This window comes from Echeneis naucrates, chromosome 6 (assembly GCF_900963305.1).
Source record: "Echeneis naucrates chromosome 6, fEcheNa1.1, whole genome shotgun sequence".
NCBI classification, from domain to species: domain Eukaryota; kingdom Metazoa; phylum Chordata; class Actinopteri; order Carangiformes; family Echeneidae; genus Echeneis; species Echeneis naucrates.
The window spans coordinates 7,998,849-8,143,027 of NC_042516.1; the positions used below are offsets into that span (position 1 = coordinate 7,998,849).

At 40.4% G+C, this 144,179-nt stretch overlaps 5 protein-coding genes across 5 annotated transcripts; 4 read left to right on the top strand and 1 right to left on the bottom strand.

The window, feature by feature from the left end:
- The first annotated feature begins 20,917 nt into the window (after nt 1-20,917).
- cmtm8b (CKLF-like MARVEL transmembrane domain containing 8b) lies at nt 20,918-23,750 on the top strand. The gene is made up of 4 exons (XM_029504778.1): nt 20,918-21,027; nt 22,090-22,263; nt 22,916-23,035; nt 23,483-23,750. The coding sequence occupies exons 1-4, from the start codon at nt 20,929-20,931 to the stop codon at nt 23,567-23,569; spliced, it is 480 nt and encodes a 159-aa protein (XP_029360638.1). The 5' UTR covers nt 20,918-20,928; the 3' UTR covers nt 23,570-23,750.
- LOC115045204 (zymogen granule membrane protein 16-like) lies at nt 23,090-25,470 on the bottom strand. Its single transcript, XM_029504777.1, has 6 exons — nt 25,453-25,470; nt 25,193-25,274; nt 24,983-25,109; nt 24,640-24,739; nt 24,331-24,420; nt 23,090-24,251 (listed from the first exon to the last, which is right to left on the bottom strand). Exons 2-6 carry the CDS (start codon nt 25,260-25,262, stop codon nt 24,114-24,116), a joined length of 525 nt encoding a protein of 174 aa, XP_029360637.1. The 5' UTR covers nt 25,263-25,274; nt 25,453-25,470; the 3' UTR covers nt 23,090-24,113.
- Nucleotides 25,471-39,143: 13,673 nt separating this feature from the next.
- Nucleotides 39,144-43,186, top strand: ncoa7a (nuclear receptor coactivator 7a). Its single transcript, XM_029503748.1, has 8 exons — nt 39,144-39,169; nt 39,943-40,138; nt 40,702-40,806; nt 41,053-41,205; nt 41,308-41,460; nt 41,603-41,698; nt 41,957-42,030; nt 42,228-43,186. Exons 1-8 carry the CDS (start codon nt 39,144-39,146, stop codon nt 42,364-42,366), a joined length of 942 nt encoding a protein of 313 aa, XP_029359608.1. The 3' UTR covers nt 42,367-43,186.
- A 1,156-nt stretch (nt 43,187-44,342) lies between these two features.
- On the top strand, nt 44,343-48,247 carry LOC115045214 (histidine triad nucleotide-binding protein 3). The gene is made up of 5 exons (XM_029504788.1): nt 44,343-44,664; nt 45,281-45,398; nt 45,562-45,631; nt 46,212-46,338; nt 46,806-48,247. The coding sequence occupies exons 1-5, from the start codon at nt 44,524-44,526 to the stop codon at nt 46,851-46,853; spliced, it is 504 nt and encodes a 167-aa protein (XP_029360648.1). The 5' UTR covers nt 44,343-44,523; the 3' UTR covers nt 46,854-48,247.
- Nucleotides 48,248-50,414: 2,167 nt separating this feature from the next.
- On the top strand, nt 50,415-59,645 carry trmt11 (tRNA methyltransferase 11). Its single transcript, XM_029504843.1, has 13 exons — nt 50,415-50,492; nt 51,116-51,181; nt 51,605-51,678; nt 51,816-51,897; nt 51,990-52,082; nt 52,165-52,299; nt 52,393-52,549; nt 52,645-52,725; nt 52,884-53,048; nt 53,209-53,281; nt 53,466-53,600; nt 56,675-56,795; nt 58,750-59,645. The coding sequence occupies exons 1-13, from the start codon at nt 50,415-50,417 to the stop codon at nt 58,909-58,911; spliced, it is 1,422 nt and encodes a 473-aa protein (XP_029360703.1). The 3' UTR covers nt 58,912-59,645.
- Nucleotides 59,646-144,179: the final 84,534 nt, after the last annotated feature.

Here is a 144,179-nt window from a genome sequence, read left to right on the forward strand (position 1 = left end):
GTTTTTTAGATTCAGGCTGAATCCGATGGGGGGGGGGGTATGGGTGTGTGTCTGTATGTGGGGAGTCAAGCGCATGTAAAGAGGTAAGCTTCAGTCTCAGTGTATTAGGGCCTGGGAAACAGCAGAGTGGAGTCAGGTGTGCTACTTCCTGCTTAGCTAGCTAACCTGATTTGGGATTGTGTGTGTGTGTGTGTGTGTGTGTGGGGGTGGGGGGGTTCAGCTGTGGTACCTGACCTGAGAATTTTGGGATTAGTGTAGTTTGGATTTGTTCAGGACATTTACTGAAGCGGTGTCTGTGTGTGTGCGCGCACTTGTCTGTGTTGGGGGCTTTTCAGACCAGTCAGTGGATGACAATGAACATGAGGCATGTTTTGTGGTTCCTCCAGTGTGTAGCTGCTTGAGGCTCAACAGATGAATCATGTTTTCACCGAATACAGACTACAGGACTGCTGCGTGACACTGTATGTGGGCCCACTAGAGTTTGCTCCACAACGCAGTGATTGAACAAAGCTGTTGCCTGCAGTTATTCTGTGTACATGTGACTGTGTGTGTTTGACAGACTGCGGTTGCCGTAAGATAACAGTCTTTTTTGTTCCGTGTTCTGTTTAGGTGCCTTGTTTGCACACAACCTGCAGCTCTGTTGGTTTATCTCTTCATCTTTTCCTGTCTTTCTCTTTGACCAAGCCGCCCCCACCTACCCATGCACTCTCAAATATCTGTATAGATTCATGGTGTCATCTTTCTTAAACAAACTGTATTTTAAAACCGAATGTTTATTCAGAAATCAGCAGAAGATAAAATGTATTACCAGAAATATTTTGTATGATAATGAGGGAAAATCATGGCTTTGTAAGACACAGCACAAAGCATCATCATTTATCTTACTGCTCGACTATGCGTGCATTTTCCAGTAACTCTGAATACATGTACGTTTGTGTGCAAAAGTGTTCAGATGTGTATGTGCTAAATCCCTGATAATCTGACTGTTCTCACTGTGCTGTGTACCGCACATCTGGACTGACACATAAACCCACCCTGAAAACCCGAAAACCGGGGCCTGATAGTGCGCTCAATCCTCTCTGCAGTCAAATGTGAAAAATGTGGGGTTTTCTATTTTCTGTGAGCTCTCCAGAATAATAAAAAAAACCCAAAACATCTCAACAGAAAGTATCTGGCATAGACAGTCCAGATGGCAGTGTATTTATTTCATTTTCTTTTCTTCTAAAAGACAAACATCCAGTACAATTCCTGCACTTACACACACACACACACATCACATACATCCACAACTTGATGCATAGTTATGGAAAAAAACCCACAGGGCTGTGAAACATTAGAAATGTGCTACTTTCACTTTGCCCTTGAATGTTATTATATTAAAGCTGTAAACGTTGGGAAATATCAGGACAAAGACTTTGGTAAACTATATGAAGCCATCATGTCTTCACGATGACAAATAGATTAGTGATAAAAATGAAATTAACTGCTCACCAGCGAACAGAGTGAAAACGCTTTCATTTTTTCAAGGGGCTTCTTTTTTATATGCTACACTGCAGTTTACTTACTACACAATTATGCCATACTCCCTGTTAACTCTGGGATGGAAAATTTAAAGCTGAGTGATGGTACAAGGCCTCTGTACATTTATACAACCTCTGTTTAGCCTCCACAAAGATGTTGGTCCAGAGACATTATTAATACAAATATAATACATTTCTATTTTTCTTCTCGGATTGATGGATATTGTGTTTCAAATGGAAGCATCTATAAAAACATTTTGAAATGCCCAAATTGTTTTCATAATCCTCATAATTTTCTTGTTCTCATAATTATTTCCCCCCAATAACATAGAGTGGAAAGAAAAATGCCAATTAAATCAATTATTGTAATTATATTATATTTATTTTAACTATTAAACCTGGTATCATCTTCTGTTGTTATTAAACATAAACAACAGAAGAAACAAGTTTATAACTATTTTGCAAAAAAAATGCCTCTCTTGATCCACTTTATACGGAATGTGAAGAAATAAAAGTTTCCAACAGTGAATCTGGCCCCTCTGAGGTCTTATAAGACAAACCTGTGTCAAAAAATCCATCAAACAGGTCGCTGAACTAACCGAGAGGATAATCTGATGTCTGTGTTTTTCTTGTCTGAGATTCTCTCCCACAGACACAGGTGCACACTGAGAGCTAGTGTTAGGGCACGTGTGTGTGCGTTTGTGTGTCTGTATGTGTGGTGGGGGTAGGGGGCTGGGGGTTGCAGTGGGAGAGAGTGGCACAGGTGGCACAGAGCCCTGGCAGTGCTGAGGGCTTCGGATCGGCATGTGGCGCACAGCCAACCACACACAACATATGCCAAGGGGAAGAGGGAAGAGAGGGAGACCGGGAGAGCGAGAGAGAGAGAGAGGGAGAGAGCAAGAGACAGAGAGAAAGAGAGCGAGAGAGAGAGGGGAATGTGGTCTTCTAACGACCACATGGGTCCACAGGTCTCCTGTCTCGCACCATATGCTGTCAGCATGTCTGTCTGACTGTCTGTCTTCCTGTCTGTGTGCCAACAGAACAAAGTGTTGTCAGTGGTCAAACTGTCAGCGCAGAGATGATGGACATGTGATGCGACCGGAGCATCCTCTGCCTTCGCTCTGAACATCCAGCACAAATGTATACACAAACACACACGAGACCCACTGTACCCACATGAGCACAGTGCCAGCTTGTGTCATTATCATATTCATCAATTATGTAAACTGTTATCTGAACAGAGTAGTCACACACACACACGCACACACACACACACATTGCCCAATACACATACATTTTAATGAACTGCCGTGGGGCTAGACATGACCTCCACATTCTCTCCACACACACAAACACACACACACAGGTGTTTGACAGTGCATAGCTGAGGGGAGAAAGTGTGTGTTTCTGTTTGGATACTGAGAAGGACTCTCATCATGTGCACAAGTGTATGTGTGTGGTGCATGTGTGTATTTAAATGTTTGTTTGCCCATCCCGTAAATCTAAATGAAATACAGGAGAACAAACCCATGACTACCACAGTAAACCGTGGAGACATTTTTAACATTTGGCATCTGTCCAGCACAGAGGGCAAAAGTAGTTGTGGTTGCAGTTGTGTTTTGGACTGCACTTGTTTAACAGTGCCAGAAAAAGTAGTGACATCTGACCGTGGGCTTATCAACTGTAGGTCCAGACAAAATATTTTAATGGGTGAAATTCTAAAAATAACGTCAAAGTGCAAAGTTCCCTCCCGGATGTTTACTGTCATTCTACTGGTTTTGCATTAATGTCTTTTAGTATAAGTGCATACTATTTGTGCACGAGTATCTTTAGAAACTGGAATGACAGAGCTGGAAACACGGCGGTGTGAAAAGCCGGTATCACGCTGTAAACTGTTTGTCAGCCTTAAAGTGTGCTTCTCTAAGAACGCCTCTGCAGAAGGCCACTGCCAGAAGAATATGGAACAAATTCCTGAGCATGCATATTTCATTTGTTTGTCAGGTCTGGTTCAAATTGGGAGGAGCTGCTAGACTATATTTGTCAGTTTCATTAACACACACACACACACACGCACACACACAGAAACGCACTTTCCTTGACAGCTCTGTTGTGAAGGGTTTTGTGCAGGTGAATGCACAAGAAGCAGTAAGAGCAAGCGGAGGGGAGAGGCAGCGTTGGATGAGGAGACAAAGACAGTCTCAACAGGAAGAGTTGATATTAATTCTTGATGTCACCAAGACCTCACCAAAAGCAGATCACTCAGGTGAGTTTAGGCGAACAGTGATGAACACACCAAGGACCATCGTTCGTTCATTCGCGCTTCAACATTTGGCTTTTTTTTTTCTTTTCTTTTTTTTTTTTTTTTGAGGCATATTGTTAATATTTTATCAAAATGTTTATTTAAGCGCAAAACAAAATCCTCCCTCCAAATCACCATAAAACATAACAAGACCTGCACAACTGGTTTTTCAAATACCACTCCCGACACACCTGATGACAAAACCGAATCTGTTTTCACAAATGGTTGTGGTGCAGCCAGAGAGCTGGAAGTTTTCTTTTGTCATTCTTTACACAGATAATTCTGTCGCCAATAGATGTATTAGTAGAGGTGGATATGACTCCACTGCTCAGAAAGCACATGAGGGTTTATATTTGCAAAACATAAAGAGGTCGTTTGTAGGCTGCATCTAACTACTTGCCCTAGATGTTTGCTCTAATTTGTAATGTTTTTGCTGATCAGATGGTAGATGTAACCATTCCTTTATTACTCTGGTATGTGAGCTTGAAGGAGGAGCTTTCCAGTTAAAAACCAAGACTGTGAGTGGACAGAGTGTATTCCAATATATGTATCTTGGTGTTAACGTGGTCTAAATTCACTAAGTGAAAAAACAAAAAAAAAGGAGGGGTCTGTGGCTTTTAGTTTTGATTTCTGTTGCTCTGGACCACTGAATTTATCTCTTGGTTCAGCATTTCATAAATAAACAAATGAATAAATAACAGTATCAGAAGCACTGACTCATTTCCCAGGCCCGCAGTTCAAGAGGCTGTGCTTCAGAGGGCTCAGCGCAGACGGCTTTCTGTCCATCTAGCCACTGAATTTGAATTATATGGGGTTCAGTAGACCATGCCAATGAAATGAGTGGCAGGCCCGTAAGGAATGCCAGCTTAATAGCAACAATCTCCACTGGCAGAATAAGTCAAGGCCATGGCGCCCAGACAACATTTGGAGCCAAAGTAAAAAGACAATTTAACCAATAATTATGACCAACAGTATTCCTTTGCTCCCGCTCAGCCCATCGGTTTATAGACATTGATTTTCTGATTATCTGAGTTGTGAATCCCATTCTCGCTGAGGGCAGCGCTGTCTCACAATATTCCCTTGAACTGGCGATGGTGTCTGAGGAAAGACAGAACAAATGAAGAAACAAACAGCCAAGAACTTTTCATTTATTTATTTCTTTTTTACAGATTACTGTGTCAAGGGCTACCTATTACAGTTTTGACATTTAAAATCACTTGAGCTCTGCAACTGAAGCAAAATGTAAGAAGTGTCGCGGATGTCTACAAATTGACAGACTGGTGAAAAGACAAAGAGAGTGATGTACTGTGTGAAGAGTAGCATGCAGGGAACACAGCTTTCTGTGGCCTCCCCTGTTTGCTGACTAATGAGTGAATAATTGAGTGTGGTCGGCCCAGCGTCTCCCTGATTAGAGCCAGACTGGGCCCCTGAAAAGACGGAAAGACAGAAGTCAGGCCTTTCTTTCTTTCTGTTTTATCTTTCAATTTATGCTATCCTCTCCACCCTCCTCTGCAAAGATACTTATCACATCAGATAATGAATTAAGACACATACACACTTCCCCACATAGACACAATGCGTTACACATACAGTCCTACAGAGGCACTGACTGCTGAAACAATATGCAGTCCAATCAGACAATACCCGCTGCATAATTGGCCCAGAGGACAGTGACAATGACATTAGCAGCACAGAGCACAGTGAAAAAGAACAGACCAGAATAGCAGCACTCATTGTTTTTTGTTTTAGAAATTAGATGTGAGCAGCAAAAAAAAAAAAAAAAAAAAAATGTCTTGTTGGGTCAGCAAACTACATCCTCAGAGGTTGGAGTGTCCCTGAAGAAGAGAACGATAGGAGCTGAGGCAACATAGGGGAGTAATCTGCCAGCTGTGTGTTAATCCACCAAACTCCGCTAAGTGCTGCAGGATCAAAAAAACCAAGCACACGTTTCTGGTTGATTGCTCTGAAATGTGAATGCCATATTGTTGCCACAGCTTTCTAATGCAAGGCTGCTTTCTGTCTCAGTGCCCATTTACCGAAATAAGGATGAGCCTCTTCTTGAAGCTGATGAAGGCATGTTGATAAACAGTCATTCAAATGCTAAATGATTTCTAAAATTCATCCCCGTGGCAGTGTGTGACAGAAGTGAGACAGTCTTCCTCCTGCATGTCATTATTATCCAACTCTGCAGTGCACACACCGTGGACAGGAGGGAAGAAATCTCCTCTGTCCACGGCATGCATGTGTGAAAAGGGTCTGAACGGATGGGATGAGAAACTCAAGTGTGAACCTCAACCTTACACAGACATTTCAAGTAAGCGATGTTCCATCCTCCATGTGTGAAAATGGCTGCGGTGTCTTTGCCATGCTCCCAGTTCTCCAGCACTTGTCTCTTGTTGTCTATGGAAATGGAGAAAAGTGGAGGCAAACACACAACACACACGCAAACGCACACACACTCCTCCACTCTTACTGCACTGTGGCTGCAGGCAGTGCAGTATGAGAGCTGTGTGTGTGTTAGCGGGACCGGTGCCAGTCTTGGCATGGCTGGATGCATCTCTGTGTATCCCCTGAGAGGGGACCAGGGGCACAACAAATTGGCACACTACACTCCTTGGTCCCACCTGCGTGTGTTTGAGTGGAAAACAGGCTAATATGTATGTGTGTATGTGTATGCGCACGCTGGCAACTTTGTGTGTTTTTCTAGAAGCCTCTGGCTCAGAGTAGCATCAGCTGGAGACGCCTTCTCTCCGTCCGCCTTTTCGTCTCCTCCTCAATCAACTTCTCCATCACTTCTCTTTTTCACTCACCTCTCTGTTGCCTTTGTCTCACTTTAGGCCCTTTCAAGCATTTTCTATAACATCAACTGAGAAAATTTTAGCCAAGCCAGTAGCTTCTATTGTATACTCAAGCCACACCTATTTTATTGTCAGCAAATCCCATTAAAAACCAAAACCCAAAAGCCAGCTTTTCTGATTGGAGTTGGAAATATTTCAATACTGGTCACAAACATATGACAAAATTTTCACCAAAAGCTGAATTATTTTACAAAGCAACTGCTGGGTGATTTTAGCAAATGAACACATAGTGAATTTGTTAGAGACTACTTCAGCTTTTGGTGGTTACATTGAATATTTATAGCAATAAGAAAGAGTTGCTTGTTGGTGTTTTTTTTTTTTTTTTTACTAGTTAATAGTTTTTAAACAACATGGAGCTCTTTGGCACAGAGGAGTATCACCTTTAGACGCTTTCTAGATCGATTCAACACTATACTGAAAAGTCCAACAGCGATTAGATCATTTTGAATTTTTGGAGGAAAGAACTTTTACTTTGAGCCACTGAGGTTCTGGGAAAGCAGCCAGTTTGCACAGTCATCTTTGTAAATGTGAACACCCGTGTTCTGAGAGCGGATTCTTAAATGAAGGATCCTGGCACACATTTTCATGCCGCCCCTTCCTTCTCACCGGTGTTGACAGGTGTTGGACCGATTATTAAGCCAAGGTGCAGGGCAATTCATGTTTCTGCACTTGTAAATGACGTACACAGCAAGCTAGGTTATGTGGTATTAGGGTCTTCTGTTCTATGTCACAGTGGTTAGACAACAATATAGCTGTGACAGTCAAATATAGATGTAGTTGTTTAAATATAATAATGTATTGAACCATATTCTATCTGGACCAAATATATTACCAAATACAAATATGGACAAAATATACTGTATATTTAAGGCTTCTAAGGTCAAATGTCCACCACCAGTTTTAACTGGTTTTAAGTGCCTGCAAGCATTTCCAAGTGTTCTGGAGCATGCTTTTTCTTATATTATCCCCTTATTAACAGGAGACCCAACTTGATAACCTTCATGAAAGGACTGAGCCCATCTTTCATTATCATAAGGTGAAAGGTGACAATACTTTCTTTGACATGTCAGACTCTCACTCTCACTGATCTTCATCCGCTTCCAGGTCACGGGGGCTGCTGGAGCCAAATCCCAGCTCGCATCGGGCGAGGGGCGAGGTCCACCCTGGACAGGTCGCCAGTCCATCGCAGGGCCTACACTCAAGGACATACAGAGACAAACAACCACTCACATTCACACCTACAGTCAATTTAGAATCACCAGTTAACCTATACATGCATGTCTTTGGACGGTGGGAGGAAACCCATGCAGACACGGGGAGAACATGCAAACTCTGCACAGAAAGGACCCAGGCTGGGAACCAAACCCATGACCTTCTTATTGTGGGGCGACAGCGCTAACCACTACGCCGCGGTGCTGCCCCACATCGCAGACTGATTTAGTCGAAAGACAGCAACATTGTAATGACACCTTTTGACAGACCTAATAAACTCCAATCTTGAAATCAAGATAGATGTGTGCAGACTGTCCAATGCTCAGAGCTCAATTGTAGACAAAGACAAAAGTAAATATATGGGATGTCATCAGAGTGTCCATGCATCTGCAAGACACAAGTGAACAATGAAGGCAAGTTGAGGTCCTGGTGGCTGGAGGTGAAGGACAAAGTAGACTGTGTCATAGCTAGGCAAAAGGCATACTTTACACCGTCGTCTTCTAGGTTCATTTATGGAACATGGTAACAGGCACCAAGACTGTAACGAAGGCACCTTGGACTCTCTCTTATGCTGCATTTTTTGAAAAGTTTGCAGATTAGGTTACAGATACTGTCACATTTCACATCATCTGTCTCTGACAGTTCTTCCAGCTTCTCCGGTTTCCTCCCACCGTCCAAAGACATCATGTTTGGGTTAACTGGTGAAAGTGTCCGTATGTCTGAGTGGTTGTTGGTCTCTGTCTGTCTCTGTGTGTTGGCACTGTGATGGACTGGTGATCTGTCCAGGGTGTACCCCACGCTCACGCAATGTGAGCTGGGATTGGCTCACCCTGCGACCCAGAAAAAAGCGGTTGAAGACGAATTCATGAATTAATGTTGGCTCCATCACTTCCTTCAACTGATTACAGGGAAATACCACAATTTGAATTTAATTATAAAATTTTCGGCAGCTGTAGCCTCCTGAGTGTTGTCACTGTGTCCCCCACCTCCATGCCAAAACAGACTTATAACACTCAATACAGCCAGAAAATCATCTTGTCAGCAGCTGCTGTTTGAATGAAATCATGTGCTTCGGAAAGCGAAAAAGATAAATACATCATATATATATGTTATTTTTTATTTTTAAAGATTATCTTATCTTGTTGTTATTTGTGTTTTTGTTCTTTACTTAGAATGGAGGACAGAGGAGGGGGTGAGCGAGAGGGATTTGATCCTCAGGGCAGAACAAGAGCACATGTGGTTGCAGAAGCAGGGGGTCATAACCACCCTTCTTTCTTCTACCCTTCTTCTAACTGGTCTGAACTATAAGCATGTTTTAGTGAGGTACACAGGAAGGTACATACAGCAAGTCAAAAAGCAGAAAAGAGGAATAAAGGATAATGGGCTTATATTTAGAAGAGGAAAAGCTCAGCGGGCGGAGAGATTCAGCAGACAGACAGAGAGAGAGAGAGAGACAGACAGAGAGACAGAGAGAGAGAGAGAGAGAGACAGACAGAGAGACAGAGAGAGAGAGAGACAGACAGAGAGACAGAGAGAGAGAGAGAGAGACAGAGAGACAGAGAGAGAGAGAGAGAGAGAGACAAACAGAGAGAGAGAGAGACAGACAGAGAGACAGAGAGAGAGAGAGAGAGACAGACAGACAGACAGACAGAGAGACAGATAGAGAGAGAGACAGAGAGAGAGAGACAGACAGAGAGACAGAGAGAGAGAGAGAGACAGACAGAGAGACAGAGAGAGAGAGAGAGAGACAGACAGAGAGACAGAGAGAGAGAGAGACAGACAGACAAAGAGACAGAGAGAGACAGACAGAGAGACAGAGAGACAGAGAGAGACAGAGAGAGAGAGAGAGAGACAGACAGAGAGACAGAGAGAGAGAGAGACAGACAGAGAGAGAGAGAGACAGACAGAGAGACAGAGAGAGAGAGAGACAGACAGAGAGAGAGACAGACAGAGCGACAGAGAGAGAGAGAGACAGACAGACAGAGAGAGAGAGAGAGACAGACAGGCAAGCTAACAGACAGATAATCTGTGGACTCAAAGGAAGAGAATGTCATTGATCTCCCTGAGGACAATACAATACTGTGCCCTCTGTGCAATTTGACCACAAGTTCTTAACTCTCACGCACAAACCCACGCACGCACGCGCGCGCACACATACACACACAGGGTCAAACCTTTTGGGTGTGGTGGTGAATGGCGTCTAATTCCTATTCAGTCTACTCGGCTGTTTAAGTCTATAGAGAGTCATTGTCAGGAAGCATTACCCTGCATGCCACACCACACATCGGGCTACATAACCTCCAGGAATTCCTCTGGATAAAGGCCTCCACTTTCATGACTATTTTATAGTATAAAGTGCAAACCTTAAAGTTGTTGCAGCAGGAACATGGGAGTCGGGAGGCATGTAAGCTCCACATTATGTACTTTTTATATCCCTGACATAGTTATTTAACAAACAAGTCAGTAAAAAAGACAGATATGTATATCCAAACAGAAAATACTGTTTATTGAGTCCGCACAATGTGTTTACATCCAACAAAATATATACTGCCAACAAAAAGCATCTTCTCTTCATTACTTTTCTCCCAGCAAGTCCATCCATCCATCCATCTTCTACCAGTTATCCGTTTCTGGGTCAACACACAGAGACACACAGAGACCAACAACCACTCACACTTACAGACAATTTAGAGTCAGCAGTTAACCCAAACATGATGTTTTTGGATGGTGGGAGGAAACCGGAGTACCTGGAGGAGGCCATGCAGGCACACAGAAAGGCATCCAGGCCAGGAACCGAACCCACAACCTTCTTATTGTGCGGCAACAGCACTTACCACTATGCCACTATGCCACCATGCTGCCCTGGAAATGAAACCTGTAAATTCTTTGATTTATTAATCAGACACTTGTTGCTGCAGTGTGCAAACTTAGACGAAGAGCTTTGTGCAGGTTCAATGATACTATATACATGACATTTTTTTGGGAGTGTCTTGCATACAATGCAAAACAAAATATTACAATTTAACTGATAAGAGGACCGGCAGACTTGCAACACAAAGTCAGAGTTAAGAGTGGCGCACGAGTGGTTTAATTTGTGTGTTCACAAATGGTGTAGAACTGCAATAAATGATAAATGGAGCAAAATCAAACAGGCTAGAGGGAACAAAAGCTCCAGATTGAAGGCTACCATCTGAATATTTTTATTGTCTGGTACCAGACAACTGAAAATGGCTCATAGATGCCAAAAATATATATTTCTAGTAGGTAGAAATACATCTAAAATAGCTCTGTAACATACTTTTTTTGCAGAAACCACAGACTTCCAAAAATACCCTAAAACAACAACATTTTTCCAGAGAGGAAAAAAAAAAAACAGAATTCTCTTCTGACAAGCATGTTCCCATGCATTATCAATGTTTTAGCTGGGCCCCATGGTGAGAAAACACTTTCTACACATGAGAGACAATGTTGGCTGTCACTTACTTAAAAGAAATGTTTAGAGTGGTGCTATGGTTCTTGGAGACAGAGATAATATAAATAATGAAGAACGGCTGGAGGAAAAAAAGAGCCAATTATGGAAAGAGCTGTGGGCGTAACTGATCGCTGTCAGCGTGAGGCAGAAATGGACGGGGATCGATCGATGGGGTTTCAGAACATGTAAATATTTACTGCTTGACTAGCGAATACAGTGAGAGGGGACAGTGGAGGACGGAGTGAATGTTAAGGACAAGGAGCAGGATGCATAGAAAAGCTCAGGGGGGAAAAAAGGGCACATTTGGAAGGGAACAGGGAAGTAATTCAACAAGCACATGCTAAGAAACAGACACACACACGATCATGCAAAGCCCACTGCAATAATGGTGACATTTGCAGTGTGCTAGTGGTTGTGTGTGGCTGGCTGATGGCCCACAGCGATGGCCTTTAGAAGAGTGACAGGCCAAAATTACCATTAAGAGCAAACAGTATTAACCTTCTATTATTCATACACCTCTCTCTCTCTTTCACCACACGCACACACACATATGGCTTATTCCCATCTATTACTACTCCATGTGAGTTCAGAAGCTTAATAACTTTTGTGATGGAAAGATTTGATTGCTCTCTTTCTCCGCTGCTCACCTCTCTGTCCCTCTCTCATCAGCTCCTGCCTCCATTTCCTCCTTCCAGGACCTGCCGTTTCCGCCTCCATCTCCACCTCTCCTGTAGCATTTCTCCCATCTTCATCCTCTCTTATCTATCCTCAACCCCTGACCCACTTTCTCTTTGTTTCTTTCTTCTTTCTTCTTGTCACATGCAATTCACGTCACATTTCTCCTCCATCTCCTCCTCTCTATCCGTCTTTTCCCTCGTCTCTGCCCTCATCTCGTTGCCCACTTTGTTAAATTAGTAACTCATCAGAGATCCTAACCTGGACCCTCATTATATGAGTTTATACAAACATTTTCCTAAAGGAAAAGTTTTTTTTTTAGAATAGTCACTTGTTTCTCTATTTGCACCAGGACAGTTGGTGTAAATGTCATGCCAAGCAATGTGTTAGTGTCATTTCTAATATCAAATCTCTGGTGAAAAACTTGTTGTGTTCTTGTTGGTTGTATAGTTTTGCCCCCTCTTGACTTAACACAGACGCTTATTTAGCACTTTGTCATAGGTCCATGATTATTTTTTACTAGCTGTCTCTTACAGAGTGATTCTTCCCTTCATCTACTGCAAGGAAATACCTTCCTTTAAATCACATTTTAAGTCTTAATTTTTATTATTGATTAACTCATGAATTCCTTAGCAGTGTAAAGGGTTAGGGTTAGGGTTGGTATCTTATCTCATCTATCTCACACTGTCCTTTTTCTGTGTCACTGGTTTCAGTTATTTTTATTTCAACTCTGTATGTTTGTGTTGGACATTTTGTAACAGTGATTTTAAGACGTGTGATCGAAAACTCTATGAGGCGCTTGCAGTTTTTCACCTGGTAAAGAACATAACAGTCTTTCCTGGATTAAAGTAGGTCAGCTGGGTTTTAGCCTTTACATTATGTGCGCATAACCCCAACCGTGCTGCAGCACAGGGCTTCACTGGCACACAGATGTAGAGGCTTTTCCCAACAATACTGACCTTGGCACTAGGGGATAAGCAGGCAGGGCAGTAAACAGACAGACAAATAGACTGGCTGATACTCTACAGGCTGCAGTATTTACTGGACTGTAAAGTCAAGGTGGGAGCAAGAAGCTGTGCGCAGCCTTGGTGCAACTGTGTGCATGTGTGTGTTCAAGAGAGTGTGCGGAAAAGCTTGTGCTTGTGTATGATGTGGTGTGTGCGCGCATGGGTGTGTTATCAGGGTTGTGCAGACTCTGCTGTCCAGCGGTGTGTGAGATGAGACAGAACGAACGATTTACCACCATGAAACACTAAGCAGACTATTAAACACACTCACTGCACACACACGCACACACTGAGCCATCCTCTCCAGTTACATACATAGGTGCACACACTTTCTTATCTGTTCTACCCCACTACAGACACACAACCCCCCCCCCCACCACCACCACCACCACACACACACACACACACACACGTTGCTGTAGTATAATCAGAGTTCACTATTGGTCCATATCTTGCCAGGGGCAACCACTTGGGCCTGTATGATGACAGGCATATCTACAGATAAGAAACTAACTGGCCAGCAGCCGACGCTCAACCTCACAGCACTCTGACAAAGCACTTTGCCAATGCTGTGTTGGGACCCAATGATGGAAAACAACTTCTTTAGCTGGCAGGATAGGTCAGGAGCAGGGTTAAGTGCATATGACACTGATATCATAATATTTATTGCGGCTGAAGTTTTTTTTATTAGTTAATAAATTCAAAGTTTCAACCAATTCTGCCATTTTGTCTTAAATTTGAGGCTTTTCAAAGCAAAACCTAACTAGTGATGTAGCACTCATTATTTAGACCATGTGTGAATTCGGCAGCACATCTGCACATTCCTTTGAGTGTTTTTGTTCAGTATTAATGGGAGAAGCAATGTGGGCCTCTTCATTTTGCATGATGGAATCTCAACATGTTATTAACTATGAATCGCAGAATCACTATGGGAACACAAGCAAGAGCATTCTGAGCAATCGTCATTAAAACTGGCACATGATTCAAACAAAAACAAGGCCAGAAAAATATCTAAAGCCGCTTTCAGTGCATGTGTGCATTTGTGCAAAATAAAGGGGACGAGTGAGCAAGGTGGGGCATCTGCTTGTTTCAGAGGATTGAAAGAAAAATATATATATTCTATACTATTTATACTAAATAATTCTTCTAAACAACACCCACGGGTTTCAGAGGTTTGAACTGTTGTGCTGATGTGAGCCAGCCATTCTGTCATAAACTTTAGTTAAGTTATATTTATCTATACTGTATTACGGCCCAAGCACACCGAAAAACAATAATTTTCCAACAACAAAGCACACCAGGGTTCACATTTATCAATTGCTCAGGACTAAAGCTCACTCACTTTTTATGCGGCTCATCGTTCAGAAATTCTCCTACGTGATTTGATGCCATCTCCATTTTACTGTGTCTGATGGTTTTCTTCAGTGTTTGCTGTGACTCTGGCCCAATGAAAAGAAGGATAAGAAAACAATGCTATTTATATCGCTAACCAAATAAGTGTCTGCCAGATGCAGTGGGAAATTACTGATGGAGAGAAAAAAACAAATACAAAAAAAATAAATAAATAAATGAGTCTCTATCAGTGGAGTACATCTAGGTTGGAGGCTATTTGGCTGGCTGCATGTATTGGCAGTATCAGCAATGGCTCAGTTATGATCCCAACAGAAAAAGGATGAATTAGCCTATCCTTTAGTCTGCTCTAACAAAACAAAGAAGGGCAACACATCCAACATTTATTAAGTCTTGATATGACCTAAAGTGATGATGCACTTCGGTTCACAAGGTATTGCAGATGTCACATTTCTGTCAGCTTGAGACTAGAAATGAAATTAATGGCGATTTTACATGCAAATAAAACTTCCTCTCGGCTCAACCGTACAGTCACACACAAAAAAAAAAAACAAAAAAACCCACACTGAAACACATTTTAATTAACCATTATGGTGATTTTAGAAATGTCCCCAAGAACCGAATTTTGTATTTTTTGACTAAATCGCTGGCAGCAGATGTTTACATGAGAAGATGGAGAGACTGAATTCCCTATTCTCTAAATGTTTCTGACGACAAACTCCTGGCAAGCCAAGGGTTTTGTTTATTTTGGGTATGATGCTAAAAATACTTTAAGGAGTCTGAATGGTATTCAAATAAATTCCCCAGTCTCAAGTGACTTGTTTCACTCAAGTTCAAAATGTACACTTTCTAGAAAAATTTGCAACAGTGCTTTATTTTCTTTTTTTTCTTTTTTTTATTTTACAAAAACACAGACTGGCCCCATTTATTATGTGTTCTACACCCAAATATTGTATCTCAGCTGTATGCAATGATAAAAAACATTCTTTACATTATTACCAATCAAGGTATTTTTATTAATCATTATGGAGTTTTTTTATCATTATCCCACTTCACAAGAGGTTCAATTATAAATCCATGCACTCTGAATTGAAACTATAAGAAGGCTGTTAAAAATAAACAGCCTACATGTAAAGAGGTTATTGAATTATTGAAAAGAAAAAAACCAAAAGCAAAACAGCAGACTGTTAAAAATCTATTTAGGTCTCCAGAGAAAATCCCTCCCTGCTGATATTTATTTTGCTCCATTCGTTCTGTTTTTATTGTCTAACTACCCCGGGCCAAACCATCACAAGTGTCTAGCAGGGGGGGTTGGGGAAGCAGCCAAGTTGAGGTAACACTCTGCTGCTGCTTTCCCAGATTTACATTCAGGAGCCATTTTCTGTTTCAGCTACCCAGAATTCAGTCCGAGCTAGTCCACACCCCCCCCCCCCCAACCACCCAACCCCTTTATATATGTCCCTCTGTCTCACTCTCACTGCCTCTATCGCTCCCTTCATTATCACTGTCCACTCCGAAAGAGAGTAAAGCGAGACAGGCAGGGGTGGGGGTGGTGGAGGTGAAGAGGGAGGGGAGGAAAAGGTGAGAGAGGGGGAGAGTGAGAGGGAGAGAGAGAGAGATAGAGAGCGCTGTAGCTCTCTGCTGAAATATTCATGCTGGTGCCAGCAGCTTTTCCATTCCCCACTCAGCAGGAGGCTGCTGTTTGATACATCCATCGCCTTCTCCCTCTGTTTTTACTCGCCCTGTCTCCCCTCCCCTCACACTCTCTGTCTCTCGTGATGAGTAACGATAGTGGATAGTAAATGCTCATCAAGAAACACAGAGCCAATCTCGCCTCCAAACTGGACAAACTCTCAACTTGTCTTTAATACAGCAAAACCAAATCAAACAAGTCAAAGCATTATAAACAAGGTTTTGTGCTCCATGATGGCAGCCCAGCTGTGTCAGACAATTAAAATGAAATGAAAGCTTCTGCACCCTTATCTCAGTTGCATACTAATTATCTGTTTTAGTGAATAGCAAAATGACCACCCCTAAGACCTTACAGGATAGACATTATTACCAGCTTCAGCTTGGTGATATAGGATGATAGAAATTTGCTCCCATTTCTACTGTGTGCCTGCCATTGAAATATTTCATGCTGAAGAGGCTGTCATTAAGAAGAGCAACCATGCGTTGACACTTATGCATTAGCCGATGATGTTTCCTGGGTTGGAAAGAAACAGGGAACTCGTTTTTCAATGGAAACTTATTTCTAAGATTTTCTGAATCATGTATTATATTTCTGACACTGGCTGATGTCTATATTGCATTACGACACAAAGTTTAAGCTACTTAAAATATTATCACCTCAGCCTACTACACTCTGTGTTGTTAACCGCTGAGGTGAACAGCAGATGTGGCTGCATTCAGTTAGGGGCATGTGTTTTGCCCAGCCTCAAATACCATTCACTTTAGCTTTACATCATAGTTATGGAAGAAAGGAAATGAGTAGATAAAAGAAGCAAAGACGTCTGGAAATGAAAACATTTTCATTGCTTGACTCTGATACATATGGGTGACAGTTTTAATATAAAATTTATTTTCTTTCACTCTATGTAGAAATGCATGGTGTCACATGATCCGCACCCTGATTAGGAGGCCTTTTCACACAGTCAAGAAAGCGGTCCAAGGGAAACACTGCCGAAGATGAGAAAACAGCAGTTGTGGTTTCCAAGGGCGAGGCTGTGCCTGTCGGTGAGCAACTGCATCATTTTATTTAGAACTGATGTCAGCGCTGGTGGTTAAACGGGGAGGGGCTGTCTGTATGGTTACAGTGGGTGCACGCATGATGTGTATATGTTTGTGCACATATGAGCGTGTGGTTACATTTAACCAGTGCGCCGGCAGATGTTGCAGAGGCAAGGATTAGTGTGTGTGTGTTTAAGTGTGTGCATTAAAAATATCTTCGCCACAGCAGGAAACCACAGTGGCCAATTACAGTGCAGCATCTGGGCTAGCACACATGATAGAGTGTGTGTGTGTCTATGGATGTTATGGGGAGGTTCAGGAGGAGTTCAGGTTATTTACATCTTAGCATGTAGAGTGTCAGTAAATGGTGCAGTGTGTGTGTGTGTACAGGTCATATGACAATGTTAAGGTTTCGAGTCCCTGCAGTAGAATCTAAACACACAATGAAGACAACAGAAGAATGAGGGAGAGAGCATTAGAGGGAAACAGGAGTAAATACAGTGAAGCAGTGAAGACAATTGGGAGAATGAGAAAGACACGTTTGGGAAGTGAGGGGAAAACCAAATAAAAGACCTCCACTTGTGAAATGTTAGCTGTCTTTCCCACCAAACTCGTAAAAGAAGGTAAAGAGTGAAAGTACAACCTCTGCAACAAAAGGGACAACATTTTTGTCTATTCCCTCTGGAGTTGGTGGAAAACTAATCCCATTTCTTTTATTTCTCTTGCCTTCTAAATTAATTCAGGCTGACATAATGATTGCTTTGCTGTCTGAATATCTTTAATTTCATTGAAATTAATTAAATCAGCAGGAGAAGTGAAATACCGCAGCAGTATGAATGTTTATGCCCAAATGCTATATAAGAACAATAATTCACCTTTTCCATTAAAGTCACCGAAACTGTGTGTTTTAATGAGATTGCATTTCTTGGAAACTAAAGACAGAAAATGGGGATGGAAGTAACAAAGTATAAAAACATAAAGTCCCTTTTCATCTTCATTATTTATTAATCACAATCGGTTAAATGTCATTAGTCAAATGATGAGGAATCAATAATAGAATAGAATAGAGTAGATAGGGCTTGGCTAATGAGCATGTGCATACAATCATAGAAAGAACAATTGACAAAAGCTAGAAAAAAAAACCCATTTATCTGTACCTGTATGCTACGAAGCCTTTATGATATTTTATGGAACTAAAGCAGAAACCTAATTTTAATTGAGACAATAGACCGTCATAATTACTGTAGAGCATCTCAGAAAGGGGGCTGCGACAGGAGGCATTAAGTTCCTTACAAGCAGAAAAGATGCTTTATTCTTACTAATTAAGATGAGGATGATGAGATCGTGCTAAGATATTAATTGATATGGTTCATCCATACTAATACCTTTCTGTCCATCAGTGGAATGAAGATTTTCTGGCGCTAAAGGGGGTTTCCTCCGGTTTAGCAGTTTATTTATTCCATTCATTTATTTTTTCTTCTTTTGTACATGCTCCCTCAACATCGAATGAAATCATCAAGGCTTTGATCATTTTGTAAAACTCTCCGTGAACACAGTCAATTTAAGTCCTGTTCATGCAGCCTGTTCTTATTTCAAGGTCACTGCGCATTGTTCCCATAAGTAGGTAAGTGGAGGACAAACAGCCAGATAGCCACCAGATAAACACCAGATAATTAAATCATATAAGTAATGATGATTATAGTAGATGGAGCCAGAGTAGAAAGCTCTCAAACAACTTTAGAACAACTGATTGTTCTGAAGTTAATCACAGTTTACACAAGTGAGTGGCGAAGAAAGGAGTCCACTCGAATGTGAGCACATGACTTCAATTATTAATACGTTGTCGATCAATACTCAATACTAACTGCACAGTCCAAAGCACACCTTGATTGAGAAGCGCCCATTATGAATGTGTTGATCCATTTCAGATGCTGGGGTGAATAATACGTTTTATTAATTAACCAGTTCAGGAAACATCCATCGATTCTCCACATTGATACAGATGCTAAAAAGTGTTCTGTAAATGAAGACTTTCTGTGAAGCCTAAAAGAAGATGGTCACCTTTTGGCAGTCAGGAAATAATTAAGAATGTGCTCTGACATTAGTGAATAACATTGAGTGTGTTTTCCATTTTTATTTAATTGGGTGAGGGTGAAATGGCCCAAGTCCTGCTGTGATAATTGGCAGTTAGACAGCTCATATAGAAAATCTATTGGCCTCAAAGGAAGATTCGTGTCTCTGAGCACAGACTGCCAATTCTGTATTCAGAAAAGCCTTGACTGGCTGTTTGGTTTTTTTTTGTACTATGTAGATATAGCCACTCACCAGCTCAAGAAGGACAAGAAGGACTGGACCATCGCGTCAGTGAATGAGAAAAGAGAGAGAGGATGATGCGGAGTATAGATTGCTACAGAGGATATATTGCTGTACAGTGCAGAATCTGCTAAGCAAGGAAGAATTAGGCTGAAACATCATGAGCATGTAAAATATCCAGCCAGACAATGCCAAGTTCAGGATACTGACAGCAGCGTGAAAACATAAAGTCTCTCAGCGTGAATGAAATTGTTCTTTTTTTGTGAGTGTTTGTGAAAGAAGCAACCCGATGAATCCCAGATTCATCAAATTCATTTTGGTATTCTGTAAGATTGAATTCATCCACCTGCACCCTTCAATCAGTGCAGTCCAATCAGAGTTACAACCGGAACTGCCTCCAGGGGAAACTGCTGACAGAGCCAAGAAACACTTAAACCCGCTGATTAAAGGCATACATAAATTGAATGTCAACCTGATCAGGTTTTAAAATTAAGGTCATAGCTTATAATTAATGGATATTTTCATTAACAACAGAAAAATACTGTAAGCGTTAGCAAATATTTCAATTGTTACGCTGATTCTCATAACAACATGCGACAATCAGTTCATGTTCCAGCACTCCTACTTCTGCTGGGTATGAACCTTCACTGGATTGATTAGTATGTCCTACCAGTTACTGTTAATAATGATGTATCCAAATAATAACTGATTACAGCAAACTTGCTGTGTAGGCTGGTAACCAGCCCTGTGAGTGTTGTGGCCTCAACCTGCATCTTTTGTCCCTGCGCTCTGCCATTTCCTCTGAGCGGGTTTATTTTTTATCCACGGGTGACTACCGCCACTCAGTGGTCATAGTTACCCATTTCCTCAATGGCCGCTGCACTGACAAAGTGACTTATGATACTGTAGCACTTGATTCAGGGCAAAAATCTCAATGCAATTCGACTGATCTGAAATCATCTGAATTGAATAGGGTACCAGCAGACTTGTTTCTTAAAGACAGTATCCATTCGAAGGTGTTTTGCCCCTGGTCATTTTCTTTGGAGCTGTGTGACCCTAAAAAACTGTTTCGCCATCTGCTGAGGGTGAAAGTTTCCTCACCTTCAACTTGCGTCACAACTGTTCAAACAGTAACATGATTTTGTGACTTCACGACTGGTTTGGAGCCAAATTTGGTCTCGTCTATGTCGCGCAAGTCTGATGCACAATGAAAAGGTATACTACAGTGATATCACACAGATGTTGCAGCAGACCACATGCATGTCAAACAAAAACAAAGGCTTGGCTACGATACAGAAATCTAAAAAGTAACTTTTACAGTATACGAAAGGAAGCCAAAGCAAATGATCAATTGTTGTTGAAGGGATAAAATGTGCAAAACTTTAACCCCCATTTATCTAACTGTCATGTGTCCTTGTTTGGATCCCGGGACAGGAACACGACTTCCTCTGCTAGAGCGACAACTTCGCTGAAAGCGCACAGGCAGTGCACCATGGAGAGAGCTGCTGTGTACAACACCTCCACCTCCACCTTGGCCTTCGACCAGTTCTTCATCACCACTGCCGAAGGACTACTCCTCCTGGCTGAGATAGTAAGTGCCTTTATGGATTTCACGTTTTAAGACCTGCATTATTACAAAAACATCACACGACCAATGACGATAATGCGGGATTTAGACATTGGATTATACTTTTTGTGTTGATTGTCAAGAGGAGGAAATATTTTCAAGAAGTATTAGTTAGCTTGTGGTAAAGGTGTTTTTTCTTAGCAGGTACTGCATAATAGTACACCCAGTCCAGAGATAGTGTGGGATGTTTCCACTCTTCTGTACACTCTGAAAAAGTGATTTGTTTTACCTTTACATTTAGATTACTGTTTATATATATATATATAATTATTATGAATGTGGTATTAATTCGAGAAATAATAGCATGAATTAGGTTTGGATTGTATTGGGGTAAAAAAACAAAACAAAACTATTTTTATGAATATAGGAAGTTAACCAAAAACACCAAGCAAATTGACTCTCCCTCATTGTTTTGCTTCCTTTCCAAATCAGCTGAGGAAAAAAGACAGGATAGCCTTTCCCTAAATACAGTCTGGCTGGCTGCCATGCAGAGGCTGGGCACATTTTGAGGAATCAAACACACAAGTTCTTCACCTTGGAAATCATAAATCTGATTGTTAGGTGATACTTCAGCTCTTGTCATATTAATAAATATTGTGCATTGCCACTTGAAATCAGGCTCAGTTGATATTGTGCGAGAGGGTTCATTTTAAAACAACTCAACCCAGCACAGAGTTATCTCTCACAGAAGGCCGTGTCTTTTCCTGCTGTATGAAACACACAGCACAGCACAGGAAGGGTGGGTTTAAAACAGTGTTCTGAGCAGTGGGACTTCGTTAAGCCACCCAAAAGTTTTCATCATTGAAGATGGAGAACATTGATTTGTGACATTTGCTAATTTCTCGTGGAAGCACAAATAGTCAAAACATAGAAATTGAAAATGACAAGAAACGTTATCTTTTATCACAATATTTAATTTCAGCTTTCTTTTGGCAAAGTGACCAACCAACCTCCTCAAAATCCTGAGCAACTAAATATAACCATTTTGATGTTTGTAACTCTGTACCTCTGTCTCCTCTCATCCAGGTGTTTGGTATGTTGGTGTGGATTCTCATTGGGGGCACAGAGTATTTTCGTCTAGCTGCTCTTTGTTGGGTCATGTTTGTTGCAGTCTTGTGCTGGATTCTGTCTGTTTCCCTGTTTATAATTTATCTCACTGGAGCCCACAAGAGGATACCACAAGTCCCCTGGACTACACTGGTAACACACACATGCAAGTTTATTTCCAATGAATATTAAAATGTAAGTGTGGCTGGATTTCATCTAATGGGATGCAAGATTGTTGTTAGTGTGCAGCCTATTCAGAAAAGTATTTACACCTCTTCACATTTGTCAATTTTTGTTATTGCATACAGATCCACTTAAATACACTTTTCCTTCACCAAGTGACAAAATGATAAAGAGAATAGTTTTGGAATTATTGTGGAACTATTGCACCATTGCGGAATACAGGATAAAGCATCAATGATAAGCGAAAAAAATTAAATATTACATTTATGCATACCTTTTTTTTTATACTTGAAATTCTGTTCAGGTTCCTCCCCTTGATCAATATGGACCTGGAAAACATGTTAATTTGTATAAAACCGACAGAAATGTGAATTCTTTGGTGTCCAGTGTCTCAGTAGCGCACTTGAACATTCTCAACAACCACTTGTGTGAGTTAGTACCACACACACAGACACACAGTAAGAGTGAGAGGGAGAGAGAGAGAGAAGTCATTGCTTCTAAATATTGTCTGGGTAGCGATGATGGAAACAGATCAACAGGGTGATGGAGTATATGGAGATGTAGTTTGGGCTGCTTTGTCTTTTTCTTTGTAACTCACCGCTTTTGTCTTTACCTCGTCTAGTCTCTGGGTTTCTACTGCAGTGCAGCAGCTCTCTTTCTGGTGTCAGCTGTGGTCGATGCGCTATCAGTCAATCAGGCCGTTAGGGGGCGACATAACTACAACTGCTGGGCAGCATCCGCAGTAAGAACTCACTGGACAGTGTGTGTGCTGATGTTTGGCTAAAGCATTGATTTTATTTAGTTTATTATGCCTGCAGCAATACAAGTGTTTAAAAACAAAACTTGAATGTAGAAGAGCGAGAGAGAGAGAGAGAGAGAAAGAAAAAGAAAAATAGCAATCCCTCTGCAGTGAAGTCATGAGGCTTGGGATGCTGGCCATCATCTGACACAACGAGGGGGTCCTCTTGTCACACAGAGCTACAGAAGAGATTATGCATTGCACAGTAGCAGGAAATTACCTACGATGAATAGAGTTTATGTGTCGGCACAATTGATTTGATGTTCTTTTCAGTGTTTTTATGAAAAAAAAAAAACCAACAACAGCAACATGTTTTCTTTGTTGACATTTTGTATTCTGTTTCCTGTCTCTTATCATATCTCACCACCTTCTCACCTTTCCTTCTTTCAGTTCTTTGCTTTCCTGACGACAGTGTGCTATGCAGGAAGCAGTTACCTGACTTTCTGTGTGTGGAAAACCACAAAAGCCCAACAGTAGTCGCATTGTTCAAAGAGAAGCAAGTCTGACGGAGAGCTCTACCTTCACAGAACTGAAAAATTCATCCCACAAAATGTTGTATGCTGCATGCCAACGCAAATGGCTGTATAATGTCTGAGATGTAACATTCAACACACATTTTCACCAACCAGTGAAAACAAAATAAAAATTGTAAACCAAAATCATGCAGTCATTAGAATAATACATTTTTTACATATGGATTTTTAGCTACAGCAATACTGATTATAATTATGATTCTTGATTAGAAATTCAACATATTACAGTTTTCTGTCACTCAGGGATGTAGATGTGCAAAATACTTTTATGAATGTGCCGTCATTTGATATCTAAATCATATTGGTTATTTTCTATAACTGCATCATACCCCATATAGTCGAAGCTTATATACTGTGGATAACATTATTCTTTTTTCATTGTTGCTAAACATTGTGGACCCGGTTTATTGCAAGAAATTATTATATTGATCCATAAATGATGCAATGTAGGCCCATGGATTGCTCATTCATAGTCATTTTTCACATATTTACTGTGTGCTGCTTGTCGTAATACTGGAGACCAACCCCCAGTGAGCGCCCAGTGAGGTAATGCCATTGCTATTAAAGCGCCCACTCAGTAGTTTCAGCTCTGCGCCCTGGTGTACCGGGTAGAAGTTAAAGGAGTTCTGCAACATAAAACCAAGTCTTAATGCCCGCCCTTAATTATCACAATTTATAAATGTGGCAAATAAGAAGGGCAGAAACCTGTATAGGTTGGCCAACGATCAAAGCGCGCCCTCTGGAGGTCACAAACATCACCTGATAGATGTAATTGCTGTGGTATTTACCTGAGACCTGAAAGATACAAGACGGCGTGAGCAAATTCACACAGGAACTGGATGTCGTTCTCAAAATGGACAGTAGCTATTTTAATAGAAAGTGCTACAATTACTGAAATTTACTGGATTTTCACAACAAAACATGAATAATTTAAGGATAATTTGTAAAATGAATACATGCTATTCAAATCTTAATACTACATAGAAAAAATACTTTTAATAAATTAGTTCTCACCTGAATAATGGCTTCTCCGTCAAAAAGGATCAATTCATGTGCATTTCCAACTTCACGTCCAACCCTCTTAGACCAAATGAAATCATATTGCAACTGGATACTATGAGGACACATAGGAGAGAACAGCTATGAAACCAGTCAAGGCACACTATACCAACCAAAGTAGTCGAGGAGCGGAGGGTAGCTGAATTAGTCTGTGCATGAACAATATTTTAATTTTATTTTCATAATATAAACCCTTCAGTTAAAAAAAAAAATCTAAGTCCTTTTTGAGTTCTCTTTTATAATTTACTTTCAGTCTTTAAGACGTGTGGTCAAGAAGAAGGAAAGACTAAAGACTGACCCAGTTATGTAAGCATTGCTTGTCTCCCAGACTCTGATTGCTGTGATCCTTCCCTCTCCCTCTGAGGAGAAGGCAGTACCACTGCCACTTCCAACGGCAACAGAATAGGAGTAGAAATCTGAGGTGGCTGAAGAGAAAAAAACCATTCATATAACCATTCATATAATCCTTACAGCAGGAAAATTGTGCAAAAAAGGATAAACTTCTCACGTTTTGCCAGGCAGCTGATAGGGAGCACAGCGAAGAAGAGGAGGGACAGCATTTTTGTGTCTGTGGGCATCCAGAAGCAACGCTGAAATTAGAGACGTCATATAATCATGACTATCATCATCATTAAAACCGTCTGTATGGTTAAAAGTATTTCATCAACATTTTCTACACCAACAGTGAAAATAATGGCAAAGTCTTGAAACTCATCTACAACTTAAATGCTGCAGTAAGATGCTGACACTTTAGATGTTGAAACTCACCTCTTGCACACAGCTTACACGGTCTGAGCAGAGTGTAAAGAGATACTGTGACACTTGTATTTATATAATTGTAACTCCCACCCCTACTACACACCCATTCTGTTATGAATAGACACACACACACACACACGGACACTCCAACATTCCTACCTGACAGACAAACAATGCACTAACATATATGCTAGCATACCTTCTGCTTTACGTTGTGGTTCTGGGCATTTGAAAATAAATAAAGAGAAATATTTTGGCTCAGTCACATATTTTCCATAACACTTATGGGAGGGATGTCAGACCTCAACCATTTCAGGAACTTAAGTATCTCTCCACATTGAGTGCCCTATAGTTTACCACCCTAACAAATGAAATTGAGTGGAGTAATTTCAAAGTTCATTTTTCTTTTTCATTTCTTGCTTCTGGCTAAAATAGTGCCACGAGTGCATTAGGGATGCACTTTTGTTTATTCCAGTTTTGCTTGATGTATTGTCAACAGCAGGTGTACAGGAAAATAAGGTGAAAATAAGCCTCGGCTTCAGCCATTTCCGTTTTCGGTTGCATTTTATTGTGAGAAAATATTTAGTGCAAGTTTGTATGATAATGTTGTGTCAGCCAGTTCCACTCCTGTGTCTGGCCAAAGCATTTGTATGATTTGAAAATAAGGTTGATGTTTGATAATTTTTTTAGATGGCCTCTTTTGTGGCACAATGATGACTCCTTCAAATACCTTCAAATTTCTGTCATTAGATGCATTTTGTCAAATCAGGAATTTTTTATTTCCTTCTCCTCAGAAGCAAGACTGCCGAACTCTTTCTTCTGAGCTGAAGTAACAAAGACACAAAACACAAAACTTCCTCTCCCTTAAAAACCGGGAAATAAGGTGCGTGGAAATGCCAAAGGCAACTGGTTCCACAAGACTTACAAAATTTTTTGCATATTTAGCTTGAGCTTGATATTCAATTACTGTACACTAATGAGAGTATGCTATTTGTTAAGATGAGTGTTCACTCATCTTAACAAAGAAAATACATAAAAGTGCAATGTAGCTGCAAAAGTGAAAAAAAGGGAATTATTTTCTCAGAATAATTTAATCACAGTATTACTGTGTAAATAAATGACTGCCTGGGATTTAAATTGTTACTTATGATAAATTTATTACAAATTCATTTCTTTATCTAGTACCTTTATTGTGGGTACCTTAAAAAATGACTCAATTTAACATAATTTTCTTTTTTTTTTATTGCAGAGGGGGGGTCATTTTATTGTCATTGTATTATGGTCTCCCCTTGTTCCCTTCCCTCATGGTTCCTTTGTTTCCCCCTGACTGTCTTGTTTGTCATGTATGTGTCTTGGCCGTGGATTGACCACTATGCAGCATTTCCTATTACTCACTGTGACATCCCTTTTAATAAACATTGACATTGAGTAGAAGAGGCGAAAAGTGAATTTATTTACAGTTTCTTAAGTTTTACAAACCACATAAGGTTGCAAAAAATGAGGGGGAGATGGGACAAAGAGGTTGTGCCAAACAAAAGAAATCAAATATAACAAAGTAGAGCCTGACCAATATCTACCTCAAAGGTAACTTAGGCACCTGTGTGAAAAATGTAAAAATGTATAGGGTACCCAACTCACCTAATGTTCTCTAACCATCCAGGGGCTGCAGTTGCCCCCCCCCCCCCCAGGACCTTACAGGCGAAACTCAATCAGGTTATTATCACCTGGAGGCAAAAGAGAGGGGAGACAAGCAGGAGGGAAAACAGAACACACAGGCACTTGGATCCTGCCTGGCATGTAACACCACTCTCGCCACTCTCACACCACCTCTCCCGCCACAGGACCACATCATGACACAACGACAACTCTCATGAGCATGCACACCCACAATCACAGAAAACAGAGACTGGGGAGCAATATCCAACAACTCACCAGTCCAAACTGATGGCTGGTTTACATTTACTAATTGGCACCTGCCAAGCAAATGAATCCAAATCTGTCTTTCAGATGGTCATCTCTTCTCTGAACCTACAGTGCTGGTTTCAGTGACTACGGAGTTGTTGGAAGTTGTTCTCCGATGCAGGGTAAAGATACGTTCATGAACAGTGATATTTATGTGCTGTATCAATGACAGAGGCTGCACCAACTGTTCAAACCAGCAGGAGTCAGTTTACAGTGGAATCAATAAGAAGTGAAATCAGGTCTGCACCTAAAACGTATAATACTGCAGCTGCACTTATAGGAATGAATGGGCACCATGCTATCTGGTTTTTGTTCAAACCCCCCATAAAGAACAATGTGGTCCACCCTATGTCATGCAAATATTTGGATTTGTGTGTAGTGTTTTGAAAAAAGAGACCTTATTAAGAACGTCTATGAAAGCATCAGTAGCAAACTGTGAACTTGTAAATTCATATTTGAAAAAGGTTAAGAGTGTCATTTTGGCTAACAAAGGTGACGCAAACTGCTTTCATGATGAATGTCTCAAATATGAGGTTTTCTGTAAATATGCGCCCCGGGTTAAGAGTGGATTCTTTTAAGTAAGTGGGTCAGCGTTTGTGAGGATACCTGAAGTTCACACAAACACACGAAGACACAGGATGCTTCTATGTCAGTCAGTTTTTAAACTTCACAGATATATCTGAATTAAAAACCCATGCACATACTGCTATTAGGACAGGAAAATCAAGCCGAACTTTTCCAAATAAAGCTAAAATATAATGATTTAACAGCTGAGCCCAAGACAGCGTCCTGTCCCATATAGGATCTGATGTTTGTGTGTATTCACTGTGCAATTTACTGGCCAATTGTGGCTGCAGCAAGGAATTGCACGGGTGCATGCATTAAAGGCTGCTTGTCTGACTAAATGCTTGAACGCCCCCAGACCTGCCCACATCTGTAAATACATTCCCACCTTTGATTCCTGTAAATCAGCTGATTTCCGACTTATTACCAAATGTTTGACTGAGACTAAGAAATGAGGTCACAACTTTTATTGTGTTATCTACCGATCTGCAGAGTGGATTAAAGGTAACAGGGCCGAAATGCTCCTTACAATGTGGGCACAGTACTGTTGAGCAGCTGCTCGGAGTGAAAGTGCTTTAGGGCAAGAATGCCTCGTTCAGAAAGACTCTGCTATTTAAACTATGTCATCTTGCCATAAATCACATTGTCCCCACAGACTTGTTTATCTTTTTTCAAGGATGTCACCCAGGTCACCCAGGGTATTGGGTTTTTTGAGGTGTGACAGTGACAGGGTTTTGGAAGCACAATGCACCAATCCCCTGCGCTGAATAGATCTAGTTTAGCGTGACCTAACCATGTTACTGCTGTTCAGCTCTACTCACAATATTGTTTCTCTTGTCCCAGCAGATGTCCTCATTGGCACAGCAGTAATGTAACACAACAGAGGAGTTTTGTGTGTGTCTCATCAGCTGACTTTATGTTGTTTTTCAACTTTTACTCACGTTTTACTTTTTACTTTTCATGCATAACACCTTTAGGGCAATCTAAATCACGCAAATCAAATGTCTTTTTTCTTAAACCTCTCGTTGATTCAACATCTTCTTTGTGGTCTGAATAGAATTTACCACAATAGCAGCAGGAAGTGACACATTTCACACTACTCCCAATCTTGTATGCCAACTTTTCCAATGTCAATGACCTCCAATCTTTTACTTTATTAATGCAATTATTTTGTCTAAAAATATAGATAACTTAAAAGCAGATGAGCCAGCAGAACAATACTATAAGGCAGCAAAAGATATATTTATTTATAAATACTTGCCACTGAAATCTATATGCAATATCAGCATATTTACAATACTACCCATGCATAGGTTTCTCCTTTTTAAATGTAAATGAAGTGTTGAGCATCTTTTTACAATGTAGAAAGCGATACAGAAGAATAAATTTGAATCCAAACTTTTAACTGATTGACATGTACTGTACAGTATATAATCCATACTTTCTATTTATGGCAAGAATATACAAGTGTGAATATACAAGAGTGATATGAAATAGTGAAATAGAATAACAGTCTTGAAATATTAAAATGATAAATATTATTTCCTTATTCGTTAAATCAAAGAAAGATGATGTTGATTTTACATATGTGCATGCGATGGTTTATTGGCTATATCTGCCAATATCACATTCATTCAGTCATTCATTCATCTTTTACCACTTATCCATTTCCGGGTCACAAGGTGTGCTGGAGAGGTCACCTGTCCATCACAGGGCCAACACACATCATGCTGTCTTGTCTATATGTATAGGAATAAATTCCCATAATTGAACTTGAATAATAGCCCCTTTTTACTGTAAACTTATGACACACAAGCATTTTAGGTAACATTCACAATGTTTCTGCTCCGTTCAAAGGTCCCAATGAGAAGTGCTTTTAAACCAATTATATGAGCTTCATACTAATTTAACTGTTGCAAACCATTTCAGGTGGATTTTGCTCTCTTAATCATCTTTTCAGCATTTTGATTATCAATTAAATAGATTTTTTCCATTTATTGTAAATAAGCGTTAAAATCAGCATCAACTTCAGTAGCGTCTCTTACAGTATCAAGCACTGTAAGAGTAATATTATTTTCAAAGTTGCTGAATTTATTAGAGCAAGTCTTTTACTTTACTTCTGAAAGAGAATCTGTCTTTAATCCCCATCAGCGAGTAAATGCTCCCCTCCCTTTTATATGTGTAGAAATGTGTTTCATAATGGTTTCATAATGGTTTCTCAACACAGAGAGTTTTGTATTTCTATTTCAGCAAAAACAATGACTCTCTGTGTGTGTGCTTTTCAGGATTCTGTAACGAACCAAATAATAGTCCCTCCTCATTGGTAAAAGCTACTGTAGACTGAAAACATTTCTCAAGAACCATGCAGGAAGTTCAGACTAGGCTGCTGAGGCTCACAACTATTATGCTCACCACTGTTTCTTAAACTTCCTCTTTGACATGAATTGACCAGAAAATGTGTAACCCAGTACAACTTGCTGCACATACTCTTGTTCTGCACAGTTTATTCATTCCTCTTCTCTTATCCATTTTTAGGTCGCAGGGGTAGCTGGAGCCAGTCCCAGCTCACATTAGGTGAGGGCAGGGTACACCCTGGACAGGTCACCAGTCCATCACAGGGCCAACACACAGAGACAGACACAGACCAACAACCACTCACACTCACACTCAGACCTGCGGACAATTTACATGATGTCTTTGGACGGGGAGAGGAAAACGGAGAACCTGGAGGAAACAGCTCTAACCGCTATGCTGCTGTGGTGCCCTGCACAGTTTATTAACATTTAACATTAGTAACAATTTGTTTTCATTTAATTATTGCGTTGCCTGTTTTGCTGAACTAGATTGGTGAAACTGAATACTCTGCAGTCCACAAACATGTTAGGTATTTGGACAATGTGATAATTTAATAATTTAATATTATGAACGCATCAAGATCACCGATTGTATGGAGAAAGGCATGAAGCAATTTGAAACTCCACCTTAAAAATGAGACATGAAGAAAAATCTGGGATTTTGCAACATATCAGTCACTGACCTCAATTATACCTGGGTCTCCCAGACCAACTGTCAAGGCTTGCTGGATGTGGATACTTTGAATATTTATGTGAAAGCTCAATTTTTTGCAGTTTTATTTTTTATTTGATTACTCAGGAAACAGCCAATAAGAAGACAGGCTCAGAGAAATGTTACTGGATTTTTGGACATAATCCCGAGTGAAGAGACATACAACTGCGATGAGACGGTTTTTGTTCCTTTAGCCACAAATGTGTAATCTAATAAATTTCAAATACAACACCAGAAAAGTACAACATATGTGATCAAGACTGTATGATTCATTTAGAGTTCCAGTAAAGACTCACCAATATCACCAAGAAAAATTACCCTGATGGAATTTTGCAGTTACACTCTCTTAACTGATTTTACAAAGACAAGCATTTCTTTTTTTCCTCTTCTCCTTGCTATATAATGGGCTCACTCATAAAACAGTTTGCCAACGAGGAGGGAGGCTCACCAACCTCGAGCTGCCGGAGTTCTCCTTTTGGAGAGAGGAGATGTAAAACTCTACATTTCGAAATCAGTACTAAACACAGTCAGAAATGAATGATGATACAATGTTTCATTCTGTAAGCATGTGGTGACAAGATAAAATACTGGACAAATCAACATTTTGACCTGTTGGTGACTGCATTTGTTAAACATAATCCTGTTGACGAACTAAAATTATGTAGAATTTTTTGGTAATTCCCTCGTTTCATCTTATATGCATCCTGTTTCTTCTGAAGCTGTCACAGCAGAAAGTCCTGCACAACATCTTCCTGAACATGTCAGGAAGTGCTCTTTCCTTACCATATATTTTAAATTTGCTATATAATGGGCTCCCTCATAAAACAGGTCGCCAACGAGGAGGGAGGCTCACCAACCTGTAGCTGCAAGAGCTCAAGACAGAAGAAGAAGAAGAGGACACCTAATACTACACTTAGTTTTGGGGTGACTTTAAACAACAAATATATAATATTTTTATGGATATAAAAACTTACAACAAATCAAACAAAGCACCTAAAAAGTGGCCTTTACCCATCAGAGACATTGTATGCATTTACAGTATATACTGTGGTAGAGCTGAAAATTCTCCGTGAATGAACTTTGGGATGACACACTTTCTTAAATGGTTTAACTCAAACGAAGAATACCTCTGATAAGCGTTTATGAGTTTAAACTGAGAACATGCACCACAATCCGTTCACAGCCTCAGTGAAATCACCATTATCTCTACATGGAGAAAAAAATAGGTCAGTGCCTTTAACCTCTGCTTTGGACTGAATCATGCCAGTGTCAACTAAGTGAAGCTATTTGTTCTGCTGGCAACACTGGCACACTGACTTTTAAACTCATTTACAGAATCAAATGAGGATCAATTTACATTGTAAACATTTTTACACGTCTGGCTGGATCGATAATAAAACCATTTTACAAATTTACATACAAAACAATTTTAATAAAGTAAGATGCTTCAAGAAAACAGCCTTCCCGACCAACACTGGAGAAACTGCAGACACAAATATCTGTGAGTCTTAGGAGTACCTTAGTGTTCACCTGAATACTAAAGCTAGACTGGACTGGCAATTGAAAACTCAGGCTTTTTGGAGAGTTTGCACTCTATAATATATGACTATACTTTTGTATGAAGTGACAAAGGGAATTGCTTCATTGCCTTGTGTAAAATCATTTTATGGTTAAATCATTTTCATGTAACAACCGAGACTGATGCAATAGTTTATTTGACTGGTCCATTAATTTACATAAAGTTCCACCAGGTCTTAGGTGCACTCCATAAAGGACATCACTGTTGGTACAAAATGGACATGGGTCATCAGGCTGCCATTGGCCGTCGCTCTGGAAAGCACAGTCTAGTCTGAATTGCATAACTGTGGGACAGTTTGCTAAGAGTCAGGCTGATTTAGGCAGATCAGCAAAGTCAGTCAAACTGACATTACAACTCAGTTTTATGAGGTTAGAGGTGTGATCGGCTGTGTCTACAATTGTAGCTTGTCTCCATATCATGGATTTGATCAAAGAGTCATGACCTCTTGTCTAAATAAAACGCGTGAATAAATTAAGGCTGTTACGTTAAAGGTGATAGATTAAAAATGTTTTTTTATTTATTTTTTTAGTCTATTAGTCCTGGTCTTGATGCACCTATAAGCTTCCTTCCAGAGGAGAGCAAGTCGAACGGCTGCTGGCTTGATTGTGAACTTCTTGCTCTGTTTAGACAGCAGTGGAGAGAGGGGGCACTATTTTGACCACTTCCTGTTTGCTTCAGCGCAACTGGCCTACAGTAGCGCACTGAGACGTATCTCAGCATGCTCTTGAAGCTGGTCTGTATGAGGCCTCCTGCGTCTTAGTCTCTAGATGGTTATCACTGCGCCCCCTCAGAAAGTGTAGTTGCTGGTGGGCTTCTTGATAAATGCAATGATGTTTGCGGACCAGGAGGGGTCTGCAGAGCTAAGGGTACCTCTCTACACAGTCCAGGGGAAGGCTTCTGTTTCTACTTCTGAACTTAAGCGTACATTTACATAAAAAGTGCTTTATGACGAATGCACACTGAGTTCATTTGAACTTTGTGTTAAGCTGATTCCCCAAGTGTTCCCTTGGGTCCATTATACCTCTTTTAAATTGAAATAAATCTAAAAGGCAAATTCATTATTCAATCATTTTCTTTGCATCAATTTTACTCCTGATCAAGATACATTGGTGAGAACTGCTTTACATTGTTAATACGGACTTTGGAAAAACTGACTAATTGAAAAAACTGGTGATACAATATTTCATTCTGTAGGCTTGTGGTGGACAAATTTAAATTTTGACCTGTTGGTGACTGCATTTGTTAAGCATAATCCTGTTGACGAACTAAGATCACGTAGAATATTCTTGGTAATTCCCTCGTTTCATCTTATATGCATCCTGTTTCTTCTGAAGCTGTTAAAGCGGTCACAGAGAAAGTCCTACACCACGTCTTCCTGAGCATGTCAGGAAGCGCTCTCATATGTGGGTCAATGGAAAGCTCACTGTCTCTGAAACATCACTGATTAACAGTAACTGACACAGCAGAGCGAGAGCTATTACACCATCATCAGGCCTGAATCTGCCCTTTACTACCCGCTGCTGCAGATATTGCATCAGTATGCCACTAAATGGCATTTGAAGTTAAATGTCCCTGGAAACAGAGTGCTGGCCAAGCAGTTTATAACTAGCTGAGATAGAAGGAGATAGAATCGGGTTAGACAGTGATGTATTTCGGTCCCATGTGAAGTGTGACTGCAGGTTTACAAACTGCATGTGAATTTAAGTTGCGTGTGAAAGCAGTCTAAACCAGCTCCACAAGCCTTTAGGGTTAGACTGCCTAGGCTTTGGCTGGTTTGGCTGCTTTCGTCAGCAAGCAACCAAAAAAAGAACAAAAGCATGATTGCATTAACCTGCTTGTGTACTAATACTTCCCAATGACCTGCCGTTGGGAAAAGGTTTATGACTAATCACAACCAAACAGAGAGAGGAAACCCATTCAAGAACCTAACAATTTTACCAAACCATTTTACATTGGATGACGTGTTCTACACCTTGCACATAATTTATAATTATGTAATTAGGCTGTATAATTGTATAATTAGGCTGTAAAACAACAGCAAAAATCTATTCAGGAATGAAGTGGATTTATTGTGTAATTGCATACATCTTGATCACCAAGGTAACGTTAACACTTTTGTATTATATGGATATTCACATGTAAAACCAATGCAGCAGAACATCCAAGTTGATACACTTTCACCTGTAACCTTTTTGTGAACTGTGGCCGTGAATTGACTGACAAATGTTCTGTCCTGTTTCATTATCATTGAGACACGTACACTGTTGACTTGCATGAACAGTGAGATTATATTTTACACATAAATGTACAGTCACAAACAGAACTCTTAGCAGGCATGGCCCAGCAACATGCACATGCACAACCTGTGCCCACGCACATGCTTACACTTCATGGGTTTTACAAATAACCTGAAATGGACTTTTGGATGGCTGAAAATCAATTCCCCTACAAGGTTCAACGTTAGGTCATGTAACTTTAAATTACCTATGCCCTGCTAAAGCTTAGCTTGATCACAGATAAATATGATTTTTATAACTAAACATGATTAAAACAGGGCAGAATAGAGGCATAGTGGCTAGCGTTGTTGGCCCACAACCAGAAGGTCGTGGGTTCGCTTCCTGGGCCTGAGGCCTTTCTGTGCCGGGTTTGCATGTTTTCCCCATGCTTGTGTGGGTCTCCTTTGGGTTATCCCTGTTTGGGTTAACTGGTGACTCTAAATTGTCCATAGGTGTGAGTGGTTGTTGGTCTCTGTCTGTCTTTGTCTTTGTGTGTTGTCCTTGTATTGAACTGGTGACCTGCACAGAGTGTACCCCGCCCTCGCCCAGTGTCAGCTGGGATTGACTCCAGCAACTCCTGTGACCCAGAAACAGATACGGAGTAGAGAAGACGAATGAATGAATTATTAAAAGAGAAACTCAGAAATTATATCCTTTAAATTTGCCAGTTTAGTAAAGTTATGTAACAATAAAAAAAACTGTGTGGTTTCTTTTTCAATCACATATTACCAAATCTCATAAAGATTTGATTTATTTTGGTGCATGTTTACTTAGGTGGTCTTCCTCTTCCTCTTTGACTGTTACAAACCGTTAAACTATGTGTGTGCAGCAGTGTCTATTACTTCTTACACTGGTAACAGTTAAACAGGTAACTTCACCTAACCCTTTCACAAATTCTGAGCAATTTTCTGATTGTATTTTCTGGCAGAACATGTTGTGATGTAGTGCTGCAGTTCTGTAGGTAATAGTGGGACTGAGCATCAACCACAGGAAGAATTCAGTTGGTTTCTCTTCATTGAGACTCTCCAAGTAAACCACAGAAAGGGTAAACATTTTTCAACCTACATGACTGACATGACATTTTCCATAGTTGTCTTTATAATCTCCCACACTACAATATGCAGTCAAAAGGAAAAAAAATTCATCATTTGCATTTGGTGTTTTTACACTAAAACTACACTACACTAAAAGATATAGTGTAAACATGTGAATACCAAATATAATGCAATATGCAATTTACTACAGGACACTTTGGGACTTTCATAAGTAGTAAGTACTACATATTAGCTGTATCGCATTACCTACAATTACTACGAGATGAGATGTCATAATCATAATCTCCACTGACATCAAATTTCAATGCTGTTTCATCTCTGTGGGAAAAAGATGTGTCACAGAACAGTAAGGCCATGCCTATGGATGTCTGCCAAGTCGCCATGCTGCTGCAGCTTGCTTATGCGTAGCTGCTAGTATTGAAAAAAAAAAAAAGTAAGTGCACTTACTTGACTGACTGGATTTTAGAGAAGGCCAAAACTCAAAACATAAACTTTATTGACATTCTAGGCCCAAACACTCGAATGCCTGCTGATGATTTGAGTGATGCTGCTGAATGTGTGCTTTCATGCCTGATAAATCTGTTCCTATCTGCGTGCATATGTGTGTGCCCTAAGCCCTGAGAATTAAGCATACCAACCCACTGAGGCTTCCCCATGATGGTTTGGAAGTATGAAGGGGGCAGGCCGGATTTGCAGGAATTGGGGGAGAGGTGAAGCAATAACGGCTCTGTTTAATAGTGCCACAACTAGCTGCCAAGAAGTGTTTTGCCTGTGTGCCTCTGTGCCTGTGTGTGCACGATGGGGTTTACCGTAAATGCATATTGCTTCTCAGAAACACACAACCCCAGACACCAGATATCCAAACAGTGTTTTTTTTAGAGACAACTGCACAATAAATGTTGTTCAGTATGTTGGTCTGAGGATAGGAACAGATAAAAAGTGGCCCACTACTGTTATGAGTTACACCAATATTGTTGCCAAAATCCTCCATGATTTGCGTGTGTTCCCATCATCCCCTATGATGACAGAAGAGGAGAGGAGAGAACTGGACTTATTTGTCTCAGGTTTAGGGGGACAAAGGGTTACAGTCATCTCTTCAATCACTGAAGAAATAAACTCAAAACAATTTCTAATGGATCACTTGGTCACAGTTGTGACCTGCAGGTAACTGCACACATGTGGAACTGGCATGTATGCGTGGATCAGGTGTGTGAGAGCATGCACGGGTGCTGGAGTTTGCACATACTGTATACATGCATGCATGCATGCCTTGTTAACTATATATGTTTATTTATCTGTGTGCCTGTGTGTTTGCCTATTGATCTTGCCTGTGTATCAGACTGAACACTGTCTCAAATTGATCCCTTGTAAGAGAATTGTTGCTGACTGTTGACCCCTGAGTGTCCCTGTTGTAATTTCCTGACCTGATATCAGAGCAAGAACAAACCTGTGTACTGTGTGAGTATTGGGACCAAGTACTCAGACAGAAGTACTCAGATAAAATGATAAGCAGTCATTTTGTCTTTTAAACGTATGAAGTTATTTTGCAGCCCTAATCATTCTAACTGTATTGAGGCTATTTTACTCTTCACATTTTGAATTGCAGCAACATCCTACAAACTGAGCTCAGATTATTGTCACAAATGGCTAGGAGACTGGAGCAATACCTGGTAATACAAGTGAAAATAAATGAAAATTCAAAACTGCTCATCCACAGGATTTGCTGCTGCTACAGCTCAGTGTGTTCAGAGGATCCATAAGTTTTATTTGTTTTTATCCAGTAATATCAACTATCAAACAATAAATAACTCTGTCATTCTGTCTGAGTGTTACTTAACAGAGACAATAAACCACACTGGAAACTGATCAACTCTGAATGGTTAGTATTGGACACTGAGCATTTACAGATAGTCAACACTCTAAGCAAGGTCTGCTGCTTTGATTAAATCTTGATATGAAGGCTTGAGCCTGAGACTAATCCTGAAAAAGAGGAGGCTGTTAAGATAAAGGCCTTAAATGATAGATGAATAGAGGTAGATAACCGTCCATGTCACAGTGAACACTCAAATCTCTTACAATCTGAAAAAACTAAAGTAAACAAGAAATCCAAAAATATTTAATCACTTAAACATACTATTTGTACCATTTGTCAATGACAGTTTCTGGATTGCACAATCCCTTGCTTCAGGCTTTATGCAAGCCGCAACTCTCAATCCTGCCCGGGGATGCTCCTACTTTGAGTTCATTATGCAAACTGTTGTCACTTCCTCCCTTTTGTATTACTCAAAAGAAAACTCAAATGATTCAAAGGGAAGGTGAACCATAGAAAGACATAAAGTTGATGGGTGCAGTGGTGGGACATGTATCCAAATTTATTGCAAGTTAGGGAAGGGAAAAATAATGGTGATTTACCAGTTAATGGCCATTCATATTTACAACGAAGAGCCTGATATTGCAGGATTAGCACTATTTCATTGAGAGTTTTTTCCAAGAAGATTCAAACCAGTCAGATGTATGTTTGATAAACACACTTTACAACTGGAACTTGCAGGATGACTCACCAGAATGACCAAAAACAACCAAAAACATGACAAACCTACCCAGTACCTTTTTTTTTTTATCATAATGTGCAAAGTAACCAAGACTGTAGCTGTGCAGAACAGAGACAAAGGACAATACCTCCTTACAGTAACACAGTCACAGAGAACGGGATGCCTCAGGTAAAGTACAGTGAATTGGACATGGAATTAGTTTACTTTTTAACCATGGGTTGTTTCAAGTAGAAATATGGCATAAAAAGCGCAATAAAAAGACAGCGATACTGACAGATGTGCATACCATTATCTGTCTATCAACCCACCTCATACAGCCACTGATTTACAGCCTTGACAAAGTAACTGCCTGAATTTCAGCCAAACTTAAGGACAGGGACCGAGAGCAGGTCAGGTTAATGTGTTACTAGCTTTGGCTTTCAGGCACCATTGTGAAATCTTTGTGTGAATACGTGCAGGCCATGGAGAGCTGAGAGGGGAGAAAGGGAGGGTTTATGGTTAAAGGGGCTTATCTCAGCAATTGATCTGCAGGTATAAAATGCAGCCAATGGCAGAGACTCGGAGTGGACATACCGCTGCAGCACTGAGCCTTCAAACCACCTACACTCTGCTTCTCAAAGTTTCAACACCTCCATTTCAGTCAACAATGGGAGTTGCTTACAGCGTTGGAGAGTAAGTGAAACACACCATGACGACAGCTTTGAACACTGTCATGCTGGGTTCTGAATACGGTGGAGTTTTTTTTTTTTAGCTGCAAAAGAAATTGCAAAAGCTATAATTCTGAGAAGATTTTGAATCCAATCTCGCAAATTTATTTGAAATCAAATCACATCAAATGCATGGGAAATAAATCATTTTAAATCCTAATTAAATCCAGTCAAACTGAAGTGCTTACTGTCCTTGGTGTTGAGAATATTTATTATTATATAAAAGTTAAAGAAAGCAAGGGGGTTAGTCTATCATTCAGAAGTAGAATTCAAATCAATGGAGGTCAAAAATCATGTGTTTTAGACATGAAGAGATTGGGAGGCAAAGAAAAACACATCTGCTTTCATTCACTGTTAATTAAAGACACATGTAAATAGAAATTGCAAAAAGGGCTTCCTGAATTTGAATCGTTGAGAGATCTTGAGCACAGCTTGATTCAATTTATAAAATCTTCAAAGCATGCACCACTGTCCCTGCTATTCATGTTGAGTCATGTTTTTACAATCTTTACCAAACTGTCATTAGTGCTGTAAAACTGTTGGAACATGTTGAGTAGTAATCAAGTCAAGGAATGATTAATTGCATTTCAGTGGAAATGGTCAATTTTCATCCTCTTGTATTTTATTCTGTACTTTACCATTGTGACATTGTAAAATAACTTGGAATATTTATATTATAAGCTCATATCAAGTACATTATGTGATGCTTATTTGAACTTTTAATATGTGTCTCTGCAGGGTTGACCACCTCTACACCTTCTTTGTGCAATGGTCACCAGATATCTACACTAAGACTGATAAGAAGCACCGCCAGCCCCGGCTCCTCATTAGAGAGAAAGGCCAGAACCGCTATGTGGTTAATGATAAGAACAAGGTGGCTGTGATCAACAAGCTCCTCAGCAACCATGACAGCCCCAGTGCTAAAAAATGGGAGGTGAGAACTGCAGTAATACACACATGCACACACACAGGTGTATATGTGTATGTTGGGACCCCAGTCCACATTAATTCAGAAAATACAACACTGAATGCAACACTGCAAGCCATATTTTACAGAAAACAATAGAAAGTAAGCAGCAGTAAAAGTAGAAATGGAAATGAAAGGGTCTAATGTGGCACTGCATGAAGTGTTTGATCATTGTGGAAATTCTGGGGGGGGGGTGGATTCCTGAATTACAAATTCCCATCACTTGAAATCAGTGGTAGGGGGAAAGAGGTAGGGATGCAGGCCTCAAGTATCCCTGAATTCCTGTAAATGAAACATCCAGGGCCCTGGCTATGGTCCCAGAAGTTCTGGTAAACCACACAATCTCTATATATGGACATCCTTTCCTTTAATGCACTGCAGAATCACACCCAGCTCTCCCTCTTCACGAGAAACAAAACTGTTCAGTGCCAGAGTCAACCAATAGGAAGAGCCCCTGCTCAAGTTTCCAACCAATGACATTTCAGACACGGAAAGTGAAAGTAAGTCAGAGCGTACAAAAGAGCAGATGATTTGGTCTGAAAAGAGAAAGTGAGTTAGAAATCAGGATGAAGCTGCTGCCAGAAAATATCAGAGTTCTTTATTTTGCCACTGACTGTGTGGAGCCGTATGTGGAGGTAAGATCACTGCTCCATCACTATCTACCGATTTATTGCATTTATGGACTGCTCTGCTGGTTTGTCATCAGTGAGTGTACTCACTCACTGTCCCAATGCTGTGATAACTTGCTTCTCCCCACATACAAGTGGCTCCAGCCGTAACAATACCCTTCAGATGCACTCTTGGATTTTTGGCGTTGTGAAAGATGGATGGGTGCTTCAAAGTTTGCTAACTTGTTATTTGCACCATGTGTCCACCTCCAGATTATCAGAGTGAAGGACTCCAAGCGCCGGATGAGTCTGAGCAGCTCAGAGGACTCAGAGGCAGAGGAGCCTGAGTACCAGGAGGAAGGTGAGGATTCTCTCCCTGTGCTGGGTGACCATAGCCAGCTGCTGGATGACCACCACCTGGAGCCAGTACGTTTTCCTCTTTACAGCAAGTTCCTTAATGCACTGACTTAATGAACATGATTATCATAGGGATTACATAAATTGATGAAGAAAATTTGTTCACAACAGCTTGCTGCTCACATGCCACCAAGGACCCAGGGCTATCCATGGCAGCTGGTCTACAGCACTGCCATCCATGGGAGCAGCCTGAAGACACTATACAGGAATATGGCTGGTTTGGACAGTCCCGTGCTGCTGGTCATCAAAGACATACACAAGAAGGTTAGCATTTTTATTTTTATCCAACAAGATGAATAAATAAAAGAAACTATTCATTTCAATTCAATAGAAAAGAAATCCCAATGGTAACTTGATGTTATGTTTGTGGTGGTTCCTTTAGTAACCCATTGCTTGTTCTTTTCAGGTGTTTGGTGCTTTTTGTTCAGATCCATTCAGAGTCAGTAAATATTGCTATGGGACTGGAGAAACGTTCCTGTTCAGCTTCAATCCTGACTTTCAGGTAATAAAACATCCTTTAATTGCCTATGATCTGTTTTCCAGTACATCTAACAACAGTTGTATTGATGAAAAAAAAAATAAAAATCTAATGCGTAAAAACATCTTATTCTCAGTGATATTTACATTGAATTAAATTGAATTGGTTTGGGAAACTAAACACAATCTTCGAAAAGGAAAATATTTCGTTAAATTACATTTTTTTTAATATATAAAAAAAACCTTATTAATTTTTAATACACTGTATTTGTCATATTTTCAGGCTTACAGATGGAGCGGGGAGAATTCCTATTTTGTGAGCGGCAACTTGGAATCTCTGCAGATTGGGGGAGGAGAGTAAGTTATGCGGTTAAAATAAACTCACATTCACCTAACAGAAAAGCTGCTGTTAGACCTGTTACCATCACAAAGCAATAAAAATACCATAAAGTAATTACAGCAACAGCTACTTGGGGAGATATCACAGATAACAAAACCTTCTATCTGCAAGAAAAGATATGATACTAAAACATCTTCTTTTTCTTTGTCCATAGCGGTGGCTTCGCTCTGTGGCTGGATGCTGATTTGTACCATGGTGCAAGTTTCTCCTGCCCGACATTCCACAATGCGCCTCTTTCTTCACAGGAAGATTTTATAGTACAAGACCTTGAGGTCTGGACTGTGCAGAACTGAAGGAGAACTAATAGGAATAATAGGGAAATAACTAAGTAGAATCGGTCATCTGAAGTTGGAGAACTTCAAGACTCCAAGGAGTACATGCAGTTTAGTCACTGCTGTGCAGAACCTGATCGAGCAGTTGTTACTGTATCATCTGTGCACCTGAGATTAGCCCATGCACAATGAAACCCGTGTTAGTGGATCATTGCCTGGACTCTGTTCTGATCGGTACCTGATGAAAAGAGGTGGCTAGATGAAATCCTGTGATTCAGGGTCCTGCTGCCATAAACTGCTGGCTAGTCATCAGTAGCCCCATGCAAAGCCCAGTAAGTAACTGGTGTCTTAAGCTTTAAACCCTCCATGCATTGCAATACAAAGTTTGAAGAAGCACTGCGGGATAAAACATTGTAACTACTGAAAGCACATCTATGCCTGTTAAAGAGACATAAGACGAAAAGTTTCATATTTAATTTGTGGTAAAAACATTGTAACATTATTGTATTGAGTTTTGTTTTGTGTGCCTGGTTTAAAAGACCTAACAACTCAGGTTAAAAAAATAAAAGTATGGCGTTGCACTATAAACAACATATAACGTGCACATTTTGTGTAGGAAGGGACATTAGCCATCAAGTGTAACTTGTTTTTTGAAGCACCTGCCTCTCTATTTGCATAATGTCTAAATATTTGAAATATTTTTGGACTATGTGTATATTTAAATGTTTTCCCGTGTGTCTGTTTTACATTTCTTTGTGTGCAAGCCAGATTATGAAACGCAGTGCTGGCACTGCCAATGTTTTTTTTTAGACACATATTAAAATTTTGCCTTTCCAGGTGATCATGAGTAAAGCAGTCATGTTTCATCATCACACTGGTATCACCTTTTACACTTTGGGAGAAGTACTTTTTTTGTTTCATACTCCAAATGATAACATTTGCATTCTATTTGTTTGAATTTGCACATAAAAGAATTGAACACCAGAGCAGAAGTAGAAGTAAACTGAAAAATGAACAATAGAGACTTACAGCCTCATACAGCCTCAGAAAAAAATCCACTGAGTAGGAGGCAGGCCATCACAGTATCAGCAGTCACACACCTTCACACCAGTAGCAAAATTTACATTTAATTTCAGATGACCTGCATAGCTTTAGGAAGAAAGGAGGAAATCTACACAGATGTAGATGGGTGAGAAAGAAGGCATGTGGGTCTGTACAATAAAAAACAAGTAAAAATGTGGCTTACCCTGACCTTTTCTTAAATCTTTGATGTTCGTTTTAGAAAACAGAACACCAATTGCAGCACATTTGTATTTATTACAAGAAGATCACAGTTAGTGAATGAGTAAATGAGTAGATGCTGTAAAAATGCCTGTAGTAATTTGCATGGTAAAATTTGGAAAAAAATCACTCACAAAGCTTTTGTTTCTTCAATTGCAAACATTGAGAAATTAAATAAAAGAAAGTCTCAAGAGCTTTAGCTTCAGACTGCAAGGTGTAAAACCATAGTGTATGATGCAGTGGTGTGGGTTAACTAACTTTGCTGTAGGAGGGGATTTTTTATTTCTTTATTTGTGTGTGTGTTTCAGAGTTCATTGTCTCACGGCCTTTCCATGGAAAGACCACATATCATAACATTACCACGACACCTTCACATTATTTCTATTTGCACATCTGTAACACTGTACCATGATAAACGCAGCTTCAACTCCGATGATCACTTTATGCGTCTTCCTTGAATCAAGATCACTCCCTGCATGGCTGCATTTTTTCCCCCCTCTGAATCCAAATGTTCCTGTTGTCTGGTTGAGGTAAAAAGTAGATCTATTTCTGGCCTTGGGCAACACTCCATAGAGATCAACCCTGATGTCACTGGGTTTTTGATCAAAATCAAGAAAAGGCCGCTGCAACTCAATTGATGCACATGACACGTGACTTTATGATGACGAGCTGCTGAATCCAGACTGAGACTAGAGGTGGAAGCAGGTAATGGCAGGGACTATGAAGGAGGTTGCTTGAGGTCTTCGGCTCGCCCTCCAGGTACAGCGGCTTCAAGACAACAACATCGCTCTCCTGCGGCAGCTCCGTTCACCTGCACCGTGGGCCAAGATCGGCAATCATCTCGCTTCCCCTCGATAGCTCGATGACCTCGGGGATCGACTGAGGCTGAGTTCAACAATGGCTGCAGTGGAGGCAGCTCAACCTGCATCGGTGGGTGATGTGTCCAAACCTACCGACATGCCAGCTGAAGACTATGACAAGAAATGTATCTTCTGCAAGATTGTGAACAATGAAATGGACACGGAGCTCCTTCACCGTGTGAGAATAATGTTTCCGCCTGCACAGCGTTAGCCGCGACAGCTAGCCAGCGTTAGCCAGCTCGTTTTGTAAGCACCTGAGTGTAAAGACGTCGTTACAAGTGTCACTGTGACAAGTAATGAATTTGTGAAGATTTTTCCACGTTTTTACTTTTCCTTTTGTCCATGTAAATTTAACGTACACCGAGTTAACAATCACTTCTTTTTTAAAACTGCATATATTCGGATATGTTGACATGTCTTGTAATGCGCCTCGTTGTCCCACACACATGCAAAATAGGATTGTTATACAGTCAAATGGTTCTCAAACTGTTTAGCTGTATTCTAATTTATTTTATAGAGCCCAGATTTGAGAGTTTATTTTCAGGTTGACCGTCATAAATTCAGCTGCATGCAATGGTACCAAGATCCCCTGAAACACACTGTTGAAGTGAAAGCAATGGAAGCACAGCTGTAGGAGTGACGATAAAAAGGTCTGCAGTTAGTTTGTAAATGTCACTGAGTAACAACAAGGGATGAAATAATGTAAGGCTGTAGTTTCTGCCACTTTGCTCTCACACTATGGACACTCAACAGTTAATTTGTTTTTGCTGATTCCTAAATTTACTTTGCTGCAGGATGAAGAAATTTCATGTTTCAGAGACATCAAACCTGGAGCGCCCCATCATTTCCTGGTTGTCCCAACCAGACACGTTGGGAACTGTAAATCTCTGAACAAAGAACATGTGCCTTTGGGTAAGGGTCAGATGTATGACTGATATGGTCTAAAGTCACTTAGTATTAATCGCTTGTATCTTTTAATAATAATAAGCAGCTGAATTAAATATGCTTGTGGAATAGTAGAAAGAAATGCTTTTTGATTCTAAGAAAGTTCTCCTGTTTTTGTAATCATTCCCAGTGAAGCAGATGGTTGAGACAGGGAAGGAAATCCTCCAGAAAAACAACGTAACAGATCTCAGTGATGTCAGGTGGGCCATATTCAGTGCTACATTTTGTAGCCTGCAGGTCTTCACAGCACTATTAAGAGGCTCCTTAATGTAAATGTCACAGTTTGTCGGCTACAAAGGGAGTAGCTCCAATCATTTTTGTCATTTGATGGTATTAACCTGAAGGTCATGGGTTGCCTCACTTGTTTTGTTTAAAAGTTGTAAATGATTTGCTATTTTGAGGTGTTCCTGTGATAACACTTAATACCAATTACCAGTGTAAATAAATCAGGCTTTGTCTAGGTCGAAGAACAAGCAATGCCACAAACTGAAAATCAACCTTTATCTGCACTCATCAGCACAGTATCTGAATTGATGATTACGTAGTGTAAACTATGACTTGTTTTCACCAAGTGAGGACTGCTAAATCTAATACAAACTGTAATAGGTAGTCAGAACTGCTTGTAATTGTTAAAGATTAACTTTGGAAAATAAATAATGGAACAATTGTAAATAATTGAAACTTAAATTCAGGAAACATTGTTCCTCTACGGCCTTTACAATTTGTCATATTTTAAAACAGTGACACTTTGTGCACCAAAGCTCTTTCTTGCATCCTCAGGTTTGGTTTCCATTGGCCCCCATTCTGTTCTGTCACACACCTACACCTTCATGTCCTGGCACCTGCCAGTCAAATGGGCTTCATGTCTCGTCTCGTCTACAGGCTCAATTCCTATTGGTTTATTACGGTAAGCTTACTTTTTCTATTTGTATGCTGTTATGATTGTTAAAGAAAATGAAATGCTTCAAAATTTTAGGTTTTTGACTTGTCAGACTGGCGTGTAAGCAAAAGAGAATTTCACTATGTGAAAACGTTTTTTTATCAGTCATGTATAGAGACCAGAGACTCGTTTTTTTTTTTTTTTTTATTATTATTTGATAAATAACCTGCCGTTTTGTTTTTAATGTTCTTGTGCATTTAATTCAATTCAGGCAGTGCACAATGGAGTATGTTAAGTTTCATGACATTTATAACTATTACTTAAGTAATGGTGCTAACTTTCTGACTTGACAGCAGTAAAATTGGATTTTAATTACTGTCTTCACAACACTACAGGACTAGTGAACATATGAAAACTTGTGTAGTAGGAACTATTGATTATAAAGCACTTCTGCTGGCGTTCAGCAATTTTCCACATTTGTTGATGTTTTGTAGGCAGACCAGCTGATCGAGCTCCTCAACTCTAAAGGAGAGGCCAACTGATCACTTGAAACAGCTCTTGCAGTACTCGATTAAGATGGAGTGAGTGAAACATCCACCCGCTTATAGATCTCTTGATTAGATGAACACACTTATGTAAAGTTGGTTTCTGTGTGACCACATCTAGTGAACTTTTTGAAATTTCTCTGATATTTGTAAATGACCAGGTTTTAGTGTTATGAAAACCTTTCAGACTTGAGGCCAAGTAAATATTGAGCTGAGCTAAAAAAAAATTTATTTGATGTAATTTTTTTTTTTTGCTGCTGTAGACTTTTCATGGCAATGTTATATGAGTATAACTTTTTTTTAAATAATTTTGCAGTGGTTCAATCAGGTGCCTTGTACCATTTTCGATATCAGTTAACAAGAGAAATGTTTTGTTAACTGGTTTCCTGTCATGCAGATTTGCCTCAAAGTTGAACATGTACAAACTAAAAAGGATTGAACACAGTAAAAATATTAATGTAAATTACTCAGAGAGAGAGAGAGAGAGAGAGAGAATATGGCTGTTGATACTTGAATTGCTGAATTGCTCCTTTACTGATGGATCAAATAAGTGGGTGATGTCTTCATTTCCATTGAAAGTTCCCTTAGAGTGGAAGCATGTAAGAAATACTCTGAAACTGACAGTAAAGTGTGATATGTTGATGTTATCAACAAGCACCGACATACTACTGAGTATTTGATTTGATGTAATTTCTCCAGACTGTATCAGGTTGTATGATATATAATATGAATTAACTGGATGGTGCATGAAGTGAATGACACTGCTGTTATGTATAATATACCATACTATATTAATGGAATGTGAAATCATGCACTTTAAAAAAAAAATCCAAATTTATTATAATACATTGCTGCTTTTCAGTATAATTTATTTTAGATTGTTGACTTTTCAATATGTTTCTAATGTGATTAATGTAAACTCCTAACAATGAAATCAGCGTTTAATCTCTCCTTCTCTTGTTTGTTTAACCACACAATTTAATACTAATGCTTCACAGAACACCTCCAGTAACACACTCAAACAGGACATTGCCTTCAATTTCACCAGACCATAAGCAGTATTTGTTAGTTTGTTAATGTTCTGATGCCCATGTTAAGAAAGCTCATTAATTTCTATGTCTATTAATGCAGTAGAAAATGTTACGGCATCTAGTACTCATTGCATAGTTCTTTATTATAAATGTCTCCTTTTTACCCAAGGCATTAGCTTATTGTACAGTAGTCTCAGTGTGGTTCAGCTATTTGGAGTTAAAGCATTTCAGTCCATAACAAGGTCACCTAAATTACAAGCACACGTGTAATAAATACATGCTCTTAAGCAGCCAAGCCAAGTGGGATCATGTTCTGCCTATAGCATCATATTGTCTGTCACAGGTGGCCTCATATTCTCTTTGGCTTTGGCTCACTCTCATTAGCCACTCTGACTTCATTTTAACTGTCCACTTTCCCCAAATTAATTAACTGGTTCTCTGTAGTTTAGCAACTGATTGCAATCTAGTAGATGAAATACTGTAATACATGAAACAGAGCATATGCAGCATAAACCTTTGTTCTACATTTACATTTTTTAATCAATACCCATGATTTTATTTACCTAGACTTTGTTTTAATGTTGCATCAGTTGCTGGATCCGCACTATGGACAGCTGTTCTGCTGTTTGTAGTATGAAGAGAGGCTTAGGGTTACCCCTAATGTACATTGCTCTGGGTGGTGGTTTGACCTATCAGCCAGTGAGGTTTTTTGTTGTGTAAGCAAGAAAAAGCTTGTCCCTTTACATGACCACGGTGAGTTTTGCTATAGAGCAGCTCTTCACCTGTCTCTGCAAATATAAGATGAATTGAGGCATCATCACTGATCCAACTGTCTGCTCATTGTAACAGAGTGATGACTACATGGTCATCCTTCCCCTGCCACAGCATTTCCCCCTCAAAGTTAACCAGCCTCTGCTTCCTCGCACGCAGAAGAATGCCCACCAGTTTATTGGAGATGGTGACATAATGCTCAAACAGTTTCCCAAATTCTACAGATATCACTTTACCCTTGCAGCTGCTCCCATCCCCATCAATGTCTTTTGTCTCTCCAATGTTCCTTATCACTTCACACAGTTCCTGAACCTCTCTGCTAATATGTGTGTAAGCATCCTTCCCTCGCTGCTCTGTCAAAGAGCCCTGCACGGGCCTCCCATAGTCGTCCTGGCCCCTCTGGGGGACTACCACACTGGGCCTGGTGTCGTGACTGAAGGGATTGTGCTTCTGGTACTCCTGGTGCTCATCAGACCACTTCTGCCAGTTCTCCTTCAAGCCTTTCACAGAAACAATGCAGCCTCCTGTGTCGTCGCTTAACTGAGAAGGAGCTTGGACACTCTCTTCCCTTTCCATGATGGTGGTGCTCTGGCTGTTTGATCCCATAATTGACTCTATTCAGGAGACATTTACATAATTGTAATCGATCATAGTTAGAGTGAAATAAGATGCTGTACTCTGTCAACAGTAACCATAAACAATTTTTATTACTTTGCTGTGTAAAAACATCTACCAGAAACATCCCAATCTTTTTCTAGGTTACAAGTTTTAAAATTATTCCCCTGATTGACATTGGCCTGATGTGCATTTGTTTTTCAGTAGAGTTTAATCATACATGAATGTATTTCTGCTTTCTCTTGCAGGAGATTAAGGCTCTGTATTTGCAGATCATCTGTATATGGGTGTGATGGAAGCAGAGAGTTTAGTGAGGACTAGTGGTTATGGCCCCCAATTCAAAGAAATTCCCAAAGACAAGCCACAGAAATAAAGCAATTTAAATGTAATAGCATCAATTGTAAAAAAAAAAAATACACAGCATATCACTTTGTAAAGAAGCCCAGGTCTATAGAATCTCTCAGAGATTTGCAGGACTTACTTGACCCACGCTGACTCGATCTCCTCTTCATCCAAGACTATGTTTCATGGTGTTCAAGGTGCGACAACAATCCGGTGATTAGACTGAAACTATCCGATACAACTTCTCAGGGCTGCTGCAGTGCTGACAGTAGCAGGAGTGAAGATGCCTCTGTCCTACCCGAGGCAAAAACCAGAGTGACAGACATCTGTGTAGACCAATGGCTGCTGGAGAAGAGCCTGCCAGCCAATCAGTGAGCAGAGAGGGCGAGGACGACGAGGTGCCTCTGAAGTAAAGCAGATTATAGCCTGAAGAGGAGACAGGACTTTATCTACACACGAGACTGCAGAGTTTAAATCTGATGGTTCTCGTTTGACACATATTATTACTTGGGTAAAAAAAAAGAGACAAAAATTAAGCTATATCAGTATCAGATAAATAGCGATTTGCAGTTAATCACAGATGATACGAAGACCCTCAACAACATCTGAAAATAGTTTAAATAGTACCCCCCCCCCCCTTTTTTTTTTTTTTAAAAAAAAAAAAAGCAAGTCCACTGTAGGCATATCGTGAAGGGGGAGAGGCGACATCATTCCTCTACCATCTAAGGTCATTTGAGACACAAATGCTTTCTCTCTGATCTTGGTTTCCAGTCGGACGTATTTTGAAGCCGCAGCAAAGATGGCGACTTCCAGTGTCCGGTCATGCCGGCAGTATCTGTTACATCTGGCTCAAGATAATTTGGACTTCAGGCTACCGGTAACCCTCAGAAAGTGCTCTCATCTTGTATGCGGACCTTCATGGGACTGCTGACTTGTTTGCGGGGGGAGTAGGGTCTGATGGAGAGCCCCCACCCCTCCCTCCCTCCCTCGCTGTGCTGTCAGCTAACAGCTACTAGAACTCTCACCTGAGCACATTTATGCTTCGCCTCGGTGTTTCTCATTCTAGTTGCATCATCACAGCTTTTCCGATGTGCAGTCTGTGTTCACGAACACGAGCTTCCACGTGGTTTGTCTCTGCTGTGCCTTCTAGCCACAAAGTTACCATTTCTAAGTCTGAACAGAGGAGATACGTCACAGACAAGTCATGGAAAACTCTTAAAAAAAAAAAAAAAAAAAAAAGTCATGTTCAAATTGGTGTCATTCTTCTGATTTTACACAGGATGATCAGTTAACAAAACTCATCTCTACGTGCATTTTCCACATAGGATGATGCAGTTGCATTATTTATGGTCCTGCATATATATGTATATATATATACATATATATATATATACATATATATATGTATATATATATATATAGTGCAGTGTGTGCGTGTCTGTTTTTCAATGGAGTTTAGTCGTACATGAATTTAATAAATATTTCTACTTTCTCTTGCAGGAGATTAAGGCTTTGCTGGCTCTCAGAGGAAAACCTTTCATTCCTGATGAGAAATTCAAAGAAAAGGTGTAAAAGTCTAATGATTTAATCCTCAACCTTTTGTTCTAAAATAGCCCAAAAGCACCTCAAGTTAGATTACGACATGCAGCTCATGATAGTAGAATAAACAGAGGAAAATCTTGGAAATCAGTTTGACAACACACATGCTGCAAACACACAAATATGTATGCATTCATGATACAGTGGCATTTTCACCAAGGGATGCAAAAAGTTATGATCCTGGCGTGGTCCATTTACATGTATTGTAATATATCCATGTTCACTTGTTATTCAATGCTTTTAAATATACATTGCTGTGTTGTCAAATTGATGATGTTTTCATTACTTATGTGTTTATTTGCATGTGTTTTTTGAAGTAATGATGTGACTGTGGCTACATCTGACTTGCACAGCCATTCATCTCCTATCATCTTACATGTTTTTCTTTAGTCTCCTTTCTGGTGTCTGGATGGTTTGTCTGAGGAGGACATTCGTAGCATCATGGCCAGATCTGTTTGTGCAAAGTAAGTGATTGCTCTGCTTGTGTGGTGATGGAATAACCTGCACATAGTAACATCCGTCCATAAATTGGTGCTACCTTTAAAGTATTTTCTGTAGTGGCTGTAATGTGGCTATAGATTAAATCGTATTACACTTCCAGGTCTGCCTTTGAATTATGGGGCCATGGACAAACACACAGTGAACTCAGAGCATCCCTCCTGAGCTACCAATCAGAGAACATGGTTTGTAATGCTGCAGTTTACAGTCCTGTTGTGTATGTAGAGTAGTAGCTAATGTATTATGTCAGTTTGTGTTTGTGCTTTTCCCCCTACAGTCTCCATTCATGCACAAAGACTCCACGTACAGAATCAACATCTACACCTTCAACAAAACTCTGGAGTTCACAGACAGAATCAAAAGGATTGATGTGAGTGTTTAGACGAGTGGTATATGCCCAGAAATGTGTGTAGTATATGTTCACTAGATCACATTCTCTACTTTGATGTCAGGCTTTGGACTATCTTCCGTTTGAGGGTACAGTGAATCTGAAGAGCCCCCAGCATATCTTCTGCTTGTTGGAGGATTATGGCACAGACCCCAACAACATCCCTGAGCATCCAAACAGCGTCTACTTTGGTCGATGGGTGGGAGAGATATCACTTCTTGTTTAAAGGAAACCTTTACAGTTCTAAGAAGTAATCTGCAGCTGAACACTTTTCATCCTTACACACTTTCAGTTAGCAGATGGTCAGCGTGAACTGATTCACTCCCATAGTGTGAAGAACAGGCACTTCATCGGAAACACCAGTATGGATGCGGGTCTCTCGTTCATCATGGCAAACCATGCTAAGGTTAAAGAGAATGACCTTGTTTTTGACCCATTTGTCGGCACAGGTGAGTTACGTTTGTCACTGCCTCTCATACAGATACACACAAATAGGCTTTGACGCACACTGGTCAATTATTTCAGTTCTTCATCTCTGTTTAAGGGAGCCTGTTGGTCGCGTGTTCTCATTTTGGAGCTTATGTCTGTGGAACAGATATCGATTACAACACTATTCATGGCAGAGGTAAGTTTTGTTCCCTAAGAGCCTATTTAATATCTAACTCATCTATGTAGTCTGTTTTAATTAAATATTTAAATATACCACTGCATATCTAAATATAAATTTCTGTGTATGCTGCTTTAATGGCTCTGAATCAACAGTAAGTGGCTCTTGTCTTTTAGGTCGGTCAAGCCGTAAAAACCAGAAGTGGCGAGGACCTGATGAAAATATCAAAGCCAACCTGCGGCAATATGGAACAGAGAAGACGTTTTTGGATGTGATGGTGTCTGATTCATCCAAGTCTGTGTGGAGGGAGGCTGCTCTGTTTGATGCCATAATTACTGACCGTAAGGCCTCAGGATATTCTTAACAAACAGCTTGCTGAGAACTTGTGATACATGTGTTGTAAACTGGAACGCAATTATGTAAACTTTAAATTTGCAGTGACTGTAGAGTTCATTTCACAATATATATTTTTTCTGATATTTTTGATATCATTATCTGCAGCTCCATATGGTATCCGTGAGTCCACAAGGCGTACAGGCTCTCACAAAGACATCACTAAACCCCCTGATGGCATGTAAGTATGCAATTACTCCAGAGCAATTTTTGTTAGATCTCAGAGTAAATTTTAAGCCTGTTCCTGGTTTCAATTACAAAAAAAAAAAAAAAAAAAATCTCAATCCACTAAGACAAATGCAAATAAATGGTTTAACATATTCCTTATCTAACCGTTATCTTATTTATTTTAATCCCCTTCCCAGATACCTAGAGTCTCACATTCCTGTCTCACAGGCATACCACCTTAGTGACATCTTCACAGATCTGTTAAACTTCTCTGCTCACCACTTGGTCATGGGTGGGAGGCTTGTCTATTGGCTGCCGGTCTATAGGCCAGAGTGAGTACACACACTGACATTGAGCCAAACTCTTGTTTTCTGTATCTTCAAACTCATCCATCAAAGTAATACCCTGGCTTGGTAAAGCATGTTGCTTTTGGGACTGTTATTTGAACATTGCATGTGATTAAATTCATCGTATTGATTAAAAATATGGTGCTGCATTAAGAATTCTATCTTCATGCTATATTTCAGCGTGCTTCTCCCATTAGGTTTAGATGGAGAACTGCAATAATGCTATTTTCCTAATAATAATTTGCACCAATAGAGGGCAGACTCATACCGCAAACTGAAAGCCTCAACTGTGCAATGCAGATTTAAACTCCAAAACACAACATACAAAATTTTAAATCTACCTGTGTCCTAGTCCTAGTACTAGAAACAAAACTAAACATGGATAGATTAAACTGCCCAGTTATATTTTACAAAATCAAATATTTAAATTACAAAATTTAATTAAGTAATTTGTACTAACTGTTTATCAGTAATTTCTGGTAAATTAGTTAAAAGCTCCTAAATGCTTTAAAACCCTTAAGCTGTATCAGCAGAAGTTGAGTCCAGCAGGACTTTCCATCCTGATTTTTCCACTCTGGTTTTTTTACAGCTTCCCTTCAGTACTGGTCCATTCCCACTCCTATAAAACATTGTCCTCTGTGTCTAAACACCTGCGTGAATGACAGTGTTTGTACATTGTAGTATACAGAAGCGTCCAGGTCTTCCAACTCATACAGCTGCTCTTTAGTAAACCACAACTGACAGTTAGGGGGCGCCACATATAAGATTTGTGCTCTGAAACAAAGTTGTGCATTGTTAAAAGTTTCATGCGATAGCAGAATGTGAAATGCTGACTGGAAGTGCAGGTGTTTGACTGCAAAGGTATCAACCACAACAGACAACAGCAGTAAATGATGTTTGGGGAAGGAAAGTCCTGCAGGGGTGGAACTCCCTCTGGTCACTGATTATAGGACCAAGAAGATGAGATAATCATGATTCCTCTGGTTTTTATTAATGTGCGAGAAAGAAAGAACACATTCAACAGAGCACAAATACACCTTGTGCACCTAATAATTTTTTTTACATGCCTTTGCATTTGTCTGTTTATGTGCCAGCATTCGCACTTATGTATGAACGTGTGTGGTCTTGCATTTGAGCACATTTATACACGTGTGTCCTCATGTTCACACATTTGTCTTTGAAACTCATCTACCGGTGCTTGACTCTGTGCCTGTAAGAGCACTGTGCCAAAATAAACGTCTGAGGCCAACCAAGTCAGATATGTGAACTATCTGTCCCAGCGGTCCGCAGACTGACCTATGTTGCATGTGTGTGTTTGGATGTGTGTGTCTCTGGCCCAGACGTAGCCTGTCTCCTGGGCCTAATTTGGCGGCTCTACAGGGGAGATATCGGGTTTCTGTCACCCCTGCATATGTGTGTATCTTGAGCCATGGCTGTGATCGAAACAGTGTGGATTGTGTGTCTGTCTGCCTCATGAGAATAGGGGGGCTTTGAGTGTGTGTGCGTCCATGTGTGTGATGACAGGTGACACAAAGTCCTGTCAGCAAAAGGCGGCCTCTAGATCAGGTCAGACGCGTTCAACTCTCTTCCCTTTCTCCCCTTAAATAATAAATGACAGAAGAAAAAGTATCAAGACAGATGATGGAGTATCAGTCATCATAGCCATAAAGTGACCTGATTAAAACATAAACAAGTGAAGCAGAGCCATACAGCAGCAGCCTTGTCAAAAGTAAGGTTATACTTGTCTTACCAATAGAGTTGAACTTAGCCTCGTTTTTATGTTCAGCTCATAATTTTTTACTTCCTACATTACATTTGCCACTTAGTCATTTGGAACTTGGATTAAAAGCCTTTTCCAACTGCTTCTGGATCAGATTTAACTTTTTCTTCATTTTGCCACAACGTCCCATTAAGATGTCCCATGAAATCTCTTTACAGGAGGGGGCTGTCCAAGGTAGAACCGCATGTTGAAAATCAGCATAAAACACAAAATACCACAACAGCGATTTGAGCTTGATGTCTTTTCAAGAATACCACATTAATGCCTCATATATCAGTGTATAACACTATTTAATTTGAAGCTATTTCACCGTGGTTAAGATATTTGCATAAATTTTAAACCATGATTTTGTATACATACAGTTTAAATCATTTAATCTTCTCTCTTGTTGCTATAATCATTGACTGTGACTGTTTTAAATATCAAATATCAGGGCTCGTTCTTATCATGGAAAAGTTAAAGTAACACAAAGGAGCTTGTGAGCAGTAGCAGTTTGAGTGAAGGTGCCTTTTAATAAAGTTATAAACTGTAATAGAAAAACAAGCTCTGAAGATGAAAGACAATCCCTGCCTATGCTCAGACGTTAACACCATCTCAACAGGTTTGGATCACCACTAATGGCTCCTGATTGGCGGGAGAGAATTATCGCTTGGCTGCATCACTGCTAGTCACCGTGACGACCAAACATCCCGTCGTTGCAGAGGCCCATATGCGGCCATAGCAACTGGGAAGACAAACAATGACGTGCAAATCTGGCTCAGTGTTGGGACTCCTGCTACTGTGATGGTGGTTAGAAGGAGAAAGAGCTATTGACACAAATATGCAAACACATACATCATCTGCTGTCAATAGGCTCTGACCTGGCCTGGCTGAGGATGACACAGTCAGAAGTCGACCTGTCAGGTCAGAGTCACTTTTTCCAGCTTCATCTCCGCACACAAGGAGCTAACTTAGCTCGCACGCAGCTCCGCTACAGGGGTTGAACGTTTTGTGATTTGATTGAAGGAAAAACAGAAACAGGCATGCACAGAAAAAGATGTTGATGTGGGCAGCAGAGTATTTTGGCAAAGGTTAGGTAGTAATTGTGCTGGGATTAGTCTATGTCCCAACAGTCTTTGTACAGCCTCCAGAAAAACTGTGAACTATCATAAGGGCCTTGCAGTTTCCTCTCATGTAGTTTCCTTCATGTGCACAGATGTGGTGTTGTGGTCAACCTCTGTTTTTCCACCTCTCTCTGCACTTTCTTTTAAGCATCTAATTCCACGTATGTCCTTTCCAGATACTGTGAAGAGATGGTCCCTCTTAATCCGTGTTTCCAGCTGATCAGTAACTGTGAGCAGACTCTCTCCAGCCATACTTCACGCCGCCTGATCACCATGGAGAAGATCAAGGAGCCAGAGGTGTGTATATATGCTTGTATATTGCTTATTTGCTTTTCAGCTGAAATTTTGAGTTGCTAGTTCTGTTGACGGGAAATCAGTCAGCATCGGCAGAATGATTGCTTCCAAAAATTTTCCACCCTCTGCTTTCTGCCTTGTGAGGGCTTAGTGCTGTTCTGTCAATGTCAATATCTTTAAACAAGCTCAGGGCTTGATCATTAGTCAGATAAAATAAGGAAATTTGTTTAATATTCCTCAAAAAGATTTTCCAACATAAGCAAATGTGCAGTTTGCATGAAGGCCTGTGCTTGCAAAAGTTTGAGCATTTGTGGAGATGCATTTGCAAGCATCGCTTGTCTGCATCAACGTCCCATTGCATGCATTTAATTTCCGCAACACATTTTATACACAACAGATCTTACCATCAGGACTTAATATATTTGGAGAATATTCTTCTTTGACGTTTGCACTATTGCAAAGTTCATCTTATATTCAAATTCAGTCGTGAATTCATTGTTTAAAGTTATACTTTTTGGTTGCATAGCTATAAATGAGTAATACGTCTCTGCACAGCACCAAGGTTTCGCTGTTGTAGAACTTGGTTACCGCTTTTGTATGTGTGAGCATGAACAGCAGCACAGATATGTAAAACGAGAGCATGTGTGAGTCTGCCTGTTCTTTCATGTTTTAATGTGTATTTTGTGGGCTTGTTTGTATATGTAACCACATAAGTATGTGTCATGTACATGCATGTATGCATAGGCCTGTGTTTTTTACATGCCATCCCAGTGGAAGTGATGGTGTCTCTCTGTCTGTCTGGGGTTAATCCTCCCCATCTGGCTGCGATTGGCTTATTTCTTTTATACTGGAACCCTAAGTGGCTTAATCACACATAGTATGGAAAACAATCCATCTTTGGATCTGTCATCCATTCCACTTCAAAACCCCAAATTGCTCCCATAAAGGGTCCCGTATGACACGCATACAAACACACAGTTGTTTGATCTTATCTAACTAGTATCTTGCTCAGGTTTTTCCTTCCCAAGATGCCATAGTTCACACCTATATGCACTTATCCACCAGGGTTCACAGCTCGACGTGCAAACGCTTGAATGTGTTTGCATGTCTATGTTACGTGTGCATGTGTCCACACTCTTTCCGTGTGTTTTGACATTAAAAGGGCCAGCCTAATTGCTGGTAATGTCTCTTGTTAAACTTGCGCAGAAAACCTCACATTTTTTATTTACGGGGTGTGACATAATGTGTTTGATGGCCCTAAATTACTTGTTATTTGCCCAATTTAACACCATATGCCTCACCTGTATGGATGTTGGCAGAGACTGAGTGGTTATTTCCACTGTTTTTCAGTTTCTTGCCCCTCTGACTTTATTAATTTGGGGTCATAGTTAGGTTGTCAGTCTTTTTACCTGGTGTTTATCCTCAGAGTGGTCATGGAAAATGGTTGCTTGGCAGTATCAGCAAGTAAAAGAGAGGTGCTGCTGACGAATTTCAGGCCACAGCATTGGAGTCATCACTTCCAAGTCAACTCACCTCATTACTTCTCTTCCCAGCATCTCTTTTCCTTCCTTAATCCTCTCTGCAGACCAGCAGCTATCTTACAGCCAAGACAAACTGTTTAGTTGTACAGATTCATAACAGTTCATATTCATCATTCATATACGCAAGCACAGCCCTGTTCCCACATGCAAACATGGAGAAGGTATGCACCTAATGAGACTAGCCTCATGTACTGGAAACAATCAATCTAAATTTTTTTTCTCCCCGATTATGTTTATAGTAATATAGTGCTATACATTTTTTTGCCATTAACACACTTAGAAAATTTATAGATGTCTTCCTCTTCATCTGCTATAATATGCTTTAAAAAGTCCCTTCAATGAAGAAAAAAGGTAGCTAGACAAAGGAGAAAGGTTAAGTAAGGTCACTGATGATTTTGATGTCTGTCTCTCTACAGGAATTAGACAGCCTGACTCATCTTGCAGACCCCCGCTTCAGCCCCTACCAGGGACACAACGCCTTCAGAGAGAAGTATTTCAGTGGACTGAACAAGAGACGTGGTAAAGAGGACAACAAATTAGATTTTAATGATGTGCAAAGTAAAAATGCTTCGAGATGAAGACCAGAGAAGAATTCTTCAGGATACCTTGATTGAAAAGAGAGAAAGACCATCCACAGGTAGTGGACTAAAAGAAGAAAGGAAAGTGAAACTTAGTTGCTTTAATGATACTTTTTTAAAATCTTTCTTACTTAAATTTGATCCTGATCATTTTCACGCCAGGAACTATTTCTTTTGAAATAAATGAATAAAATGTGCCAGAAGCATCCTCTTCTAAGGCCCGATTAACACACAGACACTTGACTGCTGGAATGGTAAATTAAGCTCTTGTTAAAAGTCTTAGAAGTTATAATTTATATCACCACAAGTCAAAATGTCAGTGCTCCAGTGATTTAGCATCAAATTTCCATATGGTTTTCTATGAAAGATTTTGGACTGATTAAAGCATTAATGGTCTAAATCTAAGTCGTAGAAGCTGAGTTATCCTGACTTTCAGTACTTAATACGGTCTAAACTGCAAGAAAACTGGATCCTAAACTACCCATAATGCAACTTTACTTTCATTAAACTCTTTATCCCCGGTAATGATTATGTCTTTCAAACTCAACAACTCTCACTCTGTCTGTGTTAACAAGTCATTTCCGAAATGAGGTAACCCTGACGACATCATCTGCTATCACTCCTATTCATTGAATAATATGACATATGATTGTCATTCCATTGTCAGTGCTTTTAAAAAGATACTTAAGCATATTTGATGGGAGGTCATGTGTGTTTATCAGTTGATCAGTGATCAAAAGAAAAGGATGTTTGCTGATAGTGTTTGAAATGTAGCCCACACTGATATTGGCTTTTTTTAGTGGGAATTTTTTTTAAACCCAATTTCTTTTTCTTTTTCTTTTTTTTTTTTGGTGTGTGTTTCTTTGTTGGCCCCATCCACATCCCTACACCACTCTGCTTAGGTGCCAGTATTCGTCTTTGCCCACATCAAATAACCTGAGCTGTCCTTTCAGTGGGCCTTTGGCCTTTATCATACCAGAGTGGCAAATTAAAATAAAACAGAGCCAAAATTCTCAAAATACAAAATTTACAGCTTCATTTAGAGCCGCAGTTGTTTCATCCAGACAAGGGGGACCGTGTTTAGGCGAGAGAGGCCTCACTGTGCGGGCAAGATTCCAAATGACAGGGCGTCCCCACCTCATCACATACACCACTACAGTTAGTCAGCAGCTTTTGTTGTTTTCCAACCACAGTTTACATGCAACCTGGCTCATTATTCATCCCCTGAGAGCGACGCAGCAGGCCTTTATGTACATTACCCCTTTGCTCTGTTTATCAGTTGGGCCCCTGCCTTTCCACCACACTTCCTCATTTGCCCTGCTTCACAGGCAGAGAGTTCCAGGCACCATCACATGATACCCGGCTCACCATCGTTTGCGGTGCACGCTGTTTACAGTTCCCACAGTGCCCTTTTGTTGTCCATCATCATCAAGCAAAATCAAGTGATGCCGCAAGACAGTTAGAGACCCCGTCTTTCTTTGCTTATCACTTCTGTCCTCTTTCTTGGCATTTCCTTTCTTGTCACATGTAAATGTTTGCCACAACAGAAGACCCTTCCATGTTGAAGATGGTAGTTTTTATGCAGCTGCTGTTGATTATTGTGTTTGAGTAGTGCTGTGTGTGTGTGTGTTTGCTCTGCAACAATACAGTGATAAAATGTGTTTTCGATAGCCCTCAGTCTCCAATGATGCAGACTATAATTTTGGGGGGGGCGGGGTGTTCCTCTCTACACCATGTAATGCTGTCCAGACGTCAAGGAAATTCAGCCTGTGTGTGTGCATATGTGTACTTGTGAGCTCTGGTTTTGGTTTATGTTGGACACTAACAGCAGCAGAACTTTTTCCTGCTTTAATTCAGTGACAATAGAGTAATGTGAGACCTGACGTGGAAATAATAGCGATATCGCAGCCACTACTTGACTTTGCAATTACACAAATATATTTTACCTTACTTAATTCTTTATTTTTTACTTTTATTTATATAATCATTTTTAATGCACTGGATAAATGTTTGTATCCAGAATATTTTGGATTTATTCAGGGGGATTCATAACCATGGCTCAATTCCACTGTGAGTTCGCCTTTCTTCCTTTCTCCCAGACCTCCTCCCAAGCCTCCTCTTCACCTCCTCAGCCATTTCACCTCTGCCCTTCACTCCTCTCTTTTCTCAAAGTGGAACTCCCTGTAGGAGAACAGACCCGCTCTTTTGGAACGATGGCTCCTGATTAAACTCCCGTCTGCCTGAAAGATCACATTGCTGAATCAGCTGGTACACAAACACACACACACATATAGAAAAACTGTTTTCTCAGACTAAAAGTAAAAGTAAAAAATAAATAGATGAAGATGAAGTAAAAAAGACTAAAAGTAACAAAAAGAACCAAAAAAGTGTCAGATTTTGTGACAACTCAATACAAAAAGGAAACACACAAAGAATCCCTGCAGTCAGTGGGAGTGGAGTTTCATTCATGATGTCATTATCAGTCCAGGTAATGTGATGGATACTGTAGATGCTCCCCACGTCTGTTAGCCAGTGATGGATAGTAGATCATCAGACACCTATCGACCTGTAACACATGGACCTTTTTCAAAGACGTGTGTTAGATGCAGAAATGTGTATGTAAGTGTGTGTGCGTTTCACAGGGGGGACTGCATGTGAGTGTGTTTGCATTTTGGGAAGGAGGGTGGTAAGTGTGTGAGAGCAAGAGCTGGAAACTTCATAGCACACAGCTGGCATTCAGGAGTGTCCCGGCTTCACACACACACACACACACATGAGTTACTAAACATATGTGGCACAGGTGCAGTGCACCTGTCTGTAGCCAGAGGAGTTTGGGCACCTGCAAGTCCTCCACCCCTTCTCTCATCGCCTCCCTTGCCCTCAGGTCACCCTGCTGCCCTCATCCACCCCTGGAAGCCCTTCACATCCTCTTTAGCTGTTGGTGGAGGGAAGTTGAAAGCTTTTAGCTCACTGTTTGGGAGGAGAAGCACAGCAGAGGATGAGCCGTATAGCACTACAAATCACCACAAGGGCTCCCATTTCACACAGCTGTGTGAAACACGAACCGTCTTTAAGGAAAAAGAGAAGAGCAAGATGAGGAATGAAGAGGGCACAATGAGAGAAAAATGACAAATGCAGTTTGTGCTTAAAGGTCTTATAATCATTTTCCAATCACTACAGCAACTCCATGGCATGTTGCTCGAGCATTGGTGAATTTGGTGCCACTAGATGACAGCCTTGAGCAGAGAAAGTGTTCAAACTGTCTTTGTGTGCTCTATGTACTGTACTCCAGCCTACAGACTGTTTGCCATACAATCAATGCTGTGTAGCTTGTAAACAAACAGTTCAGGGGCTAAGCTTTTGAAGTGATAGAGCTGTGGTTGAGAAAGTGCAGAGCAGCTCTGAACACACAACATCCTCTTGAAGATACTCGCCTGGAAGTGATGAGGGTTGTTGGCCCAGGAAGTAAAGGGGGTGACTGAACGGCTTGTCACACAACTTCCTCATCTATCTTTCACCTATTCACGGCCCACCCGCAATGAACTTGTGTGACTGTTAGATCATCATTGTGCAAGTTTTTATCACAGGCTAAAATATGCCACCACCAGAAATCGCACATTGCAGTTTTATGGCATTCTTTGTTTTCTTTTTGGGACCTTAAAGCCCCCAAAAGAATTTTACACATGCATTGTTGTTTTTGTTAAATTAGATCTTTGTCCATGTGTGCGTGTCTTTGTGTGTTTATAGGTTCATCACAATTAATACAATCAGGGAAAAAGTGTTGGAGATAAGACCAACAGTGAGTAAAGAGCCAAAGACAAACAGTCAATGGTTGTATTTAGATGCGAGCATATGTGTTTCGTTGTGTGTTTACAGTGTTTGTGTGTATTTGTGGGATCTTGTGGTTGGCACTGCTGTTCTTCATTAATGACAAGAAACCACTGGATGGCTTCCTCACGCCCTTTTTTAATGACTCTTAACTGCCAAGTGGGTACACACGCATTTAGCCACACACACACACACACACATGTAGCCAAGATGGCAAACATGATGGCTGTGACACATTTCCTCTTCTACTCTAGAAAGGATCATAAAGCAGCAATGCCTTAACTGGGCCCAATATAAGACACCATTGAGGATGTAGCCATTTTACTTCATTCATATATTTTCCATGGCTATCCATTCAATGGTACTGGGAACCTATCCCAACATGCATTGGGCTCAAGGCATGGAAACAAGCTGGACAGGTCACTAGTCCGCACAGGGCAGGTACAACCACACACCCTCACATTGACATTCACACTAATGAGTGAATTTCAGTCTCCTGTCTCAGCAGACCTGCATGTATTTGCAAAGTGGGAGGAAAAGGAGCTGCCAAAGGAAATATCTGTGAACACAGGAAGAACACCACAGAGGGGAAATATTAATATTCTCTGTGATTTACATGATATATTTGCAGCCGTTTTAAAGATGACTACTTTCATTAACCTCATGGCCAAGTGTTTATACCTGTCTCTAGAGTCTCCTTTTTCTTTTTTTTTTTTTTGAATAATACATCATCCACACTCTGACATGTAAAATTTCTCCATTTCAGTTTACTCCTGAAACAGCCCCTCCCTTTATCTCCTCGGCCTCCAGCCCACTTTCCATGGTCCCTGCATCCCCCACATCATCCTTCTCCTTGAGAAATTACATCTTTCGGGATGAGCTGCTCTGACTCTCAGCAGTGAAGAGTGCTGTCTGTGCAGGGTTTGAATTTCAGCGATGCACCTCAATGCCTCTTGGGAGGGTCTGATTGAGGTGTAGGGGTACCGTGTGTGTGTGTGCGTGTGTGCACTGCAGGCAGTTGTGTGTTTGTGAACATCGCTTGCTGTGTAGATATGTACTTTGCCGATCCCACTGACCACTGTCACGGTTGTTTAGCTGAGTGGAATGTGTTATCCATGGGGGTGTGCGTTAGTCGGGGCCAGGATACACGCATGATGCTCAAATGTTTTCTACTCTGGGACCCAAGCAGACTATCACACCCCTATCACTGCCGGCTCACTCTATGAGGTGCCTCCTGGCTACCAACACAGTCACACCTGTCTCTTCTGTGCAGGTGGGCCTGCTGAGGACCAGCTAAGCCCACCTTACCTGCATGCCTTCCTGCGTCTGGCTGTGTTTCTCCATGTAGATGTATCCGTTTGTAGGCCTCAGTCTTTCTTTCTTTGTTTTGTCCGATATATATCTTTTTCAACTTAAACAGAAATGTGACACTATAGGGATGCTTTGCTTTGACTGTTGACCATTTCTGAGTTGGACAAAGTTATTTAACTTCACAGCTACAACAACATGATAGGTTTAGTTCTGACTTACCGGTGGGGAGTCCCAGGTTTTTAACCTCTGCGGCGTTGCCATCAAGATGTGAATATCATTAAAACTATGTCCACACAACTTTGTTTTCGTTTTCAAACCCTGAGCACTGGGACTTTTGCTGACCTGCTTGACCTGTATAAGTTTGGAATCCAAAGGGCTGTGTTGTAGCATGGAAGGGCAAAAATGGAGACATTTGGAAATCATGTTACCCACAGTTTTGCTATGAATGGGTCTAATCATCCTCAACTAATAGTGGTGAAAGCAATAAGAGTGATGGATTACTGTGTTACTGACCTTGTTGTCTTTGCTAGCAGCAGTTGTGCATTTAAACTCTGCATTTTAACGCTAAAGCTGCTATTTCTGTTCCTGTTTTGGTGTGTGTGTGTGTGTGTGTGTGTGTGTGTGTGTGTGTGTACTTTCCGGCAGTGAGTGTTTCTGATACTGAGCTAAAATGGTTTGGACAAAATGAAAACATATTAGTGTGGGCATAGCTTTTCCACATTAGTGGTTATGGTTATTGTAACAGTCTTTCCATGTTGAACCGAATATTCATTTAGTTTATGCATCAGCAAACATAAATGTATGCTTTATGTTTATGAACAAAAACTGATAAAAAAAAAAAAAAAAGAAGGAATTACGGTTTTATGAATAATTGACAACTTAATTCTATTTCCCCATTTCAGTTTTTCTGATCTGATAAATGAGGTCGTATAAATGTGTCCGGATGAAGAACTTTTCTAACTTTATAATTTTCCTCTCTGCTCTGCTGTGCAGTCTTGCCAGTATCTGACAGTTTGGAACTCAAACCAAATAAACCCAGTAGACTTGAGTTCATGCTTGTTCTTGTTGTTACAGCTTTTTAGCTTGGCACAGGGCAGGACCAAAACCCAATTTCATCCATGCAGCATTCAAAGCTGCCCATAGTGGTAACAACTTTGTTTTGTATTGCACATCACTGCGAAAATGTGCTGTCTGTAAATTGTCTTTCCATACAGACAATAGATAACCAAAAAAACAACAAAAAAAAAAACAAACAACATTTTTTGGCCTTTAATTGTCCATGAAAGTTTAATTGTCAGAAACTTATCCCTAACCCTATTTAAGTATTTTCTGAACCATTTCCCCCTCTGAGCTCTGGAGGAAGAGGATTTTTCTTTGAAAATAAAGTGTTATGTGCAGAATTAAGACTAAAACAAGCAGTTTTCAAACAAACCACAAAAATGTTTATTTTTGCCCATTTCATTTCTCACTGTTTTGAAACAGTGTTGTTATGCTACCTCTACTTACTGTATCACCATGGACAAGCTCCTGGCTCTGGCCTTGTTGGGCTTTGCGGTCACTGGGATATACAGTGCATGTAAAATGGATATATAATCTCTTTACTGACTTTCTCTGACTTGGAGAAGACAGCAACAGTAAATCTTAATGAATGCATCAATCACTCTCCTACCTGGAAACCAAAAAGTGGGCTTTGATGTGATCGTAGGTTGCATGTTACACTGTAGTGTGTAACATGAGGCTGGTGGGAAGGTGGCTACAATTGTTTACTTTGTGTGTTTGGGTATTGCATGATGAAAAGTTTTTTTTGCTGCTCTTTTTTTTTTTTTCATCCCTGCGTATCTTTTGTTGAACATTTTGGGGTTTTATGAATCTAAATAAATAAAATGTGTGTTTGTTTAAGCTTCTGCATGTGCAGGCAGGAGCATGTTAGTGTAGGTGTCTGCACGCCCACGTGTGTGTGTGAGCCATTTTGACTATCTGTACAGTTTGATCATGGGGGCTTTCCAGAACATCTCTCCCTTTGCTTGCAAAATTTCTTCCCAGCTGCCCCCATCGAAACGTGCCCTCTCCTGGTCTAATGCATTTTACCTCCCACCTGCCAGACTCCTGCAGTGATTCAGCATCTGCCATAAAACAGGAACCAGCTCCGGTACTCTAAAACCACGATTCTGTTTTATTTGGACTTCATTTGAATCAAGGTGTAACATGGTCATTTTTGTGGCCCGGGGTTTTTCCACATGGAAAGCACAAATGCTTCTTTTTTTTTTTTTTTTTTTTTTCTTTTCAGGGATAGTAGATGAACAGCATCACTGTGGTCTTTCACTCTTAGTTCTTTTCTGTACATACCAGCAGAAAAAGCATAAAACATACCTTCTGCTTCCATACCTGCTTTTAATAAAGGACTGTTTTTCTCTCACGATAACTGAAGGCAATCCACCGTTGTCTGATCTTCCCATATGGCTGTAAATGCTTGGACGGGGAAAAAAAATTTCAAGCTGTTCTTGTGCTGCGTTGTTCAGGGCTCAAATCAGGACTGAGTTCTATTTGACCTGTGTACTCTTATACAAACTAACATTCATTTAAAGTTCATCTGTAGGCAGGCTTCAGTAACCTCCACGCTTCAGAACAGCCGATGGTTTCTCTGAGAACTCAGCCAGATGGTTGTGGATTCCAGCGGCACAGCGGGATGTTGAGAGTGTCATCACGAAGGTTTAAGAAGTTGGACTGAAATGACGGGCATTCAGGGGCTGGGCATGGCTCTGTGAAGGTAGATAAAAGGAAAGATAAAATATTATGCTTCTCCGAACAGAAATATATAATTTTTTTACGGTATTGGGTGTGTGCACGTGATGCTGAGAGCGCAGTGTGTTGGAATAAACAAACTCCCTCCATTAACAGTGCAACACCAATGAGCTATTATCGCAAGAAACAGCTCCAACAGTACAAACAACAACAGGAGGTAAATTACTTTCCTCTCTTGTTCTTTGTGAACCAATCTGGCACTGCTGTTGACTATAGTCATTAATGAGCATTTGCTTGCTTCAGTTGCTTAAAATACATATTTAAGTGTGTCTACGGACCGGCTGTGGTGCCAGTTGGAATTCACCCGCTTTCTCAGAGTATGGAAGAAGTCAAGTCTGATATAAGGAGCTTTATTTCACCCTTTATTAGACACTTAGCACCTCATCAGAACTTTCCAGACAGAGCTGCTGTATAAAAACGATGATTGGCAGCTTTCCAACCTGCAGCCATAGTGAACATGACTGGCAGGTGTTGGCGGCTATTTCTCCACTTCTGGCGTTTCCCCGTATGGTCCACACCATACTGGGAACAAGCTGCATCTGTTTTAAAAGCTGCTCTATGTTCTGAGCAGTCAACACAAAGGCATTCTTAAAGGTTGGCCCTTTCATTAGTTGAAACAGGTTTAAATAATGATTGTAGCCATACTTGGCCATTTTTGTCTTTTAAGTTATCAAATATTTGAAGTCTGAAAAACGCGTAGAAACAAAGTTTACCGGGTCTGCAACATATTTGGACCAACACCACATGTATAGCCCCCCTCCCTTTGACATCATAAACATAAAGTTAATTCACTGACCAATTAACCCTTCAGTGACTAATTGATTCAGCCCCGAGTGGACCCTTATCTTTAAAATAAGAATAATAATTCATCTATTTCCCTCCTTAACAGCCTTGCACTTCAAATCCCTCCCTCCATTTGTCATCAAGGGTGCATGTGCCTGCAGTGTTATATTGAGTGTGCCTCTCACAGTCATTTATCATCATATAGTTATTTCCAAAAAAGAACCATTTGTGAAATGAAAGCTCAGGAAGGAAAATATGGAAATATGTGGGGGAAAAAAAAAAAAAAAAAAAACTTTTAACCTGTAATAAAAAACAGACGTGCCATGTAGGAGGCAAGGAGGTGACGTCTCATTTGCTGCCAGCTCTCCCCAAGGTAGTGAATGGTGGGTGGTGGGTGGGAAACATTACATTATGAGGAATGAATTAACGGCTTGGATGCATAGAGGGATCTTTAGATGCTCTTCACTTTTATGAGGCTGCAAGCACATTGGTGTTGGGTTGGCTCTTAATAGTTGAATGCTCTTGCACAGCAGCATCACCGCTGTCTGCCATGTTCCCAGAAGTGAGGTACATGTTTCCACTGTTAAGATGTCACAGAACAAATGTTGAGAATGTATGCCCAGCTCGAGGCAGATGTCTCTGGAAAGAAGTGTTAAGGAGAAGCAGAAGGGTTTGGTGATAGAACATCTGCAATGACACTGAGATTACATTGATGAGAGGAGAAATGAACCATACTTGAGTTCTGCAAATTTGGACAAAGTATTTTACAGCAGAACTTTTGTTATCTTTATGAGGTCTTTGGGAAACCGGGGGGAAAAAAAGTTGTTCCACAGTCCTTGAGAGACCTGCCGAAGAGGTCGAGCGGTGTCTGGCGTAAAGATGAAATTCCAGTGTTGTCCATCCATAGTACTGCAGACATGCATGCAATTATTGTTTATGCTTGCATCTTGAATGGCGCAGAAGTGTGAAATTTGGAATTAAAATCAGAGTGCAACCCATTAGGGATGTCAGGTGAAGGCAGGAGAGGGAGAGCAGATCACTCTCATAAAAGTGACTTATACTCACATAGGTCACTGCAAGCAGATGTCCGGAAGTGTCTTTGTCAAACAGACACTTTTCACCCGGTTGCCTTGGATAATCCTGAGCAGGTGAACTATGGAATCTCTTTAAGTTTTTCAGGTTTTGAGCATTGGCCTCAGGGGATTGTGGCCCTATTCATACAGGGACCCCCTGTCTGATAAACGCTGTTTAAATATTAATGCTGTGTCAGCACATTCAGTAAACCACTGCTGTGATTTATCATTTTCACCTGTTTCCATTCATCGTGGCAACTAAACAACTTTAGCTTTGTCAAATACCTCCCATAATTGGCATAAAAATACCCTTTAAAGTCCACGTTGTGCTTATTATTATACAGGAAGAGCTTTGAAGCCATGAAGAAATGGACTTCTGTTGCTGTATTTCTCCTTGACACCCTCTTTAGCAGGGAAATAGTTTCAGCACATGTGCCACCAATGAACATTGTGTGATTCAACATAAGGGATCATTCTTGTTATTTATCGGGCATGACGAATTTACAGTTTGCAAATTCAGACGCACGTCGCACTCTTAACTATCTCTGCAGAGGGCATTGTGTCAGGGCATGGATGCTCAGAGATTACACGTAATAGATGGAAACATACACACACGCTGAACATACACCTCATGGCTTTGGATTACTGGTGAAGGAAAAACCAGTGCAACTGCATAAGAAATATTTTATAGACTTTTTTGTCCTGTGCTCCTGTGCGTCCAACCCACAAACACTGAGCCACCTCCAAGAGATCTTTTGTTGTACTAACTCTATCATGAATTGCCATCTTTGTTGGCAATTCATCCATATCTCCTAAACTACCCTTGTTTAATTTTATGTTTCAACTTGCAGACAATTGTAACTTTCTCCTTTTTGCCATTGTCATTTTATATCCTAATATTTTTCTTTCTCACTTCACATGATTGGTTTCTGCTTCCACTTAAGACAAAATTTAGAGACTGAGAGTGCTTCTGTGAGGCTCAGGGTTGGTTGTGGTCCCGGAGCATTTTAGCAGTTGTCTTTAAAAATGGAGGGTACAGTGGGTTGCAAGTAAAATAACATTATCCCAAACAACATCCCAAGTCATTTTCATAGCAATAGCTGTGCCAAGGCACTTAAATTGGCATCAGCTCAAACACACATGGGAACAGGCACAGCAATAAAATGTCATTCTCATGTAGCAGACCTCACCAGGGAAAAAACAATCCTATATGACATCATTTCTTGTGCTCAGAAGAAAGAAACACTTTTATCTGTGAAAAGAACTGGACATAAAAAAAACACTATTTCTGTATTCAAAGGTATTGGTTATAGCTTATTTCATTCTCTTTATTCAGGTATTTTATTGTTTTCTTGTTTTTGCTATTATTGTAATGACGTCATGTGTTAAAAAGTATTGTCTGGTCACTTCTTGTTCTCTCATGGAAACCACTGAAACTTGTGGAAGACTTGACATGTTTGCCTTGAGATTTAAAGGAGTACAATAACTGGAGGGTTGATTGATGATTTGTGGCAGCTGTCAGCATAATGTGCTGAGAGTTTAGCATTTTACATGTGAGCAGGAGTTAAATCTTTAAAAGGAAAACTGATCATAATACACTTGACAGAAATGTCCCTCAAAAGGGAAGAAACTGCGGTGTGATCATGAATCGTATCATCTGCACATTTGGGATGTGACGGTGCCACAAATAATATCACAATCTGACAAAGATATATCAACATACCAAACCCTATCATGACCACATTGGTCTTCAAGCGGTAATTTAAATTCCATCAATTACTTAAATGTTTAGCAACATGGCAAGCAGCGATACTTATGGAAGATGACAAGTCATTAAGAGCACAGTAGGCTCTCAAACCTGCTCTACAGGTGCTGACATTGAAGTAAACGGCACAACAGTGATACATTTTAAGCCTGTCAATGTGTTTCATTGCATTGCTGTTGTGTTGTTGCGTTTCAGCTTTTTCAGTTGCAGTTTTTTCCGAATACAGTCACAGAACGCTAGGAATGTGTTTGTTTGTTTTTGCAATAATACAATAATTCAATTTCAGTTCACAAGACCTTGATTTAATTTGATTCAGTTTGAGACATTTCATTTGCAAAGCCGTGTATGAATGAGATTATTAGAGAGCCACTGCTGCACATTGTGCCTTCAGCCTGATGCATTAAAAAGATGAACGATGACATCGCAAAGGGAGTCACAAAGCGTTACATTAATGACAAATGTGACCAGCAGTTGAGACATTCATTTCAGAAAATAACAGGACAGTAAGTAATGCGTGTCTTATCTTCTTCTTCTATCAGCATTTCCTTCATGTGTTACATGTTGCTTTCCTTTTGTCCAGCTCATCACAGTCATAGAATTTTCTTGCTTTTGTTAAGCAAACAAAACTACATCGGAAATGTCCACACTGTGCAGTGCAGGCAGAGGTCAAGTTTATCTAATAAGCAAGGTTTTGAAAATGTAGCTAAGCTAGCGTTCATCTCCAGCAGCTCTGCAGCTGCAGTACAAGTTGTCAGAGGGAGGCTTTGACATGTTCCTCTGAGAGGCCACACACTGAATCATAATGTATGCTTTATAGGTGATCAGATCCTCAAGTGCCTAGAAATATATTTAGATTTAAACTGGATTGTAATTTGCTTTATCACAAAATGGTGGAGCATTTTTGTGAGGGTTATAACATCAAGCATCCTCAGAAGAATGGAAAAGTCAAGATAGGTGCCAGGATTTGGGATTTAGGATTATTCAAATGAAAATGTATTACTTTATAACTGTCATCATTGACAAATAATGACTTTTCACAAATCTTCCATACTGTAAGTCAAGCAGTGTTAATCAACCACAAACAGAAAACAAATTCATATTTGCTGAATGCTCACATCAGGTTCATGTCAAAGGGGTCCACTGGGTTCAACTTTGCAACTGAAAATGGACCAGAACATAACTTTAGCCCTGAGTTTGGAAAGTGGGTTGTTTCATTGTTGCACACTATGAGGTATTGTGAGCACATAAACATATATGGCCTGTATCATTCGATCTCTCTGACACGGTGATCTCTAAAATGCTTTTCAGGCTCACTCAGGATCACTCTTCATGATCCTCTGTCTTAATTCATTGGCCAGAAAAAAAAAATGAAACTGTTGACTCACTATTTTAAAAATGATGAGCCTTTGAGTCTTGATTTCTCTCTACTGAAGAACCTCTTCAAGTTGATTAAGCTGACTATTTTTGCTATTCAAGAGATGCAGAATGATTTTTTTTTTTTTTTTTTTAATGCAGCACCATGCAGATTTTTGGGATTTTGAGTGAGCTTTGGCATGTTCCATGTGTTTTGTGCTTGCAAATGGTGTGTCAAGCATGCGTTGGCTGCTGCTATGAAGCACCTGGCATACCCACACCATCTTGCTAACAGGGCCTGACAAGTCTCCTTCATGCTGGTCCAGAAGAGGAAAACACTTTAGGATGAGTCTTAAAGTATGATGAGTTGGCAGGTCATTACTACTATCTCCACGGGATCCTTGAAGCCACATGAGATAAGAGCAAGGGAAGAACTTCTCTAATTTGGGTGCTTTCATGGCAAAAATATTCCTTTTTATAGGCCAACATTCATGTTTTAACCCATGAGGACAAGTCTGTGCTAGCTTGCCTGGATGAGTGTGAGGCTGTGATACATAATGAATGACTGAGTTCAGCGCTGGATCACTTTGTGCTGGGATGAGGTTTGATTGACACAGAAAAAAACAATTTGTCCAAAGTTACAAGGTGCAGCTACATAATTTATCATAGCACACACACACTCTGTGTGCTTGTGTATGTGCGTGCTTTCTTCTACCACCACAGGTAATGCTGGTGGTGTGTCCCTTGCTTAGTGTGTGTGTGTCTGCAATGTATTGTATGTGTGCACATATGTCCTTGCATTTTTTATGATATAGTGCGTGCACGTGTGTGCGTGTGCTTGTATTTTGTACTGTGTAAGCCCCCGTCTTTGATGTGCACTCCCTAAGCTGAAAGGGTAACACGAGAACTCAGGACCCACAAAGCTGCTCTCACCTGTGTCCTTTGATGATAGGACAGAGGCTAAGTAGACCAAACCATGGATGTCTCTGTCATGAAACACACACACACCCACACACAGATATTCTCCATGACCTTTTGTTGTGGTGAGTGCACAGCTCAAACCCATCCAGATGCCTTTGTTGGCTGTCGCTCTGATGCGCTCCTGTTACGTTGGTGGATGGATGGGTGTCATGCAGAGGTGAAGGCCATGCTCTCCTCTCTCCATCACTCAGCCCTCGCCGTAGGAGCCATTGAAAACTCTGCACCACACTATTACTTCCAGACTGCTGGTCTTCAACCAAAATTCTTCTGCAATATAACACTCTTCATACTTTTCTGTTTATTTATAGCAGTTTTCTCGTTCATCCTGAGCTTTATTTTGCTGTTTTGAGGAAGGATTATTACATCCCGATGTCAAGTGTGTTGGTTTTTATTCAGAAAAACAAGGCTCAAACATTGCATCTACACATTATCTTGACATTTGGCTTTAATTTCCACCATCATGAGCTGAAATACATACCTATTTGCTTTCAGTTATTTAAGAGGAAATCAGAGCCAAATTATGATCTGAAAACCTTCTTGAAGCAAACAGGGAAAAAGATGTTTTTGTAATTTTCAGTGGCAGTCATTGACATCCTGATCCTGAAAAAGTTGCATGCATACACTTTACAAAAGTGTACTGTTTGTTTTAAAACAAAAACAGCTTTAGATAATTTTCTGTCTATTCACTCAGTCATGCTGTATTTTGTGGAACTAAAAAAGATTGACAGCTGGTCCTATGTGACAACTTTGACCACAGGAGGGAGCAAAAGGGCCATTTCTTCTAATCAACCCCCCCACGCCCTTTACCCGCTCTTCTTTTAACCCTGTCCCAATTTAGATATCAACTCTTCTGTACACTTACATCTACAAGGTCACTCCTATCCTATAATTCTTGTGAGGTATTGTAAACCAGTCATAACTAAATTCACTGGAATGGAACTGAAAACATTTTAGGTGTTTCATTTCACAACAAATTTCTTCCTTGTTTGTCTGCCTGTATCTACTGACTATAAATTCATCATGTGAATTACCTCTCTTGGCTTACTGATTGACATTTGTGTCGTTGCCCGGACTGCAGCAACAAAGAGACAATAGTTGGACAGAGAGTGAGGACTTGACAGTAGGATGAGGAGATCCCCTGTGGACAGGTGAACCAGATACTCAGGTCAGTACAAGGTCAGAGCACAGAGTGAGGGACCTGTGTGTGTGCGTGTGTGTGTGCGTGTGTGTGTGCCTGTGTGAGGAGGATAGAGCTTCCATGTGGTAACAACTCGTCCTCCCTCTCCTTTGCACTCTCACACACACTCCCTATCCCTCCCTCCACACAAACAGGCTGCTTAGCCAGGCAGAAGTAACCCATTGTTAAACCAAAAAAGGCGCTGAAGGATTCTGTCTTCTGGTCACTTCATCCGTCCGTTCATCTCTCCACCCCTCGGAGGGGATGACAATGACCTCTGTCTGAAACAGAATAGGTGCTGCACCTGTGCAGAGAGGAGGTCCCGTGCTGGCTCTTCTTTTACCCTCATTATCAGTGTCACAGGCTGAAAGCATACTCAAATTGGTTTGAAAAGGGTAAAATTTAACATTGAATGAATCGGTGATGGAACAAAAGGGTAATTACAGTAGAATGGTAATGAAGCATCAGATAAAAATGTTCTTTCTTACTTTTTCATCTAGACTATTTGGAATTGGCATCATGGCAATAGTGATGCCAGTGGCGTGACAGTAGGGAAATCAAAGCCTTGATTGACCTCTGATGGAGTGACAAATCCATCAGTCCATCATACATGAGATGTATGAGCACCAGTTGTAGAAAGGCCCTCTGAGAAACGTAGGAAGCACCTTGGTGAATGGATAGCAACAGTTGAAAAAAGATTGTATTGGAGACATTTAATAAATGTCAACTGAATAGACTTTAATAGTTGTCCTTTAATATTGCCAGTGCACACTTAGAGCAAACAGATGTGCAAGTTTAAACCTAGCACTTATTCTCGGAAAACAGAAAATTTAACTGGACACATACTGTAGACGGTGGAACAAATAATCAAATCCAAATTCATATCCTCCTCTCCTTTTCCTCTCCGAAATGCCTCTCTCAGCCAGCTCCACATCTTCATGCTTCTTTATTTTTTATTCTTTATGCCCCTCTCTCCCTTCTCTGCATCCCTCTCTCTCTCTCTCTGTCCATCCTTCCCACTCCTGTGTTGATGCCAGCCCCAGTCTGTCTGCAGTGATCCAGCCTGAACCAACAGAGCTCTAATCCCAGGATCAACCCTCCTCTCTCCTCCGGGATTCTCCAGTCCAATTCTCACAGGTTGACCTCACCACACAGAGGTGGAGGTGGGAGGGTTTGGTTGGGGGGGGGGGGGGCTAAGAGAAAGACAGAGATAGCCACTGACACATGTTTTATAAATTGTCTGTGTAATTAGAATGAAAGTACCGGCTGCTATTTATTGCCACAATTGAGCCTACGTGTAATTGTCTTCAGTCTGTTACCTCTGGGCAGGAGGTGAGCAATGCTTGTGGCAACAAAGATGCTATCTGTATCATCTCCCCTGCATTGCTGAGCTGTACTGTAATACAGCAGATCGGCCTGCAACAACAGACGGAGGCTTAACAAGATGAATCACATCAGACACACACATTGGCTTTAAAGGCTAATATGGGTCAAGCACTGACTGTATTCCAAGGTCTTCATTTAACTTTGGCGTTGTTTTCATGTCGGCAAAAGTCACAGTGCAGTAAGTGCGAATGCCTTTTAACGTTCACTCATACTTAGATGATATAAACTTGACATGTGCTATTGCATTAGCAATAATAATCTGCCCAGGCTTCTCCAAGTGGCCCACAAGAAAGAGTTAATAGTTAATAATGGGTCCGGTCATCCCCCCTATTGCACTGACAGCTGCTGTTAATCAGGAAACTGTTGGAACCGTCACGGGCCACAGAAGGAGGGCAGCAGGCAGACAGGGCCCTCTGGAAGCTGAAGGGTTGACTTTTGTAGAACTGCAGCATGACAAGATAACACAAAGCACATCTGCTCAGTCTCAGTACCCCGACTGTATCGTGATCAACCATTATTTTAATATACCTGTATATGTCAGGCCCTAATAGGCCCTAATATTATTAAAATATCAAGACGCTTACACATTTTCCATCCTTCAAAATCTTCACTCTGTTTAGTAATTCCCCCAAATAATTTGTATATTGTTTCAAAATAAGGAAACTGATTCTTAGTGCAGTATTTATTCCCTGTGTGTTTCCACTTTATTTCTTTAAACCACAAAATAAGACGGGTTTCCTTCAGTAGCTTTGTGTCATGACAAGATAAAAAGCAGCACATCTGCTCTGTGTCAACAATCCGCCGGAGCAGAGGATTGGAGGAACAGATTGGTTGGAGTGGCATGTGTGGCAGTGGTTAATGACTTAAATTCATGAGCTGACAGCTCTGCTTTTCCTCCTTTAGGGCAGCTAAAAGCACAGAGAAGGGTTAAAGGCACAGCTGCATACTGTATCACATGTGTGTTTGTGTTTTTAGGTGTGTTTATGCAAGGGATAGGAAGTGGAGTATTTGTCTTGGCATTATATAATACATATCATGAAGTTTTCTGTAGAAATTAATAACTGACAGACCACATCTTTGACCTGACCTTTTTTTTTTTGTTTGTTTGTTTGTTTGTTTTTTTGCAGACACAGTACCTGGCTTTGAAGTCTCGTACAATTACTGTATTACTCAACAAACCATTACGTATGTAGAGTGCTTTATGGGCTGGTCGGCGGTTATCATGGCACTGAGAAATCTGTTGAGGGAGGAGTTACATCCTCTGTGTTTAAATTTATCACTGTGTCGTCACTGCTTGTTTCATGGTCATCCTCTAATTTGCAGAGTTTCTCCGGACATGAAGGTCATTATTTTTAGGTTGTCTGTATGAGTGTGTTTATATGGGAGTACACTGTGTAGCCTATAGTGCACAGGGGTTTCATTTATTTCCATAATCTGAGGAAAAAGCAGATTACCTCTGCAGGCGCTGAATCATTTCTGCTCCATGTTCCTGCCCATCACCTGTTGCTAGTTATTATTAGTTATCATTGACTGACATGATTGATCATTTCCATTATCGCTTCTTTGCTAATATTTAATAATGCACATTTAGCAGTACCAGTCATAGTTTGCATTTTGGCCGCTCTTTACTCTACATGTAAAGTGCATTGATGTTACCCTCTTATGATTATGAACTATATAAATGAATTCGATTTGATTTAAGGAACCCTTTTATGTGATTTTGCTATGGTAACAGTTGGGATGGATGGATCGGTCGATAAAACACAGGACTTTCACACATGAGACTGCTGTCTGCTGCCTGAAACTGAGTCATCACTCTTTCTTTTGTACATGACTGTTCCACAACCTTAACTTTGTGTATATTATTGTACTGATGATGACGAAAGTCTGGTACGCCTACTGCTGTAGGGGGCTGCTATTTCTGGAGAAGGTTCTACGGGTTACATCAGAGGGTCAGGGGAAACGATATGGTGGTCAAGGTTGGTGTTTTGTGGTATTTGCTGGAAAGACTGATGCTATGTGACACTGCTGTTGGATTCCAATAAGAGAAAATGTCATTATAGGTCCTTATAAGCAACTTTGATGGATGAAATATCCCGTTTTTTTTAATTAGTAATTAGTAATATTAGTAATATGAAAAATGTTTCATTCATATACCGTACAGGCCAAAAGTTTGAACACACTTTTCTATTCTTTTGAATGAGAAGGTGTGTGTGTGTGTGTGAGCATGCAGAGTCTTATCTATTGCATAATTTTTTTTTTTACTATTCCTGCTCAGCAAAGTGATACAAAATGAGAAATAGCATGTCAGCTGAGAGTGTAAAATTTCTCTGTTTGATGAAACACAGAAATTAGAAAAAGCTCCACAATGTGCTGTATCTTTCCACATGTTGCACTTCATCGCTGTGCTTTTTGGGACCCCCACCTTGCACAACCTCACTGGAGCATGGCACCGCCGAGCAGGCAAAACTCACAGGCAATGCAACTACTGCAACTACTCTGAGAGGAACTTGTTTCTTCTTTCCTCATTTTATTTGCTCACTCTGTGCAACAATTCTAATACCTTTCATTATCACACCGAAAACAATGGAGTAAAAGTAAAATTCAAACTTTCATCCATCAGAAGGCAGAACAACATAGGCTCATGTGTTGACGTCTTTAAAATGTCCAGAATTGTTATTATTTTTATTACATTTCTACTCTTTCCCTTAAAAGGTGTGTTTGTGTCTTAAAATATCCACTTACATGAACTTGTGACCAAATCGCCCATACATCTTTCAGTTTGTGTGCGGGCGCACATGTCTACATTCACATACTGTATGTACGCATGTGTGTGTTTTTATGTGTGCCTGTGAGTGTATGTTACCTGGGGTCATAACTCTGTCCAGGACAGTTTTATAAAGTGTGGTGCAGCCAGCAAAGCAGCAGTAAATCAGTTTTATTTGCTGTATGTTGGGGGTCAGCTCTCTTGACACCAACGGACCCTGACACCACAGGAATGGACTGGCTGGCTTTTGCTATTGCAGCTGTGTTGTTGTAGGCCAGTTGTTAAGGTGGATTTATTCATGTATGAACACAGTCCACCTGAAGAAAAAGAATGTTTTTCTATGCTTTTTGTTATATTTTGTCAAGTTTGGAGATTGCACAGTTTGTTCCTCAAATAAAAACACACTTTATTCTCCAATTCCTGTATTATTCTCATACCTTCATTATAGGACGGCATTATAGTTACTATTTAAAAATGGTCAGCAAATCCCAACAATCTACTTTGAAGCAGAATAAAAATGTACATGTGTAGAGATTTTTGAGGAAGCTGACTCAGCAGTTATCCTTGAATTTATCCCCTGAGTCACACTGCCAATGCCAACAATTGAAATTAATTACAACTAAAGAATAAATTCAAAACTCAAACGAGGTAGATTATGTGAGAATATTTTTTTGTAAATATGTTTTCCACAATTAAGGACTACAAATTTGCTGTACAGAGAAGTAAACTGTATTGAATTTTGTGACTGTTCTTGTTCCAGAACTTGTTAGGTCCAGTGGTTTCACTTTGCTGTCAGGGTCTTGTCCCAAATCCTAGAGAGAATGATTCATGATCTACACACAGTCCTAGTGAGCAGGGCTGAACTGCATGGCACACCGATGATATAAACACGACGTGGGAATGCAAACAAACTCCCTTGCTCGCTCTCTCTTTCAGCAAAACTCTGAAACTCTCACAGTCTCTTGCCGATAATTTCCTCAAAGTTGTCTGTTTCAAAATTAGAAGACCGAACCAAAACCTATTTTCAGCCATTCAGCACTTTTCTCTAAATAAACTACTAGTGGAGAGGTAAACTAAGAGTGAACTACGGATTGAATTTACCATTAAAGAATTTGTGATGAATGCCATCTGTCCTGTGTGCTAAGGGAAAACATCTTAATTACATCGTAATTGCAAAATTTTACTATACATGCGAGTCTGAAATGGGCTGTAGGTATCTTATATATTATTTATATCATAATAATGTGCTTATTTGACCTACAGTTATTAGCTTAAAATACATTTATATATGCATTCACTATAGAACTCTATAAAAAGAATTCAAAGTCCATACAACCTACAGGAGGCTGGTGAAAGCCGAAGCAATGACAAGAGCTGAAAGAAATACAGAAGATCAAAGATTACTTGTATGAAGGTATTTCTACCTTAGAACTGCGGGGAACAAATGAAATAAAAGAACTGCATGGAGCATTTCTTATGTAACAAACATAATGAACTGACCCCATCAATTTACCAGGATGGGATGGATAAAAAACGTGATCAGCACAGACAGCAAAAACTTTGCATTAGCCCAATAATTTAGATTGTGTCACACACCGGCAGCAGCAAACTAAAGCAACATAAACAAACAAAAGGGGTTAACTGTGCTTAATCATTCATTGCTAGTTGCTTCACGCATAAAGCCTGATCCTGATTTTTTTCAGTGTGAAACTAAGCCCAGAAACCCTCAGTTTTTTATGTGGGAAATTCAGGACCACATAAGTCAAAACGCTTTATTATAATTGCAATTACAAATTTAAGTTTGGTGGTTTGGCTCAGTGGTGCATAGCTGGTTTGAGAGCCCAGCATGCAGAGGAAGCAGCATAGGTAGGCTTGCTGATGCTGTTTAAATAGAGCACCCAGTCGAATATGTAGGCAGGAACTGGTCAGCTGGCGAAGCCCTTGATTAACATGAAGATCAGCTGATGTAAGCAGGGCGTGTTAGGCTGGCCTGCGTCCAGGAGCTGACAATAGCTTCAGCATGTGGCCTGCCTGAACTATCGCCGTGCTCAATTAGAATGAACTATTTTAGGTTTTGGAATATTTGTAAAGGGAAGATTATGACAAACTCTAGAAACATAAACATATTAGGAAAGATTGAAGTTTCCACTGGTATATTTAAAGACTTTGAAAGCCGATGAAATCTCTTGCAGATGGGAAGGTACAGTCACTCAGTTTGTAACAAACAAACCTCTGTCAAGGTCTGACCTTATTGCTGCCTCACATATTCTTCTTCATCCTTCGCTTATACTCCCTACCTGGATCCTTCAGACAGAGGAGTGGAGGGGACAGTGATAATAAGTCTTCTTCTTCAATGGTTCTGTTGGTGTTGCTTTCAGACACTTCATCTTCTCTTGACATCCTCCTGGATTCTCCTGGCAGGGGATCCTCGGCTCAGCAACCGCAACTTCATCAGTGCTGTCATGTTTGTCATGAACCACATAAATGTAATCATCTCCATCATCGCAGCGTCCCTGCTCTTCAAGTGGTAACTTCATCCTCCAGTCCATTCATTATGAGGAAATACAGCAACCATTTCGATGTTGCATGCAACCACAGATGACATGCTGGCTCCGCAATTTCTCTGGGACAACATGCTAGACTCATATGACACTGATGTGTAATTAACCTTTATTTAAGCCACTGTATTTGTGTTCACAGTTCAAAATATAAATCTAACAAATTTTACAGCTGAGAAGCAGCAAGATGAAGCTGTCGAGGGGGGGAGCAGCAGGATGCAGGAGCGAGACAGTATTGTTTTAGTTTGCTCCATACTTTGGTGGTTTGCGTAGCACAGAGCGGAATCACAGAGTCGGATGTCTAAAACTAATTTAGCGATTTCTACAAAGCCAATAATAATACTAATGTCAGCTCCGAGGCAACCAAACATACAAATTTTGTCTCTAATTACCAGAAATTACCAGTTAATAATATCATTATTCTATGTCCCAGTAGGTCATTTGTCTCCAGGTCCCATCTATCTGGTCAGTCCTATTCTATCTAATTGATAGCTGAGGAAATGATCTGTCGCAGCAGACAGCCATAACACCCAGATGTGAATAAGTCTTCGTTCTCTTTTTTTTTTTTTTTTAAGTTAACCATGGGACAAATAGGAAGGCATTTAAAATGTATTATTATTATTATAATGTATATAATGTTTAAATGTGTTTTTCTTACAACACTGGCTATAAAGTGTTTCATCAAGTTGCCTTACAAATAATGTTTTAAGCAATGCCCATACACCTCTGCACATGTGCAGCACTGTTTAGAATAAGATGCATTGATATTCAGCAGAGCATGGTAAAAAAAAAAAAAGCCCTCACACATTCTCTGTCAGAATCTGGGGGCCATTTCCTCTCTTTTTCTGAGTGTGCATTTGTGTGTATGCGTGTCTTTGCATGCACCTGTTTTATGTTCTTTAGTTATCAACTCTGGAGGTCTTTCGAAGCAGGTTGCAGAATCAATAGTCAACAGATGCTTTCTCACAGGGTCAAGATTAGTCTACAGGCTGCGTGTAACAGAGCTGAAGGAGAAAGAAATACCGCTAGGGAGACACAACTTCCTGGTTGAAATAACATTGATTTCTCTACAGTTAGTTCAGCAATGAAATATAAAAACTTAAAAAGCTATACGTATTCGGGTAATTGTTTTGTGTGTGAAGTCATTGTGTGCTTTAGTGGAACACGTGTATTCATTTTGGTTGTAGTGGAAAGTGACTGAGTTGTATTTGTCTGCTGGAGGTCTCTAATTGAATAGACATATAACTTGTCACATAGTTAAGCAATCAGTGTGTGGTGAGAGAGAGATCATAGGTTCTGCCTCTCTACTCTTTCTCTCTCTCTCTTTGTGTGTGCGTGCAGTGAACTCCCCCCTCGGGCCCAAATGACATCCAGAAGCACTCAGCCAGGCCCCTCATAGAGAGCTGGAAACTATTTCACCTCACCAGGCCCAAATTCAAGCTTTGAGAAGTCGCACTACCTGAGAGTGAGAATGTGAGAGCGAGAGGGAGAGGAGGCTGGTAGTTATAGATGCAATGAAAGTTAAGGCATTTATATATATATTAGCCGCACTGCATGTATTTGAATATGTGTGTCACAGCGAAATAGATTTATGCATTACAATGTTATATTATCTGTGAGAGACACAAAACGTAAAACACAGGTACTAATTTAAGACAACAACCATAGGCTGCAACACACATGCTGCCTGGTTTAATACTCAAAAAGCTGAACAGAACATATAATTTATATCACACTAATTTTACAACAAAAGATAATATCATAAACTGGGTGTTATGTGTCTTAACTTTAGTTAAATTATCAAACTTCTGCAAAAGCATGCTAATTTAACTAAAGGTGCAGGTTTTTGGACTGGAAGAGAAAGCCAGAAGGAAAGCTACACGGGGAGAACATACATGGAGAGGGCTTTGAACACGCTTGCTACGAGGCAGCAGTGCAAACAGCTGCATCACATGTTCCAACAAAGTAAGCATTATAATGATTTTCAGCATTTGGTTAAACGGGATCGAATTCCATTATTGCTCCCTATTTTGATTCATATCATTCAGAAAATCTGTGACAAAGAGATTAGGTGTATCTGAACTGAAAGGATTTGTTCTGGGTGAGGGAAAACATCCCGTAAAGGGTGTCAAAACTGGCAAACTCGAGTCATTACTGCAGCACTTCCTGGTTAATGGTGTATGAAGAGCCTTTGATTGCCCTTCAGACCTTTAAGCCACCATCACTGCAGAGCAGACTGTTGAAAAATGTGTTGAGGCCAGCAAATGACTTGCTAATTATCAAAAAAATACCCTTTTTTGGAACAGTGGTTATCTACAAAATGAGTTTAAAATGGCTTCCTTAGTCTGTCCAGACACACACAATGTGGATGAATTAAGCTCTAACAATCTTTTAACCACATTCAGGCCTGTCGCAGTGTTTTTGATCTTTTCTTAATTTTCATTTTCAGCATCACAATTTATTGCTAAAGCCCTGCGTTACAATTTGATTTATGTTGCCGATAAAACACAAATAGCAGCTGCAACCAGCTGTCTCTTGTCTCAACCAAAGTTGAAAAATATTTTTAAACATTTCCATAACCGTTCTTCAGAAATACGGTATATGATACCATCTGTGGTGTATAAATGGCCTTGGTTAAAGGGCAGGTTCCTTTACTCTGTCGACTCATAAAAGTTGTGTCCACATAAAAAGCAAAGGAAAAAAGACTTACATAAATACAAAGTCTGTCTGTTACACAACATAAATACTTAATAAATACAATACTTTTTTCTTTGAAACCAATATGCACAGCAATTCTTTTTTTTTTTTTAACTTTTAGTTTTAATAAAGCATTACTAATTATGAAATCATACAGTGCACCCATAATAACTGAAAAACAGCAGAAGAACCAAGTGTTCGTATCAGTAAATCCTGACAGCAGGGCTCAAAGATTGAGTTTTCTGGCTTCACCTGCTTTTCTGTAAAAACATAAATAGCTTATCAGACCTCTCATCATCCATTGCTCTTATGCATAGCTAGAACATTATATTCACACTTAAATTAACCTCTTACCAGGCGCGGACACATTTGTACTTCAAGCTCAGTCATTTTGTGCGTAAAAAGTCAGGTAGAAAAGACCTGCAGCTCATATATGTATTTTTATTGGTAAATATGATGTATTTTGCCCAGGGCCAGTCTCTTTCATTCCAGCCTGCTGCCAAACGCAGAAGCCCAGGTTAAATTAATACAAACCATGAAGCCATGTGCCATTAAACTGGTCTCAAAATCCTGGCAGAGCACCAGACGCCCATTATTATTTATTAATTTATTTTTAATTCTGCAAATACTTTGCAGATGTTTCAAATGCCTCATGCTTTTGGGAACTGATGTGAAAGGAGTAGTAGTGGTACCTAGCATATGCTGAACGTGTTTTTTTTTTTTTCACTTGTAGCAGAGAAAAATGCAGCAGCTTGTCTGTTTTAGTTTATTTTCAGGTGCACGTCTATCTGGAATTCACTTGTACCATCTGAAGTTGTGTGAGATGTGAGGGTGAAATTTGCACTGATCTAAGTAAGCAACTATGAATCATTCTGGCTTCTTGTCTCATATTCTGGACAAGGGAGTTGACACAAAGATGGGAAAAAGAAGAGTTCATACTTGTGCCATGCAGCTACAAAAAGAGCCTATGTTCAATGTACTATAATGCAGATTTAGAGACAGTTCTCGGTCCGATATTTTTAAGATCTGCAAAGCCTGGATCGAGTGCCATGTGGCTGCATGTTGTGTCACAGGTGTGGTTGGATCATTTATGATCTATGTGCTTATGTACATGAACAAAACACATTAAAGGCATATACTGTCTACAGGAACTCACAGAGCCCCAGTCGAAGTACGGTACAAACATAATGACTAATCTTGACCTCATTAAGACTGTAGAACACCAATCAGACCACAACAGTCCAAACCAGAACTGTTTATAGAGACCTTACTGTTTTCTCCTAAACCAAAGCAGAAGACGGCTTCTGTTATGAAAGCCGTTTGAAGTCCTTAATCAGTTTTAATGGCACGGAGTGAGGTGGATATTAACAACTACATGTGTGGTTTTATGGTTATTTGCCATTGCAGTAGTTTGTGTGCTAGATTAAGCCATGCCAGATGCACTTAGCCAAGAGCCCCTCATTCAGATAGCAAGCTAATGACAGCAATAAACAGGTGCTCTACAAAAGCTTCTCTCCTTCATAAAGGTGAATCCGACATGCGGTCACAACCATTCCACTGCCACTCTATGACTATTGTGTTGAGTACGACGTTTATTTTCATGTGTGGCCTTTTGGTTGAGGGTTTGTGGATGTCTTTGCCATTCCCGTCATAAGCTTGAATGACGGGAATGGCAGCAATGACTCATGTTATGAGAGGGCAAGTATATATGTCTTATGTGGTAAATGTGAGCATCGCTGGTTTTGTGGATAGGTCTGTTTTATTGCTGCTTGACGGCCTTGGTGGTTATCAGACACTGACATGCACGACAACGGGGACTTAGAAACTGAAATAAAGGGTTTCATCATAACAAGACAAAGAGAATAGTAGCATACACTAGACTTTAATTTCTCACAGTGGTCCACTGAGCTCTATGTAAATGTTAGCATGCAACATAACCACAAGGCCATGCCAACATTCACAACAGATAGAATTTTCATAATATTTATTTAGGGGTGGGCACAGTAATGCCAAGGTTAGCACTGTCACATGGCGCCTCTCTGTGTGGAGTCTTCGCGTTCTCCTTGTACCTGTGAGGCTCCCCTCCTGGTACCTGGACTTCGTTCCACAGGCCAAAGACAGGGACAGTTCACGTTTTTGTCAGGCAGGGTTTGGTTCAGCCATCCTAGTTAATGGATAAATTCACATATTTAAGTTTAAATGTATGTGTGCAGCCTGGGAACTAGGAATGTCTGTATAACCATCCATTAGATAAGATGTTGAGACACACCACTGGATCCAATCTAAAAAGTAAAAATGAAACCTGCAGAAGGCATTTAAGGAAAAATTTAGCGCAGCACCCAGATCCCAATCCAATGCCACTGGCTAGAGCCACGACACTCTCATGACTTAAAGGCCATTCGGGTTGGCTGTTTCCTTATTTTCCCACCTGTTACTCTGGTGCTTTCCCTGTTTATCATCTGTATTTGTGTATCTGCAAGCCTGTCCAGCTCCTCTTATTCACTGGACTACTTTTTCAACTGTGTAATATTGTGATTTAATTCATCAGTCCAGGGCCAGCTGGCTGGATTTTACAGGCCTCGAGGTGGAAACTCCTGTTGCGTATAAAAAGAGACCCTGTCTGTAAGGTGCAGTGCTTTACAGTGTCTACTCCAGCAACAAAGTCATGGGAGAGAAAGAACCAAAGGAAAACAGAGGGTGTTCTCTTACATCTGCCCACTCTTTCCTGGTATGATCAAGTCTGGTGCTGCATTTTTTCATGTTTTTCATGGTTTAACTGCCATTGCTAATTGCCAGTTTTGACACTGGGGGCCATAAGGTTCGTCATTGGCATGAACGGCAAATGACTCCGATTTGATGTTGCCCTCAGTTCATCATTCGTGTTCGAGTTTCTCTTATCACCAAAAAGCCTTCGGAGCGTTTAATTTCCCATAGAATATGTAAAATAAATTCTCGTGATCTTAGGCTTCAAGTACAAAATACAGTGACGACAAAAGACCTGAAATAGTGGAGGTCTCACAGAGTGGAAAAGTGCTGACTTATACAACTGAGTAAATTCTCACTGTAGTTTCCTTCAGCACACTTTTCATCTGGGTCCTGCTGCTGAGGCCTGTCCTATGTTTATGTGTGCAGAACTTTCAGGGTGGTTGCAGTGGCTTTGGGCTCAATGTGTTGTTTTCCTTCCGCGCTGGCATGGCCTTGGCCATGTTTGATGGTTGATTGAACACAAAAACACTCTGAGAGGAAGCCATGAAACTGTCAGCCTGCCTTCGCTCCGTCTAGTCGAGCCGAGACTGACAGTGGCGGACAGACAGATGATCCTCTAGACCTCAACGCTCTAAACCCAACAATCCCTTGTTGACAACCAGCTGAGAAGTACCGAGCACTAAATGGATGAGTGTTGGGAAATAAGAGTCTGACGATTTCTCAAGGCTTTTTGCGTCCTTTCTCTCTGCAGGTCATCAGTCACACTCAGGTTAATGAGAGTTTACTGAGGCCTGTTTGCCTGTTTACTCTCATAACAGAGCTCAGAGTCATTAACAGGGCTTTATGGAAAAGAGCACTGTGGTGCTGAAGTGGTTGTTCCCTCTCTGATCGAATACTAGATTTTACTCCAAGATATTATGCTTCTTCATCTTCATAGCCAAAACGTGAATCATTTCAGAACCTTGATCAAAACAGATATAAATTATTGGTATAAATTGATCTGGACTGCACTAAGTTATCACTGGAGGACCTAACAAAATGGGTGTTGCCTTTGTGTGTTGAAAATAACATTTTCCCAAATCCATACAGTCTGCAGTTAAATGCTGGCTGTATTAATGTTTTAATGCTTATTAACCTTAATGGTTCTTAGTGATGATTGCTTTTCTTTTGGAATATAAATGTGTTTTTGTTGTTGGTGGTTTGAGTCAGAATATGCAATCTGCTGGTTTTGATTTTAATGGCATTAAAAACAAATTTTTCCATCACACTTTTTAAAAGTCACACAAGAGGAAATTCCACTGGTGCTCTAAACACAGTGAAGTTGGTTTTAGCTTGCTTAAATTTATTCTTGTCACTCTCTCACATGTCAGTCTTCATTGTGTATTTTAATAAAACAAGTGCCAAAAAATCACCTTTGATTTGACTGTAACTCTAACCAGAGCTTTGATTATCTCCCAGACCAGACTAAACTCAGCTTGGCAGCCGGTTGTTGGGGAAATATCCAGACACCCCAGAGATGACCCCACAATTATGAAAATGAAGTATTAATAGCTTGAAATTGCACCCAAATGGTTATCATGCAGGCATACAAGAAAAACCTGTTTGTTTTTTCTTTCCATTGAAATCATTAGCAGAGTTTGGAAAATTTTCTTGGATTAGGTTCAGAGGTATTCTGGACATTTGCAGGGTGATAAAAATGGGAACATGTGTGTGTGTGTGTGTGTGTGTGTGTGTGTGTGTGTGTTTGTGTATGTATGCATGTTAACCTGTCCATATTTTTCAGTATCTGGAATCTCAACCTGAAAGTTAAATTTGATGAATATAGTTGCCAAATTAGTGTCAGATTTGAGCAATCTCTTTGTGTGTGTGTGTGTGTGTGTGTGTGCCTGCTCAGGGCATGATGAGGTCTGTGTGTAACTTTAACTCAGCTCATGTTGGGGTTTTATCGACATGTTTTCTCCATCCATTTCATCTAACAAGCTTCAGGGGCAATGGGAAATTATAACTGAGAAAGTGAAAGGAGTGTACTGAGCTTGTTCAGCTCAGTTTCAGGTTTTGGTGGATCACTGAAAATGGACAGCAAAGCAGAGAGGACACTGTTGTTTTTTGTTGAAAACCAGAGAGAAGAACAGAGAACAGGAGCATTAAAAAAACTTGAAAAGGGAGAGGAGTAGACTCCAGGAAATGATAGACAGCAGAGACCTCACATCTTTTTTCATCTTAGTGCGCAAGCAGGCATTTTCTCTGGCTACGAGCAATATTTGATGACATTCAGTATGACTTAGTAATGGCTTGCTGTGTTTCGTAAATTTCGGAGAGAGAGTCAGAGAGTGAGAGAGATGCCCTGTCCATTTTGACTATACTTTTTGATCTGTCAGATTGTAATGAAACTGAACATACAGCTTTATGTGGTTGTCTTGATGATAACCTTCAAGGCAGTTAAGATCAAGGTATTGAGAACTGTTTGTTTCATGTGTGTTATAGCAAAACGTGGACATATTGGGCATCAAATTCAGATCTGAGCCGGCAGTCATTATTCCGCACTCTGTGTGAGGACCCATAGGATTTGTAGCTCATGATGAGAGGCTGTGCTGGGGGAAGACGGATGAGACCCTAAAAACAAGACAATTTCCTGGTCTAATTCCCGGTTTGTTTCTAGTTTAGTTTTTATTGTAATAATACAGACCACCCAAGGATTCAAACCAGTACTATTCTTACATAAATAATATTTTATTATGCCTTTAACGTTTGAGGGCAGTGCAGTTGTCCGCGCTATTATCTCAGAGCAAGACAGTTTATGGGCTCAAACCCCGGGTCTGGGGTCTTTCTGTGTGGAGTTTGTATGTTCTCCTCGTGCCTGCGTGGGTTTTCTCCCACCGTCCAAAGACATCATATTTGGGTTAACTGGTGACTCTGGTGAATTGTCTGCAGGTCTGAGTGTGAGTGTGAGTGGTTGTTGGTCTCTGTCTGTCACTGTGCGTTGGCCCTGTGATGGGTGGACCCCGCCCTCACAGAGTGTGAGCTGGGATTGGCTCCAGCAACCCCAACAACCTATTCCTCAATTTCTCAACTCGCTCATTCACCTTCAACTCGTTTTCTGGGATAGGACCATGTAAAGAAATAGGAAATGGGACTGAATGTAATAAACCAGAGTATACAATACTAGAGAGCGTCAATGGGCTTTAAAGTCAGCCGAAGCATTCATGTCACTATCATCATTGTAAGTGATAAAAAAAAGTTGCCTCATCAAGGGTTTTCCTACAATGTATGGGGAACAGGTGATCAGCTGCCTTAGTTTCCCTTCCTAGTTTAAATAAAATGCTCCTTAATCCTTAATTACACAAGCAAACAAAATATTTCACCATGGAAATTTCCAGCACTTTTTCATGACTCCGTTGTTATTTTGGGTGCTGTTTAGGAGTTTGAATACCCCAGATTCAGAAGGAAAAAAAATAAAAAAATCTGTATTCAAGGTTCTTGTATATCGGGAACCATTAATAGCATAGCTGAAGCAACTTGTACTGAAATCTTACTTGAATTCTTTTCTTCTTCTTCTTCTTTTGTGGTGGAAGCTACCTCAAGTGTGATTATTGGGAGAAACTTATTGAGTTTCCTCTTCACATATTCATTGAATCATGCAGCATTGTTAACACATGTCACTGTACAGCGTCTGGTCCATTGATCCTTCATCAGTATATGTTACTGCAACTAATACCTTCATTAGTGAGCTGTCAGGGCCGGGGGAACACTGTGAGAGGAGGCCTCGTTCATGTTCAATTACACTGTGAGCTCTGAGCCACTGTCCAACTTCAGTGCTGGCTGAGCTCTCAGTGAGCTCTGGAAATGTTTGGTGTCACACCGGGATTCCAAGCCAGAATAAGAAACACGATTTTACATTTGAGGGTCTGAGAATAAGAACGGTGTTCACGCCCATTATGTGGCTGATTATAATGAGTCTCTGGTGATTTCTGAGGCCAAAGAGCCTCCCAGACAGATGTGTACACAGACAAACACACACGTCCTATAGCTTCTCCTTGCATGCACACATAAACATTCTTGCACGATAGCACAGCTTAAGAAAGGTGGCGTTTCGCTTTAGACAACCACCAGCAGACTAGAAAATAAATTTGAACTCAGTCGTGTCCCTGTGGAACACTGACATTTACATATCCATGTGCACTATTCTGTGGCAGAAATATCCCAAAATGTGCTTTTCTTGGGCAGTTTACCCTGCAACCCTTACGGATAAAAACACATATTCCATCAGCCTGTACACATGATACTGAGCAGTAATGTCTCTGATCCCTTGTATCTGTGGTGAAAGTTGAATGATTGAATACCTTCGATTTTGGCAGAGAAGCCGGAGAATTGACCAGATCCTGTCCTGATGGTGGACTTTAGAACCATATGAAGAATCTGGTTATTGTGAGGATGTTTAAAGGTCTTCCAACAGCAAAAACCAAACATTTGTGATAAAAAGAATAACAAACACTTGGATCCTCCTGTGTCTAGACAAGACATGATGGTCTACGTACATGTGTACGTGTATGTGCGCGTGCACGATTACATCCTGAAAGACATTATCAGATTTGTATATCTACAGGGAGCCCGCTCTGCCCTCATGCATTTGGACTTCACTTATACTTAATAGCTGCTAATAAACAATTTATGCCACTTAACTGGGGTAATACGTTATATCCTGACACATGGTTGACTAACCACCTTGACTTTCTCTCCCTCTCCTCTTCCAGTTGTGGAAAACAAAATACTTGGCGTTCAGCCGCAGACAACACTGAGGCCCATTATCTTCTGCATGCTCGGAAAAGCAGCTTTAAAACAGGAAAGGTTCATTGAGACCTCTCTTGTTGACCAGGTATTAGGCATTGAGTAACTGAACTGAATGGTAATGAAATATGGATAATATGTTCCTCATGAAATATGGATACTGTTGCGGTTCAGTGAGACTGCAGGCACAATCACCACCACATTTTGTAGATTTGTAACAGACATTGCAGAAATAGCATAGATTTAGTGCAAATCTGGATAATTTGTAAGCATGTACTGCAAATACAGCACACCCGTATGGCTTAATGAAACAGACATAGCTTGCATAAAAGAACATATCTCCAACACAATGATCGAACTTTATGATGATGGATTGTAATGATATGCTGATGGATTATATGGTAATTTGATCTACCTGAAGGGGTCCAGGGGATTTGGCAGAAAAAAGGTAACATGTGCATGTTTTCATCTTGCCCCAGTGCGCATGTATGGACAAGTGTGTCTGCACAGACACACACACATATACACAGTCTGTCCAGCGCTCACACATGTCGTGGGAAGAACAGATGATTAATCCTGTTCACCTATTCTATACACACACATGCACACTCCTCTATGGGCTATCAGTGCAATGTTTGTCTCCAGAGGGAAACTGTATCAGACAACAGAGTTCACGTGACCTGGGGAGTCAGTCTTCCTTAATCCTACTGTCAGCCCTAATTGGGCAGTAGGGGTTTGATCTAGTATGCCCTCTCAATATGTGTGTGCGTGTGTGTGTGTGCATGCCCTCGATGGCCTCCTATCTGAAGTTCATTTACAGTGGACTCCTTACTTCATACTGTGGAAGAACAAGGCAGGAGTAACAGAGAGACAAAGGCATGCTTTTTTGGCCATGTATGATAAGAAGAAATACATAATATGTTTCCCTAAAACAGACAATTGTCTGACAATTCTTCCAGATTTTCTCCTCACAGTCTAATCTGCATTATCTGGGTGACAGATTTTACACCATTACACCAAAACCTGTTGCACTTCACCAGTAGAGGGCAATACTGCTAAAACCAATGCCCTCTGAACTCCTTCCCGATCAGCACGGATCGTGTGCATTTTTTCTGACTTCAGGACAATTCAAAGTGTCACTTTGACTGAAGATATATATCTGATAACAAAAAGTGAAACTATAAAAAAATTATTCTGCAACGTGTCTTGCTGTAAATCATGACATGCATGACTGGAATTGCACTCAGGGCTAAAGGAATTACAAATTGCATCCCTGTGCATGTCCTTTGTAATGCCATTCATGTCTGTGTGCTTTGCTTTGTGAAGGCAGCCAGAATGATGCGTTAGAACACATAAAGTGAGCAGTTTCAACAAGAACCACAGTAAAATGCAAAAAACAGAGCGAGAGAAACAGATGAATAAATGACCAGCTGGGTGAGACTAACCAGACTTGGAACAGCAAATCAACGAAGACATTCATCAAAAACAGCAAACTCCAACACATATGCTTTTCTAGCCTTTCTTTCCGTTCTTTCACCCTTTGAAATGTCTCACTACTGTGGTACTGTGGATTTTTTTTCCTCACCTTTTGGCTTTAAGACAACAACTTAGTCACACAATAAACTTCAGAAACACCGTGTTTGCCACTAACACAGGATATCCCCACTTCACGTTGGTTTGTTTAATTATTCTCTTGATGATATGTTTAATTTATTTTCTTTCCTGCTTTTTTTATTTGATGCCTGTTGAGGTACACCCATAAACTCTGCCAAACGCAACATCATGGAGACAATTACTCATTCTGACTTATTCATCATTACTGTAATGTCCCGGAAAGATGAGGACATTAAAACTTGGTATGATGATTTTATTTTTACCAGTGACCAACTATATAATTTTACTCAGTGTCTTCTTGAGATGTCCCGCAATAATCTCTATTATCCAACCAATTAGACAGTGAGCTTCAGCTGGTCTAATATAAGACAGACCGTTTTCATGTTATTGTTCAGAACATTTAGTTAAAGGATGATATGATGGCACGTTTGTGTAGTTTCAAGACTTCACACTATAATCTCTGAAATGACTTGAAATGTACAATATTGTAATAGTCCTTTACACCATGAGTGAATATACAATGCCATTCAGAAGTTTGAACACACTTCTCTATTGATTTGAATGGGAAGGTTTGTCCAACCTTTTGACTGGTACTGCATGTCATTGAGAAAAAAACGACTTGCTGTTCTTGAATGACAGACGTACTGTTCTGAGTCCTTGGAGAGAGCTGTTGTTTAGACAGGTAATGGGCTGAGAGGAAAACAACCACAGAAACCACTGTTGTGCCTGATCTGGTTACACCGCTGTGTGCGTACGTGTGCGGGTTTTAATCTGCTTCTGCGTACGTATGCAGGCATTTTTGTGAGTGGCAATGTGTGCTTGCATGTCATTTTGTGAATGATACGTGCTGGTATTGCCATTCACATAGTTTGGGTTTTTGTGTGTTTGTGTGTGTGTGTGTGTGTGTGTGAGTGTGTGTGCGTGCGCGCGCACGAGTGTGTCAACATAGCATATCAGCAGGCTGTGGGGTTAGAGTGTCTGTGTTTATTTGTTTCCTTAGCAGATGCCCTTATGCAGGGCATTCAGCTTGTGGTTAATTTAACACCACATTTTACCACATATTTACACAGCTGGATATGAACTGATAGGGAGAGATTTGTGGTCAAGCGGTTTAATGTAAATGTAGCAGCGAAGGCAGAAAGAAGGTTTAACACCTTTCTTCTTGTCTTCCTTTCAGTTCCACGTGGGCCCGTTAGTCATCTTTTCCCTTTTCTAAACAGTATCTATCCATACGTCACTCTATCAGCTTTGTTTCCACAAAGATGAACTGCTGCATGTTTCCTCTCCATCTTTGTCTTTTCATCTTTCCTCATCTCTCTTTCTTCCTCTCCCGAATCATACTTGCCCATCTCTCTCTCTGTAGTCTGTCACTGGAGTCTGTTCTACCTTTCTCTAATTTTCAGCCTCCCTCACCCCTCCTCCTACTTTGCAGCCTCACCCTCCTTCTTGCATTTTCTCCATACATACAAAAGCCACATGGAGGGTCTGCTTCTAATCTCCACACGCTGGGGTCTCCATTTGTTTTGCTTGTCCAAGGACCCCACAATGCAGTTTCCAGTGCCCAGGACCCACTGAGTGCAGATTTAATTAGATAAGGTGAATGGTGGAAGGAGCTGGAGAATTGAAATTGGACATGGGGGTTTTACAAGAAGGTCTGGTTGGTCCGTGACACTGCATGAGCTCAGCACAACAATGCACTTCACACAGAGAGGGGCAATGAGAAAGTGGGAAGTAAGAGGGAATGAGAATGAAGAATGGCGATGGAATACTTAACTCTTCACTGGTAGTCGCTAAGGGTGTGTGTGGTTGTTGTGCTCCCAGTCTATAGGCTGCTGGTGCAACACCTACTCATGCCTCTGAGTCTGTGAGATTCGACAAGAAGAGTTTGATTAAAAAACAAACAAACAAAAAAAAAAGTAGACAGTGTGTTACTGCATATGTCTGGCTGCTGCAAGAAAGTCACTTTGTTACTCCAATATAAACATTATGAATGGTTAAATCCAAATCACATATTCTTGTGATGAACAATACTTTGCAGGCTATCTTTATTTGCTGCCTTTTCCCCCCTGTACAAGTGTGGGCCATGATCCACATAAAAGACGTTTGTTGCATTACCACAATTTACATTTACTGGATTTTGGAAAATAAAATGTAATTATATTGGAGGTTTGAAACAAACCTATTGTAGTGGTTGTGGAAAAATCTGCTTAGTGTCTTGTTTAGACCAGACTTTGCAGACATGGTGTGTTTGTGTATATCTTTGTTCATACATTAAGGCCATTAAGCCAGATGTTATTCACATTCCACTTGTGCCACAACTCTGTCACACCTCAGTCACAGCTGAAAAGTATTTAAGAAAATGTGATTTTATTTAAATGGAAATTGTACATTTAATATAAACTCTCCGCTAAATGATCAGTGCTGTATTAACATGCGTTGTAGTTAGTCATTATTATTACACCGTGATGTTATCACATCATATGCATTAAATGTTGTAATATTTCTCTGCCTCCAGTGAGAATACCTTTCAGAGAAAGTCCCAACTGTTGTATTGCTTACTGGTTGTGGGTGAATATGGAGAGAGGGGAGATGTTGCGACTGAATGGTGACGGACATTAAAATGCCTCTTAAAAGACATTTCTCCTTCTCATAATCTTAAAAATTCACTCTCACTGATTCAGGCCTGAAACCCTAAAAACTTCTAAAATATTTTGACTTTGCCTCAGTTTTGCAGGTGCAGTTTTCTTTTGCTTTTAGTTAAATGTCTCTTTTGTGGAACGTTTTTTCCTAATTGGACATTTCATAAAAAAAAAAAAAAAAAAGAATTGCACCAAATGAAAAACATACAAGTTTCTCCAGAATTGGCTCTTGGGAGATACAGCATTTTCTATGAATGAAACCATTAGGACTAAGTCAACAGAGAGCTTGATTTGACAGTACTGCTGTCTGAGGTCACCATCTCTTGTTATTTGCTTTGCATGACGTCAAAATATTATGGTAGTGTTTGGTTTCTTTTTGTTTTCTTTGTACTTTTTTTTCCCAGTAGGTTGGCACCAGCACAACACTATACGGTGATGTCAATATCTGTTTCATCCGGCCTGTCATCACAGATCCACATTAATGTCTAGGAGAAAGGATATAGGAACATGGAGGACAGTTTGAGTCTAGAGTGAGAAAATGACAGGCTTGTGTGTGTGCGTGCACGAAGAGGAGCACAGAATGAACAAGTTAAATCACTGGATAGAAAAAAGAAAGTTTTTTTCCTTTGAAGGGGAATGAGCGTCTGCACGAAAATGAGCATAACAAGTGTTTAGTGGCTGTTGTGACCTTGGGCAAAATCTCTGCCATCATGTAACTCCAGCTGCTGCACCTCTTAGTCAGAGCAGAACTATTAGCAGCTGGATTCAGCTGGATCTGATTACAGAGCACAGGCTGTGCCTGATTGTGACTAAGATTATCGGATTTCAATTGGCAGGTGGAGGATGTTTTTGATATTGTTGTTGTTGATTCGCTGATTCTAAACACAACTTTTCCTGTTTTAATTGCGAGGGGTTCCCTGCATATACTCACGCGTCTTTATTTTCACTCTGTCATACACACTCGGTGCAACACAGTGTGACGATAGCAAGATGAAGCATGGTAAGGTGATTTCTTTGAGGTCTTACTAGCTGTACATAGTTCCAGGCATGTCTGCTGAACGATCCACCTCATTGAGCTAATATACTGAGGTCTCTGTATCATTGTCTCTGTTGTGATGCACTGCTCCTTTGTTCTCCCCCTGCCAGGCTTAATGGTGAATTACAGTGGTTTTGACTTAACCAGAGACGATCTCATAAGAGGGGCTGCAGTGTAATCGGCGAGCATCCTGTGCCTTATGGTCTGAAACAGTGTGTGTTACTGCTACTGTGCTCTCTCCTTTACTACCCTAAAGCCCCTGTGTCTGCGTGTTACAATGTGTTTTATCTTTATTTCCTGCTGAGGGACTCTCCCCTGTGACTCTTCTCGTCTTTACCCCTCCTTCTCCTTTTTCCCTCCTCCCCTTTGCAGTTTATCTCTTGAGATGCCTCCATGTTGATACATCCATCACACAGACTCTAAGGGGCCCTCATCAGCTTTGAGCTTCCTATCATAACTTTCCCAACCCTACACACTCAGAGGTGCACACACAGACACACGCACACACATATGCACATACAAACCCATGAGCGCATGTTTGCTTCAACAACACAGGTGTTGTCTTCTACATACTTTGTAACTTTATTTGTACTGTCTTTCTTGGAAAGTGCAAGATGTCTTGTCTTATTCGGTCTGGTTTTGTAATCTGTGAAATTGACTGTCGCTGTGGCGATGGTGTGCATGTTGTGTAAAGATCCTTTCAGCACCAATGACAAATAAGGAAAAATACCAGAATTTCCCCCAAGAGCAGCTGGTCAATACAAACTCTACACACGATGCATCTTCCTGTGGTCAGAGTTATTACTCAGTGATGCTTTAACCTCTCACTTATTAAATATATGCCATTTGCCATGTGATACAGCATCATGGCTCATTTCCCCTGATACTTAAATAGAGCAATACACATTCCATAAAGTTGCAAAAATTTCTTCTGTTGAAATGGGAAGCTTTTGTTATTGCCGGTGAGTTAGGGCTCCACCATTATATAACATTAGTGGAAGCCGTGCACATATGGATTCTGAACTGTGTGTAAAAAATAATGCAACCACATTAAATATGATTAAACAAAAGCCTTCAGTTGACAATGACAGCAATGAATTCCCTTTCATTAGAATATGAACAACAATACATTTACTCAGTGGTTAAATGTCCATCCTTGTATCACTTTATCTTGGAATAGAGCAAGATGTGTCAGCTAATGATGAAAGTAGGACTCTCGTATATTAAAGCCATAATGCACAAGTATCACTTTTTCACCATCAGACTTGTTGTTTGGTGAAAACTGTTCTCTCTGTTTATCTTTACAGATTCCAGAGGAACTCTTTCTGAAACGACAGTGGTCAAACATCTGTTTGCTGGCACAGAACAGCAACACGTCTGCTGCAGACTGGAATTGTGCGCACACAGGCATATTCATAGGCCCACATCTTTATGCAAACAAGCACACATATTCACCTACATGAGATGTAAGCATTATTACATTCTGAAACACTTATTGGATGACTGTATTTAGCAGGTGTTCAATAAGTCTTTCAACACACACATTCAGAGGTGTAAGCTGCAAAAATAGTCATACACACTTTCTATGTGCTCAAGGCTCACCTTGAGACCTCCAGCTAGAAACGAAAATACAACCAAAAAGAGCAAAGCCTGTTTCAGTCCTCTCCTGTAATGTCCTTGAAATCAGAACCGTATGATGTATACACAAAGTTGGGCTAAAAACACCACAAACGAAGAGAAAAAGGTTATCGCCTAATTTCCAGGACACAGATGTGATTGCTTTAGCTGCGAGACTGTTCCATTTGGCATCTGTTCTCAGGACCGAATATGTTATTAAGCTTCTCCCCCTCATGTTTTCCTTTTCAAACCATGCTTTTCTTTTATGAACGTTGTATATCTATGACTGAAACCATTTTCCACTGTTGGGGATGACACGGAACACCTGCTGTTCATGCACTGTGATGAACTCCAGTCCAACATAAAGATTTTTCTATTTCTCACTGTTACAAAGTCAAGGACGCTGAAAGACAGACTGTGATGGTGATGATGTACTCAAATCTTTTTCTTTTCATATTGCTGTTTCTTTGTTGGCCACTTTTCGCCTCTCTCTCTCTTCAGTAAATTTCATCGTTTTTATAAACCGGACGTGATGACTATTCAGCGCAGACGTATTAACAAGGATGAGCAATGGTGGATGATATTCACAAACTGCTGCATAATCATATCCTTAAAGAGCCCAAGTAATGCTGATCTGACAGCACTGTTTTGATGTTCTCCTTTTTTCCCGTGAAAAACAGCAGGTTTGTGTTTGGGCAGATGGACAGGAGTTGGCTGATGCTCCCTGGGGATGAAATCAACTCTGTCGTAGACCAAGGCCCGTGTTTATCTTTGGGCTTTATTAGATGTTGATGTTGGCTGTGCGAGAGAACCACTTGTTTAAAAAAAAACATTTTTAATGGAAAGGGGAGAGAAAAAAAAGAGAAGCGAAGAGAAAGGGAGGGTAGACGTAAGGAGACAGTCGACAGGATTGTGAATTTCTTCAACTGTATGTCCAAATAAAAATATATAGTCTTTTGTGTTGCAGATGTGTTATATATTCTGTACAAAGAATGGAATTGAGAATTTTGACCTGTATATTCATACGAAAAGAGGACTTTAACTTCCATGTTACCTGATTTAATGCAGCTTTGAATTACATGTTACCTGGTGTAGGTACCCAAGCTGACCTGTACCACTGATTAAAACTGATGACCTCTGAGAACGGTGATATACTTGGAAGTCAGAGCTGTCACAATATCTTTGACACTTGACTCATCCCATTCCTGGCCCTAATCATGTAAGTGCCTTACACTGTGCCTTGTCAGCAGTTGGAAAACACATTGGTCTCAACTACACCTACAGCAGGACTGTGAAGGATATTTTTGGTTGCCTTCCATTTAACAAGCATTAGTCATGGTTTTTTTCTCTTGTTGCATCCCAGGTCATCTTGACCTTGCAATATACAGCTGGAAAAGCTATAATATTTTGGAAACTGTGGTGATTTTTTGTATTTGTTAACTCTTTTTTTATCTTGTGATGACTCTGTTTATTGTGGAGAAATTGTTTTTACCAATCGAGAACCAGGCATCAGTGCCAATTCTGAGGGCAGACATTTCCCAACTCGCAGCCAGTCAAAAAAGGGCTGCCTAAGGATTTCCAAAGATATCATTATCCACCTGTATGAGATTGAAACAGAGATTGAGCCAGAAACAGGGCAAGGATGAGCAGAAAACATTAAATGAGGAAAGAGAGAAATAAGGGGGGAGGAAAGGGTGTTTCTGATTTCCAGGTGCACCTTAGTGCTGTTTAATAATGACTCATGGGAAAACAAACTTTGGACCCAATGGGCTGAGGCCACAGCTGGCAGACCTTTGGCTGCTGCTGCCATATTGCGTCAAACTGCAGTGATGTGGAGAAACGCCAGTGGAGGGATCATTACTCTGTCTTCATCCTGAATACGCTTCGATATTGCAGTCTCCAGACACAAGTTGTACTATTTTGTGAAAGCTCTTTGGAAAAACAAATGGTCTAGTAGGTGATGAAAGAGGTGGCACTGGCTGAAAATGCAAATTCACTGTCAGATGGACAGGGAGACAACCAGGAGGACAAGCACACAAACAGACAGGAGGGCAAGTGGAGACACAACAAAGTCAAGTGACAAATGGATGGCTGAATGGATGGATTGATGGATGGAGAGTTGAGTACGGAGTGTGAGAATGATGGATGGATGTGAGTGCAGACACAATAACACACCAAATGAAGGGTAAATAGAGTTTAACAGCAGGATACAGGGGCACACTTTAAACTCACAGGCAGCAAAAATGTTCATTGCAGCTGTGATAATGATTGTCCAGAAAAAAATGCAGGTGATGCTCGCCTATTTTTCACCTGATCAGTCAGTCATGACTATTTAGTCACAACGCTCTTCCTCAGACAGAACACGTACTGGCTGTGACTAGAGGTCAAGTCGGATGCCAAACTAAACAAAGAGGTGTATCTGCTTTTCCTGCATGTAAAAAAAAAACAACCAAAAACTGGCAGCTCTCTGGTGTCCACTGGATTTAGTTAAAACTCGCTGTGTTCTGCTGTATGGTACATTCTGCAGTGTTGTGCTGTTAGCGCCTCACAGGAATGGGATCAATGAGTTCCCAGTTCTAATAATGAGATTGTTGAGTTTTAATATAAATATTTGCTTTTCATAAAATGTACTCTGCACGTTACTATTTTCTTTTCATCATCACTGAAGCACTTGACCTAATGCACAATATAAAATGCTTGAATTTCAAGTTGGCTCCCTCCATCATGTTTCAAAGCTACAGTTTATTCAAAAGTAGAGCTTTTATCGTCCTGTTTCAAAGGCCTTTGTTAGGAAAATATGCTGCTCATATAAAAGTGTCTGAGGCTGAAAGCCTTGTAACTTGATGGAGGTGGAGGTGCTAGTAATGGGTGACCACAGTTAAAAGGGAAGCCGTGAGAGCAGGAGGGGTCAAAAGGGATGTTCTCCATGAGGTCATTACTAGTGGTTGACTGAAATAAACGTCTCTGCTTTCCTTCTCATCCTCTCAGTCTGTCTGGAAGTCCACCCCTGCCTCCCATATCTGTCATTCTGCTGTTATTTATGGCCTCTACCCAAATCCCCAGGGTTTATTTAGTTGCTTTGAGACCCCTCTACAAAACATCCATGTATCAATGTGGTGTGGAAAGTATTTTTAGAGGAATAGAATTATTTATAGTTAACATGTTTCTCACTCGTCTACCCACTAAGAGACAAACCCTGTCCTTCTGATCAGAGTTGTGTTATAAAGGGCTTTGGATAAGTAACAGATCAACTGAGTTTCATGGGGTTTGCCAGAAATTCAAAAAGTCAAGTTTTGTTGATCACGTGGATTTATTTATTTATTTATTTTGTGTGTGCACTATTTCATGTTAATTATTCTGAGAACTTACTGGAGGACCATGCTAATATTAGCATATTAGTTAAAATAAAACCTTTGTATTTTAAACTATTCCCTTATATATATTCTCTTTTGTTAAATAAGCAAATATGAGAAGTCAACTGAAATAAACAAAATGTAATAAATAAAATAAGGATAGCTCTTTTATTATCTGTAGTGAGGCACATGAATAAAAGTGGAAAGTAAAATCTGTGTACTGTACGTGTAACAGCTAGTTTCTTGTCAAGCAGTGAAATATCTCCCCAAAATATCCCAAAATGCTAAAACCGTCCATTAAGATTGGGGTACAGTTTGGTCTGGGCATCTATGCTTTCAGTCAGCACATGATCATCTTCATTACAAGGATGAAAACAAAGTCACAAACTCTTCACATCCACTCTGACTTCCACACCGTCACCCTTCAAGACTAACTCAGACTTTGATTTTGTCATTTGCTGTAAGCGGCATATTTACTTTGGTTTTATGGTGTCTCGCCAGACTGCCAAGAATCCCTGCATATGTACAAACCTCACAATGATGGATTGTGAAATGATGAAGATAAAGGCAGATTTATCTCTGCTTTAGTCCCGCACACACACACAACATAAAACACACACCCATGCATGCATAACGTTTCACTCCTCCTCCCCTCATCTGTGGCCCTTGAAATAAGGGTGCTGATGAGCAGCTCCTATCAGCGGAGGCCATCTTGGCCTTGTCATTTCACAGTCACAGAGAAGGAAGACTTCACCTTTCTAAGGCTCCCTGCCTCCCGCTGCCTTCCGTCAAATTGCTTCTCTCTCCATCTCTTTATGCAACATTTATTACTTGCACTTAGCTAACATCCTGTCCCATCATCCTTTGTTTTTTGCCTTTCAGATGACGGCCTTTCTCAGAATAAGGAGCAGCATAGCCTTATTAGCTCAGCTCAGTGTCCTTACTGTGGAAGTTACTGACATATTAAATATGTTGCATTCAATTGTAACAGCCTCATCCAGTAATCTGATAAAATAGAGACTGTGTAACACTCAACCTATAACCCGTACTTACTATTTAACTATAGCAGCAAGAGTAAATCTGATCGTAAAGCTGATGAGTATGAGAACAGGCACACTTATAATATCACATCTGGTTCTCAGATTGCACTACAAGAATCTGTATCCATGTTAGATCACTTTGACTGTTCAATCGCTGTGCTTGTGTCTGTGTCTCTCGCACACACGGTTTCATCTGGTCTGTGTGAGTGGGCAGCGTTTATGAGTCTAACTAAGAGTGTCAGCTCTGCAGCAAGACAGGTTGCACACTGTGCCTGTTGGGTCCCTGGACTCCACAGGAAACAGGCATCCTCAGAAGACGCCAGCTACCAGTTGCCTCGTCAAATTTTGAGGAAAAACAAGCACCTGTGTGAGGAAGTGGGGGATTTTTCTCTGCTGGCCTCCATGACGTCAAACAGGGACCTCTGGCCCTCATCGGCCTGAAGATTTGAAAATTGAAGGAGAGATATGGAAAAGAAAAAAAGCTCTATAAAAGTCTGCTAAACATGCTGACTTTTATTTGTTATGACTGTTAATCCTTGCTGACAAGGAAGAGGAGATAATCGCTGTCCTAAACTCAGGACTATGTACTAAATACTCAGTGTTTGCCAGGCAATAACACTGCCAAAGTGATTTTTTTCCACTTGATGATTCTGTGCTTGTTGGCCATGGCTCTCCATCCACCATTTCGCCCAGATTTGACCTTTTTCATTTGTGCTTTTGCGTGTCTTTTCCACTGAATTCGCAGCATTTGGGAGTGGGGTGAATTGTGGTGTTACTGATTGTCCATTTCTTGTTTCCTACAGCAGCATTCAGGTGTGCTGAGAATAAGCCTAACTGTACTCAGGGTCTTTACTCAAACATGCAGATTTGGTCCCAGGTTCGCACTACTAAACCTTTGAGGGCATCCACTAATCTGCTGCAACTGTCACATGACACAACTAAAATCACTTGGCTGCATCACATTCCCTGTCCCTGAATGTGTGTATGGCTGACATATTATATATCTGTTATATAACATACCTGATGCCCATTACAAGGTGTATGCACACACACACACATATATATATATATATAGCTACTGTAGTTTCTGATTTATATATATTATAATAACATCATTATATATTATATTATTTAGTTTTATATATAAATTTTAGATGGCTTTTTATTTTAAATGTAGGCACATCTCTTTCATAAAAGGAAATTACAGGTTGAATGCAAAAGAAATTGAAAACGTTAGAATAAAAGCAGCCTTGTTCTCCAAGCCAAGATAAAATGTATGTCCTCAGCTCCAGAATCAGGTCTAATCATTGCACGGCTGTCAGTTTCGGGGCCTGTGACTTTGTAGGCATGACGGCCACACACACACACACACATGCGCTAAACCAAGAACATGCTTTTCCTCCAGTGTCTGTAAAACTGCCATCCTTCGCCATGAGGAAAGACACCATTCGCTGCAGAACTAATTTTATAGACAGCCGTTTAGTACTCCGACTCATAGACACTCTGAGACGCGGACGCACTAATGATCACACGTGTTTATAAATAGAAGGTTTGATTTCATTACATGGCACGTTCATGCATGACAACATGAAAGAAGAGCTGCATTCCCTCCAAAGGCTATAAACTGTGAGGGACAAATGGGTTAGCATGGTGGTCACAACCACAGCTCTGTGGCTTCCTCCATCGCCTCTCCTTCATCCTGTTCACATGGGGCAGCCTCACCACACAGGAGGATGACTACGTTGCTCAGAAATTGGTCTTTCTTACCTCTATAGACTACAGATGTAGCTTTTAGAATGCTGAGCTGCCCCAAGAACAGGGAAAAAACTCAAACCTGCAGATTTTTTTTACTTCTTTTTTATCAGCCAATTGATTCATTTGTAGCTGGTTACACACATTAGTGCTCTGGGAGCTGTCTGAGCCAGGGATTCTTGGTACGAGCCCTCCCCCGACACAAGGAAATCTCACATATACACACACTTCTCCTGTCTTCATAATTCACCCTAATGACGTAAAAACTCTACCAAAATGTAAGCCTGACAAATATACACATACACATACACTCACAGGCACACACACACACACACATAGGTTCACACGAAAAGGTAGATTCTAGTCTACGTCACTTTCACTTCTTCGTCTGACCCAAAAGATGGGACTCTGGATAATGGATAGTTGCTTTCATACAAAACAGCATTTCGTTTTGTAGAGGCATATCTAATGAGTTTATCTGACACTAACTTCAGGAGTTTGCAGCCAAAAACCAGTAAGCAACTCAGACTTTCTATCTCTGGTTTTAATTACTTCTTTGTTATTTTTACTTTACTTGATTAAATAGCTAACTATTTATGATGTTTTACCAATTTGTTTTCTGTCAGTTAAATCGGGAAAGTATTTTATCATCTTAACTCTACATTAATTGCTTGTTTCATGAGTATAAAATCCAAATAAACTGCTTTGACTCCTGGTGATGAGGTGGTTGTGGTCTTTCTGTCTCCATCCATCGAGGTTATCGCTTCTCCTGCTCTCTACCCATCTGCTCCTCAGTTATTCCAAACAAATAAGTGTTAAAATGTTTCCTCTGCGCAGAGGGATTTTTCTAACCATCTAACACTTACTTTAGAAGGGTAACACAGGTTGAGTCACTGCTGTGTTGTTTCAGTACGTACAGCTCGGTTCCGGGGGGTGTAGAAGTGTTGGAAGAGCTGCAATGAGCTTATGGAACATGCTTATGTGTTTCCACAAGAAATCATTTGTAGGTGGGCCACAAAGGGCCTCAAGGACAAATCAGATATATAAAAGATATAAAAGTGGACTTCCTGCAGTTTGCTACTTTGTGGGCCATACCTGTAGGTCTTCTACGTGCTGTACTGGCTGCACGTGTGGCGACACTGCATAAGAAAGACAGCCAAGGCACATTCAAGTCATGCATGTTTATGTATCTTCTTTCTGACTAAATTTGTGCATGTGTGTGTGTGTGTGTGTGTGTGTGCGCGCATGTGTGAGGGGATGGCCTAAGGTCATCCATTGCTAGTAAACAGTTTTGAGGGTAGTAATTAAATACAGTTAAAGCTGCTGGTTCTGCTCTGCCGCCGCCTGACAAAGCAAAGCCCACCCCTGGAGATTAGCATGTTAGCACAATATTAGTGGTAATGTGCTTTTATGGAGACAGGGGTGTTAGTGTGTGTCTGGGGGTGTGAATGATGAAGAGAGAGGGAGAAAATCTCTGATTCCATGTTGTTTTAAGGTGACTTCCAAATCAAAGTAGGAAAAGAGTGTGTAAAATTTATTTTGCTTGACCAGGACCAGGACCAGGACCAGAACATATTCAGTTCTAATCTAACTATGTTGGTGGTTCCGTTTAATTTAATTGCTGAAAAATGGAACAACAAGTTAGTTTACTTTTCCTGAGTTTTCTGTAAGCATTTTATTATTTGTGTGGCATCTATTATTTCAGTATTAATGACAATACTATTGAAACCAAAGAGGCAGGGAAAGAAAAAGGCGATGAATGGATCCTGGCTGCATCTGAGCCCACTGTGGTCAGTTATTCATTGGTGCATACTTTGTATCTACTTTGGATGCTACATGCAACATATTTTGTAGACGTAGGAATCTTTCTCAATTATGACACACATAAAACATAGAACAACAGGCTGGGAAATCATCAAAGGCTTCATCCTCTGGGAAACATGACAAAATCCCATACCAATCCATCACATGGGAGACTCTGGTATGGACCAAACCGTTGAACAATTGCCATCCTTGTGCATAATTATGAAAAAGAAAACATGACAAAATGAAAGAAGAACATAAATTACACTGTCTAAAAATTATGATGTGAGGCAGCATTGTGTTTCAGAATCTTTGTGTGTTTGTGTCATCTACTGTGTTAGCATTAGCTCCTAGTCACTAGAGGTGATAAGGAGAGTCGACCCTGGAATCTCCTCCCTTATGTCTGCAAGGAAACCTCCAAAAATCCCCTCCAAACACATACACACACACACACACACATACAAATACACACAGTCTTGCAGTGTCTCCATTTCGACGAGCCCCTGCTGCCCAGTCTTCATTACCTTCCAGCCCCCCCGAGGGGTACGCGGAGGTGGGGGCAGACAGACCTCAATCTTCCCTTCTATCCGCAGCCCTGGGGCTGCACTGGAATTTACACCCCTGGTCCTGAGAACAGACGGGATCCACACTCCTCCACTCTCCCATTGTTGAGGAAAAGGAGGAGGGGAACTGTAGGGCTACATATAAGAGAGGGAGTTGAGCGGGAAAACTCAGTGAGGAGAAATAAGGCTGATTTCCTTTATTCCTCTCGGGGCTTCTGAAAGCTCAAGCTCAGCAACTGGTAAAATTTCATTTCTGCACACCTTTGTCTTCATGCTCCCCACACCCCATCATTCAACAAATCTACCGCTTTAAAGTTCCCCCTTTTTATGTTTTTCACACTCCTTTGTCTACTACTCAATGAAAATCTTAATGGGAGTTTTCAGACAATGCATCACAAGTTGTAAATAATAATTTCTCTGCACTTAACGACCCACATTATACCAGTAATAACCCTGAAGCTGGAAGATTAAAATTAGATGAGCGCCATCGTTGGCTGTCTAAAAACAGAGTCTACAGGGGGAGACTATTGTAAATTCTTCTATAAAGAAATTTACATTGTTCTAAAGTCATTACTTCACACTCACGTCGTGTATCTGTGTGTACTGCCAGGCTCATAAAAAAGCACTTCCCCTGTAATTTGGGATAGTATCACCCTTCCCTTCCTGGTGAAAACAAACTGTGAGGGCAGACAGAAGGAGGGAGAGAGAGATTGAGTGAGGGATCTCCTACTACCTGTGGTCTGTGTGTGCATGCTGGCCTGCTAACCATGAGTAAACACAGTAAATGGTTTTGACTGTAAAAGCTTAAGTTCAGCTGGCCTTTCTCACGAGGAGGGATCAACAGATCCCATCACTTGGGACCAGCCAAACAAGACAGACTCACACAAGCTCTATAAAATTACAATTCAATGAAGGATGGATCAGCATTAACACTGACATGGCCTGTGCTTTGCTCAAGCTGATGTCATGATCACATCCTGGGTGGGCTTAACTCATTTTAGCTTTCCTGATGCCTCTGACAGCGCATATTCTTCTCAACTTCAGTGCTTATGGGGTTGGAGTCTCAACATGAAGTGCTATGCTGACAAACTACAGTAGTCCTATATTTCTCAATGATTTTCTGGAAACACATGCCTTTAAACTATTGACACCTGTATTTAATTTTATTTACGTGACAGTTTCCCATTCAAGTCTGCTTAATGCTTTGTGAAGCCAACTCATTGTGCAATGCTTACACCAACACACTTGAACATGGGGCCTCATTGTCCATGGTCCTGGCCTGGCTTGCGAACTGAGTTATTCCACTGGCTGAGCCAGAGTGGCCCATTAGCTTAATGGCCATCTAGGATTTCACAGGGGATGCATAGCTGTTATGACTGAGAGCGTTGCGTTTCCCTTTTTATGGCTCCTTCGGACTCACAACACCCAGAAATAAGGGTTAGGGAAGAGAGGAGGAAGAGGAGAATGAGGAGGAAGCAAAACAAAACAAACACAGAGGCAGCGTTAAACCAGCTGGGACCAGGTTAGGGCAGATCAGACGGGGAACAGATACACAAGCAATAATACAAAGGGAGTGTGGTGTGGTATTAAAAAACATAGTGACAAGCAGTTCTTTATATTTTACCAAAGAGTCCTGAAGCTCAGAGTTTGACTTTAAGTGGATGCCTTGGATAAGGACTGACAACTGATGACCTGATTTTGTTTCCCATAGCTTTGACCTTTGACCTCAGTGACTTCCCCAGCTGGTCAAAAAGCAATAGGGATGAAAGGTCAAGTTCCACTTCAGGCAAGTGGTGCATGTGACACAAAGTATACTTATATTGGTTTGACTTTCTCTCTGTCTTATTTTTTAAATAAAATGGGACCTGAAATCAAGCGTTAGGACATGAAATTATTTACTTGTTTTCTGCTTTTACTTGGTTTTGTTTTAAATCTGTATGAAACGTGCATGAAACTCAAAAGAAAGCTAAAATATTCCAACATTCACCTCAAAGAGCCCAACACAACAACAGACAGTAGACAACAAAATAAATTAACAATTCTGTCATCCTTCTAATCCTGTCAATAGCAACAGAGTGAAGAAAATCCATTATTTACACTTGTTCCAGATGGAAAGTAGAATTGATCGCTGATATCTTTTGTAGACAGACAGTGATCAAGAGTCCCATTATATACTAGCATTCCTCTTTCATGAGTAGCACTCTGCACGCTCAACTCTGTTAACTGCAAACAGGCATTTGGATGCCATAGAGGGGATTTTTGTGATCATTGTTGGATTCTGAGGGCCAATTATAAACTGGACATCTTATGATGTATGAAGAGATGCTGTTCCCAAGCGTGATAATCATCTACGTCAGCAGAAAATTTATTGACTCAAAAGATATTCATTTGATCCACTCAATGAACCTGAATGAATGAATGACTGAATGAATGAATGGAGGATTGATCATCACTGCTTGGCATATATTGGGCACAGGGCCAGAGCTATTGAGACTAAGCTTCCATGACGTATGTGTCCACTGTTATACAGAGTAACATGATACTATTATAGGGGTCTGTGGTTTGCACATCAGGGCAACTGGCCATCTGGTGGGCATTAAAGCAATATAATTGTGATGAATTGACTTTGATTTGGGTGAGTAAGACAATGGGTACCATGATACAGCAGCCGCGCTGATGGTACCAAAGATGACTTAAGTCCACTTCCAAAACAAACAAAGAAAGAAAATATGATAATTGTCTTCAACATTGGGCCATGGGTGGGATGGGATAAAGTATGGTTATGAATCCTAAACTGGGAAACCATCGGTTGATATTTATAAATACTAGACAAGCTCCTCTTAAACTCACTCACAAACACATTATGTGTCTTTAATCCCTTCTTAATGATGGCCCTATGAATCTGGAAATTCAAGATTATGGGTTTTCCATTATGCAAATCAATAGTTTCTTTCATTCAATCTACCTAGCATGCAAATGCCAATTTATTTCAGTCTATGTATCTCAAGCTTGTATTGCAGGCTCTGCAAACTCAGGTATCTCTGATTATTATGACCATGTTTCAAATTTTTTTAGAACTCCTTCCAAAGTCTCAGGACACATAATATTATAACTGTTCTAGTAGGTGGAGCCCGACTCCTTCTAACAAGTACTGTAAACAATACATTTAGTGGCTTGACCCTTTAGCACATACCAATTTATGCACGTTATTGTTCTTTTTATTTACCTACTTTACTTAAAGAAACACAGGCAGCATGGCGGTGTAGTGGTTAGTGCTGTCGCCCCACAATAAGAAGGTCGTGGGTTCAGTTCGGTCCTTTCTGTGTGAAGTTTACATGTTCTCCCCATGTCTGTGTGGGTTTCCTTCCACCATCCAAAGACATCATTTTTGGGTTAACTGGTGATTCTACGTTGTCCGTGGGTCTGAGTTTGAGTGGCTGTGTGTCTCTGTTTGTCTTTGTGTGTTGGCTCTGCGATGGACTGGTGACCTGCCCAGAGCGTACCCCGCCTCTCGCCCGGAACGTTGGCTGGGATTAGCTCCAGCACCCCTCAACCCGGAAACGGAAAAGTGGTAGAAGATGAATGGATGGACTTCCAGAAACAGAATAGCTGCTACAAGGAATACATTTTTAATACATGTAGTTTTTTACACCACACAAGATAAATATTTTACATCAGGAAATAGCACTTGCTGATGATTAAGTCGTGTGGAATAGATGAAGTAAGCTGTGTTGTGACAAACCTAGGCTTTTTTACAGTCCAAATGATCACTGTGGTGCTGCTGGAAATCCAAAGTATGAAAAAAGATATTAAAGATGGGCCGGGATGATATTTTCTACATGTTTAGAACTTTAAGCCAGGAGTATTTTCACTATTATGACCAACTTGCTTTGATAGGTCTAACATAAAGCACAGTATGGTTATTGAACTCGAGAGAGCATCTGCTTGTCATTGAGAACATGTGAGTGTGATTTATGACTTACATTCAACATCAGGACATATACGGGATAGGATAAGAGATGGCAGCAGGGAATCATAAACAGGTTGGAAAAACATAGTAAAATTTTAGTTTTCAAATTTACCTTGATGGAGTACCATGGATACCAAGATGAGCTCAGAACTGCGTAGGGAATGTTATTAAAGACCGTTACTGAAGGCAGATGTGTCAGTTGCATTTTGTCAATTTGGCCTACTGACTCACATGAACTGCAGTGTATTAGGCTGCAAGCCATCACTTAATGTCATTATACCACTGCCATAATTCAATAGGCAGTGATTTGATATACGACTCTGACAGAGTTGACACTTTGTGGGGAAAAAAAAAAAAAAAAAACAACAATTAAGTGAAAGTATGAGCCACATTTTTCTCATGAGCTGAGAGAGCAAACTTTAGACTGAGAAGACTTGTCTTTTCAACGAAAATGTGAAGTAACAGATGCAAGCTTTATTAGCTATGATTTTCCATGATCTTTCAACTCATTAACGACTATTTACTAAGCATAGAAGACGGTTGCGATTTGATGTGTTCTTTATATACCTGGAAATGCTAAATTATTATTTCTGCAGACCAGGCTGTTCGTCTTCTATTTTTGCAGTTGTGACCTGCAGCTTTTGTTCTACGTATGCTTTTGCGGCAACTTACTAGCATTAGCATGTGTTTCATTTATGGCAGGACTCAAATAGAGAGTCAAAAGGCAAAGAGAACGGGAACCTGGAGCACTGAGCTGAGACCACCTGGAGTTAGCCTCAATTTGGTTTGCTTCAACTACACCATGTTGGCAAAACTGTGCGAAAATGTGAAGACCATAAATCTTCTCAAGAGAAGCTTGAATCCGACAAATAATGTTTTTCATAACAGTTTTACAAATCTTCAACAATGATGGGATGCACACTTTTCATTTCATTTTTTGTGAATATAAAATAGTGAGAATAAGACACTTGGTTAGGTTCAGAGAGAAAGAGAGGTAAGAACATGGAGATCAAATGATTCAGCACCAGTAGGACGAAGACAAGAGGGAGAAACGGACTACAGCAGCATAGCAGCGTAACTGAAGAGTAATCAAACTTTAATTTTATCACTATTGGCTTGGTCTTAGAGGAAGGTTTTATGCATGATCTTGAAAGTATAAATGGCAGATGTGCAGTTAAAGCCTTCCTCCTCTTCCTGCTATCAATCTTTGTTTCAATCCTTCAAAACTTCTGTCTTTTGGTGTATTTGGCTATATTAAAAACCCTGATTATAGCTGTGATAGTAGCTACTTTCATAATCTTTACCACAATTGACTCCAGTCTTGGGAAATGATAACTCTGCTTTGTTGGTTGGTCTACTGATTTCTTCCAATGAGACTGACTCACTGTTTGGCACATGATCCAACCATACAGTGAGAAATCATTACAGTCCATACAGTCTTAATACAGCAAAATTTAACGAGGAAAGAAATCAAAACGCTAAAAGTAAATAATTAGCTGTGGAGGATTTGGGGTATTTGTGATCAACAGGGTACAAATACACATAATAACTAGTGTATTCTGATCAATTAATTATACATTTGAAATCGTAACTTGTCCTTCAGAGGAATACGGGGTCAGTCTCACAAACTATTTCACATCTGCCAGTTGTAATCGGCAGAGTAGCCAGAGCAGTTCTATCAGGCTGGCACTCTTGACCTTGTATGACTCTACTCAAGTTGTATTTCCACAGCCAATAAGCCAGGGCAGCCTGCAACAGCAAAATACTAATCAGTGGCACTAAGGTGTAGCTTTAGCGCTAATGCTAAATGTAACAATCCTGGCTGCCTTGACACTCTTCTCTTTCTTTCTTCCTTTCTTCTCTGCCTTCTGCCTGTTTCCTCATCATTTTTGTTTCTGTTTTTCTTTCCTCCTCATGTCTCTTTCTCCCTCCTTCTCTTGGCTCCCAAATGTGACACCTTACCATCAGGGAGCTGCGCTAATCTTTTTGACCTGCCACATCCTCCACAGGCTCTTCCACAGCTTTAAGTAGAGACTCTACTACAGCATGTGTGCATCTGATTGAGAGGTCTGTGGTGGGGTGGTAAAGTTTGTGGTTGTTGTGAAGTGTCTTTCTGGGGTTGGAGAGGCCTGTTTGTTTGCATGCTTTTCAGGGTCACTGAGCTCTTGGTTATGGAAACAACAGCAAAAAAAAGAACAGACAGATGTATCTTTGAAAAGCCTGTTTGGCCAACACAGTTTGATCTGTTCTACTTATTAATACGTTGCTCATAAAAACTTTATATGAAATCAAAACACAATATATTATTCCATACGCTGGTGTTTACTATCCATGCTGTGTTATTTAATCTTGATAAGATGCTAATTCTGCAAATGTCTGCTTTGCGATACATTATTATGATACATTATTTTTAGTTTTGATTTGCTTTTTTTATATATGCAAAAAGAATACAATAAATGAAATCCTTTCACAGAAGGTGATATTTAAGAAAAAGGACAAAGAAAAACATAATTGTGAAAACACAACAGACTAAGGGGATTTTAGGGGAAAAGAAGAAGAAAAAAGAAATTAAAGGAAGTTAACATGAAAACTCACTCTGACAATGTGATTTATGAGCTGACAGCAAATTCTGTCGTTAATAACTTTTACGTTTTTATCACTGCAGTGATAAATGAGCAGGTCACACACTTTCATCCCACCATATATTAAAGCCTCACCACAAAATCACACATCTGTACTTATTCACAACTAGTACATTTATGCAAAAACATAAAAAAAAAAGCACAACTGCACATCAAGTGTGGACATACGCGCAAGTGCCAAAAAAGGCAGTCTTCTGAACCCATAAACACACGTTCACACACACTTCTCACTCATTACCCAGAACTCTCTTACCCCCTGAGCCACCATCCATTGACAGGCACTCACCCCGACTTCTCTCTGACACGTCCCCCAAGGTCAAAGGCCTCCTCAGTAGTATGAAGAGCAGGGGGGTGTTGAGGGCCCTGTGGTGCAGTTGAGGGGATCTGACTGGAGAGAGTAGTCACATTTATTTTGTTCCTTGTAGAGCAAAGGGCCAGAGGGACTGAAAGGGGGCACATTTTTCAAGAATACCTGTGATAATGATGTTATTTGGGTACTCGCAAGGCCTGCTCGGCAGCTGTTGACAGTAATGATGTAGTGTGTGTGTGTGTGTGTGTGTGTGTGTGTGTGTGTGTGTGTGTGTGTGTAATTAATGATTCTCACAGCTCCCCTACATACCAGCTGCTGACTGAAGCAGGAAGTGGATGATTGATGGGAATTATTGATACCTTTCTCCCTCAAACACACACATACATGCAGCAGCGCTGTACTGCACGACGTTGCTGAATTCTTGATAGGGTTTTTAGTTTGTTGCTTTTTCTCCACCTCATCACAAATGAGCTCATCAGTCATTGGTGAAGGAATGTCAATACTACACTGTGTTTTAAGTTACCATCTCCCATATGTTCTTTTTTTTTCTCCGATATTCAGGCTATTCTGAATCTTTCGAATATAAGAACATTTTTTATTTATTTTACAATAATATAAATTAATACATTAAATCGTGTAATATGAACTGAGGAGTCTGTAGGTGATGCAATAAAAAGAGCTGCAGGAGTTGAGACGAGAGGAAATATAATATGTATAGTCTTTTGTTGCAACTACACTCAGATTGGAAAGCCCACGCTGACAGCAATTGAATTCAAAAGCCTTCTTTAGATTCAGTTTTATGTTGAAATATTCACAGGTATGTGAATACTGAGCTTAGTTTTCCTGTTCACAGTTCAACAAGGGGAGCTTTGATGTGCTAAGAGAAGAGGACATCTGAATGTGGGAGATAAGAAGCATAAAATAGAACACATTTCACCAGATCTTTCCCAGGTTCATCTGAGAAATGCAGAAATTCAATTTATAGGTTAAATACAGTAATAAAAGCTACAACGCACTTTTGAAATGCAACACAAGAAACAATTCACACATGATCAGGGTGAAATGTGCTACATTGTTATATCTCCTACAGTAATGTGCTTATATTCTTTGAATGACTGTCATAAAGTGAGATGGGAATCCAAGCATACAGTTTATGTATATAATCTGCATAGATCTTGATGACTTGCATTTATCACATCTAATTCCTAAATAGCAGGCTGCTGCCACGTAGTTACTGTGCTTAAGATTACTATAGTTTATTCATTGTAATGGACAGTGAAGATAATTGCTTGCATAAAATTTGTCTTAGAAATTGTGTAGGTAAAAGACTACTTCACTCTATTCATCTTATTTGAAGTATCAGAAATCTTCACCAACAATGGAAACTTTGATTAATGTGGTAGCTCAGATCCATATGTTTGAAGAGGTCCAAATCAACTGGTTGTGGGGTTGTTTTCGGTTAGTTTCAGAAGGGAAGCTGTACAAAGTACCTTATTTGTAAATTGAAAGCAATGCTCGGATATTTCTCTCTCTCCTCATAAGTAAAACATTATTGTGTGAATTGACCCTGAAAATCTTGCGTCTTGATTTTATTACAATGTAAAGGCACATGAGATATTTATCTACTGTAGCTGCTTTTTGAGCCAAAGCTTACATTCACTTGCCAGACCTTGCAGTACGACTTTTTTCCATTTGTACCTATTTGAAATCATACAAGCAGATTTTATAGATAGATATTTATGTCTAAGAGCCGTAAAGAATTTTTATTTATCTGTTAATCATCTGGCAGGAACTGGAAATACTTTTCATCACTCTGTCATTGCAGATTTAAAGAAAGTCTTGCCAGTAACTGCAATCATCAATGAGCTTGTATTTTGCAGAGTGAATATCCATGATTTTTTCATTTCATTTGATTAAAAGCACTTCAGAAGAACAAAAAATCCTTGTGTAATAAAATCTCCTGTGTCATGTGCCCCACTGAACCATGTACTGTATTGTTGTAGAAACTCTTCACACTCTGGCAACATGGCATATTCGAGAGATGACAAGTAAAACGACGCTGGGCAAAAAATCATTACCTAGAAATGTGGGAATATGGATTGGATGGGAAGTCGAAGGATAAGGATAAGTAGACACCTTGGAACTGAAATGTAGCAAGAACGGGCAGTAGAGAAAAACCAGGGAAGCCTTCATATGGTTCTGCATTAGTGCTCCGGCTCCTCTGAGTGTGTGTATTTACAGTAAAACAGGTCTCAGAACATGTGGCTGCCATTATCACTGCAATCCGTGGTCAGCAGCGAGGAAACACTGGCTTTGGGGAGAGCATTTGTGTGTTTCTGTAAGACACATCTTAACTGTGCGAAAGCTCTGTTTGAACTCCTGATCATGAGCTACATGCCAGCACATTATCGACTTAGTGTTCTAGCTTTTGTTCGTTTTTATGTGATGTTGTTATCAGTGTCATTAAGGAGCTACTTCCCCTCTCTGCTGACAACAACTGATAATTGTGAATGTTGGCACCACTGCACTGTAAATGCAACACTGAGAGGTAGCAGAGAGATAAATACATATTTTCACCTAAATCCAGTCCACACTGTCAGTCTGCTTGCGCTTCATAAAAATGGGTCTCTGGTAAACCTGGTGGGTCTGCAGCACTTTATTAAATACGATAATTCAAAGCTGCGCAATGCACATGATGAGCTGGCACAACTCCCAAACTCAAAAACTCCGCTGCTGACTAGTTCAGATTTTAATTCTTTGCACAGAGACCGAAGAAAAGCTTCTTGAGGAGGCTCACTAAATATAAAAGAGAGAAGCTTGACAAGCCACATTCTTCTACCACTTTTCCATGTCCAGGTAACGGGGGGTGCTGGAGCCAATTCCGGCTCACCGTGGACAAGTCACCAGTCCATCACAGGGCCAACACACAGAGACAGACAGAGACCAACAACCACTCACACTCAGACCTGCGGACAATTTTGAGTCACTGGTTAACCTAAACATGATGTCTTTGGACAGTGGGAGGACACCCACAAAGGCACAGGGAGAACATGTAAACTCCGCACAGAAAGGCCCAAGGCTGGGAACTGAACCTGCAACCTTCTTATTGTGGGGCAACAGCGCTAAGGCACCGCAATATTATCGAAAGTGTGGCACCGACATACTCCTGCCAGAGTGATGCGGTCAACAAATTAGATGCTTTTAGATTTCCCACGGTGCTCCATCTAGAGAAGGGGTCTTCAACTCCGGTCCTTGCACCCTGCCTGTTTCACTGCTCCACCACACTTGATTCAAATGATCAGCGAATCATCAAGCTCTGCTGAGGGCTGATACGGAGCCACTCATTTGAATCAGGTGTGTTGGAAACGTCTAAAACATGCAGGGCAGTAGCGCTCCAGGACTGGACCTGGAGACGCTTGCTCTACAGTCTTTGCTATTGTTGCTCCCAACATCTGGAACAGTCTGCTTGTAAGCATCAGAAATACCATTGATGATTTAAATCTCTCCTAAAAGCTTCCCTCTCTGCCCCGGCCTTCAATACAAGTTGAGTTGTGTCCTTTTTATCCATTGCATTTTTATTATTGTTGTATTGTTATTTCCACTGTGTCATTCTCATCTTGCTTTTTTTTTGCCAGTGATGCACTTTGGTCACCATAGGTTGTGTGAGATGTGCTATATAGTGACATATATAAATAGTGACTTGATTTGACTGCCATTGTGTATAGGACAGGACCTGTGAATTAGAAGTAATCTAATTAACATGGAATTTATGATAAATACAACCCACTTGCACTGACGTCGAACATTGTAAATAGAATTTTTCTACCAATCAATACACACAGTTGTTGGCCACAAACACTTCCCGTGCTTCAGTAGCTGCAGTCCATCTACAGACTGTGGCAAGAGCGCTGTCTCTGTATCACATATACTGTCAACAGCCAGCTGGGAAAATCAGACATCGAACAGCGAGGCCTGATGTTCATCTGCTACATCTGTCTCAGTGTTTATTGTTTCATCTCTGCTTTGTTTACTGTTTGCTTAATTATTTCTTTGTCAGATCTTTGGAGGACTGTTGAGGGCAGCCACTTCCACAGTCAGTCATGCAAAGTCCAGAGTGTGTGCACACACCCAAACCACACAACCACACACAGACACACACACACACACACACACACAGTATTCTCCTGTTCACTTGCAATGCAGGTGACATAGACCTCAACCACAAGATGGATGACTGTCTGACTGCGACATCTTAAACCTGTTACCTCTGAGTGGATGTTTATTTGAAGTCTCCTCCCAGCTATATCACGTACAGGGGGGAATTCTCTTGAACTCCAGAAACAGAAGTGTAAATATTATGGGGAAAGCCACTGAGACATGAAATGTAGCTTTAATTACAACATTGATATATCGAGGTCAGTCCCTCAACGCATGTGGAGAGAACTTGACCTTTCCCTTCTCTGCCCATGATTTAATGTTTGATTTGGTGTACACACTCATTAAACAAATGTATATACTGTTTTATATATGGTACAATATGTTTGAATAAGAGAAAGATATATGGTGAAGGCTTAATGGGGTGCTGGCGGCCGACTTTGAATCAAAGCCATGCACGTGCGACTGGATGTCATATCAAAGACAAAAATGTAAAATATTTCCTAAATATAAGATTTTAGATTATTTAAAATGACTCGCACATGATCGACTTTTATTTTTCTGTATGGAATCAAAGTAAATTAAAGTGTTGGAATTAAGGATTTGATGAAATCTGGAAATGTGATTTCAAAACCTTTTTAACTTAAGCAATGTTTGTCAAAATACTGGGGAATTTCCTTGGTTAATATATTCAAAAACCTCTCTTATTGGTCTAACAGGTTGCATTTGTACACATTTCGTTGAAGGTTATGTATGATGTGAATGTGAGATATTGTCTGCACCCTCAGCTTCAGAAATATGATAACCATCACCGTCGCCTCCATACTGGCAGGATTACACTTCTATCTGGAAAGAAAGATATTATTTCCACCTGAGTCCACCTGAGTTTTATAAAACTTCAAATAAAAAGTAAGGCTCAAATGACTCAGCATTAGACTTGGGACCTCAAGGGTAGCAGAAGAACTAATGTTGTAAAACATTTTTTTGTACACGCATTGCGCGACTGTTCAGCAGGGAGGACAGAGGGGGGTTTCTCTCAGGCCACAGGTGTGCGTTCATGTGGGGCCTTTAAGTTTAGAAGCACAGACAGGCAGCTTACTGACCAGGCTTTATGCTGGTCCCCAGAGGCAAAACATTCCCTCCCTTTCTAGCCATTCCCAAAAGGAAACAATATAAACTTGGTGAGGGGGTGTCAAACCCGTTTTTTTCATGCCTACTTCATAATTTAATAAGACATAAATCAATTGGATGAGCTGCAATTAAGGTGGAATTTATTTCCTCCAGTGACATGCTCTTTACTAAATACTGTGCACTGGTGGAATTTAAGACATTGCCTGGGCCAAGCCAGGCCAAGCTGGGCCAGGATATGCCAGCTCTGTGGCTCTTGGTATTGACAGGCTCACAACACTGAGAAGGGGCACTTATAATTTTCCAAGAAGGCAGTAAAGTCTGCTTTAGAAAGAATTGGGGAAGACACAATGTCAAATAGCCATAAAATATTACTGTATAATGGATTGTCTGAAAGACTTTCATCACATACCAATCAAACTAATCACTGGAGTGTGTCGTATGTTTCCAGAAGATTAGTCCTGTAATAAAGTGTATTTGGTCTGTGCTTGCTGGGACCGAGTCCAGCCCTCCTATAACACTGATAGCTTCAATGGCATCTATAGAAGACTGCACAGTTACTTACACAGTGATTCATGTTCATGATTACACAATGCGTGATGGTGATATCTTGTGCAGTACTTATTGAATTACCCAGGATGTGAGTTGTGTATCCCAATTAATCAGCTTCAAACAAAAAAAGAAAAAATTGTTTTTCACCATGGAAACCTGTGAAATGTGTTTTTATCAACTTTGACAGTGAGAAAAACATTGTCTTGTCGCCTGCATCTACAAATAATATTTGGAGATTTCCTCAAACTTTCCCTTCAGCCAAGATCTCTGTGGGAAGCGCAGAAGGTCAAGTGCCTTGATGTAACTTTGTTATGATTTGGTGCTATATAAATAAATTTGATTTGATTTAATTAAAAGTATAGTAAAATGACAGCATCCACATGTACCAGCTGTGCATGAAGCACTGAGGATTCGGAAGAGATTCGAGCCTGTGTTTCTTCAAAAAAGTGACATTCACAAGGTCAAACCCTAACAGAACACAATGACGATGAAGATGTGTGCATCAATCTCTGTGGTATGTTTTTAAAATTTCCTTTTTATTTCTTTTTAATCTCCTATCGTGTGACCCTACTGTAACCTTGTGTTCTGAGCATTTACGTTGTGAGTTATAGATCTTGGCTTGGACAAATCTTCAGGAGCAAGGGTGTGGGTTTACAAAACTAGACCCCTACAGAACTCTAAATTACAGTGGTGATGGTAAACATATCCAAGAACCCTTGACCAAACCACTGACATGAGGAAAGGGAAGGTTCCACACCATTTCCTTAAAGTTTCTGTATAATCAAGCAAAGTATGGCTGGATTTGGAAACGTATTCCTCACACACTGTTATCATTATCATGTGGGAGAGAGCAGCTAGTCTTTAGCGCAGTAGGGAAATAAGTACTCAACTAAACCATAAATTAAATTTAACTCAAACCATTCTGTAAGCATTTGAACATTTACATTTAAACATCCACCAAACAAAACACTGGTACTGTGGATTACATGCATCTGACAGTCTGTCAGCCAAACATAGATTATCTGTATGGACACAAGTTAGTTTTTTGCCTTTTTCCAGTGGCTGTTCTGTGGCTCAGAAGAATACAATGGGAAGCCGGTGACAAACCAACAAGCATAAACCCGCTTCAGTGACATTTTACCATAATGTGCATTAGGCATTTGGGATATTCGAAAGCTGAAAAGTTCATGTGAAAATACATAGAAGCATTTTCAAATCAAGTTACCAATTAGGCTTTATTCCAATCAGGCTTTCCCACACTGTGGTACCACCCACTGTACCACAGTGCAGCGTACAGCGTTTTTCAGATGTCTCCGACAGCACATAGTGAGTATTAATTTCAGTTGAACTGAAATATTGTAAATTTCCTCTCAGATCATTCAGTCTAATTGAGCTGAGCCAAGTTCAACTTTCAGGGGCTACACGAATCATCAATCATCCTCCAGCAAGAAGAAAATGGTAAAACATTATTAACCTCACCAAATTCAAAGAGTGAATGTTTTACATTTGGACTGAAAGTTTAAATCAATGCAATTTGTTTTTAACAATTTGACATTTCAATATAAGGTTTATTCAATTGAACTGGACCTGTCTGAATTTGAATATGAGTTCAAGAGGAAACGTACAAGTGCAGCCAAGCCCATTGTCCTGATAGCCTTTTATCCCAAAACCATGGACCCCACTGTGGTGTACGAGGGAGATAAACAGTCACATAGCTGGGAAGCCGCTATGACTGTTTTCTATAACTCATCACGATGCAGGGATCCCATTACAAAACAGATGGATTGAGAAACAGGGAAAGAAAGGAAGCCAAGGGAGAGAGAACAATCAGAGAAAAAGGGTTTAGACAAAGATTTAGAAACAGGATCTGAGCATTTGAGGGATTGTCCTGATTAGGAAATGTCTAAATAAGCTGTAATATCTGCTGACTTTTGCAGCAGAGGGTAACATACACCATATTATAAAACCCACATCCGTAACTAAACCACGTATATTCACTAAATACATTTAAAAAAAAAAAAAATTCCCAGTAAGAAGTCATTTTCTTGAATTGAAATATGGAAATTAGATAGTATAATCCCACTTTACACAAACATGCTGTCCCACAATCTTGTCTTCAGTGCTTCTCCTTAGAGCCCAGGCTGATTTTAGAGAACGGGTAGCTCTCTGAATCTGTACAATCTTTAGCAATAATATACGTGTAAGCATCCTGATATGCTGTGCAATGACAGTGCTCATATTTAGCGGACATTATTGTCCAATGACTTTTCAGTGAAAATGAAAAAAATCCGGTGATCACTAAAATGCTCACAATTCACCTTGAGGAGAATGTAATTTTTCATAAGGAAATTAAAAACCATGAACTTCAAGGCGGCACTATCCGACAGTCAGTACGAACACTGCGTGGGAACCATAGATATCGGCAGCAAATTTCCTGGCAATCCATGCGGTAGTTGCTGAGATATACTGTATTAGTCTGCACTAAATCTGTGGTCCAGCCAACAAATCAACATAACCATATCCAGAGCAGAGCTTTTTATCTTTCATTTTACTTATTCTGTACTCAGTACAATGCGGTGTCCTGGCGCAGTGTTTTTTTGGTGGATTTTTTATACATATATATATATATATATATATATATATATATATATATATATATATAATTTTAACAGCTGCAAAATTGTAGCTCCATGGCCATCACTTGTGATGCTCTTCTCATCCCTATTATTCTTCTAGTGCACTGGCAGGAACATGAGCCGTCGCTGGCTTTCTACCAGAAAACCCTGTCAGTTACGTTCAGCTGCGCGAACGGGCATGCAGAAAGTGTGAGACTGATGACTGGCCCCTGCAGGAGGGAAGCAAGTGCTCCTTTCTCTGCACTGAATAGGTTTGTTTGATTTGCTGATATGCAGTGCTGTGTGACAGATGTTTCCCCAGTTGATGGATCCTGACTGTGATTCAACCAAAATACACAAATCAACCACATTTGGTCTCTGCATGGTACAGATGACGATACTTGGAGAACAGCTTCGAGTGCAACATCAAAACTGGCTTGTGTCTCGGAGAGGAAAATAAAGACATTTCATTTCATTTTGGTACTTCTAGACAACATGTGTTTTATTTGTGTGTTGTGCTTAGCAGCGGTCTGTACTGGCAAGTATTCTTGCCCACCTTGCAAAACATTCTTTCATCTTCACTAGCAACACCGCCACACCCATTCCCGTCCGACTCCATTCCCCCACCCCCGTCATTGGCCTCCAGTCTCCATGGTGGATGCACAGCTAAAGAGCATGAGAGGCCGGGGTCACTGCACCTGACAGGCGGCCGTCACTGATCTGAATGTTGGCTAGACACATTGACAGGGATTTGGTTACTGTCAGCAGGCGACTTCAGAGGACGGCCCGACACAGAAAGAACACGAATGGACGCACACATGGTCTCGCTGTTTCTTCCCCCCTCTCTCTGCCTCGCTCCGTGGCACAAACTCACATTTAAGTCTGCTCCCATTTTATATAAACATTCAGATTCACAATGGTCTGACTCGAAAACTGCAACACAATATTACACACACGCACACAGTAAGGGAAGGAGAGTGGATTACACGAGTAAGCAGGTCTGAGGTATGGTCCTAATTTCCCCATGATCAGATGTTACCTGCTACCAATTAACAGCTCTTGTCATTGCTTCTGAATTAGATGCACTGGCCTCGCTCCATTATTATTTCCATCCTGACCTCTTCGCAGTGGCTGTTTTTGAGAGGGGCTTTCTTGCCATGAGTTCTCCCAAGCAGTGGCTCCGTGTATCGCTCCTGTTACATGAGGAGTGATGACAGTCCAGCTCTCCAACATGCTACCAAGCATGACTCTGGTTAAATTGGGAATTTATTAAAGTTATTGGAATTTCCTGGTTCTGAAGTGTTTCAGCCTGTAGAACTACAGATGAGCCATCTATTCCGAATGATAGACTTTATAGAAATTATGAGAGCGCTTTGCACTGAGATTAAGTGTTGAAATGTACACAGCAGCCTGGTTTTCTGCTTGGAAATGTTAATTAAAAAGCATACTGAATTCAGTAGTGGGGGGAAAAAAAACTGTTATCTATCACCTGCATCAGTTTGGTCCGATTGCACCTGTGTGAGGTTGGCTAACTCACCTGGAATGCTTCAGAGATATCATCAGAAATACAGTACGGTACTTAATTTGTTCATATTACTTGTCCACTTGTTGGTCAAGCACACACCAGGACAAGTGAAAAATAGATGTTTGCTTCTTAATGCTTATATGACTTTGGAAAACCTTTTCTGGGTCTCTCCCTGCATCTCTTTGAGCTTTCCTTCCTTTGCTCTGGTAACCCTATCCCTGTGAAACACCAGGTGATAAATGATCATTTCTTTCCAGCAGAGTATGGGTGGCTTCACCTGACCCTGCAGCTTGACCTCGCTCCCACAGACAGACGGACAGAGAGACAGCACAACAACAAACTACCATTGTCTCCAACTGGTTCTGTGAGCCTCCAGCTTTCTCCCCTAAACACCAGGGGTGTCCGTCACACACACGTGTACCGCAACAGAGATTTTGTTGTGTGTCCGACTGGGGAGTGAAGATCACAGTCAAGAATGAACTTCCAGCAGCAACCTTGACTTTAAAGAGAAAAGGAGGCATATGCTTTCTCGTACAGGCTTAACTGCTACACCCATTGTGTACATGTGTATTTAAAAAAAAACAAAGCAATCCTTTCCTCAAGGAATACATTCTTTTGAACGTTTTCATCTATTTACACAAATCCAGCCAAATATTTTGACAACTGATTTTTTTTTTCACTATATCTATTTTATAGAGTACATACATAGAAAACTATGTATGCCAGCAAACATAAACAGAGCAATACAGCACAGTCTGTTGCATAGATCTTGTTTCAGGCGATGGAAGTCATTTTCTTTTTGTTTCCTGTAGTCTGTTGCTGATTTCCAGCATCTTCCATTTGGGTTTGGAACATGCTACTTCCTTGGTGAATGCTCCTCTGGTATATGTATGTACCCTATCAACGTAATTAGATTCAACTGAGGCATGCAATTCCTGGGAAAGACCTACCCAAAACGACATGCTTTCACATCGATATCAGGCAGTTTCATCTGCCGTTGCAACACAGGAAGGGTTTTTAGACAAAAACAAGCGAATGTAAACTCAAAAACTTTAAAACAATATTGATATTCTGTAAATATCTCCAGTTTCCATCAAGATAAACGTGAAATGCCCTACTGAGTGTAGCATAACCTCATCTGACAAACTGATGCATTAGGACAAGAGGGCGTGAAAATATGCGATTGCCTTCATCTCTGTCCAGCATTAAAGCCACAACCATATTGGTGATAGCTCTGTGTCATTTCAGCTCAATTACAAAGAGGAAAAGAGTCGTCAAAGTTAGAATTGGTCACTGATAAAAATTTATATCAGCGGTTATGATGAAGAAAACAAATGGTGTGCACAGCAATGGAATTCAATTTTCCAATGCACCTGTAAAATTCTTTAGTATGACGTCTGTCCTTCAGAATGCCTGACACGGACTCATGGGTGGCACAGCCGTGGGAAGCAGGGGTTCCTGGTCCGACACGCATTCCTTTCCCTGAGTGCACACACAAACACACACCTAGACTAAAATACACACGGACACACTCCCCCAGCCCGCCCACCTGGGCTGGATGACCCCCTAAACAGCTCCAATTACCAGGCACTGACAGACAGACAGATTAGGTCTGAACAAGGGTGCTGAGGCCTGCACAGACAGACAGACAGATAGAAAAGGCAGGAAGGCAGACGACACAGGTAAAAGCAACTATATGGCGAACCCAGACAACCACGAAGGCGGGTTGGACGGGGAAAAAAGCGGGACAGGAGGAAACATTTGTCCCCACCAGAGCCAACTGAACCGGAGATTAGTTTGCTCTTTCTCCATCACTGAAGTCTTCTCTATCCTGCCTTTTCGTGAACTCACTCACACACAATGTACTTCTCCTCAGCTAGTCTTACTGTCCAGCCACCTCCAGCCATGACCCAAAGGAGACCCAAAAAAATTCTGCACACAGACACATCACGGACACACTCCCTGAGATTGTACCCCAATCTAAGTTCACACACTGTCTCCAACAGAGCAATAAATCGATTTTCTTATATTTCTACTGGAATAGGGAGGAAGGAGGTAACGAGAGGAAACAAAAAGGGAAAAAATCACGGGGTTTAGCGCCAGGCCTCAGGAACAAACATGGCATTTTTCGGGTTTCAGTGAACACTGGCCAATAAATTGACTCCTGACCACATTGGCAGTGAGAAGGTACTGAGGCGTTTTGGCTGATTTATTATTCAGAGAATTTAAATGTTTGGTCAGTAAAACTTTCTCTCCTCTTTTTCCAAGACTTTGGTCAAACTGTTGCCCATGGAGGAATTTTTCTCCAATTAAACCAGTGTTTGCACGGTAGTGGATGAGGTGATGACAGAGCACACTATGTGTTTAGGTATGAGGGCAGGAGAGAGACTGCCTGTTTCATTAGGATTTTCGGGAGTGGGATTAAAACAGTAGGTTTATTGTTTTCAGACTCTGACAAGATGCTGATCCCCTTTGTCTCAACCAAACCACTAACCCACTTTGTTATAGAGATGCACATTCTTATTCAGCACAGAGCTCAAAATGATCTCTGGAGCTCCATGAGAGTCTGACGGTCCATGACAAACACGGAATCATGTTGTCCTCAACAACTTGTCAGGCTTTTAAACAGCAGCTTTGGTTTTGGTTTTCGTAGTGCTACTCTTTTTTGCTCTGTCATTTTTTCATCTGTGGTTATGAATTATTTATATTTCATGCTTTGTTTCAATTTTTTTTTTTTTTTTTAGACACAAGTTAAAAGGCCATATAAAATGGGGATTACAAGAAACATGTAGTGTTTACACTACAGTGGATTTGGTAGCAAGAAAAATTATTTACATTTTTCTAGTTTTGAGTTTTGAGTCTAGTGACTAAACATGCAGACTTCAACTTTGCATCTTTGCATCCCTGTAAGAGTTCAGAGACAGATTAGAGTGTGCCGCCATCCAATGAGACTCATAATAAAAATTCTTAAAGAAATGTACTGTATGCTATTTTACATAAGTTGTAGAGACAATGGCATGTTTATAGGGTGTTTTATCATTTATTTTAATTATTTTAACATTTAAAGCTCCATATCAGTGTCTCTGAATATCTGTTTCTCTACTCTGGCTCTAGTCCTGAGGACAAGAAGTCTTCAGGATTGAGTTTTCAGTTTCATTTTCGCCAAAGTATAAGTAATTTCCTAAAATTGTGATGCACTGCAGTTTTCACACGCAAACAGTGCAGTTTTGTAATTTCAGCTGTGGACTGATATACAATTGATTGCTAATATTTGAATTATTATTACATTCAGATTTTTATATGAATATTTTGACTACAGTGGAAAATTATGTGCCAGATTACAACAGTATATTGTCACTGATGTGTTTCTACGCAAAAGTATAATACAGTGGATCTCAAAGTCCTTGAACAAGCTGCTGGAGATCCATAACTAAAAGGGAAATCATTTATTTTCACTACAGCACATCTGTTGTTTTGTTCCTTTCATGGTGTTATTTTACAAAAAAAGAAAACTGACTATATCCAGCTTTGTCCAATTAATGTCTTGCTGGGGTGTTGTGGGATTGGGTTTCTCATACTTCTTTTTCACAATATTCTTTCAAAATGAGAACTGATCAGAGCAGGTTGCCGTATTCATTGGCCACAAAGAGAAATACAAACACTGCTAACAATGTTTGGGATAACTGAAGGACAAATGTTTTCTTCAAGGATATGACAAGCACCTTGGCGGGAGATACACTAAAACAATCTACAATTAAAAATCACAGTCTGGGCCTGGTATGTAAAGACGAGGTTTGAAAAGCAGTTCCGAATAAATCTTAGGTGTTTTCAAGAGTGTCTGGCCAAGAAACACTGGCTCACTAAACTGTCTGATTAGAACCATATTCTCCCTGCTAACTGATGGATCAACACAAAAAGAAAATAAAGGAAAGAGACAGAGGTAGAATACGAGGACAGAAGAATTGTAGTTAGTGAAGACATGACAACACAGAGCTAGAAGAGCAGAAAAGTAAGTTTGTTTAACTGTGCCAAGGAATCTCTTTCAACAAATTCAACAAACAGTCCTTATTTTTCACTTTCATATAAGTTTAAGAGATCCCTGAGCTGTGGAAATTGGACGGATAATATATTTCTATCAAACTGAAAAGGGTTTATGAGACACATTGCTTCCCGAGTGTGGGTTTTGAAGTTTGTTAAGAATGTTAATTATATACATTCATTCATCTTTAACTACTCGTGGGGTTGCTGGAGCCAATCCCAGCTCACACTGGGTGAGGGCAGGGTATACCCTGATCAGGTCAGCAGTCCATCACAGGCCCAACACACAGACAGACAGAGACCAACAAGCACTCACACTCAAACCTACGAACAATTTAGAGTCACCAGTTAACCCAAACATGATGTCTTTGGACGGTGGGAGGAAACCGGAGTACCCGGAGGAACCCCACGCAGGCACGGGGAGAAGGTGAAAACTCTACCCAGAAAGGCTCCAGGCCTAACCAGTATGCCACTGTGCTACCAATTATATACATATATGCACACTGCATGGGATTAAATGAAGGCTTTTGAAAACTGAAATTGATCAAGCTGTTGCTTAAGTTTTCTTTATTTCTGTCCTTTTGATTATTATTTATTTATTTATTTATTTTTTAAGCTTTACCCATCACTCATACTACAATGGTATTGGTGGTTTTTGTTTTTTTTGTTTGTTTGTGCAAAGTCCGGTTACATTCACATCTGGTTTGTTGTCTTCCATGTCAGTAAAGCAAATAGTTTCCTTCCCAGCATTCCTAACTTGTTAGTGGGCCAAACTCTTCATTTCATCGAAGAGTCTTTATCTTCGAGAGAGAGAGAGAGAGAGAGAGAGAGAGAGAGAGAGAGAGAGAGAGAGGGGCTCCTCAAATTGGTTCCTGTGTCTGTTGCTTATAAAGACTGTTAATTGGCTAACAATACTGTTTTTTGAATAGGATGTTCTCTCATACAAAACAAGGGAAAACTGCAACATGATCACAGTTCCTGGTTCTGACACCTTCAGTGCTGCATTAATGTGGAGGTGATGCGACCTGCACAAAATGTGTGGTCATCCAGTTGTTCCTAGAGTAGTTTTGTTGCGACTGACAATTTATGGTATGATCCTCGGATCTTTAGTTAATTCATGTCCTCCCTTAGTGCAGATACTTCTGTTTTCAAAAGTTGAGCTCTAACAACGTCCTCTGCTGTGTTAAACCATTAATGCTAGCTCCAGACTTCACTATTCTTCTTCCCCCGTGGATTACTTGTTCATGTGGCATAAAAGGAATGGTAATGAGGATACACCACTGAAATTACGAGTATGTGACAATGTGAAACGTTGTCTAAATGGGTTTGACCATATAAAGGTCAATGAAGTGAATCTGTGATGACTGTCAGCACAAAACAGAACAGTACGGACAAAATGGGTAAAACAAAAAAAGGTCCTGTTCCTGTTATTGTTTGTTCATGTGCTTTTAGTTTTTCACCCATGAGTAGGGGACTATTTCCACGACAGGTTTTCCCCTTAGTGGCTCTTCAAGTGTTTACTAAGTAAAAAATTACCTGCTGTGGTAGTCACCTTTGTAAATGATTGTTTTTTGTTGGTCGATGAGTCAGACCACTCTTCCAGTGTGTTACAACAACACCAAACATCATTGTCATTGCCATCAAAGTGTTCTGTCAATACTGTCTTACTGCAACAGTTTGCTGATTGGTGCTATTTTAGTTCCATAGCAAAGTTAGAATGTGGTTTTGGAGGTGTTTTTGTTTAACACTATCATTCTTCAGCATGAGAGATATTGTTTAATTCTTGAAATCACCACTTGCGGGTAGGGGCAGCAGTGCTGATTGACATTCTTTGAAGTAATACCATGGCTGAGAAGGCACATCCACACAAGTCATGTGGAGTGCGCACCATGGAACTACGTAAAAATGTTGCCATGGGTCAGCGGTGTATCAAAGAGCAAGACCACTGACACACTGCTGCATTCTGGATCATCTGTGAGGGTTTTAATTGCGCTTTAAGATTGGCTTGGCAGGAGAGCATTGCAATGAAGCCACCTCAATTTATTCTATGTTATATAATCTGAAAGTTAGTGGGAGACCGAATCACTGCTGAAGGAAGGACAGCTGGTCATCAAACAGAGATGAAGATGCAGTTATGATGATGATGTGGCTGAGATGACTGAGAACTTTGTCTTAAGGAGGTTTAGTTAGTTAGCTTCCTGGCTAGTTTACATAGTACTTATATGGGAAGCCATGAGACTGGATAATGAAGACAATCTATATTAAGAGCAGGAATTAGAGAAGATTTAGATTTAGAAAATCAAACTGTGGCACAAAATTCAACTTTGTGTCATGATTTTTTTGCTTTTCCTTCAGGTTTGTGAGACAGACTGGTCACCTGGCCATAATGACCATTCATAAAGGCCCAGGACATCAAAATGTGTCTACAACTATGCAGGTGTTTTTCTAAGTAACTTTGGGATTTGCTGACAGACACTAACTGAGGTTGCCTGAGTATCCACTGAAGGCTCTGACAGCTGCTGTTGATTGCTCTGACATGCCAGAGATACTCTTCTACTTTAGTTCTGCTAACTCTAACCTATCTTCTGTATAACATTTTACGATCTCCCTTTCTATTCTTCATTCTGTAAACTGAAAAGACATAATACATGAAAATCGCACAGACAGAAATGACCATATAGTAGTCAGAATTATGTTTGTCCTATCTGGAAAAAAAAAAAAAGAAACACTGTTTACATGAAGCTGCATTTTGTCAGACAGTATAATTGAAGGTGAGTGTTGGTATCTGGGCTTGGCCAAAGGAATGTGTATGGCCCCAAAGACTCATGGGATATCACACCCACTCCTCTGGGTTGGTTTAAGCTGCTTTGCATGTCTAAAACAAACCACTACATCTGTTTTTACTTCATTCGCTGTTTGTGGATCGAAAATAGAGAAAAAGGCTTCAGTAAAAAATAATTATGTTGGTTTTATTCTCCTGCAACCCCTGCACTAAAAAAAAGGAGAATTATGTGAAAGAGAAAAAAATAGAGGAGAGGAACAGGAAGAACCCAGATGATCACAGATTCACAGAGAAAGTGTTGGGACAACAGAAAAAAATGACCAGTATGTATGCACATGTGAACACACACACACACACACACACACATGCTTTAAACACAGATGGATAGGATTTTCTTGAAAGTGGAAACATCAAGACGTCTCAGCCTTGTTCTGCATGGCTGGAACACACTGAGGCTTATACGTCACATTGAGTAGTTCAAGATTTTCAGAAGGAAACTGTTCCCCTTTCCGATACCCAATAGCTGCTACTTACCCCTCTTCAGTACACTACCAAGATGGCTGCTATTTCACATGAGGACTGTGGAGAACACACAAACATCAGCTATCTCTAGTCACATCTGTTATCAGCTGTGTAGTATTGGTGATATTGGCAGCCATGATACTGTATTAGCTATTAGGTCCCTCACAGCTTTGACTGAATCTTATGTTTGTACTTCAGATCTTCTATGGAAGAATGACAGGTGGATAAAAAGCTTAAAAAAAAAAAGGGAGGGGGGTCTCCCAGTGCATCAAACATCTTGTTTTAAAACACCCTACTCTCTTTTGCCAGAGATTTATAGCCCTCCCTTACAACTCGACTGAAACACGTGTACACAGTTGTTTGGCAGCATTTCATGTGTCTCTCAACATACGGCATATCTGCCTATTGATCAGTATTTTGATATGCTGTAAATTTAATATGGCAGCGCAGCTCAGGCATCCCAATTATAATGACCACACTTATTTTCCAAGAAATACCTCCTTTGCTTATTTTAAGTTAGCCACTGGCACAAAACATCACTACCTCATACTGCAAAATTATTTAACAAGACAGCGAAAAAAGACTTCAAAGTCTAAACCTTTCTGATTGTTAAAAATACGCCTAATTATGTGATTTTACGACTGATGGTGGAAAACTTGAAATATGTTATGAGTGCAAATGATGAACTCATGATGAACTGAATGACACATGACCACACTAAATCAAACTGCATTTCCTCTGAGTACAAAAGTACCGCCTGTTTTTCTCTGACTTCTCTGATGTAAAGTCATATTTTGGTCATCTTGCCTCAGACCTGAATAAAGAAAGGGCCTACCTATTGTTTTTTCAAACATCTCACAAACCCATAGGCGTGTCCCCTAAAGCCAGGTGTATCCACCTTGGTCACAATGGTAATTAGAGTATAAGATGCATCATGTCTTTGTTAGTTTTAAGCAAATATCATGATTTCTAGTAGTAATCCCTCAGCAAGAGACAATATTTGCCGTCATGGTTACAATATTAAGATCTACCTCAACCTCTTTTGGTTGCTGAATTGTGATCCAAACAAGTGTGAAGTATTGCTAGCCAAAGCGACAACTGCTTTTTAATTGACTGGCAGCCCATTTATTGATCCATCGCTGAACTTTGATCTTGGAGTGGAAAAGGTGGAGAGCGTGGGGAATGTAGCTTTCACTCCCAGCTGTTACAGTTTATCTTTAGCGGACAGTAAATGCACACACGAACCCATCTACACACAAATAATGCCGTTGGCATTCAAATGGAGGACTAAAATTAGAAATCTTGATATGGGATGTTTGTGATTAGTAAGTGTTGAAAGTAATATCTGCCATACTGTATATATATATATATATATATATATTTAGTGGAGCATACAAACACACACACGATACAGAATTTATCTTTGATCAGGAGCAAAAGAATATTTAAGGCCGCATCATCATGTATCTCATTTATGACATAATGATACAGTCTCATAAAACACGTGTGAAGAATTGAGTTTATTTGGAAGGTTTTAACTCCCTCTTCAAATTTCTTCACGTTCTCCTCCCTTTTTCTTTGTCACCTCTTCCCTGCTTTCCTCACATCCTTTCACTCTCCTGTTCTATCTCTGGTCCTCCACTCTTTTCTACATTTCTCTCTTGGTTTTTTTTTTTTTTTTTTTCATTCTTTTCTCCTTTGACAGCTGTTCTCTTTAAGGTCTTTACTTGTTTTCACCCTCTCCCTTGTCCTGACACAAACTTTCACACAGTGAAATTTGGAGAAATGTCAGGAATGTGTCTGCTCCTGCGGCATCATGTTGTTGTGAGATGACTGCAACACCAAAACCTGAGGAGTGTGAGTGTTTTTCCGGGGGCCTATCAATGGATTGATGGACATGCGAGAAATCGTTGTCCAAGACTCAAGTTTTAATCCAGACGTAAAGAACAAGGATGCATCCTTGTTTCAACAATAGTATATTACAACATCACGCTTACACTGACCCAAACGTGTGAAATACCTGGAAAAAAATGTTGCACGTCATTTCCTCATTTGTCTGTATAAATACTGTTATCTACAGGTGTGGCTTACTCATTTACTTCTTTTTAGAATATAATAAGCCATGCACTGACAGTAACCCTAACAGCATAGACATGTTTAATTTAAAAGGAAAGATGTGTTTTTGCCACCTGAGTTCCTTTTCTGTGCAAACAATGTACACAATTCTTTATCAGTTTATAAAACAGACATGCATCAGACCTCCTCCTGCATGGGATGCAGGGGCGAGTTATCTGGCTCCATGGATGGCTAAACTGATGGAAATGGAGATAGTCTAACAGCTGGTGTAAACAAATATTTGTCAGTTAATGCGGTTTTAGTTGGCAAGCAGCACAGCGGCTGCTTACTTTTGGCTAAGCCATCTGATTACTTTGCAAGAAGTAATGGATGTAGAATATTAACAAGCATCAGATAACTGTTCAGTCTGGATAAAGAGTCAAATGCTAACATGTACTAAGTTTACAGTTTAGAAAAAAGTTTGTTTTTTAACTAGAAAAATGTATTATGTTGTTTTATGAGTTTTCTGTGATAAGTTGCATTTACTAATTTAACCACTGAACTCAAGCTGATGTGGCTACACTAAGCAGTGCACATGATCTTAATCATTAATACATTGTATTAGGTCTATATGCTGATGTAACACTACTGCATAAACTACTGCACTGTAGGTACAGTAACTGCTTTAACCTGCAAGTTAACCCTACAATGTTGATAGATATCCACATCCTCACCCTAACTTCTCTGAATGGGGAGTTCATTTCTGAGTGGCTGTTGATAGTAAGCACCTCACCCCCCATCTCTCTTATCAGTTAGCCAGTTGAGGGATGGAGGAGTCCTTCTAACTGGATTTAAGCTTGTCTCAGTGTTTATCCGTCTGATTGATAATGTTCATCTGCTGAACTCTGCGCTGCATTCTCCACACTGCATCATGGCTCAAAATAAATGATGCCATCACACAATGTAATGTTACACAGTTTAAAATGCGTTGTTGACACAGCCCTGGTCTATTCTCCTATTGGTTTGATGTTTACATATTAACAGTGAAGCTATTCAGCTACAGTGTGCCCTCAAGTCCCTCTGGGGACGCCAAAGCACCTCGGGGTCAGCAGAAATATACAATCTCCCTACTATGGTCTGCTTTGTCCAGGACTCACCTCCCACTCACACAAGCCAGGCATACCTCCACAGAGAGGTTTCGAGGAGACATCCTAATCAGAAACAATTTCTAAACCCGTTTCACAATAAAATATCTTTATTCAACATGAAAGTAACAACTCCACTAACTCTTTCAGATATCTCTTGGCTTTAACATTAAGGCTGGTATAACTCATTTCAACAGCTTGTATTAGCGATCTCATAAAAAAAAAAAAAACAAAAAAAAAAAACTTCGAACCAAAAGCTTTGCTATAAAACTGATGGCAGCTGATAAATCATTACCATTGCCATCTGGACCATCTCTGTTGTATTTTGACCACAGCACTTTGGTTTAAGGCCCACAGAACTGATGTTACAGTGCAAGTCCAGTAGTTTTTCCATTTTATTTTATTAGATTTTTTTTCACTTAGCGTTAATTTAAACTCAGAGAGGTAAAGATTTGAGTGCTAGATCTGCTTTATGTCCACGGCACATAGAAAGACTGGATGGGTTAAGACTAATATGAATGCATGGTCAAAGTCTTTTCCCTCTCTCCTAAGTATTAACGTCATAAATCTGAGTGATTGTTTTAATAATTTCCTCTGGCACTAATTAGAGGTTTCTACTTTAATCTCCATCGTGATGTTTTTGGAGGAAATACCACTTTGCTATGTGCCGGCACAGCCACCCTGTCTGATGGGATAAATAGCAACAACAGCCCTGCCTGGCATCGCCAATCTTTACTGCTTAGTGCATCCCAGGGTCGTAAACTTGTTTGACTCTAACCAACAGATGATGAGGACACAAGGTTACGAAAACTTCTTTGTTCTCATTCTCTCCAAACGCTTGGCTTGTGGGTAGCTAACAGAATTAGGCCCCAAACTGTTGTTCGTCCAGTCCCGAAGGTTATGAAAACATCTGTAGTTTATATATGTGATTGAAATGTGCAGCTGAGATGCACATTTCATGCAATTTGCAGTTGAAGCAGTTAGCTTTCATACATTTGAGCATTTTAACATTGTAACTGTGCTTAGCATGGAAGTATTATGGACTGTATAGCAATGGATGAACAACATACAATACAGTAATACACTTTTATAACATCTCTTTATAACTAATGGAAACTAAAAATATGATTAAAACAATGGAAAAATCGATGGGAAGAGAAATTACAGGATGCTGGGATGCATTTGTAAATCAAAGTGTTTCAAAACATTTAGAGCAGAGTTATTCTGTCTTAAAGTAAGGCTGATTTTTATCAGCTGAAAATGAATGACTTCCACTGTACTGATTGTATCAAATTTTTCTGGGTGAAAACTATCACAAGACAAACATTGTGCTACTTTTATATCTGCTATTGTTTGCAGTTGTATACCACACACTGAATACTGTGTTACACGCCTTAGCAGATGCTTGCTCATACAGATAAGAAAAGAAAAGGCATACTATGAGGGATAAATGTGTTTAAACTGTGTCTGTACAATATATGTAAGGCTATGATATGCACTCTTAATAGAAATCCAAAAGAGACATGCCTCCTGTGGTAAAAAAAAAAAAAAAAAAAAAAAAAAATCACACACATCAGCTCTGGAATGTGTTTTACTGATCAGCTTTGTTTTGTCTGAGGACTAGATGATCTTGATTTGGAACGCCAGCGTTCATAATTTATTATGCAAACTCAAAAAGAAGTCACTGGCAGCACACAATAACACTGTGGGACTCAACCCGAGTGAAAAACACCAAGCCAAAGATTTTTTTTAACATTTTGGCTGACCTTCCAGACAAGAGAGCTGTTTATCTTAAATGTTAGGAAACGAAACCATTTGTGTTTGCATGAATTATCCCTGATTGGAGCCAGATATACAAAATGAGATGCTAGAAAAATGTTTCTCATTCAAGGTGAAATAACATATTAGATAATACTCCATTGTTTTGTCATCCTTGAAGCAGTATCTAATATACCTGTCGAACCAAAACACATAAACATCATTCACAATTACTTTCACTGCATTGATATTTTCTTGAAGTGGTCAAGCTGAAAAACATTGCTGTTTTCACACCAAACAATGGTTAGATATTGTTTCTTTGAGAGAGAAGTCAAAGAAATGACAAATATAGATGTAATTATCAGTCATCTGTGGGTCTGATATTCTTACAGCAAAGACCCTTTGATGGATTGACGCGGACACAGGATCAAATAGCATGTCGAAACTCGAGACAATCTATTTGGTGCAGCCAGTGTATATGCATATTCAGTAATAAGACAGATGAGGAGGAAAGAAATTACACAAATCCAAGAACCAGTCAACTTTGCTGGAGCTGCGAAAGCCAAGGAAAGCCCCAGGAATTTCTCCCCACAAAGTTAAACAAAGAGGGGCATGGATGGGATTGATGGCTAATGATTTGGAAGTCATGTCTCCAAAATATTTGAACACTTTCCCATTTAACATAAATTACATGGTTTCATAACCCACTTCTCACATTCCTGTCTTTTCATTCCCTGGCCTAATGAGTTTCAAATATACTGTGCAATGATGTTTCTGTTATCCTGTGCGATGGGCCAGCCTGTGCCAGGAGAATCATCATCATCACACCTTCATTTCACAGCAGTGATCATGAACGTAATTTGCGTTGATTGATTGATTCAGTTTGACATCACATATTTATCCCGTAAAATAATACAAACCCTTTGAGCGGGGCCCTGCGAGCCACAATTTTATTAGTGGTATCATTAGGGGCTACATTGGTGAAGAACTTTTTGGTTGTTAGAGCTGGATGCTGGGACTTTGTAGGAGGTCACTGAGCATTCCTCTTCTCTGTCAAGCTATCCTGGCAAAATTAAGGCTCAAATGTGTATATTGATATTTATGAGCCCATTTTCTTTTGAGTGTCATATTCTGAAAACAACACTAAGGAGCCTGCTGTGTGTCATTAGACACATGATTACTGTAATTTGGAAATGCAGTGTGACTGTATGGTATTTGTGATGGTACTCTGGGGAGAAACCTGTTGACTTACAGTTCACACACAAAGTTTGTCTTTATAAGTCTGTGGCTCCTACAAAAATTATACACAAAACCACAATAAAAAGATATTATCCCCTATTTTTACACAGTAAAATGGAAAAATGTTCCACTGCGGTGCTGTCAAAACAACCTGAAGTTAATTCTTACTCTACAATGAATGCTTGTTTTATTAACTTGTGGTTCTTCCCATGCTTCTTGGTTGTTTTGCATCTTTGTTTTGTTGTTCGGTTACACTCTTTTGTCCTTTGCTGGAATCCATTGTTCTCTATATCATATTTTGTGGTAGTCTTACTCAAAGAGAGAAGAGACACATTATTTCACTAGAATAACCAGACTTTGCTCCCAGAGCAGCTGACAGCTGCAAGATCAGCACAAAAGGATCTCCATTCTAAAAAAAGAAAAGCCACAAACTCCCTTTCCTTTACAAGTCTAAACCTTCGGGTTTAGCTATACAGTGAGCTGTCAAACAAACACAACCTGATACAATGTCTGTCAAGAGAAGGTGATCCTTTGAGGAATGGTTGTAGTCTGACAGCAAAATGTCCTGCACAGTGAGGAGCAGCGCACTGCCCTGCTTCAGACTCGAATATTGCACCATTTAATGATTAAAAACGACAACCCTCAAAAACCTCCTGTTACAGTTATCAGCAAACCGATGTTGCCTGGCAATAGTTACAGCTCATCAGCGGCAAAATGGAGTTCAGACTATGTTTTAGGAAGAAATAGACGAATGACTAAGACCGTTTACTGTAAAAGGTCCAGATTATCAGTGTTACAAAACCCCAGAGATACGCAGTGCTGAATGTAGAGTATCTTGGACGGTCACTGCTGAAGGGCTTATTACTGACAAAGGAAGTGGTTTTCAAGCCTGCACACTGAGGTTAATGCCTTTAAACCTCTACATGTGTCAGTGATTGTGGTTTAACAGGGTGACGGCCCATTTGGCTCAGAACAAGAGCTCAACCATGTTGCCATGCTTAGCTTTTCCAGTTGACATGACACTGAGATTCTGATCATGCCAGAGAGGAAGGACTGATGCTATGTGTGTGTGAACGTGTGCATTAGTGAGAAAATGAAACAGTTGTGTGTAGGGCAACACCAGTTCTTTCAGTCCGTCTCCGCAGGACATCAAGCCGACAATCGAGCTGTCCTTTGCGCACCACAAACATCTGTGCCCCAACCTATCTATCCACCACATGTTACCTGGGATAACCTTTTGACTTTCATGCCGCAAGTGCAGAGATTTACATCCTGTTTTTGTAATGGTGACAAAGTGAATTACTCACCCATATCCAGGAGATAAAACACAACACATGCAGACATTCTCTCACGTCTCCCTCTGACACTGTGAGGACTTCATGGGAGATGATTACCAGCCGCTACAGAGTGGCTAGTACTGTTTTCACCTTGTGCGTCTGTGTGTGTATCATCATGTTAAAATATGTTTATGGACAGACCGATTGTGTTGGGAACTACCAAAAAGCAGGTTAGGAGGACTTTGACAGGTGTTTATACTTCTGACTGAGTGTCTGTCAGACAGACATACGTGAAAAACAACTTTCTTAATTCAATTATACAATACAATCATCAAATCATCAATCATCATCAAAAGACATTTAGCAAAAAAGTTTAAAGAGGAGCAAAGATGAGAGAAACAGAGAAGAACAATGGATCAGGATAACAAAAGAGTCTAATTGCTGAAAGAGAAAACAACTTTGAAATGGACAAAAGACCAAATCAGCAGGAAAAACACATGGAAGTCCCAATAAATAAAAAACGAAATAAAAAAACATGTACGCTCCTCTGTATGATTCACATTTTTTGAAGGCGTAGCTTAAAAGCAGATATTCCTGCTGGCAGAATTTGGAAGAGACCTGTCCCTCTGAATTTCCTGGTCCGATAGTAAAAGCTGTAGATATGGTTCTCCCACAGAAAGCTGAGGCAACTACACAATTAGACTGAGCTGCTGCTGCCCTTGTGAATAGCTCTCAAAAGGAACGGCAGATGGAATTGATAAATATATATGTTTATATGCGTGTGTGTGCATTCAGCATCCTAGACACTGCCACAGTTTTCCAACAATACTAAAAGCATACATCCGTAGAGATCTAATAAAATCCATAAATTGTTCGGTGGAATGCTGTGGTGCAATGTATGGTGAGCAGGCCACAGGAAGCAAATGAAAACCACCCACTAAAGACAGATATCAAGTGTGTGTGTTTGTGTGTGTATGAACATATGTATGCTTAAGGTGGTGGAGTAAATCAACTAAGCTAAACTTGCAGATGAAAGCACCACAATAACTGTGTTAAATTACTGTGTGTTGAGCCAGTTTGTTGTGCCACTGTGTTGATAAAACCCCTGTAATGAGTGCATCAGAGGAAATAACTATAATAACATTATAGTGAACATTTACATAAATATTTGTTATTTCAAGTTTAATTTTAAGTATTTTTCGGGAGAAATTTCTGAATTCCATCACTTCGAAGGGGAAAAGTAAAATGTCAAGTGGAGTAAAAAGTAAAAAAAAAATACCCAAAAAAAAATACAAAAAACAAAACATGAGTATACGAAATAGTTTGGGGCAACAGTTCCAATGGAATTAATCCGCAGATGTTACTGGTTTTACGGTGACCTCAGTCCAATTTCAATTTCCAATTTCTTTCAATTTCAGACAAAATACGAAAAACTCAGTTAGAACTTGACCCTATCTGAAACAAATCATGATAATAATATGAACAGGAAAACCGTATGAGGAGAAAAACATTATTGTCGCCAAAGTTGCCATATGAAGTAAGAGACGTCAAAAAGCTTTATTTTTATTGCACTTAAAATACCAAAAAAACAGTACAGCAATATTTGCTCAGAGAGTATTGAGCCACTACATCTGTGTTTCTGCCATGGCCAGGCAGCATAGCAATAAGAAACGCATCCAAGTTATGAATGTGTGATTATAAATCCTGAAATGCAGATCACACACAGACATGATAAAAACAATGCGACTTTGATGCTGTTGATGTTATACTTCAATATTCAGCAAAATAAAGGTCAGTGATAAAAAAAAACATAAACATGCTCATCTATATTTATTTTAAATGCAATTAACTTTACTGCACCAGAAATAGCAGAGCAAATGTTGTTGTCTTTGCTGTTTTTCGTCAAATGATAAGAAAGTTCTCAAAATTGGACATCCCAGTTATTTAATAAGGGCTGACTTGTAAGGGTCAGCCTCCAGAAACAGTGGATGACACAATTCCCATCATGCACCCAAACATTACCACATTCGACTTTCTTCTTTATCTTTGAAAATCTTCCTACCGAGGCGCATAGGATATATTTTTTTGCAGCGTTTACAGTCTGAGTAATTGTCCATGTGGACAGTATTTTTCCACATTCTGCAAACAAGATTTTAGAGGCTGTTTGCCTTCCCCACATTTATATACAAAGGCACTCACCACAAGTGAGCTGACACAGTGCAGTATGTACAGCTCTGATGAAACTAAGCGTTCAGCTGAAAGAGACCTTACAGAATTTCTTTCACTGAGGAAACCACAGCAGAGGGACGTGAATCAAATCTCTGTCGTTACAGCAGATAAGCCATGGAGTCAATCACTGGTGAAAAGGGGAGCGCTACAGGAACCCTGATCATCAGCCACAGCGCAGGCCTCCCCGACGAACCGTTATCAGCGTTAGAATCTGAGACGCTGGTGGTTTAGTGCAACATCTAGTGGCGAAAATAATTGCTTTCATTCATTCATCTTCTACCGCTTATCCGTTTCCGGGTCGGGGGGCGGGGGTTACTCTGGGTGAGGGCACACCTTGGACAGGTCACCAGTCCATTGCAGGGCCAACACACAGCGACAGGCAGAGACCAACAACCACTCACACTCACGGACAATTTAGAGTCACCAGTTAACTCAAACATGATGCCTTTGGATGGGGGGAGGAAACCGGAGTAACGGGAGGAAACCCACGCTCTCTGCTCAGAAAGGCCCTGGGCTGGGAACTGAACCCACAACCTTCTTGCTGTAAAGCAACAGTGCTAACCACTATGCTGAAGGTGTCAATACAGCCCCGGAGTTTGGCATCCCATTAAAGCATAGCACACAGTCTGAAGAGCACAGGGGGAATACTTTAGCAGGACAATTTAACTCAGAGGAAATGAGCCGGACAGAGCAGTACATTATTTCCCTCGCAGGCTCAATCTTCTCCGCAATTCATCAAAGTTGAGTTTGAGCAACACAGGTCGGCTCAGTATCAGTTTTCCAACTAAGGATGACATCGACGCTTGATGCTAAGACACACAAACATTCTGATGGCTTCTCCAGTGAAATGTAGTATTGGTCAGACTTACGTTTAATGGAGGAGATGCGTGAGAAGCCTGAAGCTCTCAGATACTATTTAAACATTTGAGTCAGAAGCAGTAACCATGCGATCCAGCACTTAGACTTCACCTTGCTGTTTATCTCAACTTAATAATGAGGAGAAGAGGGTTGATTAATGTGCTTAATGGCTGGACAAAACAAGAACACTTACCCTACCCATTTATCTCAATCTTCTAATGGTGTAAAAGCCAAGAACCTTCTCCATATCCAAGGGATTTGGCTGCATCTTCGAAGGAGCTTTTCTCTGATGTATCCTTGGGAGGGGTTACAAGAGAGAAAGGACCAGGCTTGACAATGAAAGGCAAATAGAAAAAAAGGGTGCGAGAGGTGGTTGGTGGAATGAGAGGAGATACGGGTTCAGAGTTCAGCCGCCAGGAAAAGGGAAAACTGGTGACAGAAGCAAAAGACACAGAGAAGAGATATAACTCCCGAAAACGTTCCCGCTAGGGTTACATGTCTCAATCTTATCTTCCGTCTGATCCAAAATAAAAGATATAACTCCCCAGACACAAAACAAGAGACAACATCAAGTCCTAGCACCCACTGTACTGTTTTCTTTAATTTTGCTTACAACACAAAGAGCACATTGTGCATTTCCAGCATCATTTGAAAAGTTTTTCCTTTCATGGTTTAACAGACAATCATTCACCTGAAGACCAGACTCAGGTTTGTTTGCTGCTCCCACTCAAACGGAGGGTTAATCCATCCTGTTATAGGCCTGTTATCTAAATGGGTATAGCAGGGGGTGATCATATGACTGACAGTGGTGCAGGACTGAAACATTTCCATAAGCAACCAAGTTGGCTACTACTGATGTAGCAATTCTGTCAAATCTATTACTGTAACAGCAACTGTTGTTCCAGTGATTCCAGATAGGAAACTTGTGTTTGCTGTGTGACCTACTGGATTGGCGAAAAATGTAGCAACTGGCCCCGCCGTGCGCTACATTACACGCTTCATTGCACTGATTGGTTGGAGGTCTATCCAAAGAAAATGCTGTGAGGTTCTAGACGTAATCGGTCTTGCAACGCCAAGTTACACAAGCACCAAATTAATTGATTTCAAGCAGGATTTAAAGAGTTCCATGAATCATCCTGTAATTACCTCTTAATGCCATAGATGTCCTGTTCCACAACAGATAGGGTTGCTTTAAGAATCAATCAACATGTCGAATTCTTCCCTCCTCCCATTCCCCTGTGTCATCGTTGGACCAGCCATCTGGTACAGTGGGACAAATCCTGGTTTACTGCCCTTCCTAAAGTTCTGTGTACACCTGTCATTCTGTGTGTGTCCTGGTTGTGTCCTTCATTCTCAAATTTCAACTTGTGTTCACATAATTAATTTGTAATGAACAGAGTTCGGTCGTTAGCACATTTCTAAATTTCCGTGGTTTGTTTTCAACAAAGGTTTTATTTATTACTGGTAGGTTGTCTTCTTCATGTCTAGAGAACAATGGTTTCACACCCTGTCTGCCCAGTTAGAGAGACCAGCAGGATGAAGAAGTTGCAAGAATATAATCACTCAAGGCGTGAGTGTCACTGCAATGCTGATGTCTAGCATGTTCACAGCTACTTGGATTGAGGGGAAGCTGGATGCAACAGCAACTTCCTTCTTGAGCATGAAGTGGTTTTCGGAGACAAGGCAGGTCGGGGCTGGAGGATTAGCATGCTAACGTCAGGTCAGCGTCTTAATGATACCTGTGGCGCAAAACATTAGTTTGATCTAAGGAGGTTTGGTACTTTGTGAACTTATGTGACTCTCTTACACATGTTCGGAGGGTGTGGCTGAGGAGGGAGGTTACGGGGGTAGCAGGAGGGGAGAAAAGCCAGGACAAACACCTGCTTGCAATTTTACAAAAGAGAAAAAAAAATGTTCAATCTGTGCTTGGATGGCTGGCTGGCTGGCTGGCTGGCTGGCTGGCTGGCTGGCTGGCATAGGAGCACGGCATCGTTTTTCAGATCAGTCCGATATTAAATCTACATAAACGCCAACTTCTCCGCAGAACAGGCCAAGTGTTGACATTTTTGACACATGGCTAGAGGCCCTTGTAGGTAGGGGATCACTTAGGCAGAGAAATATGATAAATGTCTTTTACAACTTTCACGCAATTAGAAATTCAGCTCACTCATATGTGCATTCCAGACAAAGCTCTGTGTCATAAAATATCAAGAGGAAAAGCTGTGTATGCCACTGTTCCACCATTTAAGTGGGAGGCAGGATTAAAAATGGGTGGGGTGGCTTGTCTTCTATAATTGGGTCTCCACAACAAAAGAGTTCTTTAATCATCCCTCTGGGACACTAAATTCCATAAAAATCTAAAAGATTTTGATTGACTATGACTCATGCTGACATTTTATTACCAGCCACGATACCTTCATTCAGTTTTCTGCAACTGGACAGATCTCTAAAGACAACGCTTCTTCACATAGTAGAGTTTTCATTCCCCACATTCAATTACCAGCTTTCTCTTCAATGTAAAATCCAGCATTGTTTTCATTTGTTCGTAGCTGCGGCATTTTCTTAAGGGCAGCAAGGTCGCGGGTTCAATTCCCAGCCTGGGGCCTTTCTGTGCCTGTGTGGGTTTCCTCCCACCATCCAGACATCATGTTTGGGTTAACTGGTCACTCTAAGTTGTGTGTCTCTGTGTGTTGGCCCTGACATGGACTGGCGACCTGTCCAGGGTGGTCTTGCACTCATCCATTTTGTTTCTCACAGTTTTGAGAGTGCTTTAATGCAGTGGACTTTCATGTGCCTTTCATTGAAAAGAGACTACTTTTTGGTCACTCTGCCCTAAAGAACCGGACAGGTGGAGTGCTGCAGTGATACATACATTTGTTTACTTGAACATTCAGAGCATCCCAAAATACAGCGATGTGGACCTCTGTCTATGAGGCTCTAATATGACTTTCTGGCCTCAACAATAGAGCAGATATCAAAGGATAGCAGATATCAAGGCAAAGGTCATTATATTTTAGTGTGAGATGGACCAGTGCAAGGAGTATTTCACCATGAAAATATAATGTGAAAAATAATGGCC

Excerpts from the sequence above, each read along its gene's own strand:
- cmtm8b (XM_029504778.1), top strand. The coding sequence starts at position 20,929 with ATGGAGAGAGCTGCTGTGTACAACACCTCCACCTCCACCTTGGCCTTC. Across the intron at positions 21,028-22,089 it reads TACTCCTCCTGGCTGAGATA|GTGTTTGGTATGTTGGTGTG; the intron begins GTAAGTGCCTTT and ends CCTCTCATCCAG. Across the intron at positions 22,264-22,915 it reads AAGTCCCCTGGACTACACTG|TCTCTGGGTTTCTACTGCAG; the intron begins GTAACACACACA and ends TACCTCGTCTAG.
- LOC115045204 (XM_029504777.1), bottom strand. The coding sequence starts at position 25,262 with ATGCCCACAGACACAAAAATGCTGTCCCTCCTCTTCTTCGCTGTGCTC. Across the intron at positions 25,110-25,192 it reads TATCAGCTGCCTGGCAAAAC|CCACCTCAGATTTCTACTCC; the intron begins GTGAGAAGTTTA and ends TTTTCTCTTCAG. Across the intron at positions 24,421-24,639 it reads ACGGAGAAGCCATTATTCAG|GTCTCAGGTAAATACCACAG; the intron begins GTGAGAACTAAT and ends TGTATCTTTCAG.
- ncoa7a (XM_029503748.1), top strand. The coding sequence starts at position 39,144 with ATGGGAGTTGCTTACAGCGTTGGAGA. Across the intron at positions 41,461-41,602 it reads TCAAAGACATACACAAGAAG|GTGTTTGGTGCTTTTTGTTC; the intron begins GTTAGCATTTTT and ends TGTTCTTTTCAG. Across the intron at positions 42,031-42,227 it reads CTGCAGATTGGGGGAGGAGA|CGGTGGCTTCGCTCTGTGGC; the intron begins GTAAGTTATGCG and ends CTTTGTCCATAG.
- LOC115045214 (XM_029504788.1), top strand. The coding sequence starts at position 44,524 with ATGGCTGCAGTGGAGGCAGCTCAACCTGCATCGGTGGGTGATGTGTCC. Across the intron at positions 44,665-45,280 it reads ACACGGAGCTCCTTCACCGT|GATGAAGAAATTTCATGTTT; the intron begins GTGAGAATAATG and ends ACTTTGCTGCAG. Across the intron at positions 45,632-46,211 it reads ACAGATCTCAGTGATGTCAG|GTTTGGTTTCCATTGGCCCC; the intron begins GTGGGCCATATT and ends TTGCATCCTCAG.
- trmt11 (XM_029504843.1), top strand. The coding sequence starts at position 50,415 with ATGGCGACTTCCAGTGTCCGGTCATGCCGGCAGTATCTGTTACATCTG. Across the intron at positions 51,679-51,815 it reads GCCAGATCTGTTTGTGCAAA|GTCTGCCTTTGAATTATGGG; the intron begins GTAAGTGATTGC and ends TTACACTTCCAG. Across the intron at positions 53,282-53,465 it reads ACTAAACCCCCTGATGGCAT|ATACCTAGAGTCTCACATTC; the intron begins GTAAGTATGCAA and ends TCCCCTTCCCAG.